The 144,179-nt window shown below is 41.6% G+C and overlaps 4 protein-coding genes and 1 long non-coding RNA gene across 5 annotated transcripts in view; 1 reads left to right on the plus strand and 4 right to left on the minus strand.

The window, feature by feature from the left end:
- The window catches only part of LOC311041072 (acyl-CoA:lysophosphatidylglycerol acyltransferase 1-like), a gene marked incomplete at both ends in the record, with an annotated part of 1,161 nt that extends 171 nt beyond the window's left edge, over positions 1-990 (minus strand). The window contains one exon of the mRNA XM_084051510.1: positions 1-990. This exon is cut by the window's left edge and continues 171 nt beyond it. Coding sequence (XP_083907636.1) covers positions 1-990 — 990 coding nt within the window.
- A 1,336-nt stretch (positions 991-2,326) lies between these two features.
- On the plus strand, positions 2,327-3,151 carry LOC311040836. Its single transcript, XR_014600329.1, has 4 exons — positions 2,327-2,402; positions 2,502-2,609; positions 2,697-2,759; positions 3,052-3,151. It is a non-coding gene; the product is annotated as an uncharacterized lncRNA (long non-coding RNA).
- A 14,810-nt stretch (positions 3,152-17,961) lies between these two features.
- LOC311040853 (uncharacterized protein) lies at positions 17,962-46,587 on the minus strand. Its single transcript, XM_084051222.1, has 6 exons — positions 45,922-46,587; positions 43,735-43,855; positions 26,612-26,680; positions 23,332-23,533; positions 20,483-20,551; positions 17,962-18,385 (listed from the first exon to the last, which is right to left on the minus strand). Exons 1-6 carry the CDS (start codon positions 46,414-46,416, stop codon positions 18,253-18,255), a joined length of 1,089 nt encoding a protein of 362 aa, XP_083907348.1. The 5' UTR covers positions 46,417-46,587; the 3' UTR covers positions 17,962-18,252.
- Positions 46,588-53,855: 7,268 nt separating this feature from the next.
- On the minus strand, positions 53,856-95,481 carry LOC311041073 (1-phosphatidylinositol 4,5-bisphosphate phosphodiesterase delta-4-like; the record flags this gene model as incomplete). Its single annotated transcript, XM_084051511.1, has 16 exons — positions 95,358-95,481; positions 87,536-87,586; positions 84,944-85,102; positions 83,280-83,508; positions 82,204-82,333; positions 81,110-81,341; positions 74,255-74,456; positions 72,470-72,614; positions 69,933-70,085; positions 67,338-67,511; positions 58,641-58,797; positions 57,973-58,089; positions 56,636-56,856; positions 55,712-55,844; positions 55,290-55,439; positions 53,856-53,953 (listed from the first exon to the last, which is right to left on the minus strand). The coding sequence occupies exons 2-16, from the start codon at positions 87,558-87,560 to the stop codon at positions 53,856-53,858; spliced, it is 2,325 nt and encodes a 774-aa protein (XP_083907637.1). The 5' UTR covers positions 87,561-87,586; positions 95,358-95,481.
- LOC311040976 ((E3-independent) E2 ubiquitin-conjugating enzyme UBE2O-like) lies at positions 77,081-80,533 on the minus strand (the record flags this gene model as incomplete). Its single annotated transcript, XM_084051414.1, has 1 exon — positions 77,081-80,533. The coding sequence occupies one exon, from the start codon at positions 80,531-80,533 to the stop codon at positions 77,081-77,083; it is 3,453 nt and encodes a 1,150-aa protein (XP_083907540.1).
- Positions 95,482-144,179: the final 48,698 nt, after the last annotated feature.

Genomic DNA, 144,179 nt, shown 5'->3' on the forward strand with positions numbered 1-144,179 from the left:
ACCTTCGGCCGGAGGAGGAGGAGGGAACGCCCCCGTGTCGTAGAAGTGAGCCAGCATCTCGTCCTTCTCCACGAACCGCTGATACAGCCAGTCGGTCAGCGGCGCCGTCTCCACGGGAACCTCGCGTGCGGGGTACGCCCTGTAGTGCACGTGCGTGACCGTCGGGGGCCTGTAGCCCAGGATCCAGGTCTGGATGTCCATGGGCCGCGCCTTGGGGTACGCTATGGTCACGTCCACGACCCACCGAAGACCCCCCGGCCGATCGAGGGGTCCAGCGTCGCCGCCGCTGCCCTTCTCCCGCCCGCCCGTCGCCGCCAGGGTCTTCAGGATGACCTGCGCGGCGCCCAGGCGCGGCAGCGTGACGTGGGTCAGGTGCGGGAAGCCGTTCTTCTTGGCGAACGCCTGGCTGGTCGCCCGCCGCTTGCGCAGGAAGCCTCCCTCGGGGAACAGCACGATCCACCTCCGGCCGCAGCCGCGGTAGTGCCGGCGCAGGTGGTCGCCCAGGTTGTCCAGCTGCCCGCCGCGGTGGGCCTTGCCCTGTCGGATGAAGAAGTCCCGGTGGCACAGGGACACCACGCCGAAGTGGGTGTACCGGAAGACGTGGTCCATCAGCCACATCATGCGGCGCACGGCCGCGCCCTTGTCCAGCAGGGACGTCAGGAGCGCGCAGATGTCCCCCGTGGCCTGGTGGTTGACGATGACCATGGCGCCGTCCTCGCAGAGGCGCCGCACGTCGTCGCCCCACTCCGTCACCGTGTAGCCCGCGCTCCAGCCCCACGAGCACACGATGGCCTGCAGCCACTTGTACATGATCCCCTCCACGCGCCAGTAGGCGGCGCCGTCCCAGAGTCTCAGCGGCTGGAGGAGCAGCAGGTACAGACAGTAGGACGGGATGGCCACGCAGTTGTTGACGAGCATGACCGCGAAGCGGAGCGACGACTTCAGCAGAATCCGGCCCCGTTTGCAGGCGGCGCCGAGGTGCCGCGCCATCTTCGTGCCCGCCATCGCCCGAATTAAGTGTCACCGAACCGCCCTTAGACGGCAGAGATGTGTCTGTTGATATAACCGTTAATTAATGAAGTCACCGGTTCAGATAGCAGCAGGTCTCGATCAAGTGAAGAGGGGCGAGTTTGACGATCGGGTTGATGATGAAGAGGAGCGCCTCTGTGTCTGATCGATCATCTGTAGATCTAATCCTCACGAATGCTGTTCTGCTGCACGATGAATCCACACCACGTAGCGATCGCTTCTTCTTGAACGTTGTCGGGTGCATCGGGTTCGGTCCTCAGTCTCTTATCTACACAGGAGGTCATCTCTACTTCATGTGGCCAGACTATGACATCAGCAGGCCTGCTATGACATCAGTGCCATGTACGTACTATGATGTCACTCATGTCTATGTTTGGGCAAAGTTTCAGCCTATAATAACCTCTAATTGTTAGGCTGAAACTTCGCCCAAATATACATATGAGTGACATAGATATGAGTGACCCTTTTCATGTCTTTTTTGGCTGCGGGCCTCCTGTCTCACAGAATGTTTTTGTGCCAGGATTTGTCAAAAATAGCAGATCTACAAGCTCATCTAGGCAGTTTAAAGGGATAGTTCACCCCCAAACTTTAGTAATTTTTTGGGTGAACTATCCCTTTTCAAGTGATTAATTCATGATGTATTTTTGTAAGTCGTGGGTCCCATGGGGGAGACGCTATATTTCTGTTTTGGGTCTCGATCTGGAAAAAGTTCAGGAACCCCTCCCACAAAACATCTGGACATGCCTGTCTTTCCTGGTGCCGTGCATGTTGCACCTTCAGGGAAAGTCGTTACACTTTAATAGGCTCACAAATTGCATCCATAAACACGATGTGCTGTTGTTGCCGTGTCCTAAACTCACACCTGCGGGACGAGACAACACAACCTTACCTCTCGTACCCTGGATGGAATGTGTTGATGTCCCACCAAAAAAAAAAGTTCTCGATTGCTTTAGTAAAAGTATCGATACTGCAAAGTAGAAATACTCCAGCACCATGTGCATGCTTTCACTCTTTAGAGCAGATGCTTTGGCACTGCCTCTCTGTCTCTGCCTGCTGAGCACGAGACGAGTGCCGACACAAGCCTTTGTAGTTGAAGAGATCCCATAGCCTGAGGTTTATGGGACGATTGGCTGAGACTGTGATTGGCTGAGACATAACCAGCCACTGTTTTACTAGGAAACATGAAAATAAAGGTTGCAAAAGGTCATTGCAGGTGGACCATATCGTACCATATCGGGGTCAGTAAAAATGACAATGTCCATCCACAGCTCTGTGAATCTGTGGTGTTGTAACTGTAGTGGTCTGATTATCTGTAGGCATCCACATACTGGAGTCATGCAGGCCACCAGAGGCAGACAAGAGCACAGATAACGGTATACTGAACCAACCATCACACACACATACAGATTATGTCCCAGCTAGAGACCACTGTTGACGTTCATAATCTTTAACCATCCCTGTTCCCAATTCAGAAGAGACGGACAACATAGTGAAGACTGAGCCGGTCGCAGAGCACATGTCAGACAGACCACACCCAGAGCGTGTCGCAACCATGAACACTCACAACTCGCCCATAACAGGTGTGTGAGGTCAACATTACTCCCCCAACACATACTGTAGAATGTTGAATATAAAACCATGTCTAATTGTCTCTCTGTTGTTTCCAGTCACCATTAAACAGGAGGTGAAACAGGAAGACCACACCCACAGCTGTTTCTCTGGACATACTGGTAAATACTGACGCTTACTGGAACACAACTTGTTTTGTTTTCCTGATAACCCTGATGTTTTACTATCATAGAAAAGCTTAAAGTTACTTTAAATGGAATTGACTCCCTGACCCCCAGAGGGCTTTTTATTAAGTGGCAGAAATGTGTTACAGACAATTTAAATATCCTCTGCAGTCGTATCTGTATGGAAGTAATGTTTGACGTGCTTGTGTCTCCTGGTGTGTGACAGTCTGGTACTGTATGTATCTGAACATATTTGTCTGTTTCCCCCCCCCCCCCCCCCCCCCCCCAGAAATGAGAAAGGCAGTAAAACACGGTTTGGATGACGTGTCCTCAAATGAAGATGGAGAGACGGGCAAACGGAGAAGAATTTCAAAGTCTCCCGATGGGCGGAAACCAGAGGTTAAGGGTTCAAACCCAAACTCAAAATATTGAGCCTAGCTCACCCCCATTCTCTCACTGAATGCCAGGCTGCCCAAACACACACCTCACCTGACATAAACTGTAGGTGATGAGGGGACACACAGCAGGAGCTAATCAATCAATTAGGACGTGGGACATCGAAACAAAGCGTGGGAAAAACCAAACAAAAATAATATCAACAAGCAAAATATACCTACACCAGGGATCTTCAATCAAATGGATCAAATGCAGAAATATTTGACTGCATAAGTGTTTAAATTGATGTATTGTTATTATAAACCCCTAAACTAATGCTAATGCAACAGAAATAAAGCCTGACTGTACCACAGGTCCTGGCCACCACCCTGCCCCGGCCCCAGTGGTGCTGCTCATCGACGGGAACCTGGGCTACTGGCACGGTGAAGCTGACGGTGGCACAACGTGGCCGTGCTCATGATCACAGCATGGTGCCAGTGATACTGGACACCATGACCATGACCAGAAACCTGGGCTGCAGGAGGTTAACCCATTAAGACCGGGAACGCATCTGTATCATTTTAGATTTCTTTGGCTATTCAGCTCATAGCACGGCACCAAGCGCTATGAGCTTTTAGATGTGCTATTTTTGAAAAATCGTGAAAAATGTGTGCAAATCGTTGAATATTTATGTTTTTAAAGCAAACATTTTTGCTTGCTTCTGGGGGATTCTACAAATGTTCGCTTCAAAAGTATATACAGTATACATTCAAAGATTTGCACAAATTGTCACGATTTTTCAAAAAAGAAAATAGCAGATCTACGCTATGATCCGCGCTATGAGCTTGTAGATCTGCTATTTTTGAATAGCCAAATGAATCTAAAAATGACAGAGATGTGTTCCCGGATTGAATAGGTTAATAGACATAGGCATAGACTTGAAGACAACACATTCCGTTTAAACCAGGTTTACAAACTGTATGGTGTAAGGTGTAAGGGAATGTGTTAATATAGCATCACAATCACAGGTCCCTGGAACAACAGATTTGTCCACGGCCAAATACATTTCATTTTGGGGGTCCTTGACATGAAAAGGTTTGAGAACCACTGCTGTATACTTACAGCAGTGGAAGGATGTATACTCCCATTTCTCACAGGCTTTATTTCCTTCCAAATCCTTTTTTCTATGACCTCCTTGAACAAAACCTCATAATTAGTAAACATGGGCATTTGTAAGTGCACTAATTCTTTGGACACATTGTGCAGCTTTTGAATCAAGTATACTTAAATGACAAGATTCCAGTACAATCAACAGCAGACACTTCAAACTAGGGCTGCAGCTATCCATTATTTTCAAAACTCTATCGAATACACATTTATATATATTTTTACATTTTTTTAAATCTACAAATCAACAAATTCGAATTGACTTTTTGTCTAATTGATTAAATCAAGTAGACCCCAGCCCTATGACCATGACCATGTTATTGTGGATAACATGTTGTTTGTATTTTTTTATGGGTTTGTTTTGTATCTGTGTCACTGTGTGGTACATGTTTGACCCAAGGAGGCTTTGTCTGTCCCTCTTTTCCTCCCCAGCCATTCAGGAACGCTTCAGACAGCAGTGAATGGGGACACTTACAAACATTGAATTACCTTTAATTCAACTGGTTTAAACATGTGCCGTGTAACTGTGCAGGATCTGTACTTGTTGTAATTGTGGTGCCTAGTTTGGTTCATTATTGGCCATTAGATCATATTTATGGAATAGCTCAAAGAAAGACATGTCTAAATGTGGTCATTAACTACAGTACATTATTATTATATAACTGTCGTGACTGCAACTATTAGTGGTGTAACATTCAAAAACTAAATAACCCCACCTCTTTTTTTGTAGCCACAACCCTTCTTTCCTCTCAATTTTTATGTAAAATTTCAGCTGTCCATTCATATTTTTTCTATAACCCCTCCCCTTTATTGTCTGGAAACCAGGGGGAATAAACCCCCCCGCCCTCCCCGCTCTCGCATGGTCGGGACAATCTTCAGTACCCTGCTTCACGGGACTTAGCTGGATTTGACTTAGGTGCAAACCAGGATTCGAACCCGCGGCCCTTAGTGTGACGAGCCCTAGCCTGTTCTGTTTGGTGGAACTGCTAGGCCTTGTGCTATGACTTAGTCCGCCACGCTATTGGTACCGGCTAAACCTGATGCTTTCTGTGTTGCTTTTGACTAGTGCTTCTGTAGCCCCTAGAGGGTAAAGAATGAGCGGAGTTTAGGTCAGATCATTAAGGCAGCGTCTTATGGTTAAAAGAAAGACATACGGTCATTAACTAGTGACTGCAACTACAAGTAAGACGCGCGAACGCTGGAAGCGAACGCAGCTCGAAAATATTGTGTGTGTGTGTGTGTGTGTGTGTGTGTGTGTGTGTGTGTGTGTGTGTGTGTGTGTGTGTTTTGACTGCACTCTGGCGCACTCTGTTGGTTGCACACAGGCAGTGCAGGCAGTGCAGGCAGTGCACACATACTGCACACACACAGACAGAGACACAAGCCGAGCAGAGTTTCATAGTCCACTTGGGCAAAGAATGAGCGGAGTTTAGCTCCTTCCGCGTTCGCAATTAGTGGTGTAATATTCAAAAACTAAATATGTATTTCACTCATGTCATTGTTATCCAAGTACCAAAAGTACTCATTATGCAGAATGTCCCACTTCAACTTTTCAGATTGTAGTGGGTTGAGCTTTTGCTGGTTGCCCCTAGCAACGCAACGCAACTATGTGTGTTAACTATGCATTGATGTGTGAGCTTAGAGAAACCTAATGTTGTCCTAACTGCTCCCCCGACCTCCTTGTAAACGGAGGTGCTCCCGGTGTCCGTCCAGTCTCTGCCACTTTATGGAGGTCGCTGCACACATAGTAGTTTTTGTTTGTTTGTTTTAAGTCATTGATCAGGTTATTATGTCCCTTTGTGTAGTTAGAAGCTCCGTTTGCCTCTGCTGTTTTTCTCCTTATTATTTTTGGTTTATTGTTTGTGCAAACCAGCTGTTCTCACTGATAATTAGAAGGCCGATAGGTGGGTGGTCACGGGTGTAGTAGTATTGGGGTTTTGTATTTAGCTTTAGTGCATGATCTATTGCTTGCATGCTCAAGAATCCAGTGTTGTGTGTATTTTAATATATTTCTCTCTTGTCTTGCAGTGAGTGAAGTGCTTGTGTGCGCTTTTGATGGCGGTGAAACCCCTCTTTCCCACCTATACCCCCCTTACTGGTATCTTAGCTAATGCCCCTTTTTGATAGATATTTGTACTATGTTTTAATTAGTTGTGAAATTGCTGCTAAATAAATATAAATATATTTCCTAAACTTCATGAACTTGACCTTTCCATTTTTAGATGCTTATTCTGCCTTGAATTATAAATAAAAACAAACATCATTTTTAAACTGGAAACCCAAGTCTCTGTTAATAACCTAGTGTTTCGGTTCCAGGCTTACCGAAACGACCAGAGTATTAATGTTTCGTTAGGTTCAATTCTCTACAGCGTCCTATACTATATTACTACATTATATTACTTACTACTACACTATTATATTACTTACTACTACACTAGTATACTATATTACTACTACTACACTATATTACTTACTACTACACTATATTACTACTACTATATTATATTACTTACTACACTATTATATACTACTATATATTATATACTACTATATAACTAACTAACATACTTACTACTATATAACTAACATACTTACTACTATATAACTAACTAATATACTACTATATAACTAACTAATATACTTACTACTATATAACTAACTAACATACTTACTACTATATACCTAACTAATATACTTACTACTATATAACTAACTAATATACTTACTAATATACTTACTACTATATAACTAACTAACTTACTACTATATAACTAACATACTTACTACTATATAACTAACTAATATACTTACTACTATATAACTAACATACTTACTACTATATAACTAACATACTTACTACTATATAACTAACATACTACTATATAACTAACATACTACTATATAACTAACATACTTACTACTATATAACTAACATACTTACTACTATATAACTAACATACTACTGTATAACTAACATACTTACTACTATATAACTAACATACTACTGTATAACTAACATACTTACTACTATATAACTAACTAATATACTTACTACTATATAACTAACATACTTACTACTATATAACTAACATACTTACTACTATATAACTAACATACTACTATATAACTAACATACTACTATATAACTAACATACTTACTACTATATAACTAACATACTTACTACTATATAACTAACATACTACTGTATAACTAACATACTTACTACTATATAACTAACATACTACTGTATAACTAACATACTTACTACTATATAACTAACATACTACTGTATAACTAACATACTTACTACTATATAACTAACATACTTACTACTATATAACTAACATACTACTATATAACTAACATACTTACTACTATATAACTAACTAATATACTTACTACTATATAACTAACATACTTACTACTATATAACTAACATACTACTGTATAACTAACATACTTACTACTATATAACTAACATACTACTGTATAACTAACATACTTACTACTATATAACTAACATACTACTGTATAACTAACATACTTACTACTATATAACTAACTAATATACTTACTACTATATAACTAACATACTTACTACTATATAACTAACATACTTACTACTATATAACTAACATACTACTATATAACTAACATACTACTATATAACTAACATACTTACTACTATATAACTAACATACTTACTACTATATAACTAACATACTTACTACTATATAACTAACATACTACTGTATAACTAACATACTTACTACTATATAACTAACATACTTACTACTATATAACTAACTAACTTACTACTATATAACTAACTAACATACTTACTACTATATAACTAACTAATATACTTACTACTATATAACTAACATACTTACTACTAGAATATACTACTACACTCCACCCATTCCTCCCTAGCTCCACCCCTGTCTCTAGCTCTGCCCCTTCCTCCCTAGCTCTGCCCCTCTCTATAGCTCCACCCCTTTCTCTCTAGCTACGCCCCTTCATCCATCTCTCTGTAATATTTCAGCTGCCCGTTTATATTTTTCCTATAACCCCCTACTACTACACTATATTACTACTACTATATTATATTACTTACTACACTATTATATACTACTATATATTATATACTACTATATAACTAACTAACATACTTACTACTATATAACTAACATACTTACTACTATATAACTAACTAATATACTACTATATAACTAACTAATATACTTACTACTATATAACTAACTAACATACTTACTACTATATAACTAACTAATATACTTACTACTATATAACTAACTAAATAACTAACTAATATACTTACTACTATATAACTAACTAACTTACTAACTACTATATAACTAACTAATATACTTACTACTATATAACTAACATACTTACTACTATATAACTAACATACTACTATATAACTAACATACTTACTACTATATAACTAACATACTTACTACTATATAACTAACATACTACTGTATAACTAACATACTTACTACTATATAACTAACATACTACTGTATAACTAACATACTTACTACTATATAACTAACATACTTACTACTATATAACTAACATACTACTGTATAACTAACATACTTACTACTATATAACTAACATACTTACTACTATATAACTAACATACTACTATATAACTAACATACTACTATATAACTAACATACTTACTACTATATAACTAACATACTACTGTATAACTAACATACTTACTACTATATAACTAACATACTTACTACTATATAACTAACATACTACTATATAACTAACATACTTACTACTATATAACTAACTAATATACTTACTACTATATAACTAACATACTACTATATAACTAACTAATATACTTACTACTATATAACTAACTAACTTACTACTATATAACTAACTAACATACTTACTACTATATAACTAACTAATATACTTACTACTATATAACTAACATACTTACTACTAGAATATACTACTACACTCCACCCATTCCTCCCTAGCTCCACCCCTGTCTCTAGCTCTGCCCCTTCCTCCCTAGCTCTGCCCCTCTCTATAGCTCCACCCCTTTCTCTCTAGCTACGCCCCTTCATCCATCTCTCTGTAATATTTCAGCTGCCCGTTTATATTTTTCCTATAACCCCCTACTACTACACTATATTACTACTACTATATTATATTACTTACTACACTATTATATACTACTATATATTATATACTACTATATAACTAACTAACATACTTACTACTATATAACTAACATACTTACTACTATATAACTAACTAATATACTACTATATAACTAACTAATATACTTACTACTATATAACTAACTAACATACTTACTACTATATAACTAACTAAATAACTAACTAATATACTTACTACTATATAACTAACTAACTTACTAACTACTATATAACTAACTAATATACTTACTACTATATAACTAACATACTTACTACTATATAACTAACATACTACTATATAACTAACATACTTACTACTATATAACTAACATACTTACTACTATATAACTAACATACTACTGTATAACTAACATACTTACTACTATATAACTAACATACTACTGTATAACTAACATACTTACTACTATATAACTAACATACTTACTACTATATAACTAACATACTACTGTATAACTAACATACTTACTACTATATAACTAACATACTACTATATAACTAACATACTACTATATAACTAACATACTTACTACTATATAACTAACATACTACTATATAACTAACATACTTACTACTATATAACTAACATACTTACTACTATATAACTAACATACTACTATATAACTAACATACTACTGTATAACTAACATACTTACTACTATATAACTAACATACTACTGTATAACTAACATACTTACTACTATATAACTAACATACTTACTACTATATAACTAACATACTACTGTATAACTAACATACTTACTACTATATAACTAACATACTTACTACTATATAACTAACATACTACTATATAACTAACATACTTACTACTATATAACTAACATACTTACTACTATATAACTAACATACTACTATATAACTAACTAATATACTTACTACTATATAACTAACTAGCTTACTACTATATAACTAACTAACATACTTACTACTATATAACTAACATACTTACTACTATATAACTAACATACTACTATATAACTAACATACTACTGTATAACTAACATACTTACTACTATATAACTAACATACTACTGTATAACTAACATACTTACTACTATATAACTAACATACTTACTACTATATAACTAACATACTACTATATAACTAACTAATATACTTACTACTATATAACTAACTAACTTACTACTATATAACTAACTAACATACTTACTACTATATAACTAACATACTTACTACTATATAACTAACATACTACTATATAACTAACATACTACTGTATAACTAACATACTTACTACTATATAACTGTATAACTAACATACTTACTACTATATAACTAACATACTTACTACTATATAACTAACATACTTACTACTATATAACTAACATACTACTATATAACTAACATACTTACTACTATATAACTAACATACTTACTACTATATAACTAACATACTACTATATAACTAACTAATATACTTACTACTATATAACTAACTAGCTTACTACTATATAACTAACTAACATACTTACTACTATATAACTAACATACTTACTACTATATAACTAACATACTACTATATAACTAACATACTACTGTATAACTAACATACTTACTACTATATAACTAACATACTACTGTATAACTAACATACTTACTACTATATAACTAACATACTTACTACTATATAACTAACATACTACTATATAACTAACTAACATACTTACTACTATATAACTAACATACTACTGTATAACTAACATACTTACTACTATATAACTAACATACTTACTACTATATAACTAACATACTACTATATAACTAACTAATATACTTACTACTATATAACTAACTAACTTACTACTATATAACTAACTAACATACTTACTACTATATAACTAACATACTTACTACTATATAACTAACATACTACTATATAACTAACATACTACTGTATAACTAACATACTTACTACTATATAACTGTATAACTAACATACTTACTACTATATAACTAACATACTTACTACTATATAACTAACATACTACTGTATAACTAACATACTTACTACTATATAACTAACATACTTACTACTATATAACTAACATACTACTATATAACTAACTAATATACTTACTACTATATAACTAACATACTTACTACTATATAACTAACATACTACTATATAACTAACTAATATACTTACTACTATATAACTAACTAACTTACTACTATATAACTAACTAACATAACTAACATACTATATAACTAACATACTACTGTATAACTAACATACTTACTACTATATAACTAACATACTTACTACTATATAACTAACATACTTACTACTATATAACTAACATACTACTATATAACTAACTAATATACTTACTACTATATAACTAACATACTTACTACTATATAACTAACATACTACTATATAACTAACTAATATACTTACTACTATATAACTAACTAACTTACTACTATATAACTAACTAACATAACTAACATACTATATAACTAACATACTACTGTATAACTAACATACTTACTACTATATAACTAACATACTTACTACTATATAACTAACATACTTACTACTATATAACTAACATACTTACTACTATATAACTAACATACTACTATATAACTAACTAATATACTTACTACTATATAACTAACTAACATACTTACTACTATATAACTAACTAATATACTTACTACTATATAACTAACATACTACTATATAACTTAACTAACATACTTACTACTATATAACTAACTAATATACTTACTACTATATAACTAACATACTACTATATAACTAACATACTTACTACTAGAATATACTACTACACTCCACCCATTCCTCCCTAGCTCCACCCCTGTCTCTAGCTCTGCCCCTCTCTATGGCTCCACCCCTTTCTCTCTAGCTACGCCCCTTCATCCATCTCTCTGTAATATTTCAGCTGCCCGTTTATATTCTTCCTATAACCCCCTCCGCTTTACTGTCTGGAAACCACGGGGGAATGATCCCCCGGGCTCACCCCGCTCACGCACGGATGAGATGATCTTCGGTACCCGACACTGGCGCAACTTATTTCGACTAGTATCTGGCATGGCAATGCCAGTCCTTGTGACTTGAATTTAGTCCGCTAGGCCATCAGTACCGGCTGAAATTCACTGCTTTCTGTGTTGGTTTTAAGGCTTTCTGGGTGTGTGAGTTCAAACCTCACTCACTCCTTACCCTGAACCTTTCCTTGTAAAGGAAAGATTCCTGGTAAAGAACGAGCAGGGCTTGAACCCACAGCCTCTGGATTATGCAGGCAGTGTCTTACACACTGAGCTATCAACTGCCTGACTGTGATAAGGTCTCCATTCGTCTTTGACAAACAACACACAATACCAGAAAAAAGGATCTTAACAGCATAATATTTTGTCTATGGTTTGTAGTGCTGTTGCTTGTCTAGATGTTTGAATGTTAATGAACCCCAATGGAAACGAAGCCTTTGGCTTTTCTATTTGGCCTTCAATCCTTAGCACAGCACAGTGGTCCACTGGATTAAGAGCCTGCCTGAGAAACCAAAGGTTATGAGTTTGATTCTTAACTCTGACAATATGAACACATTTGGAATAAATATATATATTCTTTTAAAGTTTTAAATATGAATCTTTGTCATGGGTCCCTGACACTACTTTTTCTCTTTTCACAATGAGGTCCACTGCCAAATAAATGTCAATTTGGGGGTCCTTGACAAGAACATGTTTCACAGGTTCAAAGGTAAGCTGTAGGTGAATGGTTAGTGTGACTGCCTGGTGCGCCATAGGTTACAGGTTCAAGGCTCAACCACTGTAGTTGGCCACAGACTGTCACTACCCTACAAAACCATAGCAATGATTAGTGAAGAGGACACATTTCACATTATGTGACTGTGGCTAGAAAAATGAGTATGAATAAGTTTGATTTTCGTTTTTTTCCCTATATTAACACAGTTCTAATGTTGAGGAAGGTTTTAATTCCAACAGATATCCGTTTTAAAGTCATCAAATAGTTGTATGGTAAAGTAGGCTGCTTTTGTGGGAGTTTGTGCGTGTTTTGGGGGGGGGGGGGGGGGTGGAGAGTTGCTTCTCCTTCACGCGCTGGACGAACGACTGCCTCATCTCCTCCTTGCGGTGCTTGCAGCTCGGCCTGGAACTCCAGACCTCGTAGGTCTCCTCTTGCAGGCTGGTGGATGGATGGATGATCATGCAAGCAACACATAAAACGACCACAGCAGCAAGTCAGGATGTCCCTGAGCAACACATTTCTAATAACTCCTCTGAGCTGACTTTTTTTTAAAAACCCATTAACTCATCTAGTGCCACAATCCGTCAAATCCGTCACGTGGAACAGTTTTTTTTTTTTTAAACTGGAAAATATTTTGTCAAGATTTTTCAAAAATAGCAGATCTACAAGCTCGTAGCGCGGCACTCGGTGCCGCGCTATGAGCTTGTAGATCTGCTATTTTTGAATAGCCCAAAGAAATCTTAAAATGAGATGCGTCCCCGGTCTTAATGGGTTAAATACAAATCTTTCTAATGACCAGAAATATTTTCAGATATTTAACCGTCTTCACTGCATAAACGCACGCTCGCGTACACACACACACACACACACACACACACACACACACAGATAGCATTACTTTTAATTTGACACTGTGATCTACCCTCTGCATCCATTATTTATGACTGCTAATGGCTGGAGCCGTGTCTCTATTGATTGGGCTTTTCTTACCTCAAACCTAATCATACCGGTGCCCGTCTGGAGGGTGACTCTGGTCGTCACTTTAACATCTACTGTATATGTGAGTCTGTATTGATGGCGGTTCTTATTGTTGCGCTCTCTCCTTTGTAATGCCGTTCGCGACAGTACTTTCTTTACTCTGAACCTGTAACTCTTGACCAATTAATTAATAAACACTTATTATATTCAACACTGATCACATTTGAGGTATTTTATACCTAGTTTTTAACACATTGCCTGCCAGAGTTTTTTCAGATTTTTAGCTGTTGCCTGCCAGGGTTTTGCCATGTTTTTGGTACCTGTTCGCGTAGCCACAGATTTTTTTCCTCCAGTATGATTGATCCCCAGATGGTTTCTAATCACAGATGAGATTCAGGTGTGGTTTCACAAATGTCAACGAGGTCATTTTGACCTCGTTGACATGTTTGGTTGATGTTTCAATATAGCTCAAAAGCAGTAGTTTTAAACCAAAAAACAAAGTGAATTGTTTGTCCGTTTGAATTTTAACATTGAAGTGAATGGAGCAGCAAATCTTCGAACATTTTTAGCTCCTAATCTGTTCATAATTCGACAAGGGTTGAAATTATAAAAAAATGCAAAAAAAAAAAAAAAATTTTTTTTTTGAATTTTTTTTTTTTTTTTTTCCTTTTTTCCAAAGACGTATATATACGTCATTGGCAGGCAACAGCTGATTTCTAAATGACGTATATATACGTCTTAGGCAGGCAATGTGTTAATGTCCGACTTGTTTTCTCTCTCTCGACTTTTCTTGGAAGGCTGCAGATTTGGATTTTTTGAACGGAGAACAGCATACGTTTTTTTCAGAAAACTCTTAGGAATTAGAACAGTGGTTCTCAACACAAAAAGCAGATATACAAGCTACATCTGCTACTTTAAAAAAACATCTTGAAAGTGTTTCTGGGGGTCCCTGGCTGGCACAAACACCATTTTTAGATGGGGGGGTCCGCTGCCAAATACACCCCCCCTCCCCTCCCTTTAAAAAAAATAGATATTCAAAGATTTTTCAAAAATAGCAGTTCTACAAGCTCGCGGCCAAATACACCCCCCCCCCCTCCCTTTAAAAAAATATATTTATATTCAATGATTTTTCAAAAATAGCAGATCTACAAGCTCTCGGTGCCGCGCTATGAGCTTGTAGATCTGCTATTTTTGAATAGCCAAAGCACAAAATAATGGTTTAAGTGGTCACACAGATAAAGATGACCATGACGGTGCGGTCTGGCCGCACGTCGTTGATCTGAACTAAAGCTATGCATGTAGATAAGATTCTGATGAATAATTATGACAGCAACAAAATCAACATAGAAATTGTGTCTTTTTTTAATTGGAGCACAATTGGATTACTACTGTGGGTGGGGAAACGTGGGTGTGGTAATATCCAAAGACGACCCACCTAATTGGCGTTCTCAGCATTCACTTTTTTTTTTTCCTCAGGCTGAGCTTAAAGGGTAAGACCACTTTGGTAGAGGTTTGGGTTGTGTTGTTACCTTGCCATGATGTAACTCCAAAGGTGAACAAGAAATCAAAAATAATTGCTCCATTGATTAGAAATTGATCATTCAAAATATGCTCCTCATTGACTTACATTGTACGGTAAAACAGCTCTCAAAGTCACTCTTTTAGCACGTAAATGAACCCAAACAAAGTTGATTCAGACAATATAGAGCATCACCAAACCCAGTACTGTTTGTTTTTTTAATAAAAAGTTCAACTTCCTATTGATTTTACTATTTGAAGATCTGGATCCGGATCCGCAGATCCAGTCCGGGTTTTCTACTTATTAAAAATGGCAAAATCAACAGGAAGTTGACATTTTTAATTTAAAAAAACAGCACTGGGTTTGGTGATGTTCTATATTGTCTGAATCAACTTTGTTTGCGTTCGTTTTTGTGCTAAAAGAGTGACTTTGAGAGCTGTTTTACCGTACAATGTAAGTCAATGAGGAGCATATTTTGAATTATCAATTTCTAATCAATGGAGCAATTATTTTTTATTTCTTGCCCACCTTTGGAGTTACATCATGGCAAGGTAACTACACAACCCAAACCTCTACCAAAGTGGTCTTACCCTTTAAAGGAGTAGTTCACCCAAAATAATGACGCATTTCCTATCAATTACACACCTCACGAAGCCTAGTTTTTTGCGACTTTTTGAATTGGAATCCTGAAAAGTAACATTATTTAATTTCAAATGCATCTAGTTATACTTATGTTAACTTTATGAACTTAAATACAAATACATCGGACATGAAAAAGACAATATAATTTTAATGCTAGTCATCATTAAGCTAGTAATATAGACTGAAGTGATTAAAGCGGGTCATGTTTGCATGAATGGAATTGTAACAGCTGAAATCAATAATATATCAGTATTCTGATATTAGCCTGCGGGCCGCATTAAGTGAAGGTGGGGGCCGCATGTGGCACATGCATGTGCCACATGTCATCACATTATTGGCTTAGGAATGCGACGAAAAAACAAAACGATCTCCATGAATTCAAGGCTTCGTGGGGCGTGTAATTGATAGAAAACAAGCCCTTTTTTTGGGGTGAACTATAGTCCTTTAAAACAAAGAGACCACAGACCCGGGGGGCTGGGCTGTAGCGAAGGCCTCTCGCCAAAGTGTCTTTGTCCCATGGTTGACACATAATCCAGGAACAGAGGACAGTCAGTACGCCTCAAACACGCTTGCTGCTTGGGGAAGGTTGGGGGGTAAGGGCTCCCCCCCCCCCCCCCCGGATTGGGTGGGTACGGGCCCTATGTGGAGGTAGTCCAAAAATGTTAAACATGGCATCATATAACACAAAATCCTAACTCGCTTTCATCCACTCAATGCGATATCAGTCCCAACTTTGTTATAATAGAAAACGTTCTTCCTAGAAATGTTCAAAAGTTCCAAAAATAGCAAAAAAGAAAAATGCAGCTCACAGGCTCACGACGCGTTGTGAGCTTGGAGATCGGCTATTTCTTTTGCTATTCGTCACACAAAAAAATATGAAGGGCTTGAAGTGGTTAACGGGTCTGAAAAACACAAGAGAGTGAGTGTGTGTGTGTGTGTGTGTGTGTGTGTGTGTGTGTGTGTGGGGTGGGTTTCAGCTTTTGACCGAAGTAAGAAGAGGGAGGGGCTCCAAGGTAAAAAAAAAGGTTGGTAACCACTGGGGGGGGGGCGAGGGGGGTCGACCATGATGGGATCTCCTCCACCATGAGGACCATGATGTGAGGTGGGCTCGCTCGGTAAAAAGTCTCTGCCTCTCAGCTCACAGTGGCCACACCCTTTTCCACCGTAGGTTGAACTGGTTCCGTTCCTTTTCTGAACCAGTTCAGAGTGTTTCCACTGAAAATGAATTGGGGTTCAGAACCCTAAAAAGTTGGTTCGGAAGTGGAACCAAAATAACTCTTTTTTTTTCTTCTGGGAACCAAAGTGGCCGTGCCACTATTCTACAGGTTTGGAAGATGCAGATGCGATATAAACAATGGCAAAGACTAAAGAAAAGGGAAACTGTAACTCAATGGTTCTCAAACGTTTACATTTTGAGGTCTCCCCTCAACTCTGACAGTATACAAATGGAACCAAATGGACCCTAACGGGTCCATTTGGTTCCATTTGTATACTGTCAGGGTGGGGGACAAATTGGGGATTCCTGCTCCCCAAACGGGCTCTCTAACCATTCAGCTACTGTATGCCGCCCCGAAATCACAACGGCTCTGCTTAAAACATGGAGGAAAAAAACACAAGCCGCGGGTTCACGGCCGCCGGTTCCCGTGAAAAGCACCTACGGGTTTCCAAGAATCTACTACGGAACCGGGTTCTAGAACCAACGTTCTTTAGGTGGAAAAAAAGGGGAGGGGGGGGGGCGGCCAGTGTGTGAGCCAACTGGAGGGGGTTCTTCTATGTGGGGGTGGGGGACAGGGGGTTAACTGGGTCCTCCTCCTCCTTCCTCCTCCTGTTTCATCCTCTTCCTCAGCTGCTCAGCGATGTCTGCCAGAGGGTTGGCCTTGGAGGCCAGGCTTTTCGCTGCCTCGCCGAAACGGCTGCTCTCCGTTTCTCTGGAACAGAAAATACACAGAAATACTGATATGTAAATTACATTGTTTTGTATTAAAGACACTTTCATTTTAGCCACAACCATATTTTTTTTTACACTTTGCCTATTCAAAAACAGCAGATGTACAAGCTACGAGCTTGTAGATCTGCTATTTTTTTGAAAAATCTTGGAACATTTGTGCAAATCTTTGAATAGCCTACATATGTTTTTTTTTTAAACTGGTGGGGGTCCCTGGAACAACATATTTTGATGTGGGTCGGCGGGCCAAAAACATACTTTTGGGGGGTCCTTGACATGAAAAGGTTTTGTTCCAGGGACCCCCCAGGAGCAAAGATTTGAGTTAAAAATGTTTAAAAATAATAAAAGTATTCAAAGATTTGCACAAATGTTCACGCAGATCTACAAGCTCATAGAGCGGCACTCAGTGCCGCTCTATGAGCTTGTAGATCTGCTATTTTTGAATAGCCCAAAGTATAAAATAATGGTTATAGGTAAACATTTAAAATGACACAGATGCATTCCCAGATTGAATGGGTTAAACAGAGAACAAACCAACAAACCAGTGTTACTTTTGACAGCAAATATTTATTTAGTCACAGTCTTTTTGCATAAAATTCCATTTAGTTTAAGTCATATGTAATGTTAGTCTTTTGAAATGTTTTAGTTTTAGTCTAGTTATGGTTGACTAAATTTAGTCGACTAAATCTACAGTGTGTATTTTGGCAGGCCTTGCTGGCGTCATAAGGCATGATTTATACTGATAATAGCCGATCTACAAGCTCACAACGTGTCTGAGCTTGTAGATCAGCTATTTTCGGAGCATAATACCCCCACGCAGCCAAGCATAAAAAGACTTGTCTTATTTCTACTAGACCTCTTCTCCACTAGTCCCTCAATTAAAATGTTGGTCTAGTTTGTATTTGTTGACAACATTGTCAATATGTTTAGTCATAGTTTTAGTCACAACTTTATTTAGTTTTCGTCAGTGAAAAAAAGGTAGTCGAGGAACATTTTTCGTCATAGTTTTTAGTTATTATGTTGAATGCACTTATTGTCGCTTTGGATAAAAGCGTCTGCTAGATGACTGTACTGTAATGTAATGTAATGTAATGTAATGTAATGTAATCGACAAAATGAACAAACAACAGCAATTGCACTGGATAGCATCACATTTTAACCCATTAAAACCGGGAAAGCATTTGTGTCATTTTAGATTTTAGCTATATACTGTATAGCAACATACGTGTGTTTCAGAACAGTGGTTCTCAAAAAATAGCAGATCTACAAGCTCACAGCGCGTCACTTCGTGCCGGGCTGCAAGCTTGTACGTCTTTTTTTAATATTGAAAGTGTTTGGATCTTTTTGAAGCTGAACAGAGCTAAGCATTATTTTACACTTTGGCTATTTTTGAAAAAAACGTGAAAATGTGTGCAAATTAATATTTCTATATTCTTTTAAAGCAAACATTTTTAACTCAAATCTTTGCTTCTGGGGGTCCCTGGAACAACATATTTTGAGATTGGGGTCCACGGCCAAATTCATATCATTTTGGGGGTCCTCGACGTGAAAAACTTTGAGCACCACTCAAACCACGCAACGCGTTACGCGTTGTAAGCTTTAGCGCCCAGGATTACTTAGACATTTGTAAGCTTGTAGATCTGCTATTTCTGCTATTTTTTACATGTATAGCATTATTAAATATGTCAATAATTTCTTTGTATATTTAAATTATTTGTCATATTCTGACCCGTTGTGTATTGACAGCCCCTAGTTTGTCCCTGCTGAGTGTCTCCTTATTATTATTATTGGTGTCATATCAACAATAATTATATGGATATACAACATGAGCTGTGCAGTGTTTGATAACGAAGCCTAAAAGGCAAACGTTATTAATATGTTCCTTCCGATGTTCAATGCCAAACACACAATTAACTTAGTGAGATCCTTTCAGGGTGCATTTGTACACTCTCAAGAGTGGAATATAAACACTCAGGATTTTATGGTGTGTGTGCGTGTGCGTGTGCGTGTGCGTGTGTGTGTGTGTGTGTGTGTGTGTGTGCGTGTGCGTGCCGTGGTAAAAAACGAGGTGTTATCTTACAGGAACTTGCGTTTCTGAGGCTGCTTCATCAGGCTGAAGTCTGTGGGCTCTGGCTTCTTCTTCACCGGTCTGGAGGTCAACATGGAGGAGAGAGAGAGAGAGAGATATACAGGTTATACAGTTATATACAGGTCTGACATGAACCAAGGTTATTATAGTTATAACCAAAACTAACACAATAACGAAAATTGAAAAAACATTTTCGTTGACTGAACTAAATAAAAACTAGAATAAAAATAAACTGTAACTGTATTGTGTGTTTACATAACGAACTAAAACTAACTGAAATTATAGACAAAATGCCCTTAGTGTTCGTTTATTTATTCATAACAGTTGTTTGTGGTCAGCCCGGACAGTTTTGTCAACGGGGGGGGGGGGGTTCAGCACGGTGCCCACCGGACAGTTTTGTCAACGGGGGGGGGGAGAAAAAAAGGACGCTCTGCTTCTAAATTCCGCCGATTTTCGCCGTTTTTTTTTCTCACGCTGTTACATAAAGCCCCCAAGGTTGGTGCCCTGTGCTGCTGCGCTGATTTTATCCGCCAGATTGGGACGTTCACGGCATATTTTGCACCATTACGGTGCGTTCATCATCGGTGACGAGTGCCTCTAACAGCCGCTGCTGCACGCAGCCAGCGAGGCGATGCGAGGCGATGCAAGGCGACGCGAGTCATATCTCTCCCCCTGTACCTAATGGCTGTACATGGGGCCGACGGGTGCTTTAGAGTGATTGTGTGAGTGTGGCTACAGGAAGTAAATTCCTAGCCTCGATCTCCAGGCTTTTATTTTTTAGTTTTGCTAAAAAATAAAAGCTTGGAAATTCCTGTCCCAGCTGTTGGTGCGCAAAAGCGCCTCGCGTCGCCTGATGTGGTGCGCATTTTTTATTTTGGGTGCGCATGCGCACCTGCGCACCAGTTATGTGCACCCCTGAACATAATCATGGTTATAGCTAAAAAAAAATCTAAAATGACTCAGTATGCGTTCCTGGATTAAATGGGTTAAAAACATTTCACCTTTTTTTTTCTAACATCACGTATGCTTCACTATGGGACAGAGTCATTTCTGTCTACACACACACACACACACACTGTGTCTCAGAGGTGGACTGTGGGTTTGAACATGTGCAGTGTGCACATTCAGCATGATAACTTTACATGGAGAGGAAAAAGGCTACACTTTCCATCAGTGGTGTGCACAGACATTTTGAGGGCCAGGTGCTCAGGTAAATTATACTTTTTACTTGGTCTGCTCTTTTTTCCCCTCTACACCTATACCTCTTTGCCAAAAATAGCAGATCTACAAGCTCACAACGCCTCGCTGCGAGGCGTTGTGAGCTTGTAGATCTGCTATTTTTGGCTAAAGTTCTCCTCAGAAAAGGGATGCTAGGTTTCAAGTAGTTATGGTAAAAAGAAAAATCATATCACATAAAGATTTGGCGGACCCCCTGTAGTAACTCTGAGGACCCCCAAGGGGTCCTGGACCCCCTGTTGAAGACCCCTGCTGTAAACTGAAAAAAGGGCACTTCTGGTCAAGAGGGCAAAGGGCAGGTGCTCTAGCGCCACCTAGAGTCTATCTGTGCACGTCCCTGCTTCTGAGGATTCTACAAAATGTCTAAATCCTAACAGTATTCTGAAAAATTTACGTTGCTATATCAGTGGTGCTCAAAGCTTTTCATGTCAAGGACGCCCCCACCTCACAATAGTTTGATCCAGGGACCCACACAGAAGCAAAGATTTAAGTTAAACATGTTTGATTAAAAAATTTTTTTTGACCTATTCTAAGATTTGCACACATTTTCGTGATTTTTCAAAAATAGCAGATCTACAAGCTCACAGCGCGACACAAAGTGGCACGTCCCTGCTTTCCATTATAGTATTACATTATAATACATATCATGTTAAATTAAGAGTCCCTATCTATACGGCCAATGACAGGCAGGTTTCTGAACTGTTCCCCCCCGGCCCTGAGTAGACAGACACGGTCCCGTCTCATAATGAGCATGAGGACCAATTATAAAGCTCAATTATAAGCTCGGCTGTTTCCTCTATATCACGTTTATAGGGCTTAAGTGGTTAAACATTTACTGTCAGTATTCCCCGACACTCCGCGGGTTGATATGATCAACCCAAACTTCTTCATCAAATTGCGGTCTGTGGCCTAATGCATATCAAACTGAGGGTCCACGAAATTAAAAAGATTGAACGTCACTGGTATAATGTATTTGATTTCCCAGTACTAAAAATCCCCTACCAAAATAAACAAACAAAATACAGCAGTTCAGGGCTGTGTCCGCCAGCTTTTCCCAGCATTTAACCCATTAAAACGAGCTTGTAGATCTGCTATTTTTTATTTTTTTTAAATCGCGGGCACATTTTTGAATATATATATATACATATATATATATATATTTTTTTTTAAAGCAAACATTGTTTTACTCAAATCTTTGTTTCTGGGGATTTCACAAATGTCTTCCAAATCCTAACAGTTAAAAAAGAAAAAAAAAAAGTATATTGCTATAATATCAGTGGTTCTCAAACTTTTTCATGTCAAGGACCCCCAAAATGATATGTATTTAGCCACGGACCCCCATCTCAAAATATTTTGTTCCAGGGACCCCCCACCGAAGCAAAGATTTGAGTTAACAGTGCATATATAAATTCAACGATTATTTTGAACCGATTTTCACAATTTACTTTCCTCAAAAATAGCAGATCTACAAGCTCATAGCGCGGCACTCGGTGCCGCGCTATGAGCTTGTAGATCTGCTATTTTTGAATAGACCAAATACATCTAAAATGACACAGTATCTACGTTCAAAAAACGGTTGTAAAAAAAACACACGGCAGACTTACACTTTATTCTTCCTGTTGTTGCGGCGCTGTGAGGTGGAGGGCGTGGTGGAGGAGAAGGAGGAGGTGGAGGAGGAGGGCGTGAGGAGCTGGGACAGCTCCGGCAGGGCCTCGGCCAGGGGCTTCATGTCTCCCACCACCGGCATGGCCTTCCGGCGCGCCTCCGCCACCTGCTCCTCCCTGGCCTGTTTGATGGAGCTGATCTCTGGAGGGGAGAGAGAGGGACGGACGGACGGACGGACGGAACAGACGGACACAATACAGGTCAGGAGAGCCAAGGTTTACCGGCACCGCGCCCTGTGGAACGCCTTTCCTAAAGATTTAAGGACACCGCATAACCTGGACTCTTTTAACCCATTAAGAATCGCCTCAGGTCTGAACACATTCCATGCCAGAGTTTAATCTCATAATGTACTCACCAGTGCCAAGGTTTTATTGTTGTTTTTTTGTTTTTTTCATGCCGCCATAGACCCCGCTAAATCCGTTAAAAATGCGCGTTCATTTGGTTCTACACACACAGGGGATCTGTGTGCGACGAGCAGTGAAAACCGCGTCCCCTTACGTTCCGCCATCTTGAAGCTACAGCGGTGAACGCTAGACGGTGATCAGCGAGGAGAAAAACAACAACCGAGATAATCGACTTTTAGGTTTCGTTCTTAGACAGGAAACGGGTGCGATCGAAAAAAACAGAACCCGTTTAATTTCCGGTCGTCCTACCGGAACCGGAAGGGGATCAAAAAATTCGGAAAGTGCACTTTTTCGAATTAACGCGGATTTTCAAAATATCAACAGTTGGCGTAGATCTACGCGATTGGCACGTGGCGGCTTTTAATCGGTTCGCGTAGATCTACGCGACTGGCAGTCAATGTGTTGTTAATGGGTTAAAAACACTTGGTCTAAAAGGTCCGTCCAAAAAAGTCCTCGTTTCCACTGAGGTCCTTGAATGCAATGTTCAACGGCCAAACACACTATTAAAATCCTTATCACAATTATTTGACTGACAATTAAATGGTCAATCTGTAACGGTGACAACCCTAATAACGACATGCTCAAAATAGAGTAAGGAATAAAATTTGACATTTATATTTCAGGGTTTTAATGATTGTGTGGAAACGACGTATAGATTAGATCAGGTATTCAGACACCGGTTAACAAGCTTGTTTCCGCAGCCTCCACACCCATTCCTGGAATTATTGTGCCAATAATTACGATGATAATATGAAAATGAAATAAGCTGATAAACAGTGGCGTGCACAGACATTTTGAGGGGCAGGTGCTCAAGTAAATTATCCTTTTTTTTTGTTTACTTGGTCTGCTCTTTTTTCCCTCTACACCTATACCTCTTTGCCAAAAATAGCCGATCTACAAGCCCACAACGCCTCGCAGCGCGAGGCGTTGTGAGCTTGTAGATCGGCTATTTTTGGCTAAAGTTCTCCTCAGAAAAGGGATGCTAGGTTTTCGAGTGGTTATGGTAAAAAGAAAAATCATATCACATAAAGATTTGGCGGACCCCCTGTAGTAACTCTGAGGACCCCCTAGGGGTCCCGGAGCCCCTGTTGAAGACCCCTGCTGTAAACTGAAAAAAAAAAACTTTTTCTTTCTTTTTTTCAAAAGGGCACTTCTGGTCAAGAGGGCAAAGGGCAGGCGCTCTAGCACCACCTAGAGTCTATCTGTGCACGTCCCTGCTGATAAATAAGACCGTCTTCTCCTCGTTTTCTTGCTAATAATTTCCGAAAAACTGCCAGAGCGTGGAGGGAGGGAGGGCCGGGGTCTTGGGTTTCAGCGAGAGACTCGCGCGGCGGAGCCATTAGCGCCTAATTATATACGCGTAGAGAGAGGATGCGTTTTGTGTTACCCAGGAATTGATTGGCTCAGCAGATAGATAGAGTTACAGGGACTGATCACAATTATAGGAGGATGATGGTGTCGGGATGGGGGGGAGGGGGGGGTTGTGGGGGGTATTTTGTGAGAGAAATAGGCGACCAGGTCTAGGAAAACAAGCCCAAAAGAATGTGGCTATTATAGGCCACATGAGCGCTTTAAACCTATATACTGTATACGTCGGCTATTTGAAAATAGACGATCTACAAGCTCGCAAAAGCTTCTTGCAGATCTGCTATTTTCAGAAAAACTTGAAATAAGATGTGGAATATTTGGAAGATTTTTAAAACATACTAATCTAACAACTGGTACGGGGCTCCCTGGCACAAAACATTTTCAGATTGGGGTTAGGGGACACAAATACATGTTAATTTGGGGGTCCATGACATGAACATTTTTGAGAACCACTTTTTTTTTAATATTAATTGAACGATTTGGAAGCAAGCAACTACACTTAAGAAACGAGCCCAAAAAAAAACGCAAGCTGCAACTACCAATATTTACGAGCAACATAACGGGAAAATAAGCCCATGGTCGCTTATAATAAGCGGACATGGCAACACTGGTAATTGCTGAACTTTGCTCCATGGCTACAGTCATTTGTACTCTGCCATACGCCCTGTGTGTCATGCGGCAAACAATAATATCCACAAGCTCAAAGCGTGTGAGCTTGTGGATGGTATAGTATATCGTTGCTGTCTTGAATGTCCAAAACCGTTCCTTTTTTTATTATTATTTTAAAAACATTTTAGAGTTGTGAAAATAGCCTTATGGATGTGCTTGTGTGATGAAGTAGGGCATTAATCTACAAAATACGGAGAACATGTCTGCCTGAGAGCATGGGTATGTTGCAGGGACGTGCACAGATAGACTCTAGGTGGTGCTACAGCACCTGCCCTTTGCCCTCTTGACCAGAAGTGCCCTTTTGAAAAAAAGAAAGAAAACGTTTTTTTTTTTTCAGTTTACAGCAGGGGTCTTCAACAGGGGCTCCGGGACCCCTAGGGGGTCCTCAGAGTTACTACAAAGGCCAAATCTTTATGTGATATGATTTTTCTTTTTACCATAACCACTCGAAACCTAGCATCCCTTTTCTGAGGAGAACTTTAGCCAAAAATAGCCGATCTACAAGCTCACAACGCCTCGCAGCGCGAGGCGTTGTGAGCTTGTAGATCGGCTATTTTTGGCAAAGAGGTATAGGTGTAGAGGGAAAAAAAGAGCAGACCAAGTAAACAAAATAAAGTATAATTTACTTGAGAACCTGCCCCTCAAAATGTCTGTGCACACCACTGGTATGTTGGACACACCACAGTGGTGAATGAGTGAGTATGAAGACCTCATCATGGATATGTTGAACACATCACAGTGATGAATGACTAAAAGAGGCCTCGTCATGGACACTCACTATTGAGCCAGCGGTCTCTCCTCTCCTTCATCTTCTCCTTCTTTGACTTGAGTTTCTTCTCTTCCACGCCTGTGGAGGGGGAAAGAAAACAGACAGACAGACTCTATTACATTCTTAACGGCAAAAAAAATAAAATAATAAATAATCTCGCCGCGGTCCGCGGCCGGGTGCGGTGTGGCGCCGGGCTCCTCGGGGCCCGGTCTCGCCCGCAGGGCCCGGGCCGGCGGGAGCGGCGGCTGAGCGACACGGGCGAGACCGGGCCCCGAGGAGCCCGGCGCCACGCGCCACCGCCGACACCCGCCCGGCCGTGGACCGCGGCGAGGGTTTTTTCGTACCTCCAGACCCCCACGCGAGGGTGCCGGACAGAACGGTAATGATCCTTCCGCAGGTTCACCTACGGAAACCTTGTTACGACTTTTACTTCCTCTAGATAGTCAAGTTCGGGCGACTTCCGAGCGCTCCACCGGGGCCGTGACCGGCGGCGCCCGTCCGAGGACCTCACTAAGCCATCCGATCGGTAGCAGCGACGGGCGGTGTGTAGCATAACTGAAAATAAATAGTCACAATAAATTACGTAGCAGTGATCCATTTTAGCACACGGCGCGTCACATGAATTTACAAAATCAAAAAAAAACATTGAAAACGACAACCTAACACACATCAATCCATAAAAGCCCAAACTTTAAGTGCATCACTAGCCTGTAGCTTTTGCCATAACAGTTTTGTTCACACTGTTTTTATAGGAAGCTTAGATGGAGACTAGGGATGTTAACAATTAATCTATAATCGATTGCCGTTAAGAATGTCAATTAATTGAAAAAAATGATTGAGAAAAGTGTTTTTGTTTTTTTAGTTTTTGGCTAGTGAAAGCTACTGTTACAGTATGGTGTGTGTGATATCAAATATGAGCTTCGATAATCACAGTAATCCTTGATCATATTAAAAGGCTTTTGGAGAAGAATTTTCCTTTTGGTACAAAAAAACGCTGCTTATCAATTAATCCAGTGGTTCTCAAACTTTTTCATGTCAAGGACCCCCAAATTGACACTTATTAGCCCGTGGACGCGCATTTGAAAAGATACGCCAGGGACCCCCATAAGAGAAGATTTTTTTTTACGGCTCTAGCAGTGATTTTCAACCATTTTAATTTCCCCCAGTTTGACACGCTGTATAGGCTACGGACCCCCATTTAATGGCATTTCTATCTCTGGGACCTCAATTTAATTAATTTAATTTAACTCTGAGAGTGTAGAAATGGAACCAAATGGACCCGTTAGGGTCCATTTGGTTCCATTTGTACACTCTCTCAGTTACACCCATATGGGTAAATTTGGTTCCTAACTATCTATCATTTAGCTGGGGACCCCTGGAACTCCCTCAAGGACCCCTGGGGGTCCCCGGACACCACTTTGAGAACCAATGAATTAATCGATTGATCGATCGATGAGGTTATCAACTATGAATGAATGAATACATGGATCATTTGCATCCCTACTGGAGACTGGCTGACACACAGAGGCAGCTCATTGCACATGGAGGGTACATGGATGCAGACTACAACTCATTTAACCCTATAGTTACAGCTATCTTTTTTCCACTCCTGTGGGAAAAACATCCTGGGCGGACGGAAAAAAAAAAACGTTTTTCTCTAATGTTATTTTATCAGCAGAGCCACCTTGAGCCCCCCCCCCCACGTCCAGGACAACCTCAGGGGCCCACTGTGTGTGTGTGTGTGTGCTAATGTGTGTGTGCTAATGCGTGTGTGCTAATGTAAGGGTGAGAAAGAGATGAAAAGAGGGGAGAAAGAAAAATCCGATAGAGGGAAAACAGCCGCGAGAATGAAGTAAGTGAGACAGAGATGAAAGGCAGAAAAAGAGAGATGTGGATGGTGTGTGTGTGTGTGTGTGTGTGTGTGTGTGTGTGTGTGTGTGTGTGTGTGTGTGTGTGTGTGTGTGTGTGTGTGTGTGTGTGTGTGTGCTCCACGGCAGTGGTTCTTAAAGTGGAGTGTGTGGGGGGGGCATGGTTCCCATCCCAGCCCATCCTGCAGAGCAGCAGTAGGGTCAGCGAGCCGCTGCCATTGGCCGATGATGCCAGAAGGTCAAGGGACAGACCGGATATTTCCGTGACAGTGAGACCGGTGACGGTAGCCATGTGGCCACCAAAAAAGTTTGAGCACCACTGATATAGAAACATACGTTTTTCAGAAAACTGTTGGTATTTAGGAGACGTGATGTAGAATCGGCTTCAGGTCTCAATGGGTTAAATTAACAGAGTGAGATTTTACAGGGTGGACCAGAGATAAAGCATGCTATGAAATGGGGGGGTCTGTTATGTGGGCCTAATCAATGCACATTAAACTGGCCGTCCTTGAAATGGAAAAGGCTGTGTGTGGAATCCGAGGCCTAAGAGAGAGGCCGTGATGGACGAGTACTTTTATCACATTTAATCCGGCGACGCATTCTGTGTCATTCTAGATTTTAGCTAACCACTATTTTTCTACTTTGGATATTCAAAAATAGCAGATGTACAAGCTCATAGCTCGTAGCTACGAGCTTGTAGATCTGCTATTTTTGAAAAATCTTGAACATTTGTGTAAATCTTTCAATACATATTTTTACAAGAACAATTTTTTGTACTCAAATCTTTGCTTCTGGGGGGGTCCCTGGAACAACATATTTTGAGATGGGGGTCGGCGGCCAAATACATAATTGTGGGTGGTCCTTGACGAGAACAAGTTTGAGCAGCAGTGATATACAGTGGGGAGAACAAGTACTTGATGGGTCGTGGCTTTTAGCAAATTACAGACCTCTACATTCTTTGTAAGTGGAAAACCTGCAAAATCGGCAGTATATCAAATACTTGTTCTCCCCACTGTAGCAACATACGTTTTTTCAGGGGGAAAAAAATAACAATTGCAAACGTTCGCTTTAAAAATATGTATATATTCAAAGATTTGCACACATTTTCACAATTTTTTCAAAAAATAGCAGATCTACAAGCTCACAGCGCGGCACTCTTGTAGATCTGCTATTTTTGAATAGCCAAAGAAATGTTAAAATAACAGAGATGCGTTCCCGGGATTGAAGTTTTTTTTTGCAGACTTCATTGTGTGAATCAATAACATCTCTAGGCCTTTAGAGAATCCCCTGTCAGCGGGAGGTTGATGCATCCATCATGATGGGAAATAAATCCTCATTTGATGTCAGATCATCATATAGACATTATTTTGTCATGGTGTTGAATGTGTGTTAACCCACGGGGAAAGCATACTGTGTCATTTTAGATGTCTTTGGCTATTCAAAAATAGCAGATGCAGATTTTTTCAAAATCGTGACAATTTGTGCAAATCTTTGAATATATATTTTTAAATCATTTTTAACTCAAATCTTTGCTTCTGGGGGATTCTACAAATGTCTTCTAAATCCTAACAGTTTAAAAAAGAAGAAAAAAAAACATCAAAATATGTTTGCTTTGTATTCAAAGATGTGCACACATTTTCACAAAAATAGCAGATCTACAAGCTCATTTTTCAAGCTATTTTTGAATAGCGAAAGAAATCTTAAAATGACAGATGTGTTCCCGGTCTTAAATCGGTTAACTTGTGTGGCACGAGGCAGAGGTTCCACAAACAGTGTCATACTGTTGTGCCTCGAGTCTGACACACACGCACGCGCGCGCGCGCGCACACGCACACACACACACACACACACACACACACACACACACACACACACACACACACAGAGTAAACATAGAAAAAAAGGTATGAATTATGTTTACACTATGAATATATATATATATATATATATATATATATATATATATATATATATATATATATATATATATATATATATATATATATATATAAATTCTAGACCCTATAGCAGAAAAAAGGCTGGCTTCCCCATGTCATTACAGGCAAACATTTGAAATGTAATTATTCAAATAAAAATATAAAATGATCATTAAAGTAGCAGATTGGCTATTTATTTGCTAGATTTAGACATGGCTAGAGGTGTGCCTTGGGACCAAAAAGTTGAAAACGTATTTCTTTTGCCGTCATGTAATCCTGTACTCAATTTTCCTTTTTTTCCCTCTCATGATTCCTTATTGATTTGACATGACCTTATTAGTGCGCTGTCCATCACACTAAAAGGAACGCTGGGACGCCATCGATCTGTGGCGACACGCCCGCCATGATGGAGTTCAAAAGGTCACGACGGTGGCGTCACAATAATTGTAACCACTATTATTTCATACTTTGGCCGTTCAAAAACAGCAGATATATGCAGTATATAAAAATATCACTTTGTGCCCTGATGTGAGCTTGGAGATCTGCTATTTTAGAAAAGTATTGAAAATGTTTTGGTTATTTTATTTATTATGATCTCTCCACCGCCATCGATCTGTAGTGACACCGTGCAGATGGAGTTCAAAGGTCATAACTGCCCTGATGTGCGTCCCCCGTCCGTCCTGTCCCGCCCTCTCAGCCCCACCCCCCCCACCCCCCATCCCTCCACGCCACGACCGCACGATGCTGCCATCGATGCTGTCATACAGTACGCAGATCTCAGTGGACGCACGGGCACGAACACACACACACACACACACCACTATGTGTTACTATAGTTAAAATAATAACTACAATAATCTACAAGCTGTAGATCGTCTATTTTCGCTGCACAACATGATTCCATAATAGAAGACATGCTTCTATTATGGAATCCAAATGACTGAAATCAGTGGTGGTGACAGAACTTTAATGCATAACTGGACTCCTACGTGAGCCTGGGTTCCTGGAGCCAGTTGCACCACCTCACGCTAAATTCAAACTTAGCCTAGTTATAGCTTAACCCTTTAAGACCCGAGGCAATTCTTTAAAAAAAATCTAAATTCTAACAGTTTTTCAAAAATAAAGTAAAAAATATTTTTTCACGATTATTCAAAAATAGCAGATCTACAAGCTCATAGCGCGGCACATTCTAGAGTGACACAGATGCGTTCCAGGTCTAAATGGGTTAATCCAGTCAATCTGGGGACGCATCTCTGTCATTTTAGATTTCTTTGGCTATTCAAAAATAGCAGATCTACAAGCTCATGGCGTGGCACCATGTGCCGCGCTCTGAGCTTGTAGATCTTCTATTTTTTTGAAAAATACACAAATTTCTTTCTTTTTTTCAAATAGCAGATCTAAGCTCATAGCGCGGCACTCAGTGTCGCGTTATGAGCTTGAGCTTGTAGATAACTCGGCTGTCTGTAGGAGGGGTCGGCGGTTGCGTCTCCAGACAGACGCGCCCCGGAGTGACCAGGTTGACCCACATGACCGGAGGAGGAGAGACAGCTCTTCATCACAGCCTGGTGTTAATGAGACGTATCGCTCTGTCTGTCTGCTAGATGAAAGGCCTCCGTCTGCACACTTCACTGAAGGGGATGGGGGTGGGTGGGGAGAGATGTGGGTGAGGGGTGGGGTGGGTAAGGTGGGATGTGGGTGGGGTGGATAGGGGTGGTTAGTTAGGGTGTGGGGGCGCTCGGGTCGACATTGTGTTCGTCCGGGTGGAAATAGGGGTGCTACAGTTAACCGAACAAATCAACTTTATTGAGTATTAACTCTCTGGCTGTCAAGAACGAGATATCACAAGTTGTTCTTTTTTTAATAAAAAAAGAAAGAAATTGGGGAAAAAATGATCAGAACCCAAGATATCGCAATCCGAAGATTTAATATAGTCATATAATATCTATATACATATTTATATTTTTTTTTGATTCATGCATTAGTTTTTTTAAATTTGTTTTAAACTGTCTTTCTACAGCAACATTCTTGTAAAACAACAGTGGTTAATCAGACGAATCGATTTAGTTGATAAAAAATCATCTATAAATTTGTTTTATTCGCTTAATTGATTGTTTTTTTTTATATATATTGTATAAAAAACACACTTTTAGATGATTTGATTGATCAGGTAATGGATAGAAGAAAATCACAAAGTAAAATAAAGCGATAGCTGCAGTTCTGGGGACAACATCGGGCCGAGGCCAGCCAGCGGCGAGGCTCCTGGAATGTCCCTCCTCTCTGTGATGGGGCTTCAGACGGGCCTTATCTGTAGTTGAGGATCGGCCAGGCATGCCGTAACGTAACGTAACATAGCGGGCCGGGCAGAGATCCCGCTGGCCTGGCCTGGCAGCAGCAGCAGGCGTTTCTTTTATCCCGTTAAGACCTGGATCTGTGTCATTTTTAGATTTGAGCTAAAAAGCATTATTTCACACTTTGGGCTATTCAAAAAATAGCAGATATACAAGCTCGTAGCGCGGCACCGAGTGCCGCGCTACGAGCTTGTAGATCTGCTATTTTTGAAAAATCGTTAAAATCTGTGCAAATCTTCTGAATATATATATTTTTTAAAGCGAACATTTTTAACTCAAATCTTTGCTTCTGGGGGGGTCCCTGGAACAAAATATTTTGATGGGGGGTCCGCGGCCAAATAAATATCATTTTGGGGGTCCTTGACATGAAAAAGATTGAGCACCACTGATATAGAAACATACGTTTTTCAGAAAACTGTTGGGATTTAGGAGACTTATGTAGAACCGGCTTCAGGTCTCAATGGGTTATCTTGCCACCGCAGCGAGACAACAAATGTGTTGGAGCTGCTGTTTGACAGGACCTGATAGGCATCTGTATAGAAACCCTGATCACTGCTGCTGACTGAGGCTGCGGGAAGAGAAACAGGGAGGGATGTGTGTGAAACACGATCGCCCTGGGGTGGGTGAGTGAGTGGAGGAGAGGAGGGGGGGGTGTGGGGGGGTCAGTGGATCTATAGTGTTTGAGGTGGTGGGTGTGGGGAGGTTGGATGGGGGGGTCGACTCCCACTGGGAGCATCGTCTTCTCAGCGTTATGGTGAAATGGAAGAGCTGTGATTACAGGCCGGCTAGAGAGACTTCTAGAGTACAACCCCCCTCCCCACCCTAGCCCCCCCCCCCCCTGTCCCACACACACACACACACACACACATTCGCCTTTTCTTTTAACCCATTAAGACCTGAGGCCGCTTCTAAAAAAATCTAGATCTAAATCTTAACAGTTTTTCGGAAAAAGAAATAAGAAAAATATTTTCACGATTTTTCAAAAATAGCAGATCTACAAGCTCATAGCGCGGCACTCGGTGCCGCGCTATGAACTTGTATATCTGCTATTTTTGAATAGCCAAAGACATCTAAAGTGACACAGATGCGTTCCAGGTATCAATGGGTTAATACATCAACGAATCGACTGACTTTGTCGGATTTTTTTGTAATCGACTAGATTGATTACAGTCTGATTAAGAACACAAGCCATAGTTATTGTACGAGCTCTCTCATGGTCACAATGGTGTCGCACTCGATGGCGAAAAACAGCCGATCTACAAGCTCGCTGCTTTGCAAATATTTTTGCAACTGTATTTAAAAGAAAATTACATTTGAATAAAAAACAAAGAAAATGATACGTTTATTATTTTGTTCAAATCAATGTCGTTTGTAATGAATGCAATGGATTAATACGATGAACTGATGCAGCCCTACACCAGAGGAGTGTAGATAGATATGTGCAGTGTGTTACCTGGGCTGGTAACTCTCCTCAGAAATGATATTCAAATATTGGTCTTAAAAATCGGCAGATATTCAAATATATTCGAATATTATTATTATTATATTATTAAAAAATCACACCCAGTGTGAAGTGGGCGGTGTGTAGTCATCACAACATAACTCACTTTAAAAAAGGATAAATGACGTTTTTTAAAGTCCATACTGCTATTCATAGGGCTGCACATGTGTCATGTGTTTCGCTAGACAATCACAGTCCTGAATTTGCAAAGTCAGCCAATCACATTACAGTTAGTGGTGATGATACTAGCTGTAATGTGATTGCCTGATATGAAAAAAGTATCGATTTGCATTAACAATGGAAGGGTTAGGGGGTACACAATTTTTTTGGTCGGTGTCCAAAACTCACTTATAGGGGGCGGCTACACCGCCCCAAAAATATATTTAAAAAAAAATACTTTTTGAGTGGTGCCAACCACTCCTATATCTGACTTTGTCTGTGTGTCCGTCCGTATGTCCAATAAACAAACATTGATGACAACATCAATACGGGGCTCATCAAAGGCACCACTCTCTTCACACAGGGTGTGATTTTTTAATGTTTATTGGACAGGAACAATACAAACAAACAATGGATCAAGTGCTCGGATCCAATAATACATTGTTTTTTGTATGTTCCTGTCAAGTAAACATAAAAAATAAAACATAAACTTTTTTTTTTTTTTTTCGAATATTAATTTTCATATTCGAATACACATATTTCCCCCATATTCGAGGAATATTCGAAAATATTAATTTACCAGCCTTATGTGTTTACCATATGAACCCTAGTGCTCCTATATTCACGTTCTGACCTTGTATTCTGACACAAAAAAATAGCAGATCTACAAGCTCATAGCGTGTCAAATGTTTCGATGAATTGAGTACAAAGTACCCCAATGGAAACAAGCCATAGTGCTTTCTTGGGTTTTAAAATCCTCTTAGCAGACCTTGTATTGAACTGTACTTTCCTGTGCTTTTTGTTGTTGTTGCAAACTGCTAATAAAGTATTCAATCAATAATGTTTTGAATTGGCCTCAGGACTTAAGGGGTTAAGTGGTTTTTAACCCATTAATACCTGGAACGCATCTGTGTCACTTTCGATTTCTTTGCCTATTCAAAAATAGCAGATCTACAAGCTCATAGCGCGGCACTGAGTGCCGCGCTATGAGCTTGTAGATCTGCTATTTTTGAAAAATCCTGATTTTTTTTTTTTTTTTTTCAAAAAAGTTAGGATTGAGAAAACATTTTTAAGAATCGCCTCAGGTCTTAATGGGTTAAAGGGTGAGAGGAGAGGAGAGGAGAGGAGAGGAGAGGAGAGGGGAGGGGAGGGGAGGAGAGGAGAGGAGAGGAGAGGAGAGGAGAGGGGAGGGGAGGGGAGAGGAGAGAGAAAGAGAGACAGGCTGGTCTTTGGGGAGCTGACCTCTGAGGTCATCGTTGACACATGGACCTCCTCTCTGGGGTCTGGTAGTAAATACTTCATTAGACTGCAGCGCGCAGTCCTTGTGTCACGTGGCTCTGTGCGGGACGTCCCACTGCAGAATAACTAAGACAGATGTGTGACACGAGACGGGACTCTCTCTTTCCCAGGTGTTCCGCCCAGGCGGGCGTGGTTTTGCGGTTAGGTTATAAGGGCAGTGGTTCCCAAACAGTGGGTCGTGGACCCATTTTTATGGGTCACGACTCGCAATTAAACATCACTTTTTTACTTTTTATTTGAAAAAAAAAATACATATATTTGAAAAGATTTTCAATTTCTTATTCATAAAATAATTGAAATTCCATAAAAAAAATACATAAAAAAAACTTTAATTTAAAATAGCAGATCTACAAGCCCACAACGCATCGCATCGTGACGCGTTGTGAGCTTGGTTAATAAAATAATTGAAATTACATTAAAAAACTACTTTAGAAGTAGTGAAAATAGCCGATCTACAAGCTCAAAACGCATTGTGAGCTTGTAGATCGTCCATTTTTTAGGGTCCCGGGAAGACATCAAATGTGTCTTTTGGGTCACGACCCCAAAAAACTTTGGGAACCATCTGGGTCATAAGGTTAGGTTTAGGCATATAAACACGCCCCCCTTCGGGCGAAACACCAAAGAAAGAGGGAGTCCCGTGACGAGCCATCGCACTGCAGGATAACTAGACAGATGCTCAGCTGCCAACTATAAGAGAGAAGATGCCAATTACATTTACCCACCACGGCTTCTATGGGCAGAGAGCATCACTCCACAATAATTACTCAGAACAACAATGGCGGAGAAAAGAACCTCGACGCGATTAAAGAAACACAAGTGCTCTGATGATGTAACTGGAAATAAAAATCAGGTTTTTACCCATCAACCCATTTAATTGTCATGTGTCATTTTAGATTTTAGCTATCACCATTATTTTATATTTTGGCTATTCAAAAATACCAGATCTACAAGCTCATAGCGCGAGAGCTGCTATTCTTTTGAAAAATCTTGAACATTAAGTGCATCTTTGAATATATATACTTTTTTAAGCGAACATTTTAACTCAAATCTTTGCCTCAGGAGGTCCCTGGAACAACATACTTTACAAATGTTTGCTTTAAAAAATATTTATAATCAAAGATTTGCACACATTTTTGCGATTTTTCAAAAATAGCAGATCTACAAGCTGGAATCTGTGTGAGGAACCTGCATTTCCCAAGGGGACCTTGTGGATTCATCAAAAACGCCCGTCCTTGGTTCTGGTTTTCACTGATTGTATTGAATACTTTATTAAACAGTTTGGTGCAGTGGTGGTGACTGATATTGTCCTTGTCCTGATATTGTCCTCCTAATACGTGACGCGGCCGTGTTTTTTTTTTTATAATTACTTTTTTCCATTTATTTAATTTTATTATGTATTACTTTATTTATTTTTATTATTTTTTTATAAAGAATCCCCTCCAAAAAAACTATAAAAAAAAAAGAATTGAAAGTAAAATATATAATATATATTTTAAGTACAGTACTCAAGTAACTTCATTACTGTCCACCACTGAACACAGTATTCTAGTGTCTGTGTGTTATTTCAGTACACTGACTCTATGAAGCCCTTATAGCATTGGTTCTCAAAGTGGGGTCCGGGGACCCCCAGGGGTACTTGAAGGGGTTCCAGGGGGTCCCCAGCTAAATGATGGACAGGAACCTAATGGACCCTTATCGGTCTGTAACTCAGAGAGTGTACAAATGGAACCAAATGGACCCTTATGGGTCTGTAACTCAGAGAGTAACGGGTCCATTTGGTTCCATTTGTACACTCTCAGAGTTAAATTAACATTGGTTTTACAATGTGAATTGGGGTCCCAGAGGTATAAATGCCATTAAATGGGGGTCCGTAGCCCTAATGCACGTCAAACTGGGGGTCCTTGGAATTAAAATGGTTGAGAATCACTGCTAGAGAGCCGTAAAAACCTTCTCTTATTGGGGTCCCTGGCTTATCTTTTCAAATGGGGGTCTGCGGAGTAATATGTGTCAATTAGGGGGTCCTTGACATGAAAAAGTTTGAGAACCATTGCCTTATAGCACAATATACACCATGTGATCTGTAAAATATCACATCTCAGCCACATACTTCAAAATGGGAACTCTCTCTCTTTCTCTCTCTTTCTCTCTCTCATCGCGTGAGAGGAGGTTAATGATGGCACAGTATAATGTGAGTCAATGCCCTGGGGGGGGGGGGGGTCTTCGCTCGCCCTCTCCATCGGTCTCTCTCTCTCTCTGCATGGAATCAAAAGCTCAGAGATGGGAGCTGGACAAACGAGAGTGTGTGTGTGTGTGTGTGTGTGTGTGTGTGTGTGTGTGTGTGTGTGTGTGTGTGTGTGTGTGTGTGTGTGTGTGTGTGTGTGTGTGTGTGTGTGTGTGTGTGTGTGGGGGGCTAGGCATTATGACTTCAAATCAATACTAATCAGGATTATTTCAAACGTATGCAGGCTCAATTTCAAAACATTTTTTTTAACAGTGAATATAGCAGATCTACAAGCTCAGTAGAATACAGTTGATCAGACTAATGGATTTAGTCGATTGTTAAGAAAATCTATCACAATTGTTTCCCCCGGGGGGGGGGGTCCCCACATGATTTGGGGGGTCCCCCAGATGACAGTAACGTGACAATTTAAGGACTTTTAATACGAAATACCTAAAAAGAAATAAAACATTGAAAGAAAACAATATACAAAAAAATATATATATAAAAGAAATATATAAGAGGCAAATATTTTGAAAATAGCAGCAAAATAAGATCTACAAGCTCATAGCGCGGCACTCAGCTTGTAGATCTGCTATTTTTGAATAGCCTAAGAAATCTTAAAATGACAGAAATGCGTTCCCGGTCGTAATGGATGATCAAAGGAGTAGTTCACCCCAAAAAACACATCTTTTGTATTAGGAATGCGACAAAAACAATAAAATGAATTCAAGGCTTCATGGGGCGTGTAATTGATAGAAAATAAGTGATTTTTTTGGGGTGAACTACTCCTTTAACCAATTAAGACCTGAGGCAATTCTTTAAAAAATGTTTTTTCAAGATTTTTCAAAAATAGCAGATCTACAAGCTCATAGCGCGGCACGAGTGCCGCGCTATGAGCTTGTAGATCTGCTATTTTTGAATAGCCAAAGAAATGTAAAGTGACACAGATGCGTACAGGTCTTACTGGGTTAAGTGAATATGGAAGTGAACAACATTCTATTGTTTAGATTAGGATAATAAAACCTAAAAGAATGAAAGCTATTGTTTAGGATAATAAAACCTAAATAAAAATGGAGGCCAAATTGGTTCATTTTCCTACCGCTGGGTGAATGGAACTTCAACATAAGGGGTCTCTGAGGGCTAACCATTGAAGACCACGCACGTACGCACGCACGTACACACACAGGATTTAGAAGACATTTTGTAGAATCCCCCAGAAGCAAAGATTTGAGTTACAAATGTTCACTTAAAATATATATACATATTCAAAGAATTGCACATATTTTCACGATTTTTCATACATAGCAGATCTACAAGCTCATAGCTTGTAGATCTGCTATTTTTGAATAAACAACGACATGTAAAAATGACCTGATACCAGTATGGGAACAGCTGCTGATATACTGCCTAAAACGCTGGTGGAAAAAAGTACCCACATTTTTTACTTAAGTAAAAGTATCACTACTGCAATGCAGAAATACTCTTGTTGCAAGTAAAAGTGCGGAATTCAAAATTCACTTGAGTAAAAGTGCAAAGGTATTGGTATCAAAATGTACTTAAAAGTACCAAAAGTAGAACGTAGTCATTATGCAGAATGTCCCATTTCACAAGCTTTCAAATGTATACAAATCTTTTGAAAATAGCAGATCTACAAGCTCACAACGCGTCGCCATGCGTTGTGAGCTTGTAGATCTGCTATTTTCAAATGGCCGAAATGTATATAGGGCTGAAGTGGTTAATGTATGTTTTGTAATAATAATCTAAATCTACAAAGTAACTAGTAACTGAAGTTTTAAAATGATTGTAGTGGAATAAAACTAAAATATTTTCCTCAGAGATGTAGTGGAGTAGAGGTAAAAGTATTATACTTTATTTATTAAATACTTTAGTTGAGTACAACTACCTCAAAATTGTACTTAAGTACAGTAATTGAGTAAATGTTCTTAGTTACTTTACACCACTGACTGGCTACATACACTTCAGGTTGTTTGTGAGCCTTGGTACTTTTATTCACAGGTCACACACACCATCTAGTGGTGAGAGAAGGTAATGCCGGGGAATTTCTTGATTGATTGAATAGTTTATTCAGGTAGGGAGGGAATCACAGTTTTTTATGGCTGATGGACAGTACGGCATTCCACATTATAGTGGCATAGTAGTAGAATGCATTCATCCCCACGTTCGTGCCAAATCTGGGGGGAATGACATCAGTGGACTGGAGTTCCCTCTGGTGTTTGACAGGTTCATGGACTACTGGTCCCTTGAGTATCTTGAAGACCAGTAGATCTGCTGTTTTCTCTGTGAAACATGCTTCCACAGAAGACATGCTGGCAGTGGTGTAAAGTAACTAAGTACACGTACTCAAGTACTGTACTTTTACTCCACTACAATTATTTGAAAACTTAATTAACTAGTTACTTTGAAATTATCAAAACAGTGGTTTTCAACCTTTTTCATATGAAGGTCCATTATTTATTTGGCATTTGAGCCACGGAACCACCATTTGATGAGATTTAGACTCTCAGACCCAAGACTTTAGAATATTTTGTTATTGTTGGATACGATTTTGTCCTTAATTCCATGTTGTATTGATGGTTGGTACCAATAGGAGAGATGACAGGCAAACGTTGATCAAAAATAACAATTCTTCTACATTCTCTAATTGTGTAGACTTCTTGTAAATTAAGTGAGGCGGATGTTTAACAATAACTTAAGTCTTGAGAGCGTAAAATGAAACCAAATGGACCCGTAAGGGTCCATTTGGTTTCATTTTACGCTCTCAAGAGCTACAGCTCTTGATATAATAATAATATTCTGGACAACATTCCAAATGCATATGTAGCCAGTGGTGTCATGGAGGCCACACGGAGTAGGACGGCGTGTGGCCAGTGATTTTTTTGTACATGCAAGGTACGGCACGGTACTGTCCCCCCCCCCCCCCCCCCCCGGTAGATTCACGAGCCAAGTACCCAAATGGCTACTTTGCATAACAGGTTTACAAGTGAGTGTGAAAATGTTTCCTCAGATTCCTCACTCCTCACATCTATAGGCTACACGGTAAGCAACACACAACACAGCATGGTGGCTTCAGTAGGGCTGCTGCCAGTATCCTATCTGCACGCAGCAATGCCTCAGCCACCGTCCAAGAAGAGAAAAGATACTCGTTAAAACAAACTTTTAGTTTCAGCTCCTATAATTCATGGCATTCCTTGAATTTGTATTAGTTTAAAAAGACTAAAATTAAGCTAAAACACATTTCCTATACAAACATGTTTCCTAATTTCACACGCGCGTGACGTCATTAAAACACTGTCCTGCCAGTAAAAAAAAAAATCACCATGACAACGCTGTATGTAGCCACGGTTGGGCCGCCTATATTGACCTCTGCTCATAATGTTGTGTGCATGACTCCAGTAAGTCAAAACTAAAGAGACGGAAGCACGGAGAAGAGAGTAGTTAGGACATGGACAAATGAAAGCAAGGAACAGCTAAAGGCATACCTGGACTGTACAGATTGGGACATTTTTTAGAGATGGTTCATTGGATGAAATTACTACAGTTACAAATGATTATATTATTTTTTTGAGTATAGCTGGTTGTTCCTACAAAAAGGAAATACAAATCTATCCAAACAATAAATCATATGTGACCAAAGACATAAAAGATGTAACAAATGAAAGGAAAACAGCCTTCATAAACAAAGATTTCGGTGCACTTAAATTGACATTAAACAAGCTAAAAAACAAAATGAGGCAGGCAAAATAGACCCATAGACAGCATCTAGAGGATGCGTTTAAAGCAAATAATCACAAAAGGGCGTGGGATACAATGAAATCCATTACAGAAATGTCATCCCCAACCAAACCTATTGTGACAGACAATGAACTTGGCTTTGCTAATGACCTAAATACTTTCTTTGCTAGATTCGATTCCTCTAGGTGTGCTGAAATACTTAATACGTAACACCTGCCCCCACAGACAGAATTATCATCACTGAAGAGGATGTGAGGAAAGTGTTTCGGTGTACTAACACAAGGAAAGCTAATGGGCTGGACGAGAGCAGTGCTTTTCTCCTCAAAAGCTTTGCATCTGAGTTGGCTCCTGTGTGGCAACCAATATGTCAAACCTCTGTACACACACACACACACACACACAATTCCTCAATCCGATCTCACAAAACTTAGTAAACATTGCACGGAGCGTCATTCCGTGCATAGACTACTGGAAAACCTGAAAATCCGTGCATAGACGCCTCGCATCTCCCCCATTGTGACTAAACCATTTCGGAGGCGTGCAGTCTCAAGCGAACTGGAGCCACGCGAGGGACCACAGAGTGAGCTAAAGCGAGCGAGTTGCCGTCCAGAACGTTGCAACGTTCGCTTGAGCCTACTCAGCGCCGTTTGAGTTATGTACCGATAGGCATGGAATCATAAATCATGTTGTGGGGACTGCTCTGCTTCCCGGTTGCAACCCGGTTAACCCATTGAGACCTGAAGCCGATTCTACATGTCTCCTAAATCTCAACAGTTTTCTGAAAAACCTATGTTTCTATATCAGTGGTGTCAATCTTTTTCATGTCAAGGACCCCCACAATTATATGTATTTGGCCGCGGACCACCATAAAAATATTTTGTTCCAGGGACCCCGCAGAAGCAAAGATTTGAGTTCAAAATGTTCACTTTAAAAATATATATATATATTCAAAGATTTGCACACATTTTCACGATTTTTCAAAAATAGCAGATCTACAAGCTTGTAGATCTGCTATTTTTGAATAGCCCAAAGTGTAAAATAATGCTTTTTAGCTCAAATCTAAAAATGAGACAGTTCCAGGTCTCAATGGGTTAAGCCCACCGTGGGACTCGCCATACATATGCACGGATTTGTTTTTTTTTTCCAGGCGACTATGCACGGAATGACGTGCACTGGATCCGTGCAATCATGTACACTAAATTGTGTGAGATCAGGCTGGGGAAACCTCACACATAAAACCATTACCCAAAATCCAACGTCCAAAAGAACATAAGGATTATAGACCCACAGCTCTCACTTCAGTGATCATGAAAGAATACTGTTGCAACATCTTGTGAGTATAACTAAAGACAAAATGGATGCCTGTCAGTTTGCTTATAAGAAAAGGTTGCGGTACAGAGGATGCGGTTGTCACACTGGTCCACTTCATTACAAAACACCTAGATGAGTCTAATAAGAATCATGTCAGGGTGCTGTTCTTAGACTTCTCTTCAGCTTTCAATACAATACAGTCTGATATTCTGGTGTCAAAGATGGTACAGTTGGAACTGAAATCCATACTTAATTCACTGGTATGCTTCTGTCCTTACTAACAGAGTACAGAGGGTGAAAGTGAACAGAACCCTCTCCTCAGCATTAACTACTAATGTTGGTGCTCCCCAGGGTTGTGTAAGTTAAGCTGTACGTTTCGCCCTTTATACTGACAGCTGTCGTACTGAGGAATGTCTGTCTGAACGTCGCACTGACAAACCAGACCAATACATGCTAAAGTACTCTGATGATACAGTTTTGATTTCTCTCTTGCATAGTTCCAGTGATCCTGGGCTGCACCAACACAGAGTAAATAAGGTGGTGGAGTGGAGTGATAACAACGCTCTCACATGCATGGGGCCAGTGAGACACTGTGAGGGCCTCATGAAACTACAGGATGTAGATCACTGATGAGGGTGTAGAGATAACAAAAAAATCACCTGAGAGACCAACAAGCCACTGGTCTACACCTGCTGTCAGCCAGCCAGCAGTAACAACTTGAATACATCATGTTACCTTTGTCTGCAGGTGATGGTAGGACAACATCTGTAGGCTCCTCTATCTTCAGCGTCTGGACCAGAGCCTCACGGCTGATCTTGGTTCCAGAGAAGATCCCAGATGGAAAGGAGCTCAGTGTCTGTGTGTCAAAGAGAAGGCCCGCACGTTAATATACAGTATACACAACATAACATTACACACACACACAAGTTGATTTTTCCAAAAATAGCAGATCTACAAGCTCATAGCTATGAGCTGGTAGAGCTAGAGCTAGTTTTATTCAAGGAGGCCACCTCTCCTTGCCCTGTGGTTTTTAACATTGTTCAAATGTTCCTTTCTTTTTTTTTTGCTAAATCTGTAATCTTTTCAGCTGTGCACTGCTTGAGCCGTGCACTGCCGCATGGTAATTGTTTGACCATGCGTGCAGGCACATTTTTTACCATGTTTCCTTGCTACTGTGTTGGTTTTTTTGTATGACGTTTTTGTTCAATGACCTTTTGTGAAGTGCACAGAGACCCTGTGGGCTGATGTTGCACGATACATAAAAAATAAACTGAAACTGAGCTTATATATCTGGTATTCTCTCTGGCACCGAATCTTTACGAATGCGGTCTGTGGCCTGATATGATATTGTACAGTATATACATAATACTGTATTATGATCATATGTAGACATAATAGCTTGAGCTCCTATGGTTATTAAAAACACTAAATTAAATAAGCAACCACCGCAGGTCTAGAAAAACAAAGCCTTTGATGCAGGCCACATGAGCACATTAAGTAAACCTATTATATAGTGTATATACCTAGGCTATTTGAAAATAGCAGATCTACAAGCTCATCGCGACGCGTTGTGAGCTTGTAGATCGGCTATTTTCCTAAATAAATCTTGAAATAAAATTTGGAATAGTGTAATTTTTTTTTACTCTGATTCTCTTACAATCTTACTACATGTTTATTTGTTTTATTATTTGTTCTGCTAAAAGTAAAACTCAAATAAATTGTTGATCAGAAATAAAATGTTGAATATTTGGAAGATTTGTTTTGAAACATTCTCACAAATCTGGTACAGCTAGGGTGCTCCCTGGCACTAAACATTTTCAGAAGGGGGGGTTATAGGGACAAATACATGTTCATTTTGGGGTCAATTGACATATATTGAGAACCACTGGTTTAAGTAATTATAATTTGGAAATGGAAATAAGCAACTACACTTCGGAAACAAGCTTAAAAAAAACTATCAATATTTACAAGCAACTTCGCAGAAAAAAAGCCCAAAGTCGCTTATATTATATAGATCAGTGGTTATCAAAGTGGAGTCCGTGGGGTCCGTCCGTCAGTCCGGGGACCCCCAGGGGTCCTTGATGGGGTTCCAGGGCCCCCCCCCCCCAGCTAAATGAGTGATGGATTTAGAACCAAATGGGTCCAAAAACGTACGGTACATAGTGCATACGCACTGTCGGGAGTTAAATGAACAGTGTAGATTCATGGGGGGTCCCCGAGAAACGATCATAGGGGGTCCGTGGACCCCCAGCTATTAGTCAAGTCAAACTGGGGGGCCATGGAAATGAAGAAGGTTTGATCCCCACTAGCTACAGACCCACAGCTCTGTGTGTGTGTGGGCTACTGCAGTGGTCCTCAACCCTTTCTGGCCCGACCCCCCAAAATAATCATATTTGAACTAGGGACCCCCCAAAATAATCATATTTGAACTGGGGACCCCCAACATAATCATAGTTGAACTAGGGACCCCCCAAAATAATCATATTTGAACTAGGGACCCCCCAAAATAATCATATTTGAACTGGGGAGCCCCCACCCTGAAAAACACTAGGAGTTGAGACATTACATTTAGTTTGACTCAGTTCCACCGATAAATATTGTGAAAATAGCAGATCTACAAGCTCACGCCTCGCGTTGTGAGCTTGTAGATCTGCTGCAATTTTCACTTTTTTTTTCAGTTTTCTTTTATATTATTTGACAATTTGGTCAATGTTTGACGGGTTTAGGTATAGTTTGTTGATGACTTTTTTTAAGGTATTAAAAAGGTCTTAATTGTCACTTCACTGTCATCTGGCGAGCCCTCCCCCCCCAAAAGAAATACAATAAAAAAATAAAATAATAATAATAATAATCACATGGGGACCTCCCTGGGGGTCTCAACCCACAGCTTGAGACCCACTACAGGCTATAACGCTAGTTTACCTTCTTGTTCTCCTTGATGGCGTCATCGTGGCGGCTGTTCTGGGTCTCTGGGGGGGGTCTCGTGTTGTTGGGGTCCCTCCAGCAGAGCCCAGATGAAGGTGGGGGTGGTCCCTGCTGTCCCCCCACAGATGGTGGGGGTCGTCCCCCAGCAGCAAGGGGGGGTGGTCTCGTGTTCTTGTTGGGGTCCCTCCAGCAGACCCCAGCTGAGGATGATGATGATGATGGGGGTCTCGTTGTGTTGTTAATGTTGGGGTCCCTCCAGCAGGCTCCAGATGAAGGTGGGGGCCCTCCCTGTGGGGGCCCTCCCTGTCCCCCAGATGAAGGTGGGGGCCCTCCCTGTCCCCCAGCAGATGAAGGGGGCCCCCAGGCCCCAGAGGATGGGGGTCCCTGGGATAGGGGCCCCCCAGAAGGCTCCCAGGCAGCAGGCTTCAGCTGGAGGATCTTCACGGCGTCCTGGTGTCTCTTCTGACGGACGTGCTTTATCTTCCCCACCATGACGCTTTACTAACAGCTTTATCTGTTGTTATTAAAGGGTTTGTTGTTGTTGTTGTTGTTGTGATTAAATCATGACTCTAAGGTGTGTTAAAGGCTTGTGTTGTTGTTATTAAAGCATAACTAAACACACTTTAAAGGCTGGAGACGTTTCAGTGCACGAGGCCACGTCGGTGTCTCTTCTTTTCTGCTCCGTGTGGAAACATTTGACAACAACCACAGCCGGCGTTGCCAGGTTCTGTGGGAGAAATAAGCAACCACAGCCAGTGTTGCCAGGTTCTGTGGGAGAAAAAAGCAACCACCACTGCAGGTCTAGGAAAACAAAGCCCCAAAAGAAGCAAGAACACTTTAAAGAAACCTATATAGTGTATATACATTGGCTATTTGAAAATAGCAGATATACAACTAGCCGCGATGCGACGCGTTGTGAGCTTGTAGATCTGCTATTTTAAGATTTTTTTTTAAATAAAATGTGGAATAGTGTACATTTTCTTACTCTGATTTTCTTACAATCTTACTACATGTTTATTTGTATATTTGTTTTATTATTTGTTCTGCTAAAAGGGAAACTCAGATAAAGTGTTGATCAGGAATAAACTGTGGAATATTTATTTTGAAACATCATGATTTGTGTGCATGGGGATCTCATCTTAAACAAGCTCAGTGCTTATGAGTCTTCCAGTTTAGTAGACCTTGTATTGTTAATTTGTACTTCCACGTACTGTTGTTCTCATGTCTTACTAAATAAAGTACATCAATCAATCAATCAATCAAACACAAATCTGGTAACAAAGCTAGGGGGCTCCGTGGCACAAACCATTTTCAGATGGGGGTTATAGGGACAAATACATGTTAATTTGGGGGTCAATTGACATATATTGAGAACCACTGGTTTAAGTAATTATAATTTGGAATTGAAATAAGCAACTGCAATTCAGAAACAAGCCCAAAACAACCCCACCAATATTTCCAAGCAACTTTACAGAAAAACAAGCCCAGAGTCGCTTATAATACGCGGACATGGCAACACTGCAAGCGAGCACCGCTGGTGTTCCCTCTTAACGGGTCCGTAGGAAACACAACGACGTGCGATTCCGCGTTCCGTATTCTTCTTCTTCTTCTTCTAATGGGGTTTCCGGCAGTGTTGACGCTGTTGCGTATTACCGCCCCCACTGTTCAGGATGATATTTCGCTCGTTAGAGAAACGAAATTACCTACCTGGGCTCTATCTTGGAGGCTGACCTCTCTGGTGACAAAAATGCTGAAAAAACGATCAAAACGGTCCACAAAAAAACACGCTATTTGCGGAGTATTGATCGTAAAGTCAGTAAGAAGACTCTGAAGACTCTTGCAGTGGCCCTCATACAAGGTCATTACGATTATGCATGTACTTCGTGGTATCACAACACCTCCAAGGCCTTAAAAACAAGGCTCCAAACATCCCAAAACAAACTTGTAAGGCTACTTCTTGGCCTCAATTACAAAACCCATCTAACCCCTGATCATTTTGATAGGATTGGATGGCTTAGGGTTGCGGACAGAGTACAGCAACTTGCTATGGGCCTGGTCTTCAAGATATACCATAACATTGGGATCCCCCTGTATTTGTCAAAATACTTCCAAAATGTTAATGATGTCCATGATCACAATACCAGAGGAAGCTCCACAAACCTTGTCCAACCCTTTTTTGGCTCAACAAAGGGAAGTAACTCGTTCTCATGCTATTCATCAAAAATGTGGAACGCCCTACCAAAAGGAGTAAAGGAGTGTAAAACCCTACTCTCTTTCAAAACAGCCCTAAAGATACACCTTCAGGAGGCTGCAATTGGAAAATGGCCCCTGTCTAAGTCCTAACCTAACCTACCCCCCTACCCCCCCCTCTCTCCTTCTCCTTTTGTACATATTTCTCACTCTTCATACCAGTAACCTGTAAACTGATTGTATGACATTCTATAGTAGTTGTGTATATCTGTCTGTCTCTTATATGTATCATGATTTGTGTGCATGGGGAACTCATTTGAAACAAGCTCAGTGCTTTTATGAGTCTTCCAGTTTAGTAGACCTTGTATTGTGAATTTGTACTTCCATGTAGCCTACTGTTGTTCTCATGTCTTACTAAATAAAGTACATCAATCAATCAAATCCTCTGATAGAACACAGTGGTTCTCAACCTTTTCAGGCCGTGGCCCCCAAAAATAATCATATTTGAACTCGGGACCCCCCAAAAATAATAATATTTGAACCCCCAAAAGACATAATATGTATGTAAAATAATAATATACTTAATATTATACTTAATAAAATAAGTATAATATTATAATATCAATTTCAATTCAATTCAATTGAGCTTTATTGGCATGAGAAAACATATGTTTACATTGCCAAAGCAAGTGTCAAAATATGATTTAAAACAGTTTAAGAAAATGGGGAAAGTGTGTACAGTTGGAGGGGGTTCAGCATTGTGTTAAACAGAGCTATGTGTCACATTCTGTGTCATTATATACATGTTGTATAGGCTTATAGGCTATACCGGGTATAAAGCTTTATGAAACAAATAGCACTTTGGGACAATTAGCATTTTTTTTAATTTGAGCTAAAAAAAAAGCATTATTTTACACTTTGGCTATTCAAAAACATTTGAATTTTTGAAAAATCGTGAAAATGTGTGCAAATCTTTGAATATATATATATATATATTTTCCTTTAAAAGCGAACATTTTCAAATCTTTGCTTCTGGCGGGGGTCCCTGGAACAAAATATTTTGAGATGGGGGTCCGCGGCCAAATACATATAAATTTGGGGGTCCTTGACATGAAAAAAGTTTGAAAACCACTGATATAGAAACATACGTTTTTCAGAAAAGCAAAAGACATTTTGCAGAATCGCAACCATCAGGCCTCAATGGGTTAACTGCTTTTGGTGGGGACCCCCTGGAATATTATAGTCATAACTAGCAGTCACTTTGGGACGATTAGCAGCATTTTTTCGCAAAACTATTTAAAAAGTAGGCTATACAAAAACAACCTCAGATTTAAAAGACGCTTAATATATGTGCAGTAGGTCTAGAGATCTACTCTGTACAGATAGAGCGGGAAACTCAATAGTAGGCCTTAGGGTTTTTGTATTCCATTGACAGTGGCTAGCCTTCTTTTATTTTGTGTGCAGTGTGTGTGCATAGTCTGTGTTCCCATGGGAGCGGGGTCTGTCTATTATATCATGTAATATCATAATATAGTACTATATGGAATGGAGTGGAATATCATATCATATATCTGAAAGACCTAACTGCCAGGTAATGTCTTTAACCTTTAAACACCTGCTCACACACCAATGAAGCACATACATTAATGTAGACATTAACAGTTCACCACATGATACTGACTGCTATTTGCACTTTGTATGATAACTTATTCTTCCTTATACTGCATGAAAGTATATTCTGTGGCTATATATTTGGTATCTTGTGTCCGTATTCTTCTCTTTTTCGCTGCATTATTAGGCCTACTGTATACCCTATCCTTATATAATACCTTGTCATCAATGATATAAGGCAAGGGGCCATTCTGAATTGTATGTAGGCTACTCATAATATATCCAATGTTGGTAAGAGGCCTTGCCTGGTTGCTAGGTCACGTTTACCAGTAAGAATCTGCTCTTAAATTTGTTTTGCGTGGTTAAATTAATTGGTTGAATATGGTAGAATTTAGGCCAACTATTACTACTGGGATCCTAGTGGTAAGACCAGCAGCCGTCTTAACCCATTAAAACTAGGAAAGTATCTGTGTCATTTTAGATTTGAGCTATATATCGTTGTTGTCGGGCAGAAACCTCTTATCTCCATTTTCTAGTTCTTTCGTAAATTAATGTCCTACTTGATCATACAGCGTCACACAAAAGCGTCAAAAGTAGCAGATCTACAAGCTCGAAACGCGGCGCGAAGCGACGCGTTTAGAGCTTGTAGATCTGCTACTTTTACTATTTTTGAATATATACTGTTTTTGATATAGCAACATATGTTTTCTTCAGAACTGTTAGGATTTAGCAGGCATTTGGTTCAACAGGGTCCCAATTATATGGCTACTCAACCACACTTTTCGTATTGTATTCATAACTTTTATTTTGTACCTTTTTTTTAATCTTCTTATATTATGTATGTTGTTAAATGTCATTGCTCGTACACCTAGGAGTATGTGAATTTACATGTCTGATATTATTTAGGTTCATTGTTTACCTGGTATCCTATAGTTTCAATGTGCAGATTATTCTGATAGTATATTGTTTAGACTGATGCTAGGCTCTTGTTTTACCTGTGATCCTATAGTTTGCTGAGTCACTACACTGTCTCTATGCATTTGATGTATGTGTGTACCTTGCTTACTGTAAGTCTCTGGATAACCACTTAAACCCCTTATGGTTGAGTGGAGTCCCTCAGAGCTCTATAGTGTCTTTTCTGTTTTCTGTTATTGTGGAGAAAGTTTTCACAGAAAATAGCAGATCGACAAGCTCCCCTGAGCTTGTTGATCTGCGATTTTCTGCAAAAACCTTCCCCACTTTACGGATGCTGGGGTTAAAGATTTAAATCCTATGGATTAGTCACCACATGGAGACTTCATGGATGTTTTTGTCTCATTCCTAAACCAATAATTTGATGACCGGCAGCGGTTACGGTAGGAGACACAAAGAGTCTCCTTTGTCTCTCCTACCGGAACCGCTGCCTACCGGGTCCGCTGGTCATCAAATTATTTGCTTAGGAATGATATCCATGAATTCAAGTCTCCATGGGGTGACTCATCCATAGAAAGAAGGAAAAAAATGGGTGAACTATCCGTTTAAGTAGTTAAGAGTGTCTGCTAAAGGCCTGAATTCCTAAATAGATAAAGATTCTGTGACACATTCCTCACATCAATGTATTCCTACCCAAACTGGACCACTATAGCCTACTTCTGGCAAAAGAAAAGCTCCAAACGTTAAATGAAAATCACATTTATTTGAAAACGGTGGTGGCAAATGAATATGAGGTCCTCTACGAGAATATATAAAACACAGTTCTGTGCTACAGTTTGATGAGCTTATTACCACATGCTATACACAATATGAACGCGTTAACAGAATGTACAAAAATAGACGATGCCTTTTACACAAACAGGGAATATTTACAGACTATACATAAACAAAAACCATATATAGCGTAAAACAAGATTAACTGTGCCGTTCTCTATTAGGGTATTAACGCCCCGGGATTCGAACCCCGGGTGTCTCGCGCGGGAGAATGACACTGAAAGCCAAACATCTTCTCCACTAGTCTAATGGTGCGTTCACACGGGCAGATAAAAAGATACATACTACCATTCATTTTCAATGGAAACCAGTGACATAAAGATACATCCCACGTTTGTAGCTGTAGCTCTATAGCGACAAAGATACAGCTACACATTCAAGTTGAGCTGGGTTCAACTTCCAGATACAAAGATACAACTGTAGCTCCGATGTCCGCACGTTTGATGATGTCAGCGACCACGTTGAGCATCACAGATACAAAGCAACACAACGACAAAGATACGGTGTGTTTTTGTATCTTTGCCTGTATCTTTTAACCCATTAAGACCTGAAGCCGATTCTACATGTTGCATGTTTCTATATCAGTGGTGCTCAATCTTTTTCATGTCAAGGACCCCCAAAATTATATGTATTTGGCCGTGGACCCCCATCAAAATATTTTGTTCCCCAGAAGCAATGATTTGAGTTAAAAATGTTCACTTTAAAAATATATATATATTCAAAGATTTGCACACATTTTCATGATTTTTCAAAAATAGCAGATCTACAAGCTCGTAGCGCGGCACTCGGTGCCGCGCTATGAGCTTGTATATCTGCTATTTTTTAATAGCCCAAGATGTAAAATAATGCTTTTTAGCTCAAATCTAAAAACGACACAGTTCCAGGTCTTGGTTAATCTGCCCATGTGAACGCACCATGAAGGGGGCGTCTCTCCTGGCCTGGGCAGAGATATTAGGCTTTGTGGTCATCAGGCAGAGGCTGTACACACCCCCCCCCTTTGACCGAACCCACCGCCGGGTAACCCGATCCGGGTCGCGGTACCAATGTAACGCCACGGGATTGGAACCCGAGAAAGCCAAACATCATTATCCACTAGCCTAAAGGGGAACCCCCCAAAGAAAGAGTCGAACATTTTTTTTAAATAGCTGAACTACAAGCTCACAACGCCTCAGAACGCGAGGCGTTGTGAGCTTGTAGATCAGCTGTTTTCATAGTATTTATCCATGGAACTCAAACAAAATGTAATGCCTCAACTCGTACAATTCCAAGTGCTTATCAGGGTGGGGGGTCCCCAGTTAAAATATGATTATTTTGGGGGGTCCCCAGTTCAAAAACGTTTTTTTTTGCAGGGAGCGGGGGGTCGCGGCCTATAAGGGTTGAGAACCATAGCACTAGCAGATGGGATCTTTACTCAGAGAACTAGTGACAATGACAGTGCGTCCTGTAGCTAAAGGAACAATCCTTCTCCAGGTTTCAGGGTGTATAGTCCAAGCTTTGAACAGCTGTCCATAATGTGCTATGCTGCGTTTATGTAAAATACTGATAGGATTATATATAGCCTGATCTACATAAATCGGTGGCACATCTTTAAGTAACACAAACTTTACACCAGCAGGAGGAGAAACTACAACTTAACATGAGCAGCGACGTTCAAGTAATGTCAAGCAGCACACAGGTTTACAGTATGTATGTAATGTGTCGCCATATGCCAACGACTCAGGTTTGCGTACACAATGGTTGACGACAAAGAAAAGCACTCAAATTATGCTATCACACTCCCTAAACTACACAAACAAACATTTGGCTTTGGATTCTCTCCCCTCTTCTACCAAGAGTGAATACTATTTTGAGGAAGTGTGTCTGTGAATATATATATACGTACATGCTCTGTTTCTTCATCTTATTCTACATTCTAGGGCTGGGAAACTGACCGAAAACATGTCGAAACATTTAGAAGCAATCCGACTTAATCCTGCATCGTGCAGGTTAATGGAATAACCGAGAAGCATGTTTTCTTATAGCCTTTTTTGTATCGACTAAATTGACTTGTCTGATTAACCACTTAACGCTGTATACAAAAATAGCCGATCTACAAGCTCACAGCTCGTCACATTGTGACGCATTGTGCGCTTGTAGATCTGCAAGTTCTACTTAGATGTTTCTTATAACCGTTCATTAATGGTAATCAAGGTAAAGGTTTGAAATAATGGTGATATTGGTCACATCGCTCAGTCCTAACTACGTTCCATGGTTACAGAACATTCCACTGGGATGTTTTTTTTGTTTTTTACTTCATGTGCAGAAGGCATGGGGAGGTGCATAGAGGAGGTGCATAGGGGAGGTGCATGGGGAGGTGCATGGGGAGGTGCTTGATGGTGGGCTGGCTAGCTCTGTTGCAGGTCAGTGATTTTAATATGCACGAATATGGAGGAAGGAGCGATGCTGGTGCCATCCTTGGAGAGGAGATGAATGTGACGATAACCTGAGAACAGAAAGCGACAAGGGGAAACATCGTTAGGCTAATTAAAGCAGCATAGTGCTCTAACGTTTTCGTGCCAAGGACCCCCAAAATGATATATATTTGGGCGTGAACCCCCATCTGAAAATTTTCTGTGCCAGTGATTCCCCCAGAAGAGAATAACGTATAAATGGCTAAAGAGGTTAAAATGATTGTGATACTATGTTAACTACTTTAGCTGGGGACCATTGAACTGAAGGAGGTGGATAACAATATTATGAAAAAAAAAAACAATACAAAAAAAGAAATAATAGCACTTCCATGGAGCTTTTAAAAACGCACGGAATGAAAGTTTTGCTTGTCAGAAAATCTGTGAAATAATCATTTTAAGAATGTTGTCACTGTCAATTGATAGATAGGACCGTGAATTAATGTTTTGTTTATTTCTGACGGCTGCTTGTAACGCGTAAGAAGCGCATGGCTGTCATAAAGGTGATGGGGATACAAAAAACCTCATTGTACAACAGAGGTTTTGTAAAAGGGTGACATCTAGTGGCTGAATGTTGCCTATTCTATTGGACATGTTACATATTGGACTTTGAATGAAAAAGGTCTGCACATCATAAACACTAGATACTCACACACACTAAAAGCATAGTTTTCTAAATACAGTTTCATTGTCCATATAGATGGCCTCGAAAATTTGTTTCAAATACAATTTGTGCACAGAACATTAGGTTGCAACAAGAGCCCTCCTTTTTTTTTAAACTGAACCACTGTGCTTTGCCGTTTGACTGAGCACCAAGAAAGGGGGATGGAGTGTAAAATTTAAGAGTGATCTATCATTCTTTTATATTTCTATTATTTTTAAACCATGGGCCTTCAACGGGGGGTCCGGGGCCCCTAGGGGGGTCCTCAGAGTTTCTACAGGGGGTCCGCCAAATCTTCACTACTACAAATTAACTACTTGAACCCTAGTATCCCTATTCTGGGAGAAACATTTGCCAAATAAATGCAGATCTACAAGCTTGCAGCACTGCTATTTTTGGGGAAGAGATTTGGTGTGAAGGGGAAAAGCAGATCAAGAACAGAGCCAAAGGTCAAGTTTACTAAATATTGAGGGTTCAAGTGATTAAATGTCTGAGAAAAACACAACACTGATGATAGTGCTATGACTGTTTATTTATTTTAGTTTTCTGACCTCAAATACACCCGAAAAAAACAAATAGAACTTTGAACATTCAGTGGATTTCCTGTAGTCTGGGGTTTTCTGAATAATTAGGCTAAAAAAAGTGCTGTGATAGTCCGTGGACTTTAATGTCAAAGTCCATTAATCCGGATCGGTCAACTTCGCCCTCACCTTGCTGAATGCAGCTGAAAGGCAGCGTGTACTGGCCCACGAAGTCGTTCTTGGACGTCTTGTCGTAGTCCTCCACCACGAAGCGCACCAGGGCCAGCTCTGGAGTGTGGATGGTGAAGCGGAGCGTGTCGTACCACACAGGGTTGAATCCTGGGGAAAATGACGGCCACAATGTCAAGCAAATAAGAATCGATTTTCAGTATTAACTGGTTGTAGGTGTAGTGTTGCAGAGACAGTAAAGAGTCATATGTGTATGTGCCACACTATTAATTTGCGTATTGATACTTTTAGTTAAGTAATCAATGTGAGTACTTTTCCACCACTGTATGTACTATGCGTGGCTGTAAGTGACCACAGGCCTGGTCTTTATTTATTATACTATGTGTGTGTGTAAGTGACCACAGGATGGTCTCTCCAGGTACCGTTGTTCTCCACGTATCTGGTCTCCTGCTTGGCCTGGTCCATAGGGACTCCATGGATCTCCACTCTGACCAGCGGGTCCACGATGGAGTCCTCCTTAATGTTCACCTTCGGCAGCTGCTGCCCGCTTATCACCTTGGAAAGAAAACACACGCACACCACACCACACCACACCCCGCACGCACGCACGCACGCACGCACGCACACACACACACACACACACACACACACACACACACACACACACACACACACACACACACACACACACACACACACACACACACACACACACACACACACACACACACACACACACACACACACACACACACACACACACACACTCCTGCTTTATCAGAGGAAACCGTCTTTGTGAACGGATTACAGAGAATTGATCAGCAGTTCCCAAAACCTTTTCTGCATCAGCGCCCCTTGTTAAAACGTCTTAAAACCGTGAAAGCATCATTTTAGATTTGAGTTAAAATGATATAGCAACAATTTAGAACAGTGGCTCTCAAAAATAGCAGATATACACGCTCAAGCTTGTGACTTGAATTCATGGATATTTTCTAGTTTTTGTCTCATTCCTAAGCCAATAATTTGATGACCGGCAGCGGTACCGGTAGGACACACAAAAGAGTCTCCTTTGTATCTCCTACCAGAACCGCTGCCTACCGGTCCGCTGGTCATCACATTATTGGCTTAGGAATGAGACAAGAACTAAATAATATCCATGAATTCAAGTCTCCATGGGGTGACTAATGGATAGAAAAAAAGTCATTTCGGGGGTAAACTATCCCTTTAAATGACTTAGGCCAATTTGTGTTTTGACTTAGACAATTATAAACCTCCTGGAGTAAAGCGGTCTTACTCCAGACTTATGGGCCAATTCTGTTTTGCCTAAAAGTCACATTAAAGTTTACCTGAATGTCGAGAGTGAGGGGCCGGTATCCGTCCCGGTTCTGGGCCACCTCGGGGTCGAACCTCCTCTCGGCCCCCTGCTGCCTCATGGGGTCGGGCTTCACGGCCTCGGCCCCCTGCCTCATGAAGTCGGGCTTCAGGACGTAGCCACAGCGGCCGTTCTGACTGAACAGGCCGTCGTTCAGGTCCATGCCGTCTCCGGCCGTCTGGAAGTTCAGCGCAACTACGGGAGCAACACAAGGCCAGGAGGTCAACAAGAAAGGTGGAACGAGATAGATGAAAGAAACAGGAAGAAAAAAACAAAACGGATCAGATATCATCATCAACGTGGCGTTTGTCTTAGGCTTGGTTTGAAATGGAAACAAACTAGACAGGTGTGCTCAGTGCAATGCATTTCTCCGCCAGGCCGGGTCGAACTCCTCTATTATGTCTATTAGGGGTGGCAGTGGCTCAAGGGAAGAGTGGGCCGGGTAGAGTGAAGTGGAAACCTCAAGGTTCCCAGTTTGATCCCGGGCTGGGGCGCTCCCCCAGAGTTAGTGTCGAAGTGTCCTTGAGCAAGACACTGAACCCCTAATTGCTCCCGATGAGCAGGTTGGTGCCTTGCATGGTTTCCTCCGCCATCAGTGTATGAATGTGTGTGTGTATGGGTGAATGTAATGCACAATCTATGTAAAGCGCTTTGGATAAAGTAATTGCACCATTTACCATTTATGTCAGTGTGTCGATCTATGACGAATCGATGAAGTTTGACTCCATGTCTGGGCAGGGTTTCAGCCTGATCCAACCGTTGTTGACTTCCATTATAAATACAAATTTAAATATTTCGCCAAAAATGCACAATATGCCAAATTAATTCAAGAAGTAATTCCCTTGGCCTACTGCCAGTGGGCACAAGAAATATGGCCCTGATTGGCGAGATTAGCCCCAAACAAACAAACAAACACACTAACAGACACACACACACACACACATTCGAGGCAAAAACATACAGTAATCTCCCCGCTTGCCTAAAGCCTGCCGGAGATAAAAAAACAAACCGGACTTATCCTTTAAAATCTGAGATTTTTATTTTTCTAAAGGAGCATGCTGCAAATCTACAAGCTCGAGCTTGCAGAAGCTGCTATTTTCGGGACATGAATCAGACTTCACAATCCCAGGTTGAGATACACTGGACTCTTCTATCTATGGGGTACTTCTAGGCTGGAGATGCACTGGACTCTATCTATGGGGTTCTTCTAGGCTGGAGATGCACTGGACTCTATCTATGGGGTTCTTCTAGGATGGAGATGCACTGGACTCTATCTATGGGGTTCTTCTTGGCAGGAGGAGGTGCACTCACCGATTTGGCAGCCGGTGTTCCACAGCTCCTGAGGGTTGAAGTTGGAGGAGTCAGTGCGGAAGCCACTGGGGTAAACCCTGGTCAGCTTCCGACAGTTGTGGTGCACAAACTCTGCCCCTGGGGGACAGAGGAGGCATTGCACGCTTCATAAACCGGAACATGATAACATGTTTTGAATAAACTGTTTTTTGTCTGGACTGTTTGGTGCCATTGTACTGACAAAAAAAACGATATTTCTATATCAGTGGAGCTCAAACTTTTTCATGTCAAGGACCCCCAAAATGATATGAATTTGACCGCCGACCCCCATCTCAAAATATGTTGTTCCAGGGACCCCCCAGAAGCAGAGATTTGAGTTAAAAATGTTCGCTTTAAAACAATATTCAAAGATTTGAACACAGTTTCCACGATTTTTCAAAAATAGCAGATCTACAAGCTCGTAGCGCGGCACTCGGTGCCGCGCTACGAGCTTGTATATCTGCTATTTTTGAATAGCCAAAGTGTAAAACAAAGCTTTTTTAGCTCAAATCAAAGAAATGACACCGATGCGTCCCAGGTCTTAATGGGTTAATTAAACCACCATCTGTTCTGATGTTAACGCAGCAGAGAGAGAGAGAAAGAACCAGAGAGACGACAAACAGAGTGACGTCGTCATAAGGAGAACCCACCAGCCTCTTTGAGGTGCTTGCGGGCCTTGTACTCGGTGAAGGAGCAGATCTCGTAGAACTTGTTGTGGATGCGCGAGTGCTTGAAGCTGCTGAAGTGGACGCTCTTGCAGTAGACCACGCAGTCCGACAGCTCCTTGGCCAGGCCCTGCTTGGACTTCTGCTGCAGAGAGGGAGAGACACGCATCTGTGTCATTTTAACATTTCTTTGTCTTTTTTTTTTTTTTTATCGTGAACGTTTCTTCAATTTGGCTGATTCTACACGTGTCCTAACAGTTTTTTTTAAAAAGCTTATGTTTCCTTGTCAGTGGTTCTCAAACGTGTCCATATCCCCATGCCCCCACCCTTCCTTTGACTCTCACCCCCCCCCCCCCCCCATAGTTTTTTCCGACATTATTTCTGTGTTATTGTGATGATATTGAACTGTTTGGTGCTACTATATATGTTTATGAATTGAATACCAAGGACCTCAATGGAAACAAGACCTTTTTTGGACGGACCTTTTAGACAAAGTGTTTTTAACTGTACGTGTTCTGTTTTACATTTCTGCCTAATAAAATATTCAATCAATCAATCGATGTCAAAGACCCCCAAAATGTTATGTGTTTGGCCGTGGACCCCCATCTCAACATATTTTGTTCCAGAAGCACAGATCGGAGTTTAAAATGTTCGCTTTAAAACATAAAATATATTCAAAGATTCAAAAAGATAGAAGAAAAAAAAAAGCAGATCTACAAGCTCATAGCACGGCACTCGGCTATGAGCTTGTATATCTGCAATTTTGGTCATCAAATTATTGGCTTAGGAATGCGACAAAAACAAACCAAAAATCCATGAATTCAAGTCTCCATGGAGTGACTAATCCATAGGAAAAAAGTAATTTTAGGGGTGAACTATCCCTTTAACGCTTGAGTTTAACGCTTGAGAGAGAGAGAGAGAGAGAGAGAGAGAGAGAGAGAGAGAGAGAGAGAGAGAGAGAGAAATATCTTGTCAAAACAAAGCCATTGTAGCTGCTATGTCCACAGAGTGGATTACACTCTTGGACACTATGTTGTGTGTGTGTGTGTGTGTGTGTGTGTGTGTATGTGTGTGTGTGTGTGTGTATGTGTGTGTGTGTGTGTGTGTGTGTGTGTGTGTGTGTGTGTGTGTGTGTGTGTGTGTGTGTGTGTGTGTGTGTGTGTGTGTGTGTCCTCCCGGACACAACGTTATGGGAAGTATTGTAGACTCTAACCCAATCCTAAAAGCAGGCTGGTTGCCAACGCTCAGAGGTGTACGGGCCCCTGGCCCCTGGCCCCGGCCAGAACACCGACAGCGAGCAACAACGGAAAACCTCATGGGGTTCCTCTCGGTTCATGAAAGTCAATCAGGCTGCAATAAACAGTGGTGGAAAGTAACTAAGTACATTTACTCAAGTACAATTTTGAGGTACTGTACTTTTACTTTGCTGGAGTATTTCCGATTTTCAATACTTTTACTTCTAGTCCACTACATCTCAGAGACAAATATTGTACTTTTACTCCGCCACAATTACTTGATCACTTTAGTTACTAGTTACTTTGTAGATTTTGATTATTATTACAAAACCACCTTATATACAGTATACATACTTTGGCAATTTGAAAATAGCAGATCTACAAGCTAGAATAGATCTGCTAAAATAGATCTGCTATTTTCAAAGGATTTTTATGCATTTCACACATTAGAAAACTTGTGAAATGGGACCTTCTGCATAATGAGTACATTTACTTCTGGTACTTTAAGTACATTTTGACACCAATACTTTTGTACTTTCACTCAAGTAAATTTTGAATTCCGGCACTTTCACTTGTAACAGAGTATTTCTCCATTGCAGTACATTACTTAACTACTCAAGTAAAATAAAAAACGTGAGTACTTTTTCCACTCTGCCCCGTACAAGACTTTTCCATACCCCTCCCCTCCCCTCCCCTCCCAGACAGCCACGGCCAAAGTCACTTAAACCCATGGCCAAGGGCACGGCCGAGCCCAGCTCACGTCACTTTGAAAACCCGATGCCCGGCTCGGCCCGGCTGGCCTCTCCTGACCGTGTTGACGTGCGGCCCCAGCAGGCAGTGTGGCGTTTCACGCCCTTCTCATGTGCCTACTGAATAATCATGCATCTAACAGGCACCGCTGTTTCGTTTACACGCTCCGGCATGTCGTCGTGTTGTTGACGCTGTCGCTATGCAGCAAGTTCTGCATTTTTTTTGGGTAGATTTATATAACATTGGAGTTAAAGGAGTAGTTCACCACAAAAAAAAAGACTTATGTTCTATCAATTACACACCCAGATTTTTTGTTTGTTTTTTGTCGCATTCCTAAGCCAATAATTTGATGACCGGGAGTCTCAAAGAGTCCTATTGACCGATGACCTGGTCATCAAATTATTGGCTTAGGAATGCGACAAAAAATCCATGAATTCAAGGCTTCATGGCGTGTGTACTTGATAGAAAATAAGTAATGTTTTTGGGTGAACTACTCCTTTAAGGCTACTGGGGGATTGTATGGAGGAACTTGGTATTGGGGTGTGGGAAAAAAATCGATTCATACTCGAATCGCGATTCTAATGTTGGACGATTCAGAGTTGATTCTCATTTTCCAAAAGCCTACGTGGCAAGTTCTGGGCTGAATTGGAAAAAAAAACAACGTTTTTGAATAGAGATTTCGAGTTGAATCGAGTTTTTGAATGTTTTTTTTTTAAACGATTGACGATTCACAGCCCTGCTTGTTATATGCTCTGCTGAAAGCAACAGAAAACGGAACGAAAAGACGACCACACATTTGATCGGACGCTTCTCAGATTCACAGCAGGTCGACGGCCAGAGCCAAACGACACGGAAAACGGTTCCGTCCGTCCGTCCGGCCTTAACGGGCTCGTCTCGGGAGTTTTGAACACCTGTCTGGTAGCGAGCCATCCAAAGTGGCTGGGGCAGGTAATCCGTCACCTTTTTTGTCCAGTGGAAAAGGTTCTTGCATGAGGCCCGTCGTCTTCTCTCTCATCCCCTCATGAAAGATACATGGTGGTGACAGAAAGGCCATCGGCGAGCAGACACGGTGGATGTCAGATGAGCCGATCTGTTTACTGTGTGCCATACGAGCACGAGTGGTGGAAAAACGGACTCACATTTTTTGTTTGACCAGAGACAGAGACAGAGACAGAGACAGAGACAGAGACAGAGACAGAGACAGAGACAGAGACACACACACACAGAGAGAGACAGAGACAAAGAGAGACAGAGACAGAGAGAGACAGAGAGAGACAGAGACAAAGAGAGACAGAGACAGAGAGAGACAGAGAGAGACAGAGACAAAGAGAGACAGAGACAGAGACAGAGACACACACACACACACACACACACAGAGAGAGACAGAGACAAAGAGAGACAGAGACAAAGAGAGACAGAGAGAGACAGAGAGAGACAGAGACAAAGAGAGACAGAGACAGAGAGAGACAGAGACAGAGAGAGACAGAGACAGAGAGAGACAGAGACAGAGAGAGACAGAGACAGAGAGAGACAGAGACAGAGAGAGACAGAGAGAGACAGACAGAGACAGAGAGAGACAGAGAGAGACAGAGAGAGACAGAGACAGACAGAGACAAAGAGAGACAGAGACAAAGAGAGACAGAGACAGAGAGAGACAGAGACAGAGAGAGACAGAGACAGAGACAGAGAGAGACAGAGACAGAGACAGAGACAGAGAGAGACAGAGACAGAGAGAGACAGAGACAGACAGAGACAAAGAGAGACAGAGACAAAGAGAGACAGAGACAGAGAGAGACAGAGAGAGACAGAGACAGAGAGAGACAGAGAGAGACAGAGAGAGACAGAGAGAGACAGAGAGAGACAGAGACAGAGAGATGGAGGGAACAACTGACAGGCATGGATGGTAATAGAGAGGCTGACAGACAGATCGTCCTTTTTTCTCTCTCTCTCTGTCTTCTGCCTGTCGTCCTGTATTTCTGCCACATGAGAGGACCAGAGGACCAGTGGGCCAGAGGGCCAGAGGGTCAGAGGGTCAGAGGGTCAGAGGACCAGAGGGCCAGAGGGCCAGAGGGCCAGAGGGTCAGAGGGTCAGAGGGCCAGAGGGTCAGAGGGTCAGAGGGTCAGAGGGTCAGAGGACCAGAGGGCCAGAGGGCCAGAGGGTCAGAGGGTCAGAGGGTCAGAGGGTCAGAGGACCAGAGGGCCAGAGGGCCAGAGGGCCAGAGGGCCAGAGGACCAGAGGACCAGAGGACCAGAGGGCCAGAGGGCCAGAGGGCCAGAGGACCAGAGGGCCAGAGGGCCAGAGGGCCAGAGGACCAGAGGACCAGAGGGCCAGCGGACCGGGCCGGGCGGGGCTGCGGGCCAGAGGGCCAGCGGACCGGGCCGGGCTGCAGGAGAAGGTTGTGGGCACGGACTCCTGGAACGTGACACCTGATCTGAACGGCGCTAATGGCAGGCAAAGAATCACCTCATTTACTAAACACTGAAGTGCTACTTAATTACTTATTACTGCTCACCCATCATGAAGCTTATTTATTCACCCCTGAGGGGGAGGGGGGATTCATCCTCTGAGTTTGACCCCTCCTTAAAGGGATAGTTCACCCCCAAAATGACTTTTTTTTTTACCAGCATGCAATGCGGGTCTACAAAGAGACTCAGCACTAGTCATTTCTCAACATATTCTCGACATGTTTTCGATCATTGGCTGTCCTTTAAGCCAATGGGGATACTTTCCCATAGCCTGGTAAACCCTCCCTCCAGAAATCTCAATTGTATTTTATTTCAGGAGTGACTCTGGCCTGATTGCCCATTGTGGGAGTTTCTAGCGGAATTAAAAACTAACCGAGCCAATCAGCGTCCTCGCTCATTGTTTTGTGATTGACAGCGGGGGTAGGCCAATCAGGTGGAACCAGAGTGGTTCACACGTCATTAATCAATACACCTTTCATACAAGCTGCTCATTAACATCAAAGACAGACCAGTTACTCCTGGTGATAATCACTGCAGCCTAAAGTGGCTTAATCGGACATCGTCGGTTCAAATCGCCGTGACACAGAGTAATATATAGCACACAATTTGAGTAAAGTACTTGAGTAAATGTACTTAGTTACTTTACACCTCTGCATACGCGCTGCGTAGCGTCCTTTGCATGCTGGTATACATGACTGAGTCATGTCTTGTTTTCCTATCGATTAGTCCTAGTTCCTGTAACGTTACCCCAGGCTTTTTTTCTTTTGAAACAAAAAAATCACACCCAGTGTGAAGTGGGCGGTGTGGTCACAGTGGTCATCACAGTGATGGAAGTGATTCACTTAAAAAAAACATAAAAGTGTTTTTTTTAAGTCCATACTGCCAGTAGGCTTTCAAATAGCCTACTGTATAAAATAAGGCTAAAGTGGTTAATGTGTGTTTTGTAATATCATAACTTATGTCTGCAAACTAACTTGTAACTAAAGTTTTCAAATAATTGTAGTGGAGTAAAAGTACAATATTTGCCTCTGAGATGTAATGGAGTAGAAGTAAAAGTATTGCGCCCTGTTCTGCCTCGCCCCCGGCGTTTTGGTGGAGTTAAACGGCAACCTCAAGCCGTTGAGCCGGGCGGCTCGTGTGGCGGATACCCCCGCCATAACCAGATGTGCGTTGCTAAACATAAGATCGGTGAAGGATAAGACCTTTATCCTGAATGATCTATTCTCCTCGCACGCGTTGGATATTCTCTTTGTGACGGAAACATGGATGAAACCGGGTGAGTCTGCTGCCTTCACCGAACTCCTACCTCCTGACTGTACTGTCATAAACTCTCCTAGGACTACAGGTCGTGCAGGAGGAATAGCAACTCTTTTTAAAGATAGTCTTTATTGTAAGCCCACCGCTGTCATTCTCCTCTTTTGAATTGAGTTTGTTTGAGCTGCGTCGCTCCGACCCGGTTCTATGTGCGGTTATCTATCGGCCACCGAAATACAATAAGATACAGAATACAATCCGATTTCTTGGCTGGTGCTCTGATTAAGTATGATCAAATCTTAATTGTTGGAGATCTGAACGTGCACGTCTGTTGTATCTCTAAGCCACTGGCTAAAGATTTCCTGGATGTACTTGATGCTTTTAACCTCGTTCAGCATGTCACTGAGCCGACACACGAGCTCGGGCATACGCTTGATCTTGTCATTTCTTACGGCTTGCCTATTTCGAATGTACAGGTTTGTGCCCCAGTCCTCTCTGATCATTTTCCTGTCATTTTTGATTTTGTATTGCCCTGTGACACTTTAAAATCATGCGCTCCTGCCCGCCAGTGTCGCGTGTTGAAACCTGGTATTGCCGCGCTTTTTTCTTCTGCCTTCGCTATTGTTGCCCAGGCTGAAAATGGTTTCACTGAGGCTCTAGACACTGAGCAACTCACATCGTCATTTCTCTCCACTTGTGTCGGCATCCTGGACACTGTTGCGCCGCTAAAAAACATGTGCCCCAGACCTAGGTCTGAGCCCTGGCTAAACGACAACACCCGTGCTGCCAGGAGAGAGTGCCGGAGAGCTGAGCGCAGGTGGAGAAAGGACAGGCTCCATGTGTCACATGACATTTTAAAAGAGTGTTGGAAAAAATATCAGAGTACTGTCAAAACTGAAAAGTCAAGGCACTTCTCTGATATAATTTCCAAAAATGTCGATAAACCACGTGTTCTTTTTAAAACGATTGAACAGCTGCTAAATCCTCCCCAGCCCACTTGTTTGGAAGCGTCTCTCGAGGTCTGTGAAAAATTTCTTAGCTATTTTGTAGACAAGGTCACTACCATCCGAGCACACATCTCCCCCCCTGCCTTCGACCCCTCTGTGGCTGTCACCTGCACTGCTGTATTTAACCATTTCAACCCCGTGTCATTTGCAAAACTCAGTGAAATGGTCATCCAACTCAAAACCTCATCCTGTCCCACAGATGCTATCCCCACTCACCTCTTTAAGGAGGTCTGGGACACTATTGGGCCCAGGGTCCATAACATCATAAATAGCAGCCTAGCTTCAGGTGTTGTACCAGTTTATTTTAGAAAAGCAGTTGTGGCATCATTGATTAAAAAACCTAACCTGGATACCTCTGTTCTAGCTAACTACAGACCTATTTCTAAGCTCCCATTCATTTCAAAGATCCTTGAAAAAGCTGTGTTATCACAATACAGTCTTTTCTGCAGGTACACAGCATTTTTGACATTTTTCAATCTGGTTTTAAAGCGTTTCATAGCACTGAGTCAGCATTGCTGAGGGTTTTTAATGATGTGTTAAGGACTACTGACTCTGGTGACTCTGAAATTCTGCTGCTGCTGGACTTATCTTCTGCTTTTGATACTTTGAATCACAAAACTCTAATGTCCCGTTTAGAGCATTGTGTTGGTGTCAGGGACACTGCGTTAGATTGGTTTTCATCCTATGTATCTGAGAGATGCTTTTCAGTTAAATTTGGAGATTTTGTATCATCTTCCACCCCCCTGTCGTCCGGAGTCCCTCAGGGCTCGATCCTCGGGCCAATACTTTTCTCCCTATATCTTCTCCCCCTGGGACTAATCTTTAAGAAACATGGCATCTCCTATCACCTTTATGCTGATGATTCTCAGATCTATATGCCCTTAAAAAAGCATGGCAACAGCTCCCTGACACCTCTTTTTGACTGTCTAAACGACATTAAGGCTTGGATGGCTCTAAACTTTTTAAGTGTAAACGAGAGCAAGACAGAGGTCATAGTTTTTGGGCCTAGTGGTCCTGGTGTTGTCCCCCCTGACCTTGGTTCCCTGCAGCCTTATGTCAAATCCGTTGTCTCAAATCTCGGTGTCAAGTTTGACAATGCACTCAAACTTGACAAACAGATAAATGCTGTGGTAAGGTCCAGCTTTTATCATCTAAGGCTGCTTGCTCGAATCAAGTCTATACTTTCTTTTAATGATTTTGAGCGTGCCATTCATGCTTTTATCACCACACGCCTGGACTACTGTAATGCACTTTATGTTGGCTTAAACAAAGGCTCCATTGCACGACTACAGCTAGTCCAAAATGCTGCGGCACGTCTCCTAACGGGGACCCGCAAGCGTGACCACATTACACCAATTCTGGCTTCACTTCACTGGCTCCCAGTTCGCTTCAGAATTGATTTTAAGATTTTATTGTTTGTTTTTAAATCACTGAATGGCCTGGCACCTCAGTATCTATCTGAACTCCTTGAGGTGTATAACCCCCCTAGGTCACTACGGTCTGCGGGCCAGTTGAAACTCGAGGTCCCTAATTCAAAATTGAAAACCAGAGGTGACCGAGCCTTCTCGGTAGCAGCCCCCATTTTATGGAATGCGCTCCCCTCTCATATTAAACTGGCCCCCACCATCGATACTTTTAAATCTCGCCTTAAGTCCCACCTTTATGCTTTGGCCTTTGACCCTGTTTGAGTGTTCGGTGGTCTATGTTTTGTCTCACTGTCTGTTGATGCGGCTGCGTCATTTTTTCAGTGATGTGTTTCTTTCTGTTGTTTATTTTGCTTCTTTTGTTTATGTTTTGTTTCTGTGTTTTGCTTGTGTTTTTAGCTTTCACAGTGTATTTGGTTTTCTTGTACAGCACTTTGTTAACACTGAACAAGTTTTAAAATGTGCTATATAAATAAAGTGGATTGGATTGGATTGGATTGGATATAGACTCACCAGCCTGTGCAGAGAGGTGGAGTTGTTGGGGTCCCTGGGCTTGCGGCGGACACTCGGACCGCGCTGGACGGTGTCGTCGTCGGTGTCGGGACCCTCGTCCTCGTCGCTGACCTCCGTGGTCAGAGAGTCGTCCGCCGTCCAGTCGGTCAGGCTCTCCTCCAGACCCCCGATCTTCTTCCCCTTCAGCAGGATCTTCCCCTTCAGTTCCTGGAGGGGGCGATAGAGGGTTTTGTCAAGCTGGGTACTAGACCAGTGGTTCTCAAACCTTTTCATGTCAAGGACCCCCAAAATGATATGTGTTTTGTGCCAGGGATTCCTCAAAAAGGGGTTAAAAGTGATTGTGACGCTATATTAACACATTTTGGATGCGGATGAGGACAGAGGAATGGACGGAGGGATAGATGGACCAACAGACAGTGTTGTTCATCATGTTATAGTAGGATGTGACAAATGAAAATGCAAGTACAGAAAATGAACTATATCTTATGCTGTGTGCAAAGACAGGGGTTTTATGTAACATCTCTTAATTTAATCTGGTGTCCTTGTTTTAGGTGAAAAAATAAATAAATAAATAAAAAGTTTAAGAAAAAATATCGTCTTATAGATTTGCTACTTTCTCTAGTTATTCAACATTTGTGCTGAGCTGTCACTTCTAAACTGGTCTATACCCCTCACTCGTGTAGCTCGAAAGTGTAAGTTCAATAGGGAATATCTCTTTGAATCAACTTGATCTCCCCTTTATTGAAATGGAGACCCTGAAGCGACCATGCAGGCACGGTGCCCAACGAGACATAGCAGGCCTGTCATATTCTCTGGAGTGGAACAATATTGTGGTTGTTCAATAATTCAAGGCCGGCAGCGTTGCATGCATATCTGTGTCATTTTAGATTTGACCTCTAACCATGATTTTACACTTCACTTTACTATAGATCTACAAGCTCATAGCGCTACACCGAGTGCCTATACAACATATTTTACAAGTGTTCGCTTTAAAAATATATATATTCAAAGATTTTGACAAAAAGATTTTTCAAAAATAACAGATCTACAAGCTCATAGCGCGGCCATATATTATCCATTGCTGCAGGTTGTCTACCTCTGGCCTAAAGAAATGAGTATTATCAGAATTCAGAGCTTTAACCTTTTATCAAAACACTTTTTGTTTTTATACAAAAAAATGACACTTAAGGCATCTTTAAAAGCTTACGCCAAATATTCCCCATTCTATCCCACGGGGGAAGTTCAGCAGGCCTGTCATATTCTCTGGGCACGGCAGGAATGGAACAATATTGTGGTCGTTCAATAATTCAAGGCCGGCAGTGTTGCATGCGTTGCACACACAGATCATATGACCCAGGGGGCTCTCTCTCTCTCTCTCTCTTTCTTTCTCTCTTTCTTTCTCTCTCTGGCAGGCCGTGGGGAGAAAGTGAAGGTGTCCTCTGGGCTCTAGCTCTGCCAGTACACACCCCCCAGGGACCCTCTGCTGAGCGGCCAGGCGGAAGACAAGAGTCCATTAACTACTTATAAGGCCCCAGAGTATGCTTCGTTGACCGGGGTGTTCCCCCCATATGCACCTGTCCTGTACCGTGCTCCCTCCCTTTTTATACGGCACGAATGATGATTTGGACAACATTTGGGTCTATGCGCTTGTCGTATGAAATGTGCAAGAGGCTAACTGTCTATGAGTGTGTGTGTTCATCTTTCACTCAAGCGGGACAATGCCCGTCGCAAGTTGATGATGTCATTTGTCTTTGAATTGAATTTATGGAATGAATGAGAAAATGAAAAGCAACTTAATACTTCCTAAGGTTAATATGAGCATCAAAACAATATTTTAAATATGTTTTATTTTCACATGCATTCCATAAATTCTATAGGGCCCACACATGGACAAATGACATCATCAACTTGCGACGGGCGTTGCCCCGCTTTATAGAAGATGCACCATTTCTAAAACAACTAAAATATTCAAAGTGTTTTCATTTTTGATTTGAGTTAAAGGTAGGGTAAGTGATTTTCTTTGGTGAAAATAAGAGTTAAATAGCTCTATATTCTGATAGTACTCATTGCTATAGAGTGTTTGTTCAGTAAAAGGAGTCTCCTTGTCGCTCCAGCTCTTTATTAAACAGAAAATACATTTTCGTTTCAGTTTCATTTCCAATTTTATCCAATCAGGATAGAGAACTCAATCAGGATATAGATTAAACAAGTGAAATTGGAAGTGATGACACTAAGAAATGAGCAGGCAAAATTGGAACTGGAACACTATACAAATGAAGCTTAAAAATTGGTACTTTCTTCTGATTGGCTGAGATTTTGACACCTACCAGAAAAAGGATTTTCTATTTATTAAAGAGCTGGAGAGACGGGGAGACTCCTGTTACTGAACAAACACTATATGATTACTATCAGAATATAGTGCTTTAACCTTTTAACAAAATACTTGTTGTTTTAACCAAAAAATATCACTTACCCTACCTTTAATTAAGAGGTCAATTATAATGTATTAAGGCTTATTTGGCTTATTAGCCAGGGATAGCCGTTTAAACTAATCCTCTGGGGGGAACCCCCCCCCCCAAAAAAAAATCATTGGGGGGGGGGGGGGGGGGTCCACACAGCTCCGCTCACCTCAGGCGAGGGCAGGGCGATGGGGGGGCGGCCGTCCAGGGTGCCCTTCAGCAGCTTGTCGCCCAGGATGTGGGTGAGATGGCGGGCCATGACTCTCTGCTGCTCCACCCCGCAGTGGTTCTCCATGGAGAGGATGACCGGGTACTCTGATACCTGACACACACAGCATAATGGAAGGACACGGCGAGTGTGTTTGTGAAGGAGAGCGTGTGCAGTAACTCAACACTGGAGCAGCTCTTGTATATGTTAAAGTGCTCATGTAGGCCCATAGTCGCATCTTTGGGGCTGGTTTTCCTAGACCTGGTTTGCTTGTTTCTCTCACAGAATCTGGCAACGCTGACTCCGGTTTTGGTGTTGAGTAAACGTAGCAGCAATGTTGCCACGTTGTAGAAATGCGAGTAAAAAGTGCCTGCGTTGAAAGAATGTGCTTGAGTAAAAGTATACGGCATTGCCATCGTAATATTCAAAGCATTAAGTATGAAACGCATGTTATCAAAAAATATCACATCTGTTCAAAAACATAAATATTTTTGAATAACCCCCCAAAAAAACGGGGCTTAAAGGAATAGTTTGATTATTCACCCCATAGAGTGTTTTTGTAACATTCCTAAGACAATACCAAGCTGACCGGTAGGCAGCGGTTCCGGTAGGAGATACAAAGGAGACTCTTTATTGTGTCTCCTACCGGAACCGCTGCCTACCTGTCATCAAATTATTGTCTTAGGAATGCGACAAAAAACAAAAAAATATCCATGAAGTCTCCATGGGGTGACTAATCCATAGGAAAAAGAGTCATTTTGGGGTGAACTATGCCTTTAAGTGGTAATATATGCTTTGTAATAATAATCTAATTCAGCAAAGTAACTAGTAACTAAGGTTTTTAAAAAATAATTGTGAATTAAACAAATATAATATTTGCCTCTGAGATTGGGAGTGGAGTAGAAGTATAAATTATCGAAAAATACTCAAGTAAAGTAAAACATGCAACATTGAACCTAAGTACAGTCAGGGGCATTTTTTTTAGAAGTTAGGGGTTCCAAGCAAAGCTCAGGTTGCCCCCCCCCCCTCCCCCCCACGCGAAAAAAAAATCTGTGAAAATGTTTTGTTTTTAAATTATTTTTTAAATGAATGCATTATTATTTTTGCCCTCAAAACATTAAGTCGGGTGTCTTTGCGCGATTTCACGTTGTAATGTATTTTCATGAGATTATAAATAAAGATATATATTTTTTTTTAAAAGCCTTGGGGCTCCATGAAAGTGTGTGGTCTGCGTAGTGCAAATATCCGCCCGCGAGTACATTTAGCACAGTGGTTACTTTCCACGACTACAGTTCCACTCAGCCGGGCCGACAGACAGACAGACAGACTGACAGGACGAGAGGGGGGGGGGGGGGTTTGATAGGCCACGGTATTCGACCGCAGACAATCGCGCGTACACGGCGGTGAGCCCCGACACGCACGTTGGAGCTGGCTGGCAGCCGCTCCGCTTTGGCACGGGGCCCTGCGGCGGATCCATGGCGAGGTCGCTCAGCCATCCGAAGTCGCTTATAATAAGCAACACTGCTCAGCCGGGCCAAGCTGTCAGATATGCTGTGGCTGTCATAGGGCGGTCGTACTCCCTTACATACAGATAGACAATGAGACGCTGAGTGCTGTGTTGTTACGGCATGGCGGAGCACAATGAAAGCACAAACAATCGCCATGCCAGCGTTGAGAGGATGTCAAACTAGCCTTCATTCTCAATACAATTGATTTCTCCAAAGTCATTACAAAGTAGAAAAAGTGCTCCTCGGAGCACAGGTCAGGTAGGTTATTGTGGGCCAGCTAAGTTCGAAATTCGCCAATCAGGATGGAATATGAAAAATCAGTCAGATCCGTCTTTTTTTTATAAAGATATTTGTTGGGCCTTTTTTATTGATAGTATACATCAGGGGTGATGCAACTTTGATGATGGAGAGGGGCCACTATATTTCCACACTCACTCCAGAGGGCCACATTGCATATACTGTCGGGCCATTCTATGTCACACAAAAGTAGCAAAAATAGCAGATCTACAAGCTCAAAAAACGCGTCGCAGTGCGCTTTGAATCGGAATTCAGATGTATTTACTTTTTGAATTGGAATCCTGAAAAGTAACTTTTTTATTTCATTTCAAATGCATTTAGTTATACTTATGTTAACTTTATGAACTTAAATACAAATACATTGGACATAAAAAAAGACAATAGAATTGTGGAGTGAACTGGAAACCGCAAGGTTCGATCCCGGGCTGGGGCGCTCCCCCAGAGTTAGTGTTGAAGTGTCCTTGAGCAAGACGCTGAACCCCTAATTGCTCCCGATGAGCAGGTTGGTGCCTTGCATGGTTTCCTCCTCCATCAATGTGTGTGTGAATGGGTGAATGTAATGCACAATCTATGTAAAGCGCTTTGGATAAAAGCGCTATATAAATGCTCCATTTACCATTTACCCTAGGGGACACGGGGAGAACATGCAATCTCCACACAGAAAGGCCCTTTCGCCAACCCCACCACTGCTACCTTGAAGGCGTAGTTTCCCAGGGCGGTGACCACGTCCTTGAACAGGATCTTGGTGGTGAAGGTGTGCCCGTGGTACACGATGGGCTCCCCGTTGGCGCCGTCCCAGCAGTCCACCTCCACACAGCGGCAGCCTCGTTTCAGAGCCCTGCGTGATGATGCCGGAAGGACACAGCGTGTTCACTCACTTCAGAACAGTCTTATGGGATTAACATGGATTTATTATTCATTACGTTAAAGGGCCACAGGTAGAGTGATATTGTTTTTTTGTTAAAATAAGCGTCTACCTATAGAGAGGTTTCCTGTTAGTAAACATGAGAGGAATATGACCGCGCAGCTGCGGGGGGAAGCCTATGGGTGCGTTTGGAAATTACGCACCGGAGCACACTCGCCTATTAGTTTGTATTGGCCAGTGCGCTCACTGCCGCTCAGGGCTGTATTTTCGAACGCGCCTTCACCCGGGCATGCGCAGATTGCGCATTCTGCTCTGTGATGACGTCGCGCGGAAATCCGTCTATTAAAACCAGGAAAGCATCTGTGTCCACTTTAACCATTATTTTATACTTTGGCTGTTCAAAAAATAGCAGATATACAAGCTCATAGCGCGTCCCTTCGTGCCATGCTATGAGTTTGGAGTTTTAAAAAAAAATCATAAATGTGTGCAAATCTTTGAATATATTCCTTTTTTTTTACTCAAATCTTTGCTTCTGGGGGTCCCTGGTACAAAATATTTTGAGATGGGGGTCGGCGGCCAAATACATGTCATTGTGTGAGAACCACTGATATAGCAACGTTGGTTTTTCAGAAAACATTTATAAAACATCTCAGGTCTTAATGGGGGTTAAAGACCTCTACATTCTGATCGTAAGGATTTCTATAGAGAGTGTTTGTGAAGGGAAATCGGAAGTGATGACACAGAGAAACGAGCTGTCAAAATTGGAACTAAACTGGAACACTATAAATTTGAAGCTGATGAATGGCCATACTCTCTCCTGATTAAATAGAGAGGGAGGGCCCCTGTGTTACTGAACAAAACACGCAATAGCAACGATTACTATCAGAATGTAGAACTTTAACTATCACTTACACTACCTTTAATGTTTTCTATGATGGTATAAAACTAAATCTAAATACAAACTAAACAAAAAATAACTAAAACTTCTTATGCATACGTAAACTAAAATTGATCAAACTAAAAACCAATGGAGGAAAAAGTACTCAAATGTTTTACTTGAGTAAAAGTATCAATACTGCAATGTAGAAATACTCTGTTACAAGTAAAAGTCCGGAATTCAAAATGTACTTGAGTAAAAGTACAAAAGCATTGGCATCAAAATGGACCTAAAGTACCAAAAGTAAAAGTACTGTCATTATACAGAAATGTCCCATTTCACACGTTTTTACAAGTTTTAAAAAACATCTTTTGAAAATAGCAGATCTACAAGCTCACAATGCGTTGCATCGTGACACAGCTAGCTTGTAGATCTGCTATTTTCAAATAACAGCCGAAATGTATATAGGGCTGGTCGATAAGTGGTTAATGTATGTTTTGTAATAATAATTATGATCTACAAAGTAACTAGCAACTAAAGTTTTCAAATAATCGTAGTGGAGTAAAAGTACTTTGCCTCTGAGATGCAGTGTAGCAGAAGTAAAAGTATTGAAAATTGGAAATGCTCCAGTAAAGTAAAACTACCTCAAAAATTATACTCAAGTACAGTACTTGAGTACGTGTACTTGATTCCTTTCCACCACTGAAATGGATGGAACTATTAAAAAAAGCCTTACTTGATGTATCCCTCCACGCTGCTGTGGCCCCTGAGCTGGTCCTCCATCAGGTAGGTGTTGTGGGACGAGGAGATGAAGTAGTCGCACAGCGGCCGCGTCATGTCCTGGAAGACGCCGCTCCGCCGCGGGTCGAACACGGAGCCGTCCGGCGAGCCCAGGTACATCAGGAAGCCGTCGAAGGTCATGGCGTTCAGCAGCTTGGCTGAAAAGACGAGAAACACACGGAGAGAGAGAGAGCGAGAGAGAGAGAGAGAGAGAGAGAGAGAGAGAGAGAGAGAGAGAGAGAGAGAGAGAGAGAGAGAGAGAGAGAGAGAGAGAGCACCATTTAGAAAAGGGGTGATGCAACTTTGATGATGGAGAGGGCCACTATATTTCCACACTCACTCCAGAGGGACACATTGTTGCATATACTGTCTCTCTGTATTTTAACTTTTCTTCGCCTTTCTATGTCACACAAAAGTAGCCAAAATAGCCGATCTATAAGCTCAAAACGCGTCGCAGCGCGGCGCGTTTTGAGCTTATAGATCGGCTATTTTGGCTATTTTTGAATTGGAATCCTGAAAAGTAACATGTTTTTTTTATTTCAAATGCATTTAGTTATACTTATGTTAACTTTATGAACTTAAATACAAATACATTGGACATAAAAAAGACAATAACATTTTAATACTAGTCGCTACTAATATAGACTGAAGTAATTAAAGCGGGTCATGTTTGCATGTTTGGAATTGTAAACAGCTGAAATCAATAATATGTTTTCCCAATGCAATCTTAGCAGCAGTATAGCAGCATTACTGCGCATGCGGACGGGGGTTGACTGGCCATAGGCTGAGATTTTAAGCGATTTAAACACTTGTTCCAACCTGTCATTTAGATTTTTCTTTTCCCCTAAAAGGTAAAACATCTGAGAGCAGTGCAGAAAACCTTTACTTTTTGGATACGATGTGCGGAAAAGGGTAAGTATTTATGGTGGAAAATATTCGAAAATGTCCTGCTCAAAAACGAGCTGTGTGGGACCTCATCTCTGAGCTACATAGCGGAGGGAGAGGTTCTGATTGGAGCTAACAGAGAGTGTGAAACAGTGGTGTAAAAAGTACTATTTTTGTTTTACTTAAAACTAAAATGATGGCTCCTTAACGAAAACCAAATATGTAATTGCAAATCTCCCACCTCTTTACATCTGTAAACCTGTGATATGACAATAAAAGTTGATTCGGAATTCTGATTCTGAATTGTGACGATAAAATATTGTTTTCAGGTCAAACATTTTTTCCAAAATAGAATTGCTCACAATGCATCAAATTTAGAAAAAACAGGGTTTAGCAGTTATACTTCGCATCACCATATTACAATATCCGCAGTAGCAGACAATATCCAGTCTCATATCATGATATTAATATGGATATATTGCCCATTCCTATTCCACAATATTGAATAACGATATACTGTATTTGTTACCATAATGTGGTATTTCTCACAGTGTAACTGAATATATATACAGTATATAACAAAAAATATTACAACTAGACATGGGCTGTGTCAGAAATCACTCTCACATTTCACTACTCCCTGTCCCTAGTGTTGCCAGATTTAACAAGAGAAATAAGCAACCAGGTCTATGAAAACAAGCGACTTAGGGCAAGAGCGCTTTAAACCTATATACATCGGCTATTTGAAAATTGCCGATCTATAGGACGCATCACGCATCATGAGCTTGTAGATCTGCTATTTTCAAAAAGAATATCTTGAAAAAAAAGTGAAATATTGTGGAACGCTTTTAAAACATTTTAAATACACACATCATGTATCGGGGCGTCTTTGTTTGAGAACCACTGGTTTAAACAGCAGTAGAGTGGATGAGAATTAAAATAAAATAAAAAAACACAGAAAACGTATTTTCATTGTGATATTGTGATACCGGTAATAAAGAGCTTCAAACAGGTTGGTTCCACTGATCCAAGACGGAACAACAATCGATCATTAAAATAAACATGCTCGTGCACTGCCGGACAGTGTTGCCAGATTCTGTGAGAGAAACAAGCGACCAGGTCTAGGAAAACAAGCCCAAGCACTTTAAACATAGTATACATCAGCTATTTGAAAATAGCAAATCTACAAGCTCACAACGCGCCGCGATGCGACGCGTTGTGATGCGTTGTGAGCTTGTAGATCTGCTATTTTCAAATCAAATCTTTGGGGGAAATTATAAAGAAGCAGACCTGGCAACGCTGCTGCTGGCCCACCTATCGGATGGGTGGGCCGCCATGATGCTTTTAAGATTTTCAAGTGCAGGCCCTGATCCAGAAAAATGTTGAGAACCACTGATGTGGAGGACTATGATCGTCTCTGTCGGGTGGAAACCTCATAAGTCCAAAACTGTTACTCTTCAGGATTCAAATAAAAACAGTAGCAAAAGTATCAGATCTGCTACTTTTGACGCTTTCATGTGACGCTGTAGTAATGATCAAGTAGGGCCGTTAAATTTACGAAATAAACACAAACAAGTTAAAACATGGAGATAAGAGGTTTCTGCCCGAGAGCAGTGGTATAGTGAACTCATCTGTGAGATTAAAGGGATAGTTCACCCCAAAAATGACTTATTTTCTATCAATTACACACCCCATGAAGCCTTGAATTCATGGAGATTTTTTTGTTTTTGTCGCATTCCTGAGCGAATAATTTGATGACCGGCGGAAAGATGCTAATGTCTCCGGCTGGAGCCGCCGCCGGTCATCAAATTATTGGCTTAGGAATGCGACAAAAACAATAAAAAATCTCCATGAATTCAAGTCTCCATGGGGTGAAGTGGGGGGTGGGTGGAGCCCCTTACTCGTCCTCGGTGTGCTCGGGGATGCCGGTGGCGACCAGAGCGGCGCGGTACCGTGACAGCACACTTTGGATGCTCTTCACGAAGCCCTTGGACAGCGGGAAGAGGGGGAAGCCGGTGTCTGGGTAGCCGCTGCGCCCGGGAAGGTCGCTCTGACTGTGACTCCTTCTCCGCTTCTCGGTGGACTCGTGGAGCTCCAGCCAGACTTCGAGACGGTGCGCGAACCGCCAGCCACTCGTGGAAAAGTGCTCCCGGATCTCCTGGCCGAAGACCTCGACGGGGGACTGCAGAAGCTGGGTCATAGACTGAACCAGCTTGATCAGGGCCATCTCGTTGTAGCAGCGGCTATTCTCGTAGCCTTCCTGCAGGCCTCGGTCGCTGTCGAAGCCCGGCTCGTTGTAGTAGGGCTCGTTGACAAGGATCAGGCCTTGTATGGAGATAAGAACCTGCAAAAGGCTAGACTTGCTGGTCCATCTTTCAGTGCCCTTGCCAGTCCAGGTGCCCAGCAGACTGACACAGACCTTGCCATCGTCGTAGAGGTTGGGGTTGAGGGCACCGCTGCACTGGGACAGGTAGTGGAATTTGGGCGGTTCCGTAGGGTAGATTTTGTCCAGCTGGATGTCAAACAGGAACAAAGCGTCCTCGTAGGGTGTGCGGCTCGGACCTTTGATCAGCGCAGAGAATATATCCATACGATCTTCAAAGGTTTTGACCACGATGCCGTCGGGCAGGGAGCTGGCCAACATAGCCATCTCTTTCCTCACTGTGCTGAAGAACTTCTTAGGCTCTGCTGGCTGGAACTCTGTCTTCTTAAAAGTGTGCGTGTCTGGTGCCTGCTCCAGCACAGAGAAGGCCTCACCCTTTGTATTGGTAGTGACTCCAGGTTTTCCCCCGCTCTGCCCGCACAGTACTGGTGTTTCAACGGGCCACTCAGGACCACCGATTGGTGTCTGGAGTTCCGGCTGGGGGTGATCCTCCCCGGTTTTCTCTACCTCTGTTTCTGCTGCTGCACTACTGCCTGCACCTCCCACCACGGTGGTCTCCATCTTCTCCTCGAAGGAGGCCACATTGTCCGGTGTCTTCCTCAGGTTCTCCTGGAGTTTCATGTCATCCATGAGGCACTCCTCGGTGGGTTTTTCAGGCACAGCGGTCACTACGTTGGTGGTGGATGCGGGTTCAATGGGGGTAGGTGAGGTGGCCAATCCGCCAGAAAACAGTTCTTCCATTGTTGTCATGTTTATCCACTCCTCAGTGAATGGGCTACTGCTAGCCTCCTCTATGGAATCTTCATCCATGGATTCTGACTCCACAGACTCATAGTCTGACTCCACAAGGTCAGACTCCACGTTGTCCAGGTGCTGTAGGTGCTGCGGTAGGACAAGGGACGTGGAGTTGTCAACCCACACCACCTCCACTTTGCTGCTCACATCCACCCTGGTCACCTGACCTACTGAAGTCTCGTTGCCATTGGTCTGTCCGTTCTCAGAGTTCCATATTCTGACGACAATGTCGTTGGTACGGAAGTGGAAGTCTGGGTGCTCCGCAATGTCGTAAACACTCACATCCTCCTCCTCGCCTATCACCTCCAAATCATCGCTGGAGGAGTTAAGTTTGAGCCACTTGAGATCGCACGTCCTGCCTTTGTGATCACCAGACTGGATCACTCCATACACTGCTGGGTCTTGAGAGGCGTGAGGTCGCTTGTCAACGACCAAGTTCCCTGGAAAGAAGTCATGACTGTCGTGGCGCTGGACGGGGATGAGGTTGTTGGATCGGATCCCCTTCTCCATCTGACCATCCTTCCAAGTTACGTCTGCTGATGTCTTGGTGGACACCACCTCCACTGTCACCCTATCTCCAGGCCTGAACTCACGGGATAATTTAGTCCCCTTCTTCTCATGCTTCCTCTTCAGGCTGCGGATGGACATAGGGCTGCTCCTCTTGCAGTCGGTTCCCAGAACACCGCTCTCAGAGGAGGCCGAGGAGGTCAGACAGCTGGTGTTGTCGGTGTCCTCTTCAGCGTTGTCATCGTCATCCTGCTCCCCGGACCAGCCATCAGCAGGGTGCTGGGAGTCGTGAAAGGTGGATTCCACTGGACCGTTATTGTTGGGATCCGCCTCAAGTTCCTCTGCAGAGTGTAGGTTGTCACTTTGTGTGTCAGCATTCTCAGTCGACTTTTCCCCTGAATCCTCCTTGGACATTCTTTTCATCTTCTTGGTCACTGGGTCTTCGGGCGAGATAGGAGCACCGTCGGGTCCTTCGCAGGGGATGCGCGTGGCATCCCCCTTAGCAGGGAACATGTAGAGCGCCCTCTGTCCCAGCTGCCTCTTCTGGGTTTGGTTGTAGAACCCCAGCCGCCGCACCCTGCAGACGTTTTCCTGCGTTATGGTGGAGGGAGGGGGGTCGACGCTACTGTCTGCGCCTTTGGGGGAGAAGCTTTTGGTGATCCACGTCACCTTCAGCTCAACCACCTTGACCTCTTCGACCAACACCCTGAACTTGCACTTCTTGCTGAGGACAGGTTTGACCCCCGACAGCCACTGTACGCCGTGGAAGACTTTGGCGGGACCGACCAGGACCTGACCCGGGTAGAAATCGACCTCGTCGAAGAACAGACCCGAGTCGCCGATGCGAGGATAGACGTCGTGCAGCGACGTTTCCGCCTCGTCCACACTCATGGAGCACCTGGCTCCGTTGGACATCTTGAGGACGATGTGATTGGTCAGGTCATACACTGACCCCAGCCAGGAGTCACAGGCTACATAGTCACCATACTTGAAAGTGCACATGTGCTGGAGGTCTTTGCTACTGACCGGGTACAGTACACAGTTGGTCCCCATGAGCTTCACTGCATACTCTATGTCGACGCTGATCACGACACCGCACTGGTTGTCGCCGGAATTTGCCCGTCGCACGATTTCACTGACGCCTATAGATCGATCCTCGAGATTCAGCTTGGTCTCTTTGACGATGTCTTGCTTTGCTCTGTCAGGGTACCACTGGACGCGCACAAAGCCCTTTCCAAGGGCCCGACTCTTGAACCCGTAGTTGGGATACGGAGAGTCTCCGTGGTCGCCGCCACCTCCTCCATCTCCTCCCCCTCCTTCTCCTCCTTCCCCTCCTCCTGCGCCTCCTCCTACGGCTCCTCCTACCCCTCCTGCCCCTCCTCCTTTTCCGTTGTCGAGGTCCGAGTCAGAATAAAAGTCATCGTCTGAATGGCAGAAATAGTCTTCTTCGCCGTGGATCATTTGCACAACGCCGAAGCGGACGGACCCGTGATGACGCCCCGAGACCAGGTCGTTGTTGAAGAGTAGCCGCTGAGAGGAACCGCCCGCCGCGGGAGAGAGCGCCGCAGGCCGAGGTTCGGATCCCACGAGGGCCGTCACTGCCGAGGTTGGGGCGGCTGCTGCTGGACGTGCTTCCGTCGGATCCGCTTCTACGGGCTCCGCCATATTTACCGCTGCTGTTGTCCGGAAGGCGGAGCTATAGTTTGTAATGCCAGTGTCCGCCCGATCAAAGTACTGGGATGATAGTCTGGAGCCGCGTGTAACTCAATATTTGGACAAGTCCGACGTCATCGACATGTCGTCAGTACTTGGAGGCCGGTTTCGAGTCATGTGGAACTCCATATTTGGGCAAGACTTTAGCCTTGTACGATTAATGAACGAGAAAATAGCTGAGCTTGTAGATCAGCTATTTCTGCACGCCACTATTGTACAATGAAGTATATTGATGCAGGGCTTTGATTTGATTTGATTTGAAATGTTTATTTCGAATAAAGACATTTTAAAAACAACAAGCAGAGGCGATGATTGACAGGCAAAATCCCTCAACAGCGACACCCGCGCAGGCAAAGATTACTTTTGACATCGCAGTTGAAAAGGCTTTAGAAATGTGAGAGAAAAACACCTGCAATGGCTCGCTGGAGTGGAGTTTTCAGTAAAAACTTTTTACACACGTTTGAAGGACCATGACAAAGACTTTTAATGTGTGGTAAAACTGAATGTCATGAAACCTTGAACTCATACCTGTGTCAGAGGGCTCGTAGAGCTGGATGAGCGTCTTGGCGTACTGCTGGACGTCGGGTCCCTCCAGCTGCTCCCCCCGCAGGAAGTCCTCCAGGTCCCTGTGGCTCAGCTTCTGTCCGTCCCCAGAGTAGTCCTGGAAGACCCGCAGGGCGTCCTCACGCTGCGTCAGCATCTTGTAGAACAGCACAAACTCGTCGTCCTCCAGCGTCCCCGACTGGGACTTATCGGCCATCTGGGGGGGGACACCCGGGGGACAAGGGATACAGACGTAAGGGTTTTTGTGACGGTTATTCAGACTAATCCAGGGGTCTTCAACCTTTTCAGGCCAAGGACCCCCTAGCTCAGAGATAGATGAAGCAGGGACCCTCTCTATATTGTATAACATTTTGTTTCAGATTAAACTTGGTCTGCTCTTTTTTCCCTCTACACCTAAACCTCTTTGCCAAAAATAGCAGATCTACAGGCTCACAACGCCTCGTGCTGCGAGGCGTTGTGAGCTTGTAGATCTGCTATTTTTGGCTAAAGTTCTCCTAAGAAAAGGGATGCTGGTAGGGTTCAAGTGGTTAATGTAAAAAAAAATAAAATCATATCACACAAAGATTTGGCGGACCCCCTGTAGTAACTCTGAGGACCCCCTAGGGGTCCCGGACCCCTGTTGAAGACCCCTGACTAATCGATAAAAAAAAAAACCTCTCACAGTGAAGAGACGGAGCGTGTTGTTCTACAAGCCCGATCTACAAGCTCACAACGCGTCGCAAAGCGACGCGTTGTGAGCTTGTAGATAAGCTATTTCCAAATAGCCTATGTATAAAATAGGGCTAAAGTGGTTAATGTATGTTTTATAATATATACATGTATATCTGCCAAGTAACTAGTAACAATACAAATACAACATTTGCCTCTGAGATGTAGTGGAGTAAAAGTACAAATATTGAAAATTGGAAATACTCCTGTAAAGTAAAAGCACCTCAACATTGTGCTTAGTACAGTACTTGAGTACATGTACTTTACACCACTGACATTAAGCTAATCATCTGGGGACCCCCCCCAGACATAATGCGGGGGGCCCCCTCTGGTGTTCTAGTGCGTCTCACCGTGAACAGGCGGTGGGCGTGGTGCTCGTTCATGTCCACGTTCATCATCTTGAGCAGGTCCCGCACCTCTTTGAAGTTCATCCTCCCGTCGTTGTTCTTGTCGGCCTTCTTGAACCAATCCCCGATCCATCTGGGAACGACACTTAAGGACTGACTGACTGACTGACTGACTGACTGACTGATTGATTGATTATGATTGATACATTGATACAGTTGCACACCAACATCAAAAGGATTTTAAAAAACGCAATAAAGCTAAATAGTTTATTTCCATTGTGGTCCTGTAAAGGGATAGTTCACCCCCAAAATGACTTTTTTTCTATGGATTAGTCACCCCATGGAGACTTGAATTCATGGATATTTTTTTGCTTTTGACTCATTCCTAAGACAATAATTTGATGACCAGCGGACCGGTAGAAAGCGGTTCCGGTAGGAGACTCAAAAGTCAAAAGCGAATAAATATCCATGAATTCAAGTCTCCATGGACCATGGGGTGACTAATCCATAGAAAATAAGTACGTTTTTGGGTGAACTATCCCTTTAAATTTAAATGTATGTGAATAGTGAGAGTATATATTTTTAAACATTCTAACAAGACAAATCTTGTAATAGGTGTCCCCGGCAAACTTTTAAGATGGGGGGGGGGGGGGGGGGGATCCGTAGTCAAATACGTATTAATTTGGGGGTCCTTTACGCCAGTGGTTCTCAAAGTGGGGTCCAGGGGGTCCCTTGCAAATTGTGTTAATACAGCATCAGTCATTTTAACAACTTTAACTATTTATACGTCGGCTTTCAAAAAAATAGCAGATCTACAAGCTCAAAATGTGTCGCATCGCGACGCATTGTGAGCTTGTAGATCTGCTATTTTCAAATGGCCGAAATGTATATACTGTAGAGCTGAAGTGGTTAAATCTACAAAGTAACTAGTAAGTAAATAATAATAATAAAAAATAATTGTAGTGGAGTAGAAGTAAAAGTATTGAAAATTGGAAATACTCCAGCATAGTAAACAATACCTCAGAATTGTACTTGAGTACATGTACTTAGTTACTTTACACCACTGTGTGGAAGGATACTGGTCGAGCTTCTCCCACTCGTCCATGTTCTCCAGGTTGTAGATGAGCTTCCTCATGCCCTGGATCCAGGACTGGGCCTCCTCGGCCGACTCGGCCACCAGGTCCAGGTTGGCCCGCCGGCCGCGGAACACCAGCGTGAAGCAGCGGTCCGCCGGGAACTCCTCGGCGATGCTGAGGAGAACCTCGGACTGGTGGCCCTCCCTCACCGCCTCCACCTCACTGACCGAGACTAGACCGAGGCACACGAGCACACACACACACACACACACACCACACCACACACGCACGCACGCACACACACACACACACACACGCACACACGCACACACGCACACACGCACACACGCACACACACACAGATGGAGAGACACACACACACACACACACACAGATGGAGAGACACACATGCACACACGCGAGCGCACACATGCACACAGAGAGAGATATGTGGAGAGACACAGAGAGAGAGAGATACAGACAGAGAGATAGATGGAGAGACACACACATACACATACACAGAGAGAGAGATAGATGGAGAGACACACACATACACACAGAGAGAGAGAGAGAGAGAGAGAGAGAGAGAGAGAGAGACAGACAGACAGACAGAGAGAGAGAGAGAGAGAGAGAGAGAGACACACACAGAGAGAGACACAGAGAGATAGATGTAGAGACACATACATACATACATACATACAGAGAGAGAGAGAGAGAGAGAGAGAGAGAGAGAGAGAGAGAGAGAGAGAGAGAGAGAGAGAAATGGACACACACACACACACACACACACACACACACACACACACACGCACACACACAGAATAGGCTTCATTTTCGCTCTGTAGAAACCAATGGCATGACGCTGTCCGTATGTTTATAGTCGTGGTGTGGAGTCGCGGGATAACCCCACGCTTGCAACTCCTTTAGCCTGCACACTTCAGCGGGTATGGACTAGTAATTATAATTGTAGTTATGGTGCTTGGTGTGAAAGGCCCCTTAAGATTGTGAAAATAACTCATCTGGTAGGAAGGAGTGTGCGCCCTGAGATTGGGAGGCGAAACCCTTCCCTGTGCTTACATGTGGAGTGGGCGTCGGATTCAAACCCCACACCCCTGTATCAGTGTTGATTTCGTCGACTAAAACTAAGACAAAAAATGTTCGTCGACTACCTTCTTTCACTGACGAATACTAAATAAAACACAAAATAAAAACTGAGCTTCGACGACTAAAACTAAGACTAAATATATTGACAATTTCGTCAACAAATACAAACTAGACTAAAAAGTTAGTGAGGGACTAGTGGAGAAGAGATCCAGTAGCACTAAGACGAGTCAAGTGAAAATAGCAGATCTACAAGCTCACAACGCGTCGCGCTGCGACGCGTTGTGAGCTTGTAGATCGGCTATTTTCAGCATGCAACCAAGTGTAAAATCAGCCATTGCGACGCCATCAAGGCACCGCCAAAAAAAATATATTGTCGCCTAAATCAACTGTAGATTTAGTCGACTATAACCTTATGATATTTAGTCGACATTTAAAACTAGACAAAAACCAAAACATTTCAGATGACCAAAATATGACTAAAACTAAATGGAATTTTGTTCAAAAAACTATGACTAAGACTAAATCAAAATTTGCAGTGAAAATCAGCACTGCCCTGTGCTTACACGTGGCGTGTGTGTTGCCGGCCTTCTTGGACTTGTACCAGATGGTCATGCAGTCGTCCTGCAGTCTGAAGTAACGCTGCTTCTTCCAGCTGCGAGACTTCACCTTCCTCATCACTGTGCCCACCAGCATGGACTGGAGGTTATCGTCTCCCTGGATACCTACATGGGAGAGAGACACAGAGTGAGACATGAGACAGAGAGAGAGAGAGAGAGAGATATCACTGTCCCCACCAGCATGGACTGGAGGTTGTTGTCAGCCTGGATAACTGGGGAGAGAGACATAGAGAGACAGAGTGAGACAGAGAGAGAGAGAGAGACATCACTGTCCCCACCAGCATGGACTGGAGGTTGTCGTCACCGTGGAAACCTGGGGAGAGAGACACACTCTGTAATCTGCAAAGCGACACATTGTGAGCTTGTACAGTAGATCGGCAATTTTGGGGCGAAGTATTCGGTTTAGATGGAAGAAAGTACAGTTGTAACTCAAGACTAGAAGGTTTACTTAAAGGGCAAGACCACTCCGGTAGAGGTTTGGGTTGTGTAGTTACCTCGCCATGATGTAACTCCAAACCTGGACGAGAAATCAAAAATAATTGCTCCAGTGATTAGAAATTGATAATTCAAAATATGCTCCTCATTGACTTACATTGTACGGTGAAACAGCTCTCAAAGTCACTCTTTTAGCACATAAACGAACGCAAACAAAGATGATTCAGACAATATAGAACATAACCAAACCAAATAATGTTTTTTTTTAAAATATATATATATAAATGTCATCTTCCTGTTGATTTCACTATTTTTATTAGGATAAAGAAACCTGAACATGTTTGTGAAACACACAAACATGCAAACACATGGCATGTACACCCATAAAAACCTCACACAAGCTAAAGAGAGGAGTGAGATTTCCCTTCAATACAGAAAGTCCATATGATGAATAAATCCCCAAGTTGGACTGGACTCAACTCCTTTTAGTTTCTTTTTCTTTCTTTTCATACTCTGTACCTAAAGTTGCCTGGAGTCACCCAGGGGTCTACACTAGGCCCGCTCCTTTTTTTCCCCTCTACATAAATAATCTCAACCAAAAATAGCAGATCTACAAGCTCATGACGCGCCTCAACGCGCCACGCGGTCAGTTATTTTTTTCAGAATGTTCGCTCCACCATGGGGTCCATTTTGTTAAAGGGACGCCACTTTCTTTCCCCCCACACATTTGTTTCCATTACATATGGAACCAAATGTTCCACTTTTAATGGAACATTACGTGTGTGTGTGTGTGTGTGTGTGTGTGTGTGTGTGTGTGTGTGTGTGTGTGTGTGTGTGTGTGTGTGTGTGTGTGTGTGTGTGTGTGTGTGTGTGTGTGTGTGTGTGTGTGTGTGTGTGTGTGTGTGTGTGTGTGTGTGTGTGTGTGTGTGTGGCATCCGAACGAGGCCTCTCCGCTGACTGCACTAATTCCCTAAACTTAACCCTTTACCTTAACAGAACATCATTGGTTTGTTTACTACAGTATGAACTGTGTTGCTGAGTTTGAATTTATGGCTTTTATGTGCAATTGTTTTTGTAAAGTGTTTCCATGTGAACACCAGGAAGAAGACTAGCTGTTTATATTCATATATATATATTTATTGTGTGTGTGTGTGTGTGTGTGTGTGTGTGTGTGTGTGTGTGTGTGTGTGTGTGTGTGTGTGTGTGTGTGTGTGTGTGTGTGTGTGTGTGTGTGTGTGTGTGTGTGTGTGTGTGTGTGTGTGTTAAAGTATGTGTTGAATAGCTATTCCTGCAGTAATCATTGCTATTGTGTGTTCGTTCAAAGCGGCTCTTTAGTAAACAGAAAATAAATGTTCAGGTCACAATACCAGTTTCATCTAATAAGGAGAGAACACAGGCTGAATAAGTGATATCGAGAGTGATGGAAAAAATAAATGAAAGCTGATAAATTGGTTCTCTTTCCTGATTGGATGAGATTGGTGTCCCATCTGAAAAAAAAATGTTCAGTTTTTCAAAACAGCTGGAGAGACAGGCAGACCCCTGTTACTGAACAAACACTCTACAGCAATGATTACTTTCACAATATAGAGCAATAACCTTTTAACAAAAAGCTTTTTACCAAGCAAAAACGTTATAATTTAGCTCTTTATCTTACCTTAACATAACCCTAACTCTATCCTAATTCTAATGCCCAGCCATAACCCTATTTAACCCTCAACTTTCTACTCTATGAGGACACTGCAAAGCACACATACTGTACACACACACACGCGCACGTGCACACACACACACACACACACACACACACACACACACACACACACACACACACACACACACACACACACACACACACACACACACACACTCACACACACACACACACACACACACACACACACACACACACACACACGCACAGCACACGCACACACACACTCTGATGTTTAGACTGGGAAACAGCTTAGCCTACTTATCCTGGATCAGCCCAGCCATTAGCAGGCGGCAGGCGGCGGTTGGCTGGTTATTTTTAAGTGAAAGTGTCCTAAATTGGACTTTAAATAAGCCAGGACGCCACAGTGACAGACGTTGAGTAACACTTACGCATGCCACTCCCGGTGGAAGCCATTTGTAGTTCTGTCACTCCTCTGCCATCTGAGGAGAACACAGAAAAAGGAGCGTACATGAAACAAATAGCAGTAAATAGCAGGTCTACAAGCTCACAGCGCGGCACCGAGTGCCGCACTGTGAGCTTGTAGATCTGCTATTTTTGAATAGCCCAAAGACATCTAAAAATGACACACAGATGCGTTCCCGGTCTTGATGGGTAAAAGGAGTAGCTCACCCCCCCCAAAAAAAGACTTGTTTTCTATCAATTACACACCCCATGAAGGCAGCCTTGAATTCAATCAAGGAGATTGTTTTGTTTTTGTCGCTTTCCTAAGCCGATAATTTGACGATCTCTGGCAGGAGAGAATGACCAAAACAACCGCCTCGAACTCCTTTGGGTGAACTAGTTGTTTAAGTTTCATGTTCACACGTTACGAAACCACGTCAACGTGAGACGCTGGAAAGAGAAGCACCTCCGAGAGCAGGTTGACACGCAAAACCTCCCCCTGCATCAGATAGGAGAACGTGCAGCACTTGCAAAGCACATCGTTTGCATAATTATTATCGTCTCTGTCGGGTGGAAACCTCATGTGATGTGTCCAAAACTGTTACTTTTCAGGATTACAATGCAAAAATAGCAAAAGTAAGCAGATTGTGTCTGAACATCCACATTAACGTGAATCCAACATATAGAAAATATAGTGTAAACAAACAACAACAACATTAATATAGACACAACAGTGATGACAGCGCTGTCAAACTAGTCTATGAAGCTATCTATGAAAAAGTTATGTAGTGGTGGTAACTAAGTAACTAAGTATATGTACTCAAGTACTGTACTTATGTACAATTTTGAGGTATTTTTACTTCACTGGAGTATTTCCAATTTTCAATACTTTTACTTCTACTCCAATACATCCGATAAATATAACCACCTCCATGGCCTGAAAAAACACTGTTTTCTCAACACTTCTTTCTGACAGTAAACATCACCACTAAAGGAACCGTTCTACACACACACTATGCAATGTAGACAGATTTTGTAAATTTTATAGACAGATTTTGTAGATTTTGTAGACAGAGAAATACGCAAGGTCCACGAAAACAAGCCCAAAAGAAGCGACTATAACAGTTTAACCACTTTAAACCTAATATATACCACGGCTAAATAGCACCATTTACCACCATTTAATCTATCTATCGGCTATTTGAAATGAGCCGTTCTATAGGCTCACAACGCATCGCGATGCGTTGTGAGCTTGTAGATCTGCTATTTTCAAAGAATCTTGAAAAAGATGTGGGAAATTTGGAAACTTTCTTGAAACGGTCCTTGACATGAAAATGTTTCACAACCAATGGTTTAAAAGTAACAACATTAGGACACTCTCTGTGTCTCCTACCGGAACCGCTGCCTACCGGTCCGCTGGTCATCAAATTATTGGCTTATAGGAATGCGACAAAAATATATATATATCCATGAATTGAAGTCTCCATGGGGTGACTAATCGATGTCATTTTGGGGGTGAACTATCCCTTTAATAAGCAACTACACTTCAGAAACAAGCCCCAAAAACCGCAACCCGCAACTACCAATAATTACAAGCAACTTTACAGGACAAACAAGCCCAAAGTCGCTTATAATAGGCGGACACGGCAACCCTGCCACCAGACTGACTGATGTTGGACCCTGTTGTGTAGGGGTCTGTCTCTGTAGACATGAAGCATCAGCAAAGCCCTTTGTTCTGCTCTCATCCTGCTCTCTGCATGTTTGGGTGACACACCCACAGCCAATCAGGACCCTGTTTAACCCATTAAGACCCGGGAACGCATCTGTGTCATTTTAAGATTTTTTGGGGATATTCAAAAATAATAAAATATGCCTTTTTCTTTCTTGAAAAATTGTGGAAAATGTGTGCAAATCTTTGAATATATATATAAATATGTTTTAAAGCGAACATTTTTAACTCCGATCGGTGCTTCTGGGGGGTCCCTGGAACAACATATTTTGAGATGGGGGTCCGCGGCCAAATACACATAATTTTGGGTGGTCGTTGACATGGAAACAGTTGGAGCACCACTGATACTGTATAGCAACATACTAGATTCATTTTTTAGATATGTATTTGGCCGCGGACCCCCATCTCAAAATATGTTGTTCCAGAGACCCCCAGAAGCAAAGATTTGAGTTAAAAATGTTCGCTTTAAAAAAACACATATATTCAAAGACGTGCACCAATTTTCACGATAAAAAAAAAGAAAATAGCAGATCTACCAGCTCATGAGTGCCGCGCTATGAGCTTGTAGATCTGCTATTTTTGAATAGCCAAAGAAATCAAACAATGACACACAGATGCGTTCCCGGTCTTAATGGGTTAACCTCTGTGTGGCATTCTTTCACGCTTGCATTTTTTTAATTTACTTTTTTCATGTCTCTTCCACTTCCTGTTCTAACACCCTGTCCCGGTTCTACTGTTCTACGACCACTAAGCCACACTAAGCTCTCCCCAAAGCTCTGTCTCGCTTCACCGCCCTCCTTTCACCCACCATGACCCCATATATATACAGCGCCGCGCGGGGGCCCATGGGACCCCGTGACCGCGTGCGTGTGTGTGGGCCAATAGCAGGGCTAGCTTGCAGGCAGCAGCTATCGATTGTTTTGCTAATAGCGATTGTTTTTCTAACGGTTAAATTGGTGGTAAACACAGTGGGAAAAGTACTCAAATGTTTTACTTAAGTAGAAGTGTCAATACTGCGATGTAGGAGTACCCTGTTACAAGTTAAAAGTCTGGAATTAAACATTTACTTGAGTAAATACCTGATACCTAAATACCTGAGTTTTATAATATAGTCATTTATATCTGCAAAGTAACTAGTAAATAAAGATTTCAAATAATTGTAGTTGTGGAGTAAAAGTACAATATTTTCCTCGGAGATGTAGTGGAGTAGAAGTAAAAGTATTGACAATTGGAAATACTCCAGTAAAGTAAAAGTACCTCAAAATTGTACTTAAGTACAGTACTTGAGTAACACCACACTGCCCATGACCGTGTGGGCCAATAGCAGGGCTTGCAGCAGCTATCGATTGTTTTCTTAGCGATTGTTTCCTAATGATTAAACGGTGGTAAATGGGAGCATTTATAAAGCGCCCGCTATACAAAGTGTGTTCACACACCGATGGCTGGAGGAAAACCATGCATGCACGTGCACACATAGACATGAAAGGGGGCTTGAGCCCCCGCCTTTTTACCCCTCGCTAAAAAAGTGCCCTCTCGAGACAAATAATAAATAAAAAAAACATTTAAACTGCCCCTGGCGGCCTCACGGTAAGGCTGACGGAAATGTCAGTGGATGTATTGGATGCAACTCGAAGTTAACATTCCTCGGGTATCTAGTTTGTCGCTGTACGGCCTTGCTAGCCCGTGTTATTAAAGAAAAACGGGCGACAATGACCAAAACTAAACAGAAAATCGGCAACCGAAAAACACATTTTCAAGATGTTTTGGCCATTATCTCTCTGCTCGTAAAAAAAATCCAATAGGTGCCCTTTTGAAATTCCAGCCCCTGCCTCTCCAAATCCTTCTGCACGTCCCTGAAACCATGCAAGGCACCAACCTGCACAACGGGAGCGGTTAGCGGTTCAGTGTCTTGCTCAAGGACACTTCGACAGTAAGACAGTGGCAGCCCAGGATCGAACCGGGAACCGCTACATTGTCCCGGTGTTGTGCAAAACATAGTGAAAGACGCCTCACATTGTGAGCTTGTGGATCTGCTATTTTCATTTTTTTTTTAAAGAAAATAAAAATAAAAGGCCCAACATAGGGATTCATTATGAAACTTTTTTTTTAATGATCGATTATCAATTAATCTTCATAATCAATTAAATCTATTAGTCTATTCTAATCTATTAGTACCGTTGTACACATATAGTCGCCAATTCCTGCATTCATGGGGACCTATTTGAGACTGCCCCGGTCATTTATTTGGGTGGTCTATTCTCAAAATCATACATGGGCAACAGGGCGCCCCCCACCTTCACTTAATGCAGCCCGCAGGTTAATATCAGAATACTGATATATCATTGATTTCAGCTGTTTACAATTCCAAACATGCAAACATGAGCCGCTTTAATTACTTCAGTCTATATTAGTAGCTTGATGACTAGTATTACAATTCTATTGTCTTTTTTATGTCCAGTGTATTTGTATTTAAGTTCATAAAGTTAACATAAGTATAACTAAATGCATTTGAAATTAAATAAAAATGATACTTTTCAGGATTCCAATTCAAAAATAGCAAAAATAGCAGATCTACAAGCTCAAAACGCGTCGCACTGCAACACGTTTTGAGCTTGTAGATCTGCTATTTTTGCTACTTTTGTGACATAGAATTGCGAAGTACGGCATTCATTTACGAAAAAAGTTAAAATACAGAGATAAGAGGTGTCTGTCTGCCCAACAGTATATGTGTCCCTCTGGAGTGAGTGTGGAAATATAGTTGCCCTCTCCATCATCAAAGTTGCATCACCCATGCTCAAAATCATGTTGTTTGCAACTTGTCGTAATGCTGTTCCAAATGAATGTTGCTCTTAAATGATCATAGTACTGTAATAATGTTAACCCCTTTAACACATTCTACAAATGTCTTCTAAATCCTAGTTTTCAGAAAAACACATGTTGTAATATCAGTGGTTCTCAAAATGTTTCATGTCCAGGACCCCCACAATTATGTATTTGGCCGCCGACCCCCATTTAAAAAATATGTTGTTTCAGGGACCCCCCAGAAGCAAAGATTTGAGTTAAAATGTTTCGTTTAAAAATATATATATATTCAAAGATTTGAAAACATTTTCCAAAATAGCAGATCTACAAGCTCATAGCACGGCACAAAGTGACACGGTATGACTTTGTATATCTGCTATTGTTGAACAGCCAAAGTATAAAATAATGGTTAAAGTAGTTAAAATGATTGTGACGCTATATTAACTACTTTTGCTGGGGACCCCCTCGAACCCCCTCGAACCCCCTGGACCACTGGGGGTCCCCGGACCCCACTTTGAGAACCAATGTGCTATAATGTATTGCTTTCCCGGATATAATGGGTTAATGTTACCGGGTATCTGTCAGCGTACATTTATACGTCTGTGAAATTCAGCCTCTGCATTTAACTCTTCCTAACTATTAGGAGCAATTATCCACTTAAACCCTATATACTTAGTAAACTAATACTATAGTTTAACTAATACTTAGTTTACCGGAGTTCTGTAATGAGCTCTATAATAGTTCCGCTCTTTTTTCCCTCTACGCCAAATCTCTCCGCTGAAAATAGCCGATCTACAAGCTCACAAAGCGTGGTGATGTGATGCGTTGTGATCTGTGGTGAATGTTCCTGGGTTCCTGTTACTTTTCAGGAACATGTGTTCCTATCCATCCATGTCGTGATTAGAGTCACAAGATCTTGTTAATACTTTCATTGGTTCAATATTTATTTGTATCAATTAATAATAATAAATTAATATTTATTTAGCCTTAAAACAATATATATTCCAAGATTTGCACACATTTTCATGATTTCTAAAAAATAGCAGATCTACAAGCTCGTAGCGCGGCACTCGGTGCAGCGCTACAAGCTTGTAGATCTGCTATTTTTGAATAGCCCAAAGTGTAGAATAATGCTTTTTAGCTCAAATCAAAAAGTGACACAGATGCGACACACAACTTAAACTTACACATTAAAAAATAACCAACATACAAGCCCACAGCAGCATGTTACAATGCGACACGTTGTGGGCTTGTAGATCGGCTATTTTTGATACTTTTGTGTGAGACTGTAGTATGACCTTTTTCAGTACTTTTACTTCTACTCGAGCTTGTAGATCGGCTATTTTCAAAAGATTTTGAGACATTTTACACATTTGAATACTTTCTACTTTTGGTACTTTAAGTACATTTTGATACCAACACTTCTGTACTTTTACTCAAGTAATGTTAAATTACTTGATACGTTTACTTAAATAAAACATTTGAGTACTTTTTCCACCACTGTTACATCACAACTGTGTCCAAAACATGACCTAACAACAGCAAGCCAAACTGTACTCTCATATTTTCAAAGTTAAAGCTAGGATAAGTGATTTTTTGTTTTGTTAAAAGGTTAAAGTACTACAGTATATTGTGATAGTAATCATTGCTACAGAGAGAGAGCACTGAAAATGCATTTTCTGTTTAATAAAGAGCTGGAGAGACATGGGAGACTCCTTTTACTGAACAAACACTCTATAGCAATGAATACTATCAGAATATAGAGCTATTTTACACTTATTTTAACCAAAGAAAATCATTGCCCTACCTTTAAACCAAGCAATTCACTCAAACTCACACTCGTTTGCTTTGTTGTTGTTGTTGTTGTTTTAGATTATTCTGCTATATAACCATGACATTGGAGACAACCAAACATATGTAGGTAATGTACTCTCTTCCATTACCATGTCCAACTGAGACTCTGTCCAGTAGAAACCTCACATGTCCGATTTAGAAGGCATTTTGTAGAATCGGAACCTCAGGTCTTAATGTGTTAAATTGTGAAGCATAGCACTGCTGAAACCTCATATTCTAACCGTTTGTGTTTGTTGTGTAAATTAACGCTCTATTCTAAGCTCGTATTGAGCTTGTAGATCTGATACTTTTGGGATATTTTTGAATTTGAATCCTGAACAGTAGTTACAGTACACAAACACATCGTCTCTGTCCAGTAGAAACCTCACATGTCCAAAACTGTAACTACTGTTCAGGATTCAAATTCAAAAAATATCCCAAAAGTATCAGATCTACAAGCTCAATACGAGCTTAGAATAGAGCGTTAATTTACACAACAAACACAAACGGTTAGAATATGAGGTTTCAGCAGTGCTATGCTTCACAATTTAACACATTAAGACCTGAGGTTCCGATTCTACAAAATGCCTTCTAAATCCTGACAGTTTTTTGGAAAAAAAACATATGTTTTCTATGTCAGTGGTTTCATGTCAAGGACCCCCAAAATGATATGTATTTGGCCGCGGACCCCCATCTCAAAATATGTTGTTCCAGGGACCCCCCAGAAGCAAAGATTTGAGTTACAAATGTTCACTTTAAAAATATATGTATTCAAAGATTTGCACAAATTTTCTCGATTTAAAAAAAAATAGCAGATCTACAAGCTCATAGCGTGGCACCCGGTGCCGCAATATATAAATGCTCTGTTACAGGTAAAAGGCCTGTGTTCAAAATGTTACTTGAGTAAAAGTACAAAAGTATTGGCATCAAAATAGACTTAGAGTACCAAAAGTAAAAGTGCTACAAGCTCACGATGCGTTGTGAGCTTGTAGATCTGCTATTTTCAAACAGCCTGGGTATAAAATAGGGCTAAAGCGGTTAATGTATGTCTTATAATATACTCATTTATATCTGCAAAGTAACTAGTAACTAAAGTTTTCAAATAATCCTAGCGGAGTAAAAGTACAATATTTGCCGCTGAGATGTACAGTAGTGGAGTAGAAAAGTAAAGTAAAAATTCATCAAAAGTGTACTTAAGTACAGTACTTGAGTAAATGTACTTAGTTACTTTACACCACTGATTCAATTCTATTATAGCCTTGAAAGTAGAGTTGACCCAAACTAAAGAAAGTGAAGAGGCAGAACAGCCACAGTAGAAGCTCTCTCTCTCTCTCTCTGTGTCTGTGTCTGTGTCTGTGTGTGTGTGTGTGTGTGTGTGTGTGTGTGTGTGTGTGTGTGTGTGTGTGTGTGTGTGTGTGTGTGTGTGTGTGTGTGTGTTTTCTCACCTGTTGGAGGATCATCCTGGTCTGCTGTTGGCTGGCTGAAGCAGGAGATCTAGAACTCTACAGAGAGTAAACCCAGCCAGCAGACAGAGCCGTGTCCGTCTGTCCGTAGCCTACTGTCCGTCTGTCCTTCTGTCTCTCTCCCTCCTCCTCCTCCTCCTCCTCGTTGTCACCCTGCAGTGGGACAGAGACAGAGACAGCTGACATGCAGTCAGCACGGCGTCACTCTGCTCTGAGTGTCCCTCCCCTCCCTCCCTCCCTCCTCCCTTCCTCCCATCACCAGCCTGTCACTGGAGGGGACACGTGTGTACCTGTCTCTCTCTTTCTCTCCCTCTTTCTCTTTATCTGTCTCTTTCTTTCTCTCACTCTTGTTTTTTGTCCTGTCACTGGTACAGCTGTCCCTGTTCTGAAAAGGAGCGTTCAGTCGATGACACGGCATAAAGACATCACATAAAGGTACATATGCAATGGTGGAAAAAGTATTCACATGTTTTACTTAAGTAAAAGTAAAAGTACAAAAGTATTGGTATCAAAATGTACTTAGGCCTATAGTACCAAAAGTAGAAAGTGCTCATTATGCAGAATGTCCCATTTCACAAGTTTTCAAATGTATAAAATGTATAAAAATCTTTTGAAAATAGCAGAACTACAAGCTCACAATGCGTTGCGATGCGATGGCCTAAATCACGCAGGGCCGCATTAAGACCCCTCAGGGCCGTGGAACACCACAAAATCAAAGGCCCCCCCAGTGGCATAATTTCACGCACATGCACGCGCGCGCAGCGAAACACACGCGCGCGAGACATTTTTCGGGTCTAATTTGGTTCTATTTGACCAATATAAATCAACATTTTTTCTTTAAATACACAAAAAATAAATACACAATTCTCACAGGGCCCTGCAGGCTGCGGGCCGTGGAACACAAGTTCCACTAAGTTCCACGGTTAATGCGGCCCTGCCTAAATGTATATAGGGCTGAAGTGGTTAATGCGTGTTTTGTAAAATAATCAAAATCTACAAAGTATCTAGCAACAAGTTTTCATATAATTGTAGTGGAGTAAAAGTACAATATTTGCCTCTGAGATGTAGTGGAGTAGAAGTAAAAGTATGGGAAATTGGAAATACTCCAGTAAAGTAGAAATTCCTCAAACTTGTACTTAAGTACAGTACTTGAAGTAAATGTACTTAGTTACTTTCCACCACTGGTCTTCTACTGGAGTTACTTTCAGTGCCATGTGTCTTTTGGAAAGCATCCTGCATGTCTCCTCTAGTCGTATATATATATATACTGTACTTACAGTAAGGTTGTGTTTGAAACACTAAAGAACACTCAGATGGAACAAGTCGTCCGCCCCGCGGGGACAAAACCCTGAAAGGAAAGCCACGGTCATCATTAGACAAGTACCTTAAAGGGACCCATCGCTCTCATTAAACATTCAGTGTCTCCCCGCCATCCATCCATCCATCCATCCATCCATCCATCCATCCATCCATCCATCCATCCATCCATCCATCCATCCATCCATCCATCCATCCATCGGCCTCGCTGGAACCAAACCGCCCGTTTTGAAAAACGTAGAATTAGACCACACCCTTCTCTCTCTCCCGTCCGCCTGAGTGACGTTTTAAAAAAATGATACCGTGGACGGCGGTGGCGTATCAGAACCGGCTCGTTTCTCCGGGCTGCTGGGTTCAAGCAGAGGCCCGGGTCGCTTTCGGAGGGTAACCGGAACGCTCGTCCCAAAACACAGTCGCCCTCCCAGCGGTTCTTGTATTCATTTTTACTGTGGTTAAAGGGGTAGTTCCCCCCATAAATTACTTATTTTCTATCAGTTACACACCCCATGAAGCCTTGAATTCATGGAGATTTTTTTGTTTTTGTCGCCAACAATTTGATGACCGGCGGAAAGATGCTAATGTATCCGGTGGGAGACTCAAAGTTGACACTTTTGCCGATCATCACATTTTTGGCTTAGGAATACAACAAAAATCTAAAAATCTCCATCAATTCAAGTCTCCATGGGATGAGTAATTGATAGAAAAAAAGTCATTTTGGGGGTGAACTATTCCTTTAAGTTTAGGATTGGGTTTAGGCATAGTATTACTGAGGTTAAGGTTAGGAATAAGGTTAGATTTAGACATAGTTTTACTGAGGTTAAGGTTAGGAATAAGGTTAGATTTAGGTTACGTTTAGTTATAACTGGTGGCGACCGTTCCGAGGTCGCCGGATTTGACCCGGGGCGAGCGTGTTTTGGGGCGAGCGTTCTTGTATTCCTTTCGGGCAGCCGACCCGTTCACTTGAAGACAGCCCCGTGTTGGATTACTAACCCTCGCTCATGAAACTTTTATCCCGGCACTTTACTTCTTCCAGAGGTCAGAAAGTAACCGAGTACATTTACTCAAGTGCCGTACTTATTAAGTGCAATTGTGAGGTACTTTTACATTACTTGAGTATTTTTGTATAACGGACATTTTACTCAACTAGAATTATTTGAAAAAAATACTTTGTAGACTATTATTACAAAACATGCATGGACTAATTGAGCCCTAATTTATACTTTGTCTATTAGAAAATAGCAGATCTACAAGCTCAGAAAAAGAAAAAAAAACTTGTGAAATGGGACATTCTGCATAGTGAGTAGCCTACATTTCCTTTTGGTACTCTTAAAAGATATTATTTTGCACTTTTACTAAAATGTCTTTTTACTTGTACAAGTAAAAATAACTTTTACTTGTAAAGGCCAGACCACGATGTGTAACTGGAATGGATGTAAATGCAGCTTTTTCTCTGCTTCAGTGAGAAGTTGTGTGTGTGTGTGTGTGTGTGTGTGTGTGTGTGTGTGTGTGTGTGTGTGTGTGTGTGTGTGTGTGTGTGTGTGTGTGTGTGTGTGTGTGCTCAAGTGCGCCGTTTCTGAACGCTCATTTTCTTCTATTGTGTTCAACTTTGCTCCCTGCTCACGTTACCAACGCATCAATAATCCACGCTGTTAGGCAGCTCCCGTTCGCCGCTCGGGTTTCACAGGCCGAGCCAGAACACAAGTGTGTGACAGTGTGTGTGTGTGTGTGTGTGTGTGTGTGTGTGTGTGTGTGTGTGTGTGTGTGTGTGTGTGTGTGTGTGTCTGTGTCTGTGTCTGTGTGTGTGTGTGTGTGTGTGTGTGTGTGTGTGTGTGCGCGTGCGTGTGCACGTGTGTGTGTGTGTGTGTGTGTGTGTGTGTGTGTGTGTGTGTGTGTGTGTGTGTCTGATTGTGTGTGTTCCTTTTACTCAAATCATAAATAGTCAAATGGATACCAGTGGTTCCCAAACTGGGGAGGCCCCTAATTATATTTTTTGGGGGGGGGGTCCGCAGATGATACACTACATATAAGTGTATACAGGGTATCTGCACATTTCTAAAGTGCCAATTTAAGGACTTTCTACAATAAACAAAAAAATAAACGAATAATGAGACCATATACGTCAAAAGGAGCCAACAAACGATACTATAAAAAAATGGTCAAACATTGGCCAAATTGTGAAATATTACCAAAAAAATAAACTTTGTGAAAATAGACGATCTACAGGCTATGTATAGAATAATGGTTATAGCTAAAAATCTAAAATGAGACAGTATGCGTTCCAGATTGAATGTTGACTGCCATTGACGTCAGTTGGTGTTTTCGCACAAATACAAGTTACAACTCACACATTTAGCTCTTATCCAGAGTGAGTTATAATTGTGAAATCAGAGTAACGTCGTACACACGTACTGTATGACATCAGGAACTTACTAGGATCATGGCGACATGGGAGAAGCGCTCATATGTTTGACAGATGTTCGCCAGCCCTGTGTTCGTCCAGGAGAATCTTCTGTAGAATGAACGTTGCTACCTGTAAAGTGTAAAAACACAGGGACGTGCACAGATAGGCTCTAGGTGGTGCTAGAGCACCTGCCCTTTGCCCTCTTGACCAGAAGTGCCCTTTTGAAAAAAATAAAAAACAAGTTCCAGTTTACAGCAGGGGTCTTCAACAGGGGGTCCGGGACCCCTAGGGGGTCCTCAGAGTTAGTACAGGGGGTCCGCCAAATCTTTATGTGATATGATTTTTCTTTTTACCATAACCACTCGAAACCTAGCATCCCTTTTCTGAGGAGAACTTTAGCCAAAAATAGCAGATCTACAAGCCCACAACGCCTCGCAGCGCGAGGCGTTGTGGGCTTGTAGATCGGCTATTTTTGGCAAAGAGGTATAGGTGTAGAGGGAAAAAAGAGCAGAACGAAGTAAACAAAAAAAAGTATAATTTACTTGAGCACCTGCCCCTCAAAATGTCTGTGCACGCCACTGTAAAAACATATTTCCTCAGATTTAGAATCAGGTTGTAGATAGCCTGGGATCAATACCTTTTCGGGTTTGTGATCCGGTCGGGAGTGCAAGTAACCCTACGTCACCGGGCGCGCCATCTGCGCGTCATCAGGTGGCCGGAAACGCAAATGCGGAAAGACTTCACCCCAAAATAGGTCCGTCCGCGGGCCTACCTAATAAAATCCTTGATGCGGTGTAGTTTAGCATTTTTTTTTATATAAATGTGAGTGTACTTCCGGAGACTATTTAGCGTCTGTCTACCTTTATTATCCCACGGAGAAATTCTATTCCATTTAAATAGGGATTGGGGAACCAAAACAAAGCGGCTCCGCAAAACCCGATGGGCAAAAAAAAATGTCAGTAGGCGTGGCCTAGACCGGATCACACAGGTCTTTAATAACGAATACCAGGCTTTCCTCCGAGGTGGAAAGACTGTTGACGCGAGGTTAGGTTGTAGTAAGTTGTTTTCGGTCATTAGCTCATGTGCAAATATGACACTTCATACAACAAAACAGCACGAAACAGCTAGACCAAACATGTGTAGGCTGTAGCCTTAAAGCGGCACTATGTAACTTATTTCAGACTTGTTAAAGAACAATCTCATTCTAATCTGGATGGGCAAAAAAAATGGGTTTTGGTCTGCCAGTGTGAACACAGCCTTAGAGGAGGGTAAGTGAACAAGTTACCTTTTTAGACGGCTCACTGCCAGACTCCATGATACGAAGGCACAGCGGGATGACCTCTGTGGTCAATCGATTTTGACCAGAGCACCTACAGTACAGCACACAACACCCACACATTTAGAACATAATAGTAAGACCACATCGTCACCTACACAACTACAACAACAACACAGTCACAACATACAGTATAAGAACACATGGTCACCTACACACCATCACAGAACATGTCTAATGGACTGGGCCTCTAGTGACTATGCCTCCTGGTCCAGGTATGTCTAGGTGCATGGGAAGAGTGACTGAGGACCAGATGGAGAGATTATTATCTCCACGCTGGCCTGGGAACACCTGGGACCCCCCCCCCCCCTGGGTCCTCCAGATGAAGATAGATGGAAGGATGGATGTATGACATCATCCACTGGTCATTATAATATCTAAGCTTTTCTTTTTAAAGATATTTTGGGGGTCTTTTTCTGCCTTTATTGATAACACCGATGAATTGAATACACAGGACCTTAATGGAAACACACCTGGGTCATCCTTTTAGCATTCTTTTGTATAAATCTGTGCCACCGTGCCTTGTTGTTTGCAAACTGTTAATAAAGTATTCAATCAATAAATAAAAAACAGTGTACGGTAGATTCACAGGAAAAGGGGAGAGAAAGAGACGGGGAGTTGACACACAGCAAAGGTTGTCGTGATCGGGATTCGAACCCGCGACACGCTGTCAGGCTTTAGAGCCTATATGTGATATGTGCCCGGACTGCTAGGCCTGACTCCTATGACTATAGTGACATGTTCTTACCTATGACTCCTAGGCTGGTGAGGCGGAGGGACTCAAACCAGGAACACAGATCTGTAAAACATCACACAGAAACCAGCAGGCACACACGTACATGTAAGGTTTATGACACAATAATCCCAAGAAATACACAGTTGCATTTTCAAAACCAGTTTGCTATTATCTAGGTTGCAATGTTATGTATTTTGGTTGAATAGATGGAGGTTTGGTTTAATCAACAATTATCATTGAGGGGAATTTGAGTATTTAATCATGAGAGAGAGAGAGACTAATCACTAAGCTGCAGCCAAGCAGGACATTATGTACTGAACTTCTGCTGAACATGTTTTTATCTTTATTTTATCACACACTTCTACCTGTTAATAAAACATCAACTGATGCACAGATATGGGGCTAAAACTGGAACGTTGCACAGTGCAGCTTTAATGTATGTGTAAAAGGACTTAACCATTAATGTATTTCTATGTGTAAAACAACTTTACCATTAAGGTGAATCTGATGGTGAAACATTTCTTGGGAACGAACTAAATGTGAGTGAAGCCTCTTTCACATCATAGCAGCTTCTCTGGATGTGTTCTAATGTGTTAGGTTGACGCGACAATGTACCGAAAGCAGGAAACACAGCCAACATGAAAACATTTGGGTAGACGAGATAAAAACGTTTTTTATATGGCTGCACCGTCAACCTGTCACTGTGTCACAGCATCCTCTTATCTGTGTTATTTACCTTGCAAAACACCAACATCTCTGCAGCTGCTGTATGATGTGAAATAGGGCTCAGCAGGGAGAGCATGTGGTGTGTTAAAGTGACATGTTTTGGGTGATAACTAACTTAAAAGGTTAAAGCTCTATATTGTAATCATTGCTATAGTGTTTGATCAGTAACAGCGTTAAATAGCTCTATATTGTGATAGTAATCATTGCTATATAGTGTTTGTTCAGTAAAGCTAAAGTTCAGTAGAGCTATTTAACACTTATTTTAACCAAAGAAAATCACTTGCCGCTCCTTTAACAGCGAGTGCGTGAGAGAGGTGTGTTAATGTGATGTGTTAACAGGGTGTGTGTGTGTGTGTGTGTGTGTGTGTGTGTGTGTGTGTGTGTGTGTGTGTGTGTGTGTGTGTGTGTGTGTGTGTGTGTGTGTGTGTGTGTGTGTGTGTGTGTGTGTGTGTGTGTGTGTGTGTGTGTGTGTGTGTGTGTGTGTGTGTGTGTGTGTGTGTGTGTGTGTGTGTGTGTGTGTGTGTGTGTGCGTGCGTGCGTGTGTTTGTGTTACCTGGTCTCAGGGTGTGCAGGAGTGTGTGTGTGTGTGTGTGTGTGTGTGTGTGTGTGTGTGTGTGTGTGTGTGTGTGTGTGTGTGTGTGTGTGTGTGTGTGTGTGTGTGTGTGTGACACCAGGGCATCATTACACCCTCTGTTGGACAGGTGGGCGGTCAGGTCAGGGTGTGGGGGGGGGGGGGGGGGGGTGGGGTTGATGTGCGGGTACTGTAGATGTTGACGATCTCCTGGTTGGAGGAAGACAAGAGACAACATCAGCATCTTTACTGCTACGCACATTTACACAATCACAGCACGACACGCCGTGAGCTACACCATTCAAGCTGACTTGAAATGGGACAGCCAGACTACAGACAGACTACAGACTACAGCCAGACTACAGACAGACTACAGCCAGACTACAGACAGACTACAGACTACAGACAGACTACAGCCAGACTACAGACTACAGACAGGTAGACTATTATGTTGACCTCAGCCAATAGAAAGCTTTTTGTGTGTGTGGCACATGGGTGGCGCAGTGGTAAAGTCACTGCCCGCCACCACAGAGGTTGTGGGTTCGAATCCACCGTGGTGCATCCGGCTTTGTCGAGCGTCTACACAAACACAATATGGCCCGTGTTCTGGGGAGGGAAGCCGGGCGGGGAGGATGATATCGTTCATTGCACGTACGGGCTGGGGGCGGCGGGTGTTGGGCGGGAGGAGTAGCATGAAGGCTCTATGTCCTCCTGGTGGGGGCTCCTCACTGGCAGGTGAGTCGGTAGGATACGACAGCAGTGACAACACAGTAATGTGTGTGGAGAGGAATTAATTGGCAAAACGACTAAATTGGGGAGAAAAAGGGGTACAAAAATGATAGGCTACTAAATTATATAAAAAATTGAATTTAAAAAAATAAAGCTTTTTGTCCTACATTATGTCGCCTGAATAAATTTGGGGTCCAAGACCCTGAATTGGTTTGGATCTAAACAGGCTATGTGCGCCCGGTGCTGGAGTGTATGCAGTCCCAGTCTGGCACAGTTTCTTGACTGTCAGCCAGACTAAAAGAAGACTGGAAATAGTTCAGAAACGGGCTTGCACAATCATACTTGGCCGGAGGTACTCGGTATTATACACAGAGGCTCTCCGCAGCCTCACATCATGCACCCTAGCAGAGAGGCGCACTCAACTGTGTCAGGACTTTTTTTTTGTTGCATTTTTTAGATTTGAAGTGTTTGAAGTGTAATAATTCACTGTTTTTAATGGCACCTTTGGCGTCTTTTTAAACATAAATGGATAAATGGTAAATGGTGCATTTATATAGCGCTTTTATCCAAAGCGCTTTACATAGATTGTGCATTACATTCACACACACATTCACACACCGATGGAGGAGGAAACCATGCAAGGCACCAACCTGCTCATCGGGAGCAATTAGGGGTTCAGCGTCTTGCTCAAGGACACTTCAACACTAACTCTGGGGGAGGCCGGGATCGAACTGGGAACCTTCGCGGTTCCCATTCGGCCGCTCTACCCCTGAGCCACTGCCGCCTCTGTTACTAACATCTGAGACCATGCTGAAAGCTGAATAAACAATAAATAAAATAAACAAGGTCAGCTATTTCCGTATAGATATATAGTTTACCTGTAGTCCTTTACCTGTAGTAGTGCAGCTATGGTACCACAGCATAGGCCGTGAGGTCGGGCACAGACTCTCGATTCTCGCTGAGCACCAGAAGAGCGTTATTCTCTCTGGTCTCTGGACTGGACAGCTCACTGATCCACTGGTAGATCTGCTCTCTGTCCACCTGCACCAGTGCTGTGGTCACAGCCTGCGCACACACACACACACACACACACACACACACACACACACACACACACACACACACACACACACACACACACACACGCACACACACACACACACAGCGGCTAAAACAGTGTCCATGAATGAATGACAACATCACAACAAACCTCCATCTCTTGAACACATGTTAATGGTACAGTATCATGTATTAAAAGGATACATACAGGACACACACGTTAAAGATGCCTCACCCTATAATAACATGATTCACTCTACAACAGTGGTTCTCAAACTGTGCTCCAGGGACCCTCAGGGCTCCTTGAGGGGTTTCTAAATGGACCCTTACATGTCAGTAACTCTGAGAGTGTACAAATGGTCCTCCATTTGTACACTTACAGAGTTAAGGGGGGTCATTGACATTTAAAAGTTTGATAACCACTGCTCTACAACAAGACATAACATCTGTGTGTGTGTGTGTGTGTGTGTGTGTGTGTGTGTGTGTGTGCGCGCGCGCGCGCCTGTTTCTTCTTCTGGTGTGATGCTTCTTTCCTCATTCTCTTCTTCTCCTGCTGTATTTCAGGGCACACTAGTCACCCCAATGGAGTATTGCTGCTCCCTACTGTTACTGTTGGGTTACTGCCCACTGTTATCTGACCTGACCTTATAACCTTATGACTGGTTAAAATGAATCTAGAAATTAGAAAACAACAGTGGTGTAAAGTAACTGTACTTACGTACTGTACACTTTTGAGGTATTTTTTACTTTAGTGGAGTAATTCCAATTTTCAGTACTTTTACTTTTACTACCCCACTACATCTCAGAGGCAAATATTGTACTTCTACTCCACTACAATTATTTGAAACCTTTAGTAACTAGTTTCTTTGTAGATTTTGATTATTATTACAAAAAATACATGAACTGCTTCAGCACTATAAACATCTAGGCCATCCCCCTTACATCACCCCTGCAGGCCACGGCCCTGGAAATGGGTAGAGTTGCAGAGCAGATTCTCGCCCTTGGTGACAACTTCTACTACACAGGAGTGGACAGCGTGGATTCTCCTAGGTTCAAGGACACTTTTGAGTCTGTATATATATATATATATATATATATATATATATATATATATATATATATATATATATATATATATATATATATATATATATAGCAGATCTACAAGCTCTCAATGTGTCGCATTGTAAGCTTGTAGATCTGCTATTTTCAAAGGACTTTTATACTTTTTATACATTTGAAAACTTGAAATGGGACCTTCTGCATAATGAGTACTTTCTACTTTTGATATTTTAAGCACATTTTGATGTCAATACTTAAAAAAAAAAAAAACTTTTATTCGAGTACATTTTGTGTTAAAAAACTTTTATTCGAGTACATTTTGTGTTCTGGACTTGTACTTGTAACAGAGTGCTTCTATATTGCAGTATTGATACTTTTACTGAAATAGAAAATATGTGAGCAGTAGTATTTTTTCCACCACTGTCTATGATGCTTCAGACATAAGAACACTGTCTAATAAAGACATGGTAATAACTCAGTAATTCCACACGATGGCAGTGCTATACCTGAAACATCACATTATGACAACAAATGTGTCATTTTCACACTATATTAAAACTCCCTTTAGGTAGCTATGTGATCAAATACTCTAGAGAACATAGAAGAAAACTGAATCTTAGAATAAATGAATTAAATTACTCTTAAAGTGCAGCTAATATAAACCATGTTGTAGCTAAATCCAGTGTTTCAGCATTTTTGCTTGGATATTGTGTTTAATAATTTTGGTAGCAAGTGTGTTCTATTTTAATTTTTCTGAGCTTGTAGATCTGCTATTTTCAAATGGCCAAAATGTATATAGGGCTGAAGTGGTTAACGTATGTTTTGTAATAATAATCAAAATCTACAAAGTAACTAATAACTACAGTTTTAAAATAATTGTAGTGGAGTAAAAGTACAATATTTGCCTCTGAGATGTAGTGGAGTAGAAGTAAAAGTATTGAAAATTGGAAATACTCCAGTAAATTAAAAGTACCTCAAAATTACAAAGTACAGTACTTGAGTAAATGTACTTAATTACTTTCCACCACTGCCTAAATAGCCCAGTTAAATAAGCTTATCTAATGTTTTATATATTATTTCACAACAACTCTAACCTATCACATATACACCTATTAGTCAATGGGTTTTATTCGTCCTAACCAGTGCAATAAAATGTACTATTATTACATGTAGGCCTACTGTTATATATATTATTATTATCATATATTATATATATAATAATAATGATTATTATTATTATTATTCGACAGGAAGTGATGCCCACAACCCCTAGGAAACTTGTGGATACACTCACTGTTCTATAAATAATTATTTAAAAAAAAAAATATATATATAACAGTGCAGTCGCATGGTGGCACCGGACTTCTGCTGGTGTTACACCGAAATCCGTGACCCATCTATGTGTGTTACTGGGGGTCGCCACATAAAATGGGTGTATCTCACTATGGAGAAGCCTTGTGTAAATGTACTTAGTTACGTTGCACCACTCGTTAGAATGGCATTGTTTTTTGTTGTTGTTGTAAAGGTTGATTTCAATGGCAGAGATCAATTTCGAATATTGCATAACAAACAGCAACACCTGGCGTCACACAATTCTACAGGACACAGGTTGCGACGCTACGCCTGCACTGTGTTGCGTCTCTCAGCACATTGAACACAAACCTCATTAAAATGAAGCAGAGATCCGCTGTTCATATTGTAAGTAAAGCCTATGAGTCTTTATATGTTCTGTATTATCACTATGTAATATAATATGTAATGTAATACATGTTGCCTGAGCCTGTTTTAGTTAAAAATAAGGGTTTTAATGCTATCATCTACATGCATTTCATTATTTATACGTTTCATTTGTTATATTTTATATGTTTCATTATTTATATGTTTTGTATTATCACTGCATGTAATATGTCATATGTATGTAATGTGATACATGTATGTTGCCTGCTATAATTATATTATACGTGCATTTCATTGCAAGAGGAGGCTACAATGATGATGTTTGATTGATTGAATACTTAATTACCGCCCAAAAAAACAGTTCTTTATAATTTAATTTAATTTAATTTAATTTAATTTAATTTAATTTAATTTAATTTAATTTAATTTAATTTAATTTAATTGTTTTAATTGTATTGTATTACTTTTATTGTATTTTTTTTTTATTTCTTTTTTTATTTCTTAATATTGTATTATTTGCACTAAACTGTCAACAGGTCAATAATCAACTTGTTTAATCATAACATTTTCAGAGGCATGAATCCACATTAATTAGTATAAACACAGTGGTCTACAGCAGGGGTCTTCAACGTTTGTCAGGTCAAGGACCCCTTAGCTGAGACGGAGATGAAGCAGGGACCCCCAGGGACCCCCAGTCCCCCCGCGCCCCCCAGTCCCCCACTACATTGTTCCCCCACTACATTGTTGTTGCAGATTACACTTTTTCATAGATGGTTTCATTGACTATCATCAGTGTTCTGTAAATGAATGTTTTTTTTGTTCATTTCAAACATTTAACCGCTTAAACCTTAAATACTTAGTACTTGATTTGCTCTTTTGCCCCCCCATACCAAACCTCCAAATTATGTAATAATTTATGTCTGCAAAGTAACTAGTTACTAAAGTTTTCAAATAATTGTAGTGGATTAAAAGTATAATATTTGCCTCCGAGATGTAGTGGAGTAGAAGTAAAAGTATAGAAAGATGGAAATACTCCAGTAAAGTAAAACATCTTCAACATTTTACTTAAGTACAGTACTTGAGTACATGTAGGCTACTTAGCTACTTTACACCACTGTTTACATGGTAGAAGCCATGGTTTGTAATCACTAGTCTTGAACAATGAGGTGCATTGTTATAGCATTCACATTGTTATAGCATTCACATTGTTATAGCCTTCACAGCTGAGGCATGTTGTCTTATTTCTCCTAAAACAAGACGCTGGGTCAAGAATAGTCTGTGTTTTAATTTTAGCTTCACATATTGAAGAATAACCTATAGTACATATAGTACAGACAGACAGACAGACAGACAGACAGACAGACGCGATTACAGTTACCATGCACAAGATGTTGTTTACTAGTGTCGTAGTCATGTTATCAGACTTGAAATCTTAAACGGGCACAGATACAATTATAGCGTACTTAATCTTTCTTTCTTTTTCCTTTATTTATTCAGGGAAACCCATTGAGAGCAAGCTCTCTTTTTCAAGGACGCCCTGATAACAAACATTTGAATCACATTACAATGTCACAACTTTGACAATAAAGCAAAAAAGAAAAGCAGAAGCATAAAACAACATTAAAATAATCGCAAAAGGCGGTGAATCAGACAATACAGTGAGGACATGGATAACAACACAGAGATGTAAAAATCAGATGCAAGATAAGCAGTGTTACATGAAACAGGTACAATCACTATGTAGTGTGTCCTCAAGAAGCACCCTGAATGTCTCTATTGAGACCAATCGCACCAGTTTCAGAGAGTCCTGAAGTTTGTTCCATTTGTGTGGAGCATAATACATGAATGCAGTTTTTCCTTGTTCACTGCTCTTACGTGGACTGGTATATCTAATGTGTGTTTGTGAACGTGTTGAGTGACCATTAACCTTTGGTTCCAAAAGCGAGGTTAGGTATAAAGGAAGTTTACCACACAAGGCCTTATAAATAAATAAAATACAATGTTGCTCTCTACGAACTGCGAGAGATGGCCAACCCACTTTATCATATAAGATACAGTGATGGGTGAGATGATCATCACCAGTAATAAAACGCAAAGCACTGTGGTAGACTGCATCCAGAGGCTTCAGTGTGGAGAGTGAAGCATGCATATACAGTGTATCCCCATAATCAAATACAGACATAATTACAGATTGAACAATAGTCTTTCTGCTAGTAAAAGAAAAACAGGACCTGTTTCTGTAAAGGAAGCCAATTTGACCTCTTAATTTTTTGATTAGATTCTGATTCTCCACATGAACCTTAAATGAGATTCATGTGGATAATAAAATAAACGTAATGCTTAAGACAAACATAATAGTGCCCAGTTCTCTTGTATTCCTATAATGCTGTTGTGTTGTGGTGTGTGCAGGACGTATACGTATTTAAGATGACAACTTTTGTGTGAAGGGCTGTAGTGATACAACAATACATACAGTATATAATACAATATGACAACTTTGTGTGAAGAGAACACTACATATATAATATAAGATGAAGGGCAGATATAGTGATATAACACTACATGTATAATATAAGATGACAGCTCTGTGTGAAGGGCTGGCACATAGTGATACAACAAGGGAACATTGTCTGCAGATGACAAGTTATTCATGCTGAGTCTCTGCTTGTCTCTCATCCAATAACTCTCTCTCTCTCTCTCTCTCTGTGTGTGTGTGTGTGTGTGTGTGTGTGTGTGTGTGTGTGTGTGTGTGTGTGTGTGTGTGTGTGTGTGTGTGTGTGTGTGTGTGTGTGTGTGTGTGTGTGTGTGTGTGTGTGTGTGTGTGTGTGTGTCTCCATCTATCTATCCATCTCCTCTCTCTCTCTCTCTCTCTCTCTCTCTCTCTGTCTGTGTGTGTCTCCATCTATCTATCCATCTCCCCCCCCCCTCTCTCTCTCTCTCTCTCCCCCCCCCTCTCTCTCTCCCCCCCCCCCCCCCCCCCCCCTCTCTCTCTCTCTCTCTCTCTCTCTCTCTCTCTCTCTCTCTCTCTCTCTCTCTCTCTGTAGACCATGCTTTCATGGGTGTTGGTGTGTGCAGCTGGAGCTCGTTTTGGTATGTCTAAGCTGGGTGTCTATGTGTAAGTAATGTGTGTGTGCTGTGTAAGTGTTAAAACAACAAACAGGGTGTGTAGGCCTGTCACAGTTATTACATAATCACCTAATCACAATTATTTGAGATAATCGCAATTATTTTTGCATATATCGTCATAATCGTTTCCATGTTGAAAAATGTAACATTTGTAAACATCATATTTTCCCAAAGCATAAATAGCTCTACAAGCTATACATGATATATAAATGATCTACTTCAGCTTACGTGTCACACGGAAGCTTGTAGATCAGCTATTTCCGCAATGTGTTTATATATTTTTTAAAGTATGAAATGATGATTTCTTTTTCAGTTATCTGTCATATCTGCCATGTGCAAATTGTTTTTTTACGATGCCTAAAAGGCTCAAAATGACATTTTTATTTTTACTTAAAGGACAACTTTGTCTTTTTACAACCAAGGTTTATATTTTAGCTTGTAATTAAAGTAAATAAAAGATGAGTGTTATTTTTTTTCATTTACTGCTTTCTATAGTTTTAGTAATTTTCGTGATATTTTTACAGTGGGCGGGGGCATTCTGTCCGGTGGCTAAATATGCCTTTTTTTTTACACAATAAAAAAGGTCCTGTGGTCTTTGATGACCAGATTTGAGTTATTGGGGGCTAGAAGAGCTACTGTAAATAATAATAAAGAAAACGCCGGGTTATTGTGTAAAAAAATACATATTTAGCCACCGGACAGAATGCCCCCGCCCACTGTAAAAAAGATCGTGAAAATTGCTAAAACTATAGAAAGCAGTAAATTAAAAAAATGTAACACTCATCTTTTATTTACTTTAATTACAATCTAAAACATTAACCTTGGTTGTAAAAAAACAAAGTTGTCCTTTAAGTACAGTACTTGAGTAAATGTAATTAGTTACTTTCCGTTCCCCGTTAACTGCGTTCCACAGATTGCACCAAGACGCTGACCTACGGCGACATGGCCAGCTTCAGGATGACCAAGCAGCCCGCCGTCCTAATGTTCTACGCCGCCGCCAACCCCGCCAGGGAGGCGGAGCTAAGCCTGCCCCCCAAGAGATGGGCGTCGCCGGGCGGCTGGTGGGTGAAGGAAGGATGGGAAACCAGGTTTAACGAGAACAACACCGTCTGGTACGTCCAGAAGGCCAGGGTCACCCAGAAAGACCAGGGCATCTACTCTGTCCGGAAGAGAGACAGCACGCAGGTCTACAGGTCACACCTCTGTGTGCACGGTAATCACAGTCTAGGGGCTACTGTATAGGCAGTGGTGGGGAAAAGTACTCATAATTAAAGTCAAAGTCAAAGTATCAATACTGCAATGTAGAAATACTCTGTTACGAGTAAAAGTCCGGAATTATAAAAAATACTCGAGTGAAAGTACAAAAGCATTGGTATCAAAATATACTTAAAGTGCCAAAGGTAGAAAGCTCTCATGACGCAGCATGTCCCATTTTAAGTTTTCAAATGTATAAGCGTCCGATTTCCGTGGAATTTTGCGTGCCCATCCCCACTAGGCCGAGGAAGAAATGCCACATAATCCAGAGTTATTGGCCAAAACGTGAATCTGCCTGTTACAGCGCCACCATGAGGCTGATTTGATAAAAATGTGGGGTGGCATAACGGACCGATGTGAAACATTTGGGGCAGAGGTTCTGCCCTGACCTCCGTGCCTTTGGCCTTGCGTATATAAAAATATCCTGCTTGTTGTGCAAAAAAACAACAAAAAACTTGTCATTGTCGTCCCGGGCAGTGAATGAGTTAATCCCAATCATAATTAGGACTCTTAGGGTTCACATGGTTTTAATTCGTTTCCGATTTCTTTTTTCTCGTCAAAGGGAAGAAGGAGTCCAGGATGGTCAACGCCAGCCAGGACGTCCACATAACCTTCGCTCACTTCGTCAGCCAGTTCGACCTGACCTTCCACCCCGAGGACGACCCGGGCAGGGTCACGGAGCTGGTGAGGGAGGGCCGCGTCGCGTCGCGCGTGGGCCGCGTGGAGAACATGGCCTCCGCGTCCTCCACGTCCCTGACCCTCAGGGACGTGCGGCACGCCGACTCGGGGACCTACCACGCCTCAGACCGGGAGGGCAACCGCTTCTACACCCTGGAGCTGACCGTCTACCGCAAGGGTAATCTCTCAAGAACAGATTCTGCTCTCCGCTTGAATCTGTCGGGGGGGTTCGCCATAAAGTGTACGCACTGCCCTAGAAGTGGGCGTGCCTTCAGATCAGGAAGCAGGCCGCGCTTTACCCAATCAAATGTAGTGGGCGGGATTTACTGTCTGTGCTCTCGCTTCCCACTGAAAACAAACCGAAACTCATTTAACAATAGCGTCCTCGGAGCAGACAAAACCACGGAAAGATATTCACATTTAACTTGCTCTTTCATCATAGAAACAAGTGGGCTTATAACCAAGGCCATCCATGTTCTCTGGGAGAAGTGGTGTTAGTGTTCCGTGTAGAAATATTGTTAGTGGGAATTAAAACATAAGCGCACCACCGGAAGTGGAGCGCTGAGGGCAGACCAAAATCCCGGTTTCCTTGCGCACGGGTGCTCCATTTAGCCCCACCCAGAGCCAAGTGAAAGAGTAAAAAACAGCAGAGGGCGCTGTTTTTCCTTTTTATTTGGCGATGGGTTCCCAGATTACCGCAAGGGTGATGCAACTTTGATGATGGAGAGGGCCACTGTATTTCCACACTCGCTCCAGAGGGCTACATTGCATATACTGTCGGGCAGACACCTCTTGTCTCCGTATTTTAAAGGGACCACACCATGAATTTGAACTTTTCCTTCTTTTTAGTGTGTTTTTGGTCTCCCCTACCTCTCTTCTATCCCCAAAAAATACCCCAGTTTGAGCACTCAGGCTTTCACAGCATATCTGCGGTTTTATGTAAATTGGTCTCAAAAACGAGCCAAACTGATTTGGCCCCGAAAGTGACGCCACTAGCGGTACAATCCCTCCCATTTTGTTAGTTTTTTTGTTTGTTTTTCCTCTCAGAACCAGGAGATAACATGCATACAAACTGGCTCAATAGTGCCACGTGCAAATCAGGACAATGTGGTATTGCAGGTGAAAGTGCTTTATAAGCCAGAGAGAAGTTAGTTGGAATGAGTATATCTGAGGCTTGATTTAGGCTCAAACCTTTTGAGAAACGTTTGAGTGACATAAACAATATGATATTAATTTTTTTTTTTAAATTCATGGTGTTGATCCTTTTCACGTTTTTCGCAATTAATGCCGCCCTTCGCCATTCTATGTCACACAAAAGTAGCAAAAATAGACGATCTACAAGCTCAACTGCGACGCGTTTTGAGCTTGTAGATCTGCTATTTTTGCTATTGTTTTTATTGAAATCCTGAATTATTTTTGGCTATTTTTTTATTGTAATCCTGAAAAGTAACATTTTTATATAATTTCCAATGCATTTAGTTATACTTATGTTAACTTTATGAACTTAAATACAAGTACGTTAAAATTAAAACATTAGACATAAGACATTAAAAAGACAATGATATTTCAATACTATAGTCATTAAGCTACCAACATAGCTTAATGACTACCCTTCGTGATTAGCACCATCAGGGGATCGATCATACTCAAGATAAATATTCTGTGACTACTTAGAAAGGTTAGAAAAATCGAAATAACACCTGGCAGCAGCTAAAAAAAGACGGATGCATAGTGCATGGCAGTGAATGTGTTATTAAGTATCAATACTTAATGTAATAAACCAGCCGTTCTCAAAAGGGCTCCTTGAGGGGGTTACTATGCAGTAAAGTGTTAATAATTTGTGCGTTTCATAAGTCCCTGGAGAGACGCTGTCCTGGTTCCTGGTGACGCGCATTCTGGCCGTGGTGTCGGCCATACTGTTCGTGTGTTTTCTGCGCAAGTTCTGCCCTTCTAAAAGTCCACCTCTGGAACCACTTCCGGAACCACTTCCGGATTACAACCACGACGGAGAGGAGGTATATACTTGTTACTTTTTATGTCAAACGTCAACGGCATGATTATGGTATTTTCCTTTAACCCATTAAGACCTGGAACGCATCTGTGTCACTTTTTGATTTGAAAAAAACAAACATCATTTTACACTTAGGCTATTCAAAAATAGCATATATACAAGCTCGTAGCACGTTTATATATTATATAAAAGCCATATTACATTTATAACGAGTGTTATAATGCCTTATCATTCGATTATAATGCATTATAAATGTGATTATAATGCATTATAGACCCAACCTTACCCAGGAGTCTTCACCCAAACTCAAATCCTTGTGGTTGCAGGTTACTATTCATGTCCGCCCTCCTTCAGAAGACAAAGCGACCGCGCCGTACCCTGAGGTTTGTACGTTTTCCAACACTGCACAGATATATATATATGCAAGCAGCCTCCGCATTGCACTGATGTGATGTATTGTTGCTCCACACAGAACAGCCCAGCTGCACCTGTGGACAACGGCTTCACTCCCCCCAGTGTGACTGGCAAAGCTACGCCGTTCGTACAGGTCTGTGTCTACATCAAATACAATGCTACGCCGTTCGTACAGGTCTGTACGAATCCACAGAATCCCTTGTGAATTCTGTGGGTTGATGCATGTTTCGATGCATGTTTGATGCATGCATGTTTCGTAATATTAATCAAAATCTACAAAGTAACTAGTAACTAAAAGTTTTCAAAAATTGTAGTGGAGTAAAAGTACAATATTTGCCTCTGAGATATAGTGGAGTAGAAGTAAAAGAATTGGAAATTGGAAATACTCAAGTAAAGTAGAAATACCTCAAAATTGTACTTAAGTACAGTACTTGAGTACATGTACTTAGTTACTTTACACCACTGATGCAGACTGATAAGATTCATCCTGGTTCCTGACTGTGGCTTGTGAAACGAGTTTGACGTTTCATTGTCTCTCTTGTGTGTGTGTCCATGCAGGGGCCCGGTCTGGAAGACGACGGGCCGCTGAGCTACCCCGTGTCTTCAGGTCCCACCGCCCCCTCCTCCTCCCCCGCCGCCGCCACGTTCCAGCTGGAGGACGTCCTCAACTCGGACACGCCCACCCGTGACGTGTACACCTCAGACAAACTCAACTTCCTGTGACCGCGGGGAAGTTTCGGCATGAAGCCCCTCCTCCTCCTCCATCTTCAAACATCACCTTTAACACATTGCCATAAACGGTCCGGACCGTTTTTTGGCCCATTTTTCTTTTTATACGTGGGGCGCTCTAATAAAACTTTGGGATCATCCAAGGAATCTCTGAGAAGGACAGGCCGGGTGTGTATCCATGTCAAAAATCCTTCCGGTCGGCCGCTCCAATGTTAACTCCTTGATTAAAAGCTTAATATCTCCATTTCTTTTTAACGTGGTGGAAGCGAGCCGTTTTCGATCAGGGATCACTCTGCAATGGAGGATCGTGTTAGAAATATTATTGTTCCAAGCGTTAGTCGGGACCCTCCGCCGTCTCGCACGCACGCTTTGTTTACGTGCACTTCCGCGTCGGGGCTTCTACAGCACGAAACGTATCAACGTAAGTGGATGGAAGATATGCTGGCACTGAACGTACCCTATTTTAATAAACCTCTGGTACACGATGTGTTAACTCCGCTAAAAGAGCGGGAAAAGCATCTGTCTTTTTAGATTTGAACAACTTTAACCGTTGTTTTATACTTTGGGCTGTTCAAAAAAAAATAGCAGATCTACAAGCTCATAGCGCGGCAGTAGATCTGCTGTTTTTGTATCTTTTACATCGTGAAAATGTGTGCAAATCTTTGAATATGTATGTTTTTTTAAAACGAACATTTGTAACTCAAATCTTTGCTTCTGGAGGATTCTGCAATTGTCTTCTAAAAACAGTAATATCAGTGGTTCTCAAACTTTTTTCATGTCAAGGACCCTCAAAATGATCTGTATTTGGCTATATATATATATATATATATATATATATATATATATATATATTCAAAGATGTGCAAACATTTTCACGATTTTTCAAAAATATCAGATCTACAAGCTCATAGCGTGGCACTCGGTGACGCACTATGAGCTTGTAGATCTGCTATTTTTGAATAGCCAAAGTATAAGATGATGGTTAAAGTGGTCACACAGATGCGTTCCGGGTCTTAATGGGTTAACATGGACCTGTTATATGTTTCCTTCATTTTTCTATAATGAGATAAACAAGGTGGTGAGGGTTTTTCTTTTTTTCTACTTTGAAAACACATGTACCAAAACTGTTAACTATAGCCAGAGTGACGCTCCTGTTTGTTTACATGAGACCCACACTGTTACAATGATAAACGTGCCTCTTTATGTGTAAATAATACATAAACCCAACAACAGCATCACTTCAGATGTTCGGGAACAATACAGGTTCTGCGATATAAAAAAAAAAATCAAAGATTTCAAACAGTTTGGTTCCCCGGTAGGACGTAGCGCGTGGAAGGGAGGCAATATAGAGACCAGGATTACTGCATGTTTTTTGTGAGGGTACCTACCCTAGAGGACACGGGGAGAACATGCAAACTCCACACAGAAAGGCCCTTTCACCAACCCCACCTAGGGTATGGACACTGATGACGCGGAGGAGAAGACACGCCCCCAGCGGGAATCGAACTCAGGACTCAGGAGGAGTTGTGTGGCGAGAGCGCTACCGACTCCGTGCCCCCAATACTTAGCTTTTCAATCCTGCACCTGACAAATAACCCAAAGTATTAAAAAAATAACACTAACACTAATACTAATACTAATAAAAACTAAACTAAAATCCGCAAATCCGCTCTAAAAACTAATTAAAACTAACGTTCAATTATAAGAACAATATTCAAAACGAACTAAAACTAAAATGAAAAACTTCAAAACTATTATAACCTTGTTCTCAACCATGTGATTTTGCGGGGGTCCCCAGATGACAGTGAAGTGACAATTTAAGGTCTTTTAAGACCTTTTTAAATACCTCAAAAACAAAATAAAATAAAAAAGACCATCACTGCATCAAAAGTGATCAACAAGCTATACTATGATAACTGGTCAATCATTGACCATAATGTATGAAAGAGGTAAACTTTTTGAAAATAGCAGATCTACAAGCTTGTAGATCTGCTATTGTCACAATATCTGTGGAACAGAGTCAAACTAAATTGAATGCCTCAATGCCTACATTCCAATTCCAATTCCAATGCCTACATTCCAAGTGCTTGTCAGGGTGGGGGGGTCCCCATTTCAAATATGATTATTTGGGGGGGCATTTCAAATATGATTATTTGGGGGGGCAGTTTAAATATGATTATTTGGGGGGGCAGTTCAAATGTGATTATTTTTGGGCGGTCACGGCCTGAAAAGGTTGAGAACCACTACACTACTGCCTTAAATATGAATTCACAACGTTATGAATTACTAACACTATTAACATGTTAATGTTGCTCCGTGTTTGTCGTCGCTGTGATTTACAACCGCTTAAAAGTGTACTTGTGCTCATTGTGTTTAAAATGCAGAGCCTTGACCTTGGAGGTTCATCAAATGGTAAATGGTAAAAATCTAAATATAAGTCTAAATCACCCTCAAAAAGGACCACTTCGCTCATTTTCAACCAATGTTCATATAATTGGCCCTCACTAATGCTCATTATAACATGGCACCATTTTTGTCGACTCACTCTGTGTCTCAGAGGAGGGCTGTGGACGGTTTAGAAACCTGCCTACCAGTGACATCATCGGTAGACAGGTTTGGGTCCGCGGCCAAATACTCCTTTGTGTCTCCTACCGGAACCGCTGGCTACCGGTCCACTGTACATCCAAATATTGGCTTAGGAATGCGGGGGGGAAAATGTAACTTTTGCACTTTAATGCTGAATGTTCACTGGGCTATATGAGAACATGTATAGACTGACTATGTGGGTCAATAAAAAGGTATTTATAAGCACTGTTCATAGTTGTGTTTTTTTGTTTTTTAAGTTATTGTTTGAGGCATTTGAGGCATCAAGCTGACTTGAAATGGGACAGCCAGGTAGACTATTATGCAGTAGTGGAAAGTAACTAAGCACATTTACTCAAGTATTGTACTTACAGTAAGTACAATTTTGAGGTACTTTTACTTTACTGGAGTATTTCCAATTTCCAATACTTTTACTTCTACTCCACTTCATCTCAGAGGCAAATATTGTACTTTTACTCCACTACAATTATTTGAAAACTTTAGTTACTAGTTACTTTTCAGATATACATTATTACATTATAAAATATTCATTAACAACTTTAGCCCGTTTTTATACCTAGGCTAATTGAAAATAGACGATCTATTTAGTACTTTTACTTTTGATAGTTTAAGTACATTTTGATACCAACACTTTTGTACTTTTACTCAAGTGAATTTTGAATTCTGGACTTTTACTTGTAACAGAGTATTTTTATATTGTAGTATTGGTAACATTTGAGTACTTTTTCCACCACTGCTATTATGTTGACCTCAGCCAATAGGAAGCTTTTTGTCCTACATTATGTCGCCTGAATAAACTTGGGCCTGATGAGACGTGCCTGATGAGCACGTTCTGCTTTTGGTACTTTGAGCACATTTTGATGACAATACTTTTGTACTTTTACTCGAGTACATTTTGAATTCCGGACTTTGACTTGTAACAGAGTGCTTCTATATTGCAGTATTAATACTTTTACTCAAGTCAAAATATGTGAGTACTTTTCCCACCACTGTCTATGATGCTTCATCTGAACACTGTCTAATAAAGACATGGTAATAACTCAGTTATTCCACACGATGGCAGTGTTATACCTCAAACATCACATTATGACAACAAATGTGTCATTTTCACACTATATTAAAAACTCCTTTAGCTATGTGATCAAATACTCTAGAGAACATAGAAGAAAACTAAATCTCTAGAATAAATGAATTAAATTGCTCTTAAAGAGTAGCTAATATAAACCATGTTGTAGCTAAATACTTCGTTTGGAAGTATTATGTATGGATGTATGTATTTGTATGTGTGTATATATGTATGAGTGTGTGTATGTATATGTATGTATGTATGTGTGTATATACATATGTATGAGTATGTGTGTTTATGTGTATATATATGTGTATGTAGATAGATATAAATATATATATTTAGATTTATACAGCAAAGGAATATTTTCTTTTTCAATGATTGAGTATAAAAAAATGATTTTCTGTTTTTTATATATTATTCAATGCAAGAAGGGTAGGCACTATAAGCTCTTAGCTTCAGCCTACGCCTTTTCTGTCAAGCAGTTTTGTTCTGCTTTGTTTTTTTGTTTAATTGTTTTGTCATTATTGTATGAAATGCCATATGTATGTATGGTTGTATTGACCGAAATAAACTTTAACTAACTAACTAACTAACTAACTAAATCCAGTGTTTCAGCATGCTTGCTTGGATATTGTCTTTAATAATTTTGGTAGCATGTGTGTTCTATTTTCATTTTTGAGAGCTTGTAGATCTACTATTTTCAAATGGCCAAAATGTATATAGGGCTGAAGTGGGTGATGTATGTTTTGTAATAATAATCAAATTTCAAATAATTGTAGTGGAGTAAAAGTACAATATTTGCCTCTGAGATGTAGTGGAGTAGAAGTAAAAGTTTTGAAAATTGGAAATACTCCAGTAAAGTAAAAAGTACCTCAAAATTGTAATTAAGTACAGTACTTGAGTAAATGTACTTAGTTACTTTCCACCACTGCCTAAAGCCCAGTTAAATAAGCTTATTTAATGTTTTATATATTAATTCACAACAACTCTAATCTATCACATATAAAAGTATTAGTCAATGAGTTTTATTTGTCCTCTAACTCTGTTAATATAACCAGTGCAATAAAATGTACTATTATATATATACTGTTATATATCGTTATTATATATTATAATTATAACAATTATTATTAGATACATACATACATAGGCTATTCATATACATAAATACATTATTATTATACTATTATATATACTGTTAAAAATATTTATATTATATAACAGTGCAGTCGCATGGTGGCACCGGATCTTTGCTGGTGTTACACCGAAATCCGTGACCCATCTATGTGTGTTACTGGGGTCGCCACATACAATGGGTGTATTTTCACTATGAAAGACAAAATGCAAAGAGAAGGCCTGTGTCAATGTACTTGGTTACGTTACACCACTCGTTAGAATGGCATTGTTTTTTGTTGTTGTTGTAAAGGTTGATTTCAATGGCAGAGATCAATTGCGAATATTGCATAACAAACAGCAGCACCTGCCGTCACACAATTCTCAGGACACAGGTTGCGACGCTACGCCCGCACTGTGTTGCGTCTCTCAGCACATTGAACACAAACCTGATTAAAATGAAGCAGAGATCCGCTGTTCATATTGTAAGTAAAGCCTATGAGTCTTTATATATTCTGTATTATCACGAATATAATATGTAATGTCATACATGTTGCCTGAGCCTGTTTTAATGCTATCATCTACATGCATTTTTTAAATATTTGATATGTTTCATTATTAAATTAATATGTTTTGTATTATCACTGTATGTACTATGTCATACAACAATACAACAATACATACAGTATATAATATAAGATGACAGCTCTGTGTGAAGGGCTGGTAGTGATACAAGGGAACATTGTCTGCAGATGACTGACTGATTGATTGATTGATGTACTTTATTTAGTAAGACATGAGAACAGCAGTAGGCCTACATGGAAGTACAAATTCACAATACAATGTCTACTAAACTGGAAAGCTCATAAAGCACTGGGCTTGTTTAAGATGAGTTCCCCACGCACACAAATCATGATGACATATAAGAGACAGACAGATATACACACTACTATAGACAGTGGCGTGCACAGACATTTTGAGGGGCAGGTGCTCAAGTAAATTATACTTTTTTTTGTTTACTTGGTCTGCTCTTTTTTCCCTCTATACCTATACCTCTTAGCCAAAAATAGCAGATCTACAAGCCCACAACGCCTCGGCGTTGTGGGCTTGTAGATCTGCTATTTTTGGCTAAAGTTCTCCTCAGAAAAGGGATGCTAGGTTTCGAGTGGTTATGGTAAAAAGAAAAAACATATCACATAAAGATTTGGCGGACCCCCTGTAGTAACTTTGAGGACCCCCTAGGAGTCCCGCACCCCCTGTTGAAGACCCCTGCTGTAAACTGGAAAAAAAACAAACAAACATTTTTTTCCCTTTTTTTCAAAAGGGCACTTCTGGTCAAGGGGGCAAAGGGCAGGTGCTCTAGCACCACCTAGAGTCTATCTGTGCACGTCTATAGAATGTCATACAATCAGCTTACAGGTATGACAAGTTATTCATGCTGAGTCTCTGCTTGTTTCTCATCCTGTCTCTCTCTCTCTCTCTCTCTCTCTCTCTCTCTCTCTCTCTCTCTCTCTCTCTCTCTCTCTCTCTCTCTCTCTCTCTCTCTCTCTCTCTCTCTGTCTGTCTGTCTGTCTGTCTGTCTGTCTGTCTGTCTGTCTGTGTATCTCTCTGTCTCCCCCCCCCCCCCCCTCTCTCTCTCTCTCTCTCTCTGTATAGACCATGCTTTCATGGGTGTTGGTGTGTGCTGCTGGAGCTCCTTATGGTATGTCTAAGCTGGGTGCCTATGTGTAAGTAATGTGTGTGTGCTGTGTAAGTGTTAAAACAACAAACAAACAAGGTGTGTACAATAGGTCAATACTAGAGGTTCTGTCTGCAAGGTTAGGTAATCATAGGACAGAGTGTTCGGCTACTGGACTTATATGATGGGAGGATTATCGTTTATCGCGATAAAATAAAAACGCTCACAATAATCGTATCGTGGAGATTTAAATTGTCCTCCGTCATATACACAGTGTATATGGCGGAGGACAATTTCACCATAAATTCAAATCTAGGTTGAATTTTGTTGGGCTGCAAATTCGGTACCACTTAGAGGTAAACTTAGTTTTTTTTTACAACAAGGGTTATTGTGTTAGTTTGTAATGATAATAGTTAAAAGATGAGTGTTAAAACATACAACATGACAGTGGCGAGCACAGACATTTTGAGGGGCAGGTATCAGGCAAAGATTTGGCGGACCCCCTGTAGTAACTCTGAGGACCCCCTAGGGGTCCCGGACCCCCTGTTGAAGACCCCTGCTGTAAACTGGGGAAAAAAATAAAACTTCATTTTTTCAAAAGGGCATTTCTGGTCAAGAGGGCAAAGGGCAGGTGCTCTTGCACCACCTAGAGTCTATCTGTGCACGTCCCTGGAACATGTATTGCTTTCTATCAGCATAGCAATTTCTAATGGGGGGGGGGGGGGACATTAGGGTAATTGGTAAAAATGGTCTGTTACAGCGCCACCAGGAGGCCGATTTTTGCAAAACAATTCTTTTATATGACTCCAACAAATTGGGTCCAAACATCACATAAATCGGTACACATTTCTTCTATAGTCATGTGATCAAGACAGATTTTTCATATTCTATCCTGGTTGGCTAAGATTTGCTTCCAACGTTTGCAGGAGTGGCCTGTTTGGTACAAAATGCCACAAATCATGAACGGTAGCGTCCGATTTCCGTGGACTTTTGCACGCACATCCCCACTAGGGCCGAGGAAGAAATGCCACATAATCCAGGGAAATAAAGATGTTGATTGTACGACCATACAGTACAGTTTTAGAGTTATAAGCCAAAGCGTGAATCTGCCCGTTACAGCGCCACCATGAGGCTGATTAAAAAAAAGTGGGATGGCATAACGGACCGATGTGAAACATCTGGGCCTGACTTCCGTGCCTTCAGCCTTGCTGATATAAATATAATAGTGTATGTCATTGTGTATTTTAGTGAATGTTTCATATAGATTGTTGTAAACCATGTTTTTTCTGATCTATAGACCCAGTAGGACACAAAAAACACGGTTTACATTTTTTTTTCCTGCCCTGGCACTATTTTGGCACCATGGCAACATTTGGCAATGTGACGCAATATTTTATGTCTGTCTGTATGTCTGTCGACATCTTTTCTTCAAATCTGCATGGCCAATTTTCACCAAATTTGGTGCACAAGTGTATGATGTGTCCCAGAAGACCCTAAAAACATTCACCATGATCGGCCCATAGGTGGCGCTACAGCAACCAATTCAAAACACAAATTCATGATTACTTACAAACTACTCATCAAATATTTATCAAATGTGATGGGTTGTTGCATCATGAGCTGAGGCACAACCTCTGAAAATTTGACCACAATCCACCTATAGGTGGCGCTACAGCAACAGATTCAATATGCAAATACACAATGCTGCAAGAGCTACCTGACGATTTTGAACAACAACCTTATTTAAACAGAAACAGAAAGTGTTTATTTTCAATTCAAAGGGTGTATTTGTCTTGAACCTTTTAAGTACTTTACTTTGGCCTACAAATGTTCATGCAAAACTATTGCTCGTGCACACACAAACTATTGCCCGTGTATTGCCCTGAGATGTAGTGGAGTAGAAGTAAAAGTTTTGAAAATTGGAAATACTCCAGTAAAGTAAAAAGTACCTCAAAATTGTAATTAAGTACAGTACTTGAGTAAATGTACTTAGTTACTTTCCACCACTGCCTAAAGCCCAGTTAAATAAGCTTATTTAATGTTTTATATATTAATTCACAACAACTCTAATCTATCACATATAAAAGTATTAGTCAATGAGTTTTATTTGTCCTCTAACTCTGTTAATATAACCAGTGCAATAAAATGTACTATTATATATATACTGTTATATATCGTTATTATATATTATAATTATAACAATTATTATTAGATACATACATACATAGGCTATTCATATACATAAATACATTATTATTATACTATTATATATACTGTTAAAAATATTTATATTATATAACAGTGCAGTCGCATGGTGGCACCGGATCTTTGCTGGTGTTACACCGAAATCCGTGACCCATCTATGTGTGTTACTGGGGTCGCCACATACAATGGGTGTATTTTCACTATGAAAGACAAAATGCAAAGAGAAGGCCTGTGTCAATGTACTTGGTTACGTTACACCACTCGTTAGAATGGCATTGTTTTTTGTTGTTGTTGTAAAGGTTGATTTCAATGGCAGAGATCAATTGCGAATATTGCATAACAAACAGCAGCACCTGCCGTCACACAATTCTCAGGACACAGGTTGCGACGCTACGCCCGCACTGTGTTGCGTCTCTCAGCACATTGAACACAAACCTGATTAAAATGAAGCAGAGATCCGCTGTTCATATTGTAAGTAAAGCCTATGAGTCTTTATATATTCTGTATTATCACGAATATAATATGTAATGTCATACATGTTGCCTGAGCCTGTTTTAATGCTATCATCTACATGCATTTTTTAAATATTTGATATGTTTCATTATTAAATTAATATGTTTTGTATTATCACTGTATGTACTATGTCATACAACAATACAACAATACATACAGTATATAATATAAGATGACAGCTCTGTGTGAAGGGCTGGTAGTGATACAAGGGAACATTGTCTGCAGATGACTGACTGATTGATTGATTGATGTACTTTATTTAGTAAGACATGAGAACAGCAGTAGGCCTACATGGAAGTACAAATTCACAATACAATGTCTACTAAACTGGAAAGCTCATAAAGCACTGGGCTTGTTTAAGATGAGTTCCCCACGCACACAAATCATGATGACATATAAGAGACAGACAGATATACACACTACTATAGACAGTGGCGTGCACAGACATTTTGAGGGGCAGGTGCTCAAGTAAATTATACTTTTTTTTGTTTACTTGGTCTGCTCTTTTTTCCCTCTATACCTATACCTCTTAGCCAAAAATAGCAGATCTACAAGCCCACAACGCCTCGGCGTTGTGGGCTTGTAGATCTGCTATTTTTGGCTAAAGTTCTCCTCAGAAAAGGGATGCTAGGTTTCGAGTGGTTATGGTAAAAAGAAAAAACATATCACATAAAGATTTGGCGGACCCCCTGTAGTAACTTTGAGGACCCCCTAGGAGTCCCGCACCCCCTGTTGAAGACCCCTGCTGTAAACTGGAAAAAAAACAAACAAACATTTTTTTCCCTTTTTTTCAAAAGGGCACTTCTGGTCAAGGGGGCAAAGGGCAGGTGCTCTAGCACCACCTAGAGTCTATCTGTGCACGTCTATAGAATGTCATACAATCAGCTTACAGGTATGACAAGTTATTCATGCTGAGTCTCTGCTTGTTTCTCATCCTGTCTCTCTCTCTCTCTCTCTCTCTCTCTCTCTCTCTCTCTCTCTCTCTCTCTCTCTCTCTCTCTCTCTCTCTCTCTCTCTCTCTCTCTCTCTCTCTCTCTCTCTCTCTGTCTGTCTGTCTGTCTGTCTGTCTGTCTGTCTGTCTGTCTGTGTATCTCTCTGTCTCCCCCCCCCCCCCCTCTCTCTCTCTCTCTCTCTCTGTATAGACCATGCTTTCATGGGTGTTGGTGTGTGCTGCTGGAGCTCCTTATGGTATGTCTAAGCTGGGTGCCTATGTGTAAGTAATGTGTGTGTGCTGTGTAAGTGTTAAAACAACAAACAAACAAGGTGTGTACAATAGGTCAATACTAGAGGTTCTGTCTGCAAGGTTAGGTAATCATAGGACAGAGTGTTCGGCTACTGGACTTATATGATGGGAGGATTATCGTTTATCGCGATAAAATAAAAACGCTCACAATAATCGTATCGTGGAGATTTAAATTGTCCTCCGTCATATACACAGTGTATATGGCGGAGGACAATTTCACCATAAATTCAAATCTAGGTTGAATTTTGTTGGGCTGCAAATTCGGTACCACTTAGAGGTAAACTTAGTTTTTTTTACAACAAGGGTTATTGTGTTAGTTTGTAATGATAATAGTTAAAAGATGAGTGTTAAAACATACAACATGACAGTGGCGAGCACAGACATTTTGAGGGGCAGGTATCAGGCAAAGATTTGGCGGACCCCCTGTAGTAACTCTGAGGACCCCCTAGGGGTCCCGGACCCCCTGTTGAAGACCCCTGCTGTAAACTGGGGAAAAAAATAAAACTTCATTTTTTCAAAAGGGCATTTCTGGTCAAGAGGGCAAAGGGCAGGTGCTCTTGCACCACCTAGAGTCTATCTGTGCACGTCCCTGGAACATGTATTGCTTTCTATCAGCATAGCAATTTCTAATGGGGGGGGGGGGGGACATTAGGGTAATTGGTAAAAATGGTCTGTTACAGCGCCACCAGGAGGCCGATTTTTGCAAAACAATTCTTTTATATGACTCCAACAAATTGGGTCCAAACATCACATAAATCGGTACACATTTCTTCTATAGTCATGTGATCAAGACAGATTTTTCATATTCTATCCTGGTTGGCTAAGATTTGCTTCCAACGTTTGCAGGAGTGGCCTGTTTGGTACAAAATGCCACAAATCATGAACGGTAGCGTCCGATTTCCGTGGACTTTTGCACGCACATCCCCACTAGGGCCGAGGAAGAAATGCCACATAATCCAGGGAAATAAAGATGTTGATTGTACGACCATACAGTACAGTTTTAGAGTTATAAGCCAAAGCGTGAATCTGCCCGTTACAGCGCCACCATGAGGCTGATTAAAAAAAAGTGGGATGGCATAACGGACCGATGTGAAACATCTGGGCCTGACTTCCGTGCCTTCAGCCTTGCTGATATAAATATAATAGTGTATGTCATTGTGTATTTTAGTGAATGTTTCATATAGATTGTTGTAAACCATGTTTTTTCTGATCTATAGACCCAGTAGGACACAAAAAACACGGTTTACATTTTTTTTTCCTGCCCTGGCACTATTTTGGCACCATGGCAACATTTGGCAATGTGACGCAATATTTTATGTCTGTCTGTATGTCTGTCGACATCTTTTCTTCAAATCTGCATGGCCAATTTTCACCAAATTTGGTGCACAAGTGTATGATGTGTCCCAGAAGACCCTAAAAACATTCACCATGATCGGCCCATAGGTGGCGCTACAGCAACCAATTCAAAACACAAATTCATGATTACTTACAAACTACTCATCAAATATTTATCAAATGTGATGGGTTGTTGCATCATGAGCTGAGGCACAACCTCTGAAAATTTGACCACAATCCACCTATAGGTGGCGCTACAGCAACAGATTCAATATGCAAATACACAATGCTGCAAGAGCTACCTGACGATTTTGAACAACAACCTTATTTAAACAGAAACAGAAAGTGTTTATTTTCAATTCAAAGGGTGTATTTGTCTTGAACCTTTTAAGTACTTTACTTTGGCCTACAAATGTTCATGCAAAACTATTGCTCGTGCACACACAAACTATTGCCCGTGTACACAGTGGTTAATCCCAATGGTCTGAGTATCTACAGCAGGGATGTCAAACTCATTTTAGCTCAGGGGCCACATGGAGGAGAGCCAGAGGGCCAGAGGGCCGGACCCATAGGCGGAGCACATGCACGGGACCCATGCACGCGCGCGCAGCGCGCGTGCATGGGTCCCTCCCGCGCGCGCGCGCGAAGCGCGCGCGCGCGATTTTTTTTCGGGTTTACCGTGGATAAAGTTACTTTTTTTGTTACTTTATTGCGGTTTTAGGGTTAGGGTTGTTAGGGTTGTTAGGGTTATTTAATTCTTTTGGGGGAGCCAGCCCCCCAAACTCCTTTTTAACTTTTTAACTAATAATAACAATAACAACAACTTCAGATAGTTTTCTTTGTTTACTTTACTTAGTCTTAAAGTACAAGCACATTCTGAAAATGTAAACTTCACAAATAATCCTCTTATTTGGAAAAAAAAGGGCAATATCAAGAACACACTCTTCTAGGTATCAAATACCTCATATTAATCCTGTGCTAATTCAACAAACCATACAAAGTACAAACTGAGGTAGGAACAATTAAAGAGGGTTGAGTACCCCCTGCCTTGTAGGCAAAAAAAGTGCAATATCAAGAACACAATGCCTCAGTGATTGAAACTTAGACTTCATCTCAGTGTATCTACAAATCCATAAAACTTTAAGTCACAGCCTATCTGGGATTGAACAAAAATACAAAATAAATAATAAATGAATAAAACAACTCTTCTAGGTATCAAATACCTCATATTAATCCTGTGCTAACTCAACAAACCATACAAAGTACAAACTGAGGTAGGAACAATTAAAGAGGGTTGAGTACCCCCTGCCTTGTAGGCAAAAAAGTGCAATATCAAGAACACAATGCCTCAGTGATTGAAACTTAGACTTCATCTCAGTGTATCTACAAATGATAATCCATAAAACTTTAAGTCACAGCCTATCTGGGATTGAACAAAAATACAAAATAAATAATAAAATAACAACTCTAGGTATCAAAGGTATTAATCCTGTGCTAACTCAACAAACCATACAAAGTACAAACTGAGGTAGGAACAATTAAAGAGGTTTGAGTACTCCCTGCCTTGTAGGCAACACTAGAAAACTAAAAGCTGTGCATTGCATGAACAATTTCAACAAACCAAACTTATGAAATTAGGTGACTGACATCACATCATTACAGTAAATCACACACTGTTCACTGTCTTTACATGTCCACAGAAGGCAATACTTTTCACAGAACTATATCAGGGCAGGGTGCAGTCTCTCATGCAACATTTTAAGTGGGGTGTTACACATTTTTTATTTCACTCCTGAAACCTGGCATCTTTTAGCTTTCACAAGTGCGTCAATATCAGGCGTCACATCCTGAGTGGCAGCCAATTTCAGAATGCTACTCAAGTGTTCGGTCGTGAGCCGAGAGCGCAGCTTTGTTTTATTGATGTTCATAATAGAGAACACTTGCTCACAAACATATGTGGTTCCAAACATACACAACACTTTTGCAGCATGGGCTGTCAAGTTGGGGTAACGCGCAGGCAAGAGATACTGATAAAATGTGTCCAAGCCAGCCGTGGCAAACTTGTCCTTCAAATCTGAGTCACACTGCAAGTCTATTATCTCAAGTTGGATGTTTACGGGTAGATCAGAGGCATTAGCGGTGAATGGAGAGGAAAAAACTTTGAAGTCTTTCTCCAGTTCAACAAAAATCTGAAAGCGTTGCTCAAATTCCTGGGATAGCCCCGCTATTTTCTCTTTGAACCGCTTCATGTCTGCGCCGCGACGTGTCGCGCTGCTCGCGCACACATCTTTCAGACAAGGAAAGTGAGCAGCATCACCACGTGCGAGTTGTGTTTCCCACAAAGACAGCTTCAACTTGAACGCACATATGTTGTCATAATACTGTGTGACAACTTTGTTGCGCCCTTGCAGCATTGTATTCAACTTATTCAAGTGCTCTGTAACATCCACCATAAATGCAAGGTCCTGCATCCATTCTGTGGATTGGAATTCTAACACTGGTTTGCCCTTTTTTTCCATGAACTGTTCAATTTCCCCTCGCAATTCAAAGAAACGCTTCAGCACATTGCCTCGGCTTAACCATCTTACCTCGGTGTGGTATGGAAGCCCATGGTTGATGTCATTCTCTCTGAGAAGGCTGTCAAACTGACGGTGATTTAGGCCTCTGGATCGGATGAAATTAACCGTTTGGATGACCAACTTCATGACGTTATCCATCTTTAATGACTTGCAACACAAAGCCTCCTGGTGCAAAACACAGTGAAAAGTCCAAAAATCACGTCCTCCATTTGCAGTCTGCACTTTCTCCCTGAACTTTGTCACAACACCTGCTTTTCTCCCGACCATTGAGGGGCAACCGTCTGTAGCCAGGCTGACAGCACGAGCCCAGTCCACTCCGACCCTGTCCAGGGCCCCGACGAGTGCAGTGAAAATATCAGCAGCTGTGGTTGTATCCGTCATTGGGACCAATTCAACAAACTCTTCGGTGACTGTCATAGTGTCATCAACTCCACGGATGAATACAGCCAGTTGAGCAATATCTGTAATGTCGGTGCTTTCGTCAATTGCGACTGAAAACGCAATGAATGACTGTACTTTGCGCTTCAATTGGCTGTCCAAATCCGCTGAAAGATCAGTAATCCTGTCTGCAACTGTGTTTCTTGCCAGGCTGATATTTGCAAAAGTCTGGCGCTTTTCAGGGCACACGATCTCTGCAGCCTTGAGCATGCATGTTTTCACAAATTCCCCATCACTAAATGGCTTTGAGGACGCAGCTATTTCATTAGCAATAACAAAGCTGGCTCTCACTGCAGCGTCACTTATTTCTCGGCTACGAGTAAATGCTGACTGCTGTTTTTTCAGACCCGCCAACAATTCTTTCACCTTCTCTTTTCTCATTTCTCCTTGAATGTTTTGGTATTTGTCGGCATGATGCTTCGTAGTGTGGTAGTGGCGACGAATGTTATATTCTTTCATAACTGCAATATCTTTTGAACAAACCAAACACACAGCTTTCCCATTAACTTCCGTGAATAAATATGAGGATGTCCATTTTTCTTGAAACACTCTGCACTCTGAGTCCACTTTTCTCTTCTTTGATAAGGCCATTTTGGGCCAGCATTGAGTCTGGGAGCCAAAGCACGATGGGTCGTAAGCTAATGTTGACAAGTTAGTTCCCACCGGTCCACATGTGTTCGCTGGAAGCAGCGGTGTGAGATGTATTCGAACGCCTCGTCCCTAAACACGCTCGCCCCGGGTATTTCCGGGTGGCTCGGTCGGCGAAAAAAATGGGGGCGAGTGTGTTTTGGGACGACGTTTTTCGGCGAAAGGCTCGTCCCAAAACACCATCGCCCCGGGTCTAATCCGGCGGCCACGGTCCGCGAAAAAAATGGGGCAGTGTGTTTTTGGACGAGCGTTCCATTTTCCCCCCGATTTTTTTTTTTTTTTTTTTTTTTTTTGAATTTTTTTATGCTTTTCAAAATCATCTCGCGGGCCGGATTAAACTAGTTAGCGGGCCTGATCCGGCCCGCGGGCCGTATGTTTGACATCCCTGATCTACAGGGCTGACAAGGGACTAGTAGAGCCTAATAGAGCCTATTAGAGTCTGGTACAGCCTAGTACAACCTAGTCTAGCCTAGTCCAGCCTGTTCCATGCTAGTATAGCCTATACCACCCTTGCCTACTCTGTTCTGGCTGGACTATACTAGTTTTGGGTGTACTAGGCTGTACTGTACTGTACTGTACTAGACTCTACTGGTCTCTAATAGGCTGTTTTAAGCTCTAGTAGGCTTTGCTAGGCTTTACTGGGCTCTATTAGGCTATAGAAGGCAGTACTTTACTTTGGCCTACAAAGGTTCATGCAAAACTATTGCTCGTGAACACACAAGCTATGGCCCGTGTACACAGTGGTTAGTCCCTATGGTCTGAGTATCTACAGGGCTGACAAGGGACTAGTACAGCCTAATAGAGAGTATTAGTCTGGTACGGCCTAGTACAATCTAGTTCTAGCCTAGTCCAGCCTGTTCCATGCTAGTATAGCCTATACCACCCTCCCCTAGTATGTTCTCCCAAAAGGCTGGACTAGTCTTGGATGTACTAGGATGTACTGTACTAGACTCTACTGGTCTCTAATAGGCTGTTTTAATCTCTAGTAGGCTGTGCTAGGCTGTACTAGGCTATATTAGGCTGTACAAGGCAGATCTGTACTAGTCATGGTCTACAAAAAAAAACAGTACTGGGTTTGGTGATGTTCAATATTGTCTGAATAAGCTTTGTTTGTGTTCATTTACGTGCTTAAAGAGTGACTTTGAGAGCTGTTTTACCGTACAATATCAAGTCAATGAGGAGCAAATTTACAATTATCAATTTGTAATCAATGGAGCAATTATTTTTGATTTCGTGTCCACCTTTGGAGTTACATCATGGCAAGGTAACTACACAACCCAAACCTCTACCAAAGTGGTCTTGCCCTTTAAGCAGGTAGGTATTGTCAATAGTCAGAGGGAAGTGGCAGTGTGAGGCAGTGTAGTGTGTTAAGGCCCTCACAGACCAAACAGACTGGTTCTGACTACTTCAGACTACTTCAGACTGCAACAGACTGGTATTTGGTTGGCAAAAGTTGGCATTTAGTCTGTCAGCCGACTTGCCATTGAAATGCTAATGCCCAGCCCAATGTGGGAACCCATTTACAAATAAAAAGGAAAAACAGCGCCCCCTCTGCTGTTCTTGAGACATTGCTTTCAGCCTAGGGTATAGGGCAGCCAGGTCTGCTTTATTATAAGCGACTTTGGGCTTGTTTCCCTGCAAAGTCACTTGTAAATGGATGTTCCCAGCGTTTTTTCTTTTTTTCTTCACTGATGTGCAGTGGTGTAAAGTAACAAGTACATTTACTCAAGTACTGTACTTCAGTACAATTTTGAGGTACTTTTACTTTACTGGAGTATTTCCAATTGTCTATACTTTTACTCCACAACAATTATTTGAAATGTTTAGTTACTAGTTCATTTGCAGATATAAATCATTATAAAACATACATTAACCACTTTAGCCCTATTTTATACCTTTAAGCTATTTGAAAATAGCAGATCTACAAGCTCACAACGTGTTGCGATGCACACGTTCTGAGCTTGTAGATCTGCTATTTTTGAACTTGCACTAATAATGACTTTAGTTGATTTTTCACTCTTTAAAATATAGTATTTCTTAATTATTAATAATTACACCTTGTAGATTGGCTATTTTCACGATTTTAAATTGTTTTTAAATAATAATAAAAAAGGAACATACAAGATTTCCACCCGACAGCCACATTCTAGCTGCTGAAATAAACTTCCCATTTAGATCATTATTGACAAACGAACAGGGGACTGTCTGGTGTCTAAAAAAAATAACTTATTGACAGGAAAATCGTGCATTGATACTTTTACTCAACATTTGAGTACTTTTTCCACCCCTGCTGACATGTACACAACATTTTTGAAAACGGTTATTCGAATAATCAAAATTAAATACATTAATTAATTTATTGAAAGTAGCACCCAGAAAATAGCCAAAACTGAGCACATTTCGATCTATAAGGCCAAATCTAATTTGAAAAAAAAAAAACATTAAGAGTATATGAAAGCCAATTAAAATGTTTATACTATTGGAATCTTACACACCTGCTCCCAATTAATTACATCACCACAGCGCAAAAGTAGGTCAAATCAATCAATCTCTCTCTCTGGGAGCGACAATGAGAAACAGTGAATGTAGGTTTTCATATACATGGTCGCTTGTTTCTCTCACATAATCTGGCAACACTGATAGATAGCACGCTGCATGTTTGTTGACACTACTTCTCTGCCACATGGCTACGCCAGTCGGCCAGTCGGCTAGCCCGTTGGCTAGCCCGACTGGACATGTCCGGTCGGCCCTGGGTCGGCCGAAAAGGTCCCGACGGACCCCCGACGGACCCCTAACCGACTGGCCGACTATATACGACGCTTCCCGACACCGATTCGGCCCCGATTCGGTGCGGTCTGGGAGTACCTAATGTTACTTGGGGGGATATGAATGTGTGTCTGCTGCTCTTTGGCCTACCCTCCTGGTAGGACAAACTTCATTAAAGTTGGGTTCGGGTTAGTTGGCCCCCCATCATGATTCTTTTTCTTATCAAGAAAAGTAACCTGGCCAATTGGCCTGACTGCTGGCACAGGTTGGCACAGGTTGTGCCAGCAGTCAGTTTGGGTGGAAGTCTGCAGTAGCCTCAGAGTGGTGTGCACCTCACTCTGCTACTGCAGACTGTCTCTGCTTTAGGGTGTGGCTGTGATTGCAATGATTGGCAATTGCAAGCACTGGTGTGACTGATTGATTGATTGATTGATTGATTGAGTGAGACTGAGTGTGTGTGTGTGTGTGTGTGTGTGTGTGTGTGTGTGTGTGTGTGTGTGTGTGTGTGTGTGTGTGTGTGTGTGTGTGTGTGTGTGTGTGTGACTCTGTCAGTGACACACAGACAGCAGTGACACAAACCTTTTGAAAACCTTTTGAAACCTGGGTTACATCAGACCATAGGGACTAACCACTGTGTACACGGGCAATAGTTTGTGTGTGCACGAGCAATAGTTTTGCATGAACATGTGTAGGCCAAAGTAAAGTACTTAAAAGGTTCAAGACAAATAAACCCTTTGAATTGAAAATAAACACTTTCTGTTTCTGTTTAAATAAGGTTTTTGTTCAAAATCGTCAGGTCTTGCACCATTTTGTATTTGCATATCGAATCTGTTGCTGTAGCGCCACCAAATTTTCAGAGGTTGTGCCTCAGCTCATGATGCAACAACCCATCAAATTTGATAAATATTTGATGAGTAGTTTGTAAGTAATCATGAATTTACGTTCTGAATTGGTTGCTGTAGCGCCACCTATGGGCCGATCATGGTGACATTTTTATAGGGTCTTCTGGGACACATCATACACTTGTGCACCAAATTTGGTGAAAATTGGCCATGCAGATTTGAAGAAAAGATGTCGACAGACAGACAGACAGACATAAAATATTGCGTCACATTGCCAAATGTTGCCATGGTGCAAAAATAGTGCCAGGGCAGGAAAAAAAAATGTAAACCGTGTTTTTTGTGTCCTACTGGGTCTATAGATCAGAAAAAACATGGTTTATAAGAATCTATATGAAACATTCACTTAACTACTTTTTGCTACATAACAACATACACTATAACCTGCTTATTGTGCAAAATTAAAAAAAATGTCGTCCCGGCCAGTGAATGAGTTAATCCCAATCATAATTAGCAGGGACGTGCACAGATAGACACTAGGTGGTGCTAGAGCACCTGTCCTTTGCCCTCTTGACCAGAAGTGCCCTTTTGAAAAAAAGCAGGGGTCTTCAACAAGAGGTCCGGGACCCCTAGAGGGACCTCAGAGTTACTACAGGGGGTCCGCCAAATCTTTATGTGATATGATTTTTCTTTTTACCATAACCACTCGAAACCTAGCATCCCTTTTCTGAGGAGAACTTTAGCCAAACATAGCAGATCTACAAGCCCACAACGCCTCGCAGCGCTTGTAGATCGGGCTTGTAGATCGGCTATTTTTGGCAAAGAGGTATAGGTGTAGAGGGAAAAAAAGAGCAGACCACGTAAACAAAAAAAAGCATAATTTATACTTGAGCACCTGCCCCTCAAAATGTCTGTGCACGCCACTGATAATTAGGACTCTTAGGGTTCACATGGTTTTAATACGTTTCCGATTTCTTTTTTTCTAGTCAAATACAAGAAGCCGTCCGCATGGCAGGAGGAGTCCAGGACGGTCAACGTCAGCCAGAGCGTCGAAATAACCTTCGACAACTTCGTCCGCAAGTTCGACCTGACCTTCCACCCCAGGGACGACCCGGGCAGCGCCACGGTGCTGGTGAGGGAGGGCCGCGTGGTGTCGCGCGTCGGCCGCGTGGAGACCGTGGACTCCATGGCCGCCTCCGTGCACTCCGTGATCGACGCGCTCTCCAAGTGCTGCGACTTCAAGGACCTGATCCTTCGGGACCTGCAGCGCGCCGACTCGGGGACCTACCACGCCTCCAAACGCGGAAACCGCTTCTACACCCTGGAGCTGACCGTGGGCCGTACGTATGTCACACAAAAGTAGCAAAAAATATAGCCGTTCTACAAGCTCAACTGCGACGCGTTTCGAGCCTGTAGATCTGCTATTTTTTGCACTTTTTTTATTTGAAATCCTGAAAAGTAACATTTTTATATAATTTCCAATGCATTTAGCTATACATTGGACATTAAACCGAGAAGGGAATGCATCTGTGTCATTTTAAGATGTCTTTGGCTCTTCAAAAATAGCAGATATACAAGCTCATAGCGCGGTTCCGAGTTGCCGCGCTATGAGCTTGTGGATCTGCTATTTTTGAAAAACATCTTGAAAATTTGTGCAAATCTTTGAATATATAGAATTTTAAAGCCAACATTTTTTACTCAAATCTTTGCTTCTGGGGGGTCCCTGCCCTGGTACAAAATATTTTTAGATGGGGGTCCGCGGCCAAATACATATAATTTTGGGTGTCCTTGACATGAAAAAGTTGGAGAACCACTGATATTATAGCAACATAAGTTTAAAAAAAAACAGAAAACAAAATAGAAAAAACACTTAGGATTTAGAAGATATTTGTAGAATCCCCCAGAAGCAAAATGTTGAGAATGTTTTAAAAATATATATTATCATCAGCGCCCATACCCTAGGTGGGGTTGGCGAAAGGGCCTACTCTGTGTGGAGTTTGCATGTTCTCCCCGTGTCTCCTAGGGTAGTTAATACCCTCACAAAAAAACATGTAGTAATCCTGGTCACTATACTGCTTCCCCCATGACAGCCGGGGCGCCTGATGGAAGGGAAAGGAACTGGTTGGAATGACGTGTTCCTTCCACGCGCTACGTCCTACCGGGGAAACTCCCCCCTGTCAGGTGACAAGAAGGTCAGTTGGCTCTCATGCACTGAAGGAAGCATGAGCTCGGCCCTGGCCTCCCCAGGCTGTGGGGGACTGGTGTAGCGCTGGTGTAGGGCTGGTGTAGCGCCCAGGATCACTAAGGAAATTGGCACCGGGTGAAAAAAATGGGTTACAAAAATCGTGGCATAAAAAAATAAAAAATAAATGTATAAGATTTGCACATTTTCACGATTTTTGAAAAATAGCAGATCTACAAGCTTGTAGCGCGGCACTCGGTGGCACGCTACAAGCTTGTAGATCTGCTATTTTTGAATAGCCAAAGAAATGTAAAAAAATACACAGATGTGTTCCTTTAAGCTACCAACATAGCTTAATGACTACCCTTTGTGATTAGCACCATCAGGGGATCGATCGTACTGGAGATAAATATTCTGTGACTACTTAGAAAGGTTTGAAAGGTTAGAAAGGTTAGGTTTAGCTGGCAGCAGCTAAAAAAACAAAGCATAGTGCATTGCAGTGAATGTGTTGTTAAAGGGATATTTCACATTTTTTCATTTATTTTTAACACATCGGGTGCTCACAGAGTAGCGCTCTGGTGCCGAATACGGTCTGAACCGTGTGCTTTTTTTTCTCTTCGTTTTTTTCCATACGGGAGGGGCTGGAGTAGCTCTGGGATCACCCGTGGTGATTCTGAGAAGGATGGGTCAGATGCATCATCGTGTCGTAAAACATGGCTCCCCATCCGCTTCCGTTCTATATCCTTCTCTAAAACCCCTATAACTCCGAAACTTTTTACGCTGGGGACTCATTTTGTATGCACGATCGCTTCGCCATTGTTACTCGCGTGAGAGATGTTATCGTTCCAGGCGTTAGCCAGGACCATCGGCCAAAATGGAGGCATGCTTTTTTTCACATGTAATGCACATCGTGGAGTCTACAGCTTAAACAGCGCTGCGCAGCCCAACGGTGAGATTTCGGCACCGAACGCAATCTGTTATTATAAAATGCTGGCACCCAATGTATTAATATATTTTGTAGGAAAATGAAAAAAATTAAATACAATAAAAAAATTCAACAAAATAAATGATAAAAGTTATCGAAAAAACACGGTCCCCTCGCGTATTAGGAGGGCAGGGTGAGTCACCAGAAGCAAGGAAGGACGGGTGTTTTTGATGAATCTAACATGTTAAAAATGGAGTTTGAAGTTATAATGGGTTTGTATAAGAAGGGGGCGTGTCTGATAAAATGAATATCAAATATCTAAATAGTGAATAAAGCAACTTAAAAACGGTCTGGGGGGGCTCACAAAAGCCTGAGTAGACGATAAAATGACCCAAAGTTTTTTTGAAAGTGAAATATCCCTTTAATGTAATAACCAGCGGTTCTCAAAACGGGGGTCCGGGGACCCCCCCCCAAGGGGTCCTTGAGGGGTTTACTATGCAGTAATGTGTTAACAATTTGTGCGTTTCATAAGTCCCTGACTGGTCGGTGTTCTGGTTCGTGGTGAAGTGCATTCTGGGCGTGGTCATCGCGGTCATACTGACATACCCGGCCTTATGGATCCTGTATTGTCTGTGTGTGGTCGGTTTTGCCATTTTCTGCCCTGATAAAAGTCCACCTCCGGAACCACTTCCGGATTACAACCACGACGGAGAGGAGGTATATACTTGTTACTTTTTATGTCAAACTTCAATGGCATGATTATGGTATTTTCCTATAACCCATTAAGACCTGGAACACATCTGTGTCACTTTTTGATTTGAGCTAAAAAAAAAAAAAAAAGCATTATTTTACACTTTGGCTATTCAAAAATAGAAGATGTACAAGCTCGTAGCACGGATAGATGCCGCGTTACGAGCTTGTATATCTGCTATTTTTGAAAATTAGATGTTCTTGTCTGCTATGTAAAAACGAAACTGGTCAACGTGGTTTCTTGTCTTCTAGGAATTGAACCAACGTCATCCCCGCAGTCCGCATGTCACTTCAGACCACACTCAGCATGGTGTCAGTCCACCGGTAAGAGATTCTCTTTCAAATGTCTGATCATTAAAGGCATACTAGGTAAGATCGCAGGTCACACACACACACACACACACACACACACACACACACACACACACACACACACACACACACACACACACACACACACACACACACACACACACACACACACACACACACACACACACACACACACTCTGACAAAACCCTTTGAAGTTCAAAGGGATCAATTAAGAGCTCTGGCCGAGCTTTATTTCGAGGTGTTCCGTGTAGAAATATTGTTAGTGGGAATGAAAACATAGTCGCACCACCAGAAGTGAAAGGCTGAAGGCAGACGAACACCCCGGTTTCCTTGCGTACGTGTGCTACGTCGACTTCCTCCCAGAGCCAAGTGAGATAAAAAAAAAAACAGCAGAGGGCGCTGTTTTTCCTTTTCATTTGGCGATGGGTTCCCAGATTGTTATAAAGTAAACATTTATAACGAGTGTTATAATGCCTTATAAGTGGATTAGAATGCGTTATAAATGTGATTATAATGCATTATAGACCCGACCTTACCCAGGAGTCTTCACCCAAACTCAAATCCTTGTGGTTGCAGGCGTGGGAGAAAGTAAGGGTTAAACATGTCTGCCCTCCTTCAGAAGACGAAGCGACCGCGCCTTACCCTGAGGTTTGTTTGCATGTACAGTATATACACTGTTTGTTCTCCATACGCTATGTTTGAATAGCCAAAGTATGATATAATGGTTAAAGTGGTTCAAATGTAAAATTACACTGTGTGCGTTCCCCACTCTTAAAGGGTTAACTGTGTCCAGTCCTACACACAGCAGCCTCTGGCGATTTTCAAACTGTGGGGGGACGCCATTTGTTATGACATCACGTGCACGGACCCAGACACGTCCCAGACAAACATTTTAGTTAGGTTTAAGTGTGCATAAGTAATTTTTGTTAGAAATGCACTATTTTTGTTTAGCTTTTATTTAGAGTCTTTTTAAACATTTCCAATTAATTCTTTGATTTATCAAATCAAATTAAATCAAACCTTATTTGTATAGCACATTTACAACAGCCCAAAGCTGACCAAAGTGCTGAAAAAACAAAGCAATTCAAAGCATTAAGAAACATCAACAAATAATAGGCATTGACACAGAACAACAAAAAACAATGCAGAGTTGAGACAGATTAGGAGAGCTAAATTCAACTAAAAACAAGAGTGAGTTTTATGTAAGGATTTAAAAAGCTACAATCAACCGGGCAGATCTAATGGGGAGGGGCAACATGTTCCAGAGCCTGGGGGGCCCGCAGCCGCAAAAGCACGGTCACCCCTGCTCCTCAACAGAACCTTCAATAGAACCTAATACAGAAAAATGGGATAATTGAATGCATAATATGCTATCAACTTGTGATGGTGGAAAAACGAAGATGCACATTGCACGCTGATAAGAGTCATCCTGGTTCCTGACTGTGGCTTGTGAAACGCAGGGACGTGCACAGATAGACTCTAGGTGGCGCTAGAGCACCTGCCCTTTGCCCTCTTGACAAGAAGTGCCCTTTTGAAAAAAAGGAAAAGTTTTTTTCTTTTTTCAGTTTACAGCAGGGGTCTTCAACAGGGGGTCCGGGACCCCTAGGGGGTCCTCAGAGTTACTACAGGGGGTCCGCCAAATCTTTATGTGATATTTTTACCATAACCACTCGAAACCTAGCATCCGTTTTATGAGGAGAACTTTAGCCAAAAATAGCAGATCTACAAGCTCACAACGCCTCGCGCTGCGAGGCGTTGTGGGCTTGTAGATCGGCTATTTTTGGCAAAGAGGTATAGGTGTAGAGGGAAAAAAGAGCAGACCTAGTAAACAAAAAAAAAGTATAATTTACTTGAGCACCTGCCCCTCAAAATGTCTGTGCACGCAACTGCGTTTCATTGTCTCTCTTGTGTGTGTGTCCATATAGGGGCCCGGTCTGGAAGACGACGGGCCGCTGAGCTACCCCGTGTCTTCGCACTTCGCCCCGTCCTCCCCCTCCTCCTCCCCCGCCGCCACGTTCCAGCTGGAGGACGTCCTCAACTCGGACACGCCCACCTGTGCCGTGTACACCTCAGACAAACTCAACTTCCTGTGACCGACAATGATTAAAAACGTGCCTATACGAGTAAATAATACATAAACCCAGCAGCAGTGGCGTGCACAGACATTGAGGGGCAGGTGCTCAAGTAAATTATTCTTTTTTTTGTTTACTTGGTCTGCTCTTTTTTCCCCTCTACACCTATACCTCTTTGCCAAAAATAGCCGATCTACAAGCCCACAACGCCTCGCAGCGCGAGGCGTTGTGAGCTTGTAGATCGGCTATTTTTGGCTAAAGTTCTCCTCAGAGAAGGGATGCTAGGTTTCGAGTGGTTATGGTAAAAAGAAAAATCATATGACATAAAGATTTACCGGACCCCATGTAGTAACTCTGAGGACCCCCTAGGGGTCCCGGACCCCCTGTTGAAGACCCCTGCTGTAAACTGAAAAAACAACAACTTTTTTTCCTTTTTTTCAAAAGGGCACTTCTGGTCAAGAGGGCAAAGGGCAGGTGCTCTAGCACCACCTAGAGTCTATCTGTGCACGTCCCTGCCATAGACTGTATAAATGAATGGACAATGCCACTCCCCTGCTTTCTACAGAACGAAAATGAAGCCGATAGTTCAGGAACATGCATTCCTCCGTCGTTAATATATACAGTTGGCCACGCCGGAACTCAAACGCTATTGGTTGAGACCAGACACGTGACCAGCGAACCGGAAAACAACCCCCAAAAATGCTATTGGTTGGGTAGCTTGTCAATCAAGAGCGGGGGCGGGGAATGAATGCTATTGGTTGTGTAGGTTGTCAATCAAATCATCCCGCCTTCCTGGAGCATAGCCTACTTTATCGTCAATTTTAGAATAAATGGGACCATAATTTAGCAAAACGCATATCATGATGATTGAAAGGAGACTTTAAACTAGCGACTGGAAGCATATAGAATTTATGACAATTTTTATTACGGTAAGAAAATCTAGTCTAAAGTTTGTCAAAAACCCATTCACTTGCGTTAAAATAAATTCTTTCTGACACTGCAGGTCGGCGCAGGGTAAAACAGTGCCTCACTCTGGCCATTCATAAGCTTCCGTGTTGGCCTCATCGTAAATATCCAAGCCTTGCCCCTTGGTCCCTGCCCAGCAGCATCACTTCAGATGTTTGGGAACAATACAGGTTCTGTGATGAGCTCTGAAACACTCTTTCCAACACTCTTTTCTATTTACTTTGAAAGAATATTACATTTCAAAAGATTTTTTAAAGTTTGAACAAAAAACATCTTTTCATCAGTTAAAAAACAAACATTTTCTGTTTGTTTGTTTTTTTGGTGTAAGCAGTGAAATAAGTAAGCAGTGAAAATAGCAGATCTACGAGACCTTGTACACGTAGGTCAGCTATCGAATGTCTCTTTTTGGGTCTGGAGCCAAAACGTTTGGGAAACAGTGATCTAACAGTCCACAAGGAGCTATAATAGGCCTCTATAGTACATTTGTATCAGCGGTTTGGGATACTGTAGGCCAGGGGGGTCTTCAACGTTTTCTGTCCAAGGACCCCCTAGCTGAGAGAGAGATGAAGAAGGGACCCCCTCTACATATTGTATAAAATTGTATTTTAGATTAAACTTTTTGGTTTACTTAGTCTGCTCTTTTTTCCCTCTGCACCTTATATACCTCTTTGCCAAAAATAGCCGATCTACAAGCTCACAACGCCTCGCGCTGCGAGGCGTTGTGAGCTTGTAGATCTGCTATTTTTGGCTAAAGTTCTCCTCCGAAAAAGGGATGCTAGGGTTGAAGTGGTTAAGGTAAAAACAATAATCATATTAAAAGATTTGGCGGACCCCCTGTAGTAACTCTCAGGACCCCCTTGGGGTGAAGTCCCCTGCTTTAGGCTTTTATCCCTGCTTCTGGTCAGATGCATGCCTTTCCTTTTAATATGCTGACATTTTTTTTTTTTTATCCCACGGTTTTGTAACCCATTTTTTCACCCAGTGCCATTGCCTAAGCTCGTAATCATGGGCACTACTCTCCCTCTACCAGCCTGGGGAGAGCCCCAAACTGAGCTCACGCTTCCTTCAATGCATGAGGAGTGAGCAGGCCGATGCTTATCACCTGACAGGGGGGAGTTTGGACGTATATAGCGTGTGGAAGGAACACGTTATTCCAACCACTTGCTTTCCCCTCCATCAGGCGCCCCAGCTGACCAGGGGGAGGCAGCATAGAGAGCAGGATTACTGCATGTTTTTGTGAAGGTACCTACCCTAGGGGACACGGGGAGAACATGCAAACTCCACACAGAAAGGCCCTTTCGCCAACCCCACCTAGGGTATGGGCGCTGATAACGAGGAGGAGAAGACACGCCCTCAGCGTTTCCAGCAGGAGTCGAACCCAGGACCTTCTAGCTGTGAGGCGACAGCGCTACAGACTACGCCACCGTGCCCCCGACATTTGTTTTTTATAATGTCACAATTTAACAGTTTAATTAGTGTGGTTGCCCAACAGGGCAACCAGACTATAGTACTCTATACTCTTTATATCTTTATTTATAGATAAACTTTTTTTCAGACGCATCTCCTCCCACAGTTTTTATCCCCTAATGTTGTGCCATATATCAACATGACCGTCTTGAACGGGAATCGTGCGCTTGTATAGGGCTAAGAGATTGGTTGAATAGTTTAATTGATATTAATTTATTAGTGCCATTAAATGTCCCCATCCGCTTTAATGGAAAAGTGAAAAAACTGAAATTCAAGTATTTTTTGCTCAGAAACCGTAAGAGCTAGAGTTATCAGATTTGGAGGGATAATTCATAATATTGTCCGAAATTATTGAAAAAAATATCACACCATTCGGCCTCATGGTGGCGCTATAACAGCCCCCTTTACGTTTTGGCCTGTAACTCTTGAACCGTAGGTCCGAAAATCAAAATTTCTTTTCACCTGGATTCCTTGGGTCACTACGCATCTCCCCATATAGGCCACGCCCATTTGCGTCAGGATAGATTTTTTGATATTTATTTATTTCTGCATTAAATTTCCCCATCCACTTTAATGGGAATTGCAAAAACTCCCATTCAAGTATTTTTTTCTCGGAAACCGTAAGGGCTACAGTTACAAGACTTGGAGGGGAGGTTAATAGTTTTTTGCAAAATTATTAAGAAAATAATCACACCAGTCGGCCACATGGTGGCGCTATAACAGCCCCCTTTACCTTTTGGCCTATAACTCTTGAACCGTAGGTCGTAAAATCAAAATTTCTTTTCCCCTGGATTCCTTGGGTCACGACGCATCTTCCCATATAGGCCACGCCCATTTGCGTCAGGATAGATTTTCCGCCATTTTGAATTTTCTTCAAAACACACTTTTTGCTCCTTTTCCTTCAATTTCTTTCCAAATCTCACACAAATCGGTACACGTGATCTATGGACCCATGCGATAAACCTATCCAAGCGGAATTTTGATAGTCCGTACCGTCCGTCCGTAAATGGCTTCCAAAGTTAGCGGGAGGGGCCCGTTTCACCAAAAATGCCATAAATCACGAACGAAACGTCCGGTCAATCCCGAATTTGAATCACATGTCGAGGGTGGTATACTAAACCAATCCCCAAAAGCATTTCTACTTTGATCCATAGGGGGCGCCACGAATGCTCAAAATGTAACCGTTTGATGCAAAAACCTTATTTTGGGGGGATCGATCCTCTCAAAATGAAACGCAAGCGATCTCAGGAGT

Source organism: Gymnoscopelus microlampas (assembly GCF_963454915.1).
Source record: "Gymnoscopelus microlampas genome assembly, chromosome: 24".
NCBI classification, from domain to species: domain Eukaryota; kingdom Metazoa; phylum Chordata; class Actinopteri; order Myctophiformes; family Myctophidae; genus Gymnoscopelus; species Gymnoscopelus microlampas.

Coding starts and splice junctions, on each gene's coding strand:
- LOC311040853 (XM_084051222.1), bottom strand. CDS start 46,416: ATGGTGGGGAAGATAAAGCACGTCCGTCAGAAGAGACACCAGGACGCC. Junction 23,534..26,611: donor GAGAGACCGCTGGCTCAATA/GTGAGTGTCCAT, acceptor TCTCCCCTCCAG/AGATCAGCTCCATCAAACAG. Junction 18,386..20,482: donor CCTCAGAAACGCAAGTTCCT/GTAAGATAACAC, acceptor TTTCTGTTCCAG/AGAAACGGAGAGCAGCCGTT.